The sequence below is a fragment of the Bos taurus genome, chromosome 7, assembly GCF_002263795.3.
Source record: "Bos taurus isolate L1 Dominette 01449 registration number 42190680 breed Hereford chromosome 7, ARS-UCD2.0, whole genome shotgun sequence".
NCBI lineage: Eukaryota > Metazoa > Chordata > Mammalia > Artiodactyla > Bovidae > Bos > Bos taurus.
The window spans coordinates 20,428,069-20,551,628 of record NC_037334.1 but is presented as its reverse complement, the minus strand read 5'-3'; the positions used below and the strand labels follow the sequence as shown (position 1 = coordinate 20,551,628).

Below are 123,560 nucleotides of genomic sequence, written 5' to 3'. Positions count from 1 at the left end.
GGCCCCCTGCATTGGGAGCTTGGAGTCTTAGCCACTGGACCACCAGGGAAGCCCCCTAAGCTCCTTCTTTTGCAACTAGGGAAACAGGCTCAGAGCGACCCTGGCCCTCTGCCCTCGGGATCAGGGCATGGGAAATTAGGGGAGGTGCTGGGAGGCCCTCACTGGGTTCTAGTCCAGCTCAGCTGGTGCCGAAGGCTTGGGCATCCCCTGACCCTCAGGGGTCTCAGTTTCCCTGGATGGAAGCGCAGCTGATAAACCAGACCCCTCAATTGGTGTGTAGGTGACCCAGCAGCCCAACCATCTACCCTGATGAACAGGGAGTGGATGAGTCTCTGAAAAGTGAAGCGAAGGAGTTAGTCACTCAGTCCTGCCGACTCTTCGTGACCCCATGGACTGCAGCCGACCAGGCTCCTCTGTCCACGGGATTCTCCAGGCAAGAATACTGGAGTGGGTTGCCATTCCCTTCTCCAGGGAATCTTCCTGACCCAGAGATAAAACTGGGCCTCTTGCATTGCAGGGGGTTTCTTTACCATCTGAGCCACCAGGGAAGCCTGGCTGGGTCTCTAGGTCTTCCTTGTTCTGTTTGTGTGTGTGTGTCTTTTGCTCAGTTTGTCTGTCTTTGTCTCACTCTCCCTGTCTCTCTCTCTCTCTGTGAAGTTGCCCTCTCTCCCTTCCCATTTGAAAGCCGCCTCCCACATCTGTCTTCCGCCAAGGCCCGGGCTCTGACCCGCCGTCTGAATGCCTCACTCCAACCACACATCTGTGGGGTAATTGTCTCCTACGACCACAAGGTACTGAGGCAAATTATAGTTACGGGGCGGGGGCCTCCATGTGGGCGAACCCGCGTCCGCTGGGCTGGGCCCTGCTGGCCTTAGCTGGGCTAGCTGGCCAAGGCGTGGCCCCGTTTGTTCCTTTGGTTTGTTCGGGCCCTGGCAGCAGCCAGGCCCAGCCCCTCGTCCCTCCCCACCCCCACCCCCTTGCCAGACCTGCAGCTTTTGCGCCAAGAGGAAAATGCCTTTGGGGAGAGTCAGCAGGAAATGCCAGTGTTTGCAAAACCCTGACCGGTTTTTCATTCATTCATTCATTCAACAAATAGATTACCGGGCGCCTACTCGGTGCCAGGCGATGTTCCAGGCACTGAGGCCAAAGCTGTGAAGAAGACAGACAAAAGCTGACTTCCCCACCTCCCCCCATGCCCAGGGGATGGCCACAGATGAGCAATAAGTAAAATGATAAAGGAAAACTAAAATTGGGAGGGGGGATGCTCATGAACAGTAGGGGCACTTTTTAAATAATTTTTAAAAATATTTGTCATTATTTATTTATTTGGCTACTCTGGGTGTTAGTGGCATCATGCAAACTCTTAGTTGTGGCATGTGGTATCTAGTTCCCTGGCTGGGGATTGAACCCAGGTTCCCTGCATTGGGACCTCAGAGTCTAGCCTCTGGACCACCAGAGATGTCCTGTGGGGAGTACTTTTAAATGGCGGGTGTGGGCGGGTGCTGGGTGGGCTCCTCAGAGGTGTCATCTAAGCTGAGACTTGAGGAGGCGAAGGTGGAAGCTGGGTAGGTGTCCAGCATCCCCCTGAAATCGCAGAAGTGAGCCCTACTTGCTGTGTGTCCCGAGGCTCCTGACTTAACTTTTCTGAGCCTCCATTTTCCTGTCTGTACTGACCTTGCATGGCTCCTGGCCTGCAGTTTGTGTCAATAGCGGTGATTGGAATCATCTGGTCTAATCTACACCCTTGCACTTGGTCAGCGATCTTTAGTTCCTGCTGCGTGCCTCACTGGAGTCCCAGTGAGGGCTTGGACCCAGGTGCTGTCTTCTGGGAGCCCCCAAGCCAGACCCAGAAACTCAGTCCTGTGTGCTTGGGGGTTGGAACCTGGGGCCAGCAGGTATGTGTCATACAGTGTCTTTCCATCAAGAAAAAAGTGGCTGATTGTCCAAGCCTCTTAGGGTGGGTGGTAAGAGTGTGTAGTCCAGACAGTGTACTGGGCATGGCTGGGTCTCTCTGTCTCTCTCACTCACTCTGTCTCTCCCTGAGAATCTCTGTTTCTTTTTTGTCTCTGTATAACTTTCACCCTCAGGATGAGGTGGGAAATATTGGGCTGGGTTTTGAAGGATGCATAGGAGTCCACAGGTAATGCAAAGAGGAAGAGTGTGTCAGGCAGAGAGGCCAGGGGGAAGTCAGTCCCATTCCCGGCGGGGGAGACTTAACCTGGGGACACTGGGGAGCATGGAGGGCGGCAGGCAGGAAAGAGAACCCATGAGAGCCATGTTTTAGTCAGAATCCTCCAGGCTGGTGGGAGACAGGGCAGAAGAGGCGGGCCTGGGACAGCCACACTCCCAGCGTGCCCCTCTGCTTGCTCACAGTGTCATGGGGGCCAGCTCCGGTGCCGGCTGCACCCAGTCCCACTGCCGCCTCCCCCTCCCTCATCCACTCCTAATTGGAAGCCCTAAGGGCCAGCAGAAACCTAGTGGCCCTGTGCTCTCCGGCTGGACCTCACCTCTGCCCCTTCAGAGCTCCTGGCAGCCCCTAGCCGGGTTGGGAAGTCTTGCCAGTCTCTCCTGCTGCCAGAGTGAGGCTAGGACATTGACTCACACAGAGAATCGACTGGCCGCTTCTCATGGAGTTTAGGCACACACTCGGTGCTCCATAAATGCACAGCGATGATTAGATGATGAGATCAAAGGGATCCCCGTGGCTAACTTCTGCTCAGAAGTTGGGAGAAGAAAGGGAAAAAGTCGACCAGTGGCGATCGCACCCCCTTCTAAGGGCTTCTGTGTTTTGTCCCATCACCCACTCCCACCCCACCATTGTCCTCAGTGACGTCATCTGACATCTTGAAGACAAGGAGAGTGAGGCCCAGAGAGGCCCAGGAACTGGTCTGGGATCACACAGCCAGCCTCGGATGTCACCTTGTTTGTGCACCGGGAGTGCCTCTCTCTCCCCAGCTCTCTAAAGGTACCATCTGCTGTCCCTGGCTTCAGGGCCCCACCTGGACTTAATGAGGCTTGGGGCCCCAGCACCACCCCAGCCAGCATCCAGCACAGGGTGGTGGGTGTGTGGGAGGGCAGGGGGGTTGACGCCCCCCACTGCACATACGCCAGCTCCCTCCCAGTCCAGCCTTTCTTCCCTGATAGAGCTGATGGGTGGCTGGTAGGCAGGGGAGGGGGGAGACAAGCCACGCTCCTTCCGGGGGTGGGAGGGGGATTCCCAATCAGAGGCTCATTCACAAATCCTTGGTTGGTATGACAGTGCTGACTGCTCACACACACACATGAACACACACACACACACTCACACACACACACTCACACACACACAGGGCCTGCGACGGCCTCCTCGGGGTGTGGGTGGCCACTTGCAAGAGACTGGCCTGGTGTGTTTCAGACCAGTGCATCCGCGCCCCTCCCTCTCCCCCTCAAGCCTGTGATCTCCAGCTCTGAGTGTCCCTCGGAGAAAGCCCCTCGCCCCGGGGGCTATGGAAGCCCGGACCCCGGACTTGCACCCCTGGCGGCCGGCCCAGCCTGCGCTTCTGACTGAGTGAGGCGGCTCGGGCCGCCCTCCCCTCCGTCCGAGCATGGAGGTGCCCGGGCCCCTCGTGTCCAGCAAGCCGGGCGAGACCTCGGTCAAATGGCAGCTCTGCTACGACATGACGGCCAAGATGTGGTGGATGGTGAGTGAGGAGGTGCCCGCCATTGCCGGGCAGGGGCTCGGGCAGGGGCTCGGGCAGGGGCTCAGACCGCCGTCTCGGGGGGCAAGAGGGGACGGCGGGCAGACAGGCGCTTCTCGCTTCATTTTCCAGCCTCTCGGATTTGGGGACACTTGGACGTTGGTGAAGGGAATTCAGGCATGGTTAATGGTTGGCGGTGACCCGTCCCTGAGTGTTTGGAAAATGGGGAAAAGTGATCAGAAGCGGGGAAACCAAGGCCAGACGATGGAGAGAAAGTCATTCCACTTGGAAGCATGGCCGGGTTGCCCAGAGGCAGCTGAGAGTCCAGATTCGACTGTGTCCAGAGTGGCCAAGGGCGCCGAGAGAGGCCATCCTCTGAGAAGGTTTTCAGCGAGTTGACTGGACCTGAAACCTTGCAGAGGCCGAGACTCAGTTGCCCTCAGGGCCTACGATGGGAAGTTCTGAGTGCAGGAAAGTATGGGGTCTGGGGGCTCTGGGGGCCAGATCAACAGACAGAAGGCGGGAGCCTTGTGATCTGAGCCACTGTGGGACCCCAGCCGCACCTCTGCCCGTTTCTGTCCTCCCAGACCTAAGAGAGGGTATGGGCACCCCATAGTATCTGCTCCTAGGACTGGGCACCCTTCTGGAAGCTTCGAGGTAGATGGCCACATTCAGGTTCCAGCCGATGGGAGAGGAGACATTCTAGGGTAGGCTGTGGCACCTGGGGGCTGGGGGCTGGACATTTGCTGCGGTTCTCTGACCAGCATGAGGCCATAAGCCAGTGCACCATTGTCTGCCCCACTGTCCATCTATCCATCTGTCCCTCCAGCAGCTGGCCCACCACCCGAAGTGGAATTGTGAAACCCTCTACCTACCTATACGGTTCTAGGTCTGAACCTGGGCGTGCTGTGTGACCTTGGGCCAGTGACTTGCCCTCTCTGGTCTTCAGGTTTCATCAGGTCCATCAGGGAAACGGTTTGGGGCCTGGACATCTCAGGCTTGGCAGCCAGTGTTCTCCAAGGAGAACTGAGCCTTAGATGGGAGATCTCCTTTGATCCCTCATTACAGGCCCCCTGGAGTTGAGATGACTCAAGTTGGTTGGGGGCAGGAGGAGCTGGTTGACCTTGGAGTATGAAGGTTTTGGGGTCCACCAGTTCAGAGGTGTCCCCACATTCCTGAGAAGTGTTGTGCACTACTTTCACTTTTCATTCCTCATCTAGCCAACACTGATTAAACACTTACTGTGCCTCTAGCCCTGTTCTGCTGCTGAGGACACACCAGTGACCCAGACAAAGACCCCTTTCCTCTTGGGGCTGATGTTGCAATAAAGGAAAAAAGCAAAATCAGTGTGCAAAATCAGACTTAGTTATGATTGTGGAAGGGGTTCTAAGGAGCTGGAGGCTTTGAGTTAGGCTGTCCAGTCTAGGAGGGCTTCACTGAGGAGATGACATATCATCTGAGACCAGGCAGATGACAGAATTCATTAGACGAGAAAAGGGGAAGAGTGGCCCTAGCTGCAGGCACAGCCCATGTAAAGACCCTGGGGCAGGACTGTGCCTGGTGTACTGGAGGAACAGTAAGGAGGCCGTGTGGAGCAGACTGAGCAAAGGGTAGAGAGGGAGGAAGGGAGGGCAGGGAGGGAATGGGGCCGGTCGTGCAGGGTCTTGGGAGCCATGGGGAGGACTCGGGCTTTTACCCCGAGGGAGGTCGGAGCCCTGAAGGGCTATGGACAAAGGAGGGATGGGGCCTGTTTTACATTCTTTAAAGTTCCCTTGGACTTCTGTGGGGAGAAGGGATTGTCTGAGACTGACGTGGCAGCTGGTACCAAGGGGAGGCCGGGAAGATATGATGGGCGCCTGGAGGGTGGAGGGAAGTGGGTGGGTTGCAGATGAAGAAAAGCGAGAACCTGGTGATTAGATTGGAAGCTCAGATAATGGCATAATTTGCTTAAAGTCACCCAGGAAGTGGCAGGCAGAGCTGGAAACTGGAGAGAGCTGGGGCTGAAAGTCAGAAGTGAGGGGGCAATTCCCCATCACCTACCGCCAGGAACTTGGGAAAGTCAAGCACAACTGGCAGTTTGTGACAAGAAAAATGGTTCTGTGCAAACTTGAGGTCTTATCAATAGAGGTAGAAGCCCCAATACAGGGGAGGTTATGGATCAGCTATTGGGCTTCCCTTGTGGCTCAGCTTGTAAAGAATCTGCCTGCAATTCGGGAGACCTGGGTTTGATCCCTGGATTGGGAAGATCCCCTGAAAAAGGGAAAGGCTATCCACTCATTCTGGCCTTTAGAATTCCATGGACTATATAGTCTATGGGACACAACTGAACAACTTTCACTTTCACGGATCAGCTAAGGACAGGTATCAAACCAGGATATATCCGGAAGAGGAAAGAGAATGGGGTTCAACAGCCTGCAGGCAAAGACTGAGACTTGGGACCTCAGCCCTAAAAAGCCTGGGCAAATTTGGTCAAATTCACCATCTTGTTCTGGACTCAAGTCTCAAGCTTGGTTACCTGGGCCCCACACAGAAGATCTGCCCCAGCCCCACCCACATGGAGCTCCCAACACAAGAGCTGAAACAGTGAGACCCAAGATAGGTCTTAAATCTCCCCAGGTGAGGCTGCCCTTGGGCACTGGGAGCCGAGGAGGTTGTGGGGGAGGGGGTTGAGGTCTGCCTAACGCCAGAGGGCAGGGTTCAGCCTCTGCAAGGGTCAGCTCATCCTTAGGAAGGAGGCTGAAAGGTAATAAGGCGTCCATCACAGGAGGCATCCAAGCCCCACCTGGTGGGAACTGCATCCTCTTAAGTGGAGAGGACCAAGCAAGTCTAAAAAGGTCCCTTTACTCTCAAAGCTTCAAAGATCGCAAGGTGGGTGAAGGAACCAGGCAGCATTCAAAATGTGGGTCTGGACAGGGGAGTGTGGGGAGGTGTCCAAGATTTCAGTCTCAGTCCCCAGGCCCAGGCAGACTCTACGTCTCCTACAGTGACCGGGGTCCGTGGGACTGCCAGTGTCCTCAGAAATATTTTAACTTTTTTTTTTCTTTTAATAATCAGAAGAACACTGAATATGATAATAATGAACATATAGCAATGAATCTAGCCCAGATAATGTTTATGTGTTTACCAACGCAGCCAGGAAGCATAATTGTTAATAATTTTATTTTTAGGGAGGAAGGCAAAATGCACTGGGCCCTCAAAAGTCATAATGCAGCTCTGTTTGTTCACTCTCTGTTCATTCATTCAGAGAGCAAATTAGCTAACATTTCTGAGCCTCAATTTCCTCACCTGTAAAATGGGGGAGGGGAGCATGAATGATAAGGCCTCTCTCCTACAGGGTCTTTGTGGGAAATCCAATGAGCTTATGACGGTGGAGGTGTCTGGCAAGCTGTTAAGGGCTGTGCCCAAGTCAGGAACTGTGTGATACTCACACAGCTAAAGCAGGAGAGATTGTGGTTAGAGTCGAGGAGGACTTCCATGGCTGCTCACTCCATCTATTCAGTGGGTGCCTACTACGTGTGAGCAGTGAACCAGGCTGACCCAGCCCTGCCCTTTCTAGGCTCATGGTCCAGCTTGGGGTGGGGGTGGGGAGTAAGAGAGAAAATGAATAAGCACAGGAGATAATTTCAAATTGACAGGGAAGCTGTAAAGACCTAAGCAAAGAGAGCATCGGACCTGACCAGGAAGCCGGGTGCGCAAGGAAGGTCTCTTTGAGTTGCAACCTGAGTGATCTCAGGGACTAAAGATCTGGAGGTTGTGAGCACAATGCATGCAAAAGCCCTGGGGCAGGACTCTGCCTGGTGTGTTGGAGGAACAGCGAGGAGGCCCCTTTGGCTGGAGCAGAGCGAGCAAGGGGGAGAGAGGGAGGAGGGGACGGGGCAGGTCGTGCAGGGCCTTGTGGGCTTGTGGGGAGGACTTGGGGTTTTATGCAAGGGACACTAGCGAGCCCTGGGAGGGCTGTGAGTAGCGGAGGGCCTCCCCATCTGCCGAGGAGGTCTCTCTGCCAGTCTGCGAGTGCCGCCCGCTGCCTCCCCCGCCGTGTGCCCGGCGCTGGGGTGGGATTCGGGGGGCACGCAGTCTCCCCAGCCCCCGGCCCGCGCCCGCCCGGCCGCCGCCCACTCTGCCCACATCTGAGGGACTGAGGAGCCGGACAGTCTGCTGCAAACCACGGAATGTTTCCCGGAGCGCCCGGGCCGGGAATGTCGGCGGTGAGGAGGGGAAGGGCGGGGAGCCCCGGAGAAGAGAGTTGGGGAGACACAGAGAGCAGGGCCGGGGCGGGGGGTTGGGCAGTGCAGACCCGGACAGCACAGAGGGCAGAAGGGGTCACAGTATGCCACCCTCCACTTTACAGAGGGGGAAACTGAGGCACGGGATGGTAAATGGATTTGTCCATAGAGCTAGGGTTGAAGCAGCATAAGGATTCGAACCCAGACCACCCGGCTGCAGAGCCTGGGGGCTTAACCGCTAAAGAAGTCAGTGTGATATTTTGTGAATGAATGAAAGAAAGAAAGAATGAATGAATGGTCTCATAAGTGAGTGAATGAAGGCAGCTGACACTGCCAGCCCCGCCTCTCACTTCAGCCCGAGACAACTAGTCCCTGACCACATGCATGAACCCCCCCACCTCCACCCTGGCTCCAAATTCCAGCACTTTCCTACCTTCTAGGACTCCTTCCTCTCTTCCATCCTTTCTTCTCCTGGGCTGGCAAATGTGGGGTGTGAAGACCGTCCCCTGGGGGCTCCTGAGGCTGCCCCTCCAGGAGCAGGGTAGAGCTGGCTGCTGCTCATTCTAGAAGTCAAGAGAAGGGACAGAGTGGCCCAGAAAGGGACAGCACTTTTCCCAAGGTCACACAGCAAATTGCCATAACTTCACAATGCTGAGCCGACAGCTCAAGATAATAACCAACTGGAGTCTTCCCAACAAGCCCACGAAGGAGGCTTGTTCCCCACATTGCAGATGGGGATACAGGCTCAGAGAGGGGCGGTAGCTGTATGAGGATGCAGAGATGTGCCAGGGCGACATAGTGGAGCAGGGCTTGGCTTCTGAAGCAGCCTCTGTCTCTGTCATCCATGAGTGGCTGCTATTACGGGAGGTTAAGTCACCCAGGTGGTAAGTGTCACACCCTGGCCCCACACCAGCTGCTGACACGGTGCTCTGGTCCACCTCTACACCTGGTGGCCTTGTGAGGCTCTGAAAACCTGAGGGGCAGAGCCGAAGGCAGGGTGGAAGAGGCTGGTCCTTAGATGGAAACCCAGGGAACAGGCTCTGTTCAGGAGGGCTCCCTGGAGAAAGTGGCATGTGAGCCAAGCCTGGGCGGGGGGATGCCAAGGCTTTCAGCTCAGAGAGATGATAAGGAGGGCATTCCTGGCAGAAGGAGCCATGCAGAAGCAGGTGTGGCAGTGGGGATGTGCTGGGTGTGACCGAGCTAAGGTGGGGAGGAAATGAGGTGGCAGAGGGAGGCGAGAGGGGAGTGTGAAGCCAGATCCTGGTGGGCCTAGCCTGCCGGGATGCAGAGCAAAGCCTTCCTTCTGGGGTAGCAGGGAGCCATAGAGGGTGTTTGAACATGGAGGGGTGTGACCAGATTTCAGGCAGGTGTGAGATTTGGAATGAGGCCAGGGGGAGATGGACGTGGTGATACACATGGCAGAAAATGAAAACTGGGCATGGGTGGGAGAGAGCCCCAAGGGGGTGAATGGGAAGAATGTGGGGGGGCCACAAGCTGTGGAGTGGGAGATGGGGGAGGATGTGAGGCTAATGCTGGGATCCCAGCTTCAGGGACGGAAAGCAAGGGTGGAATTGTTCCTGAGATGGGAGCATAGTGGGCAGGCAGGACCGTGGAGGAAGATGTTGAGTCTAGCGACCCTAAGGGATGGTCTGGGAGGGATCCTAGGTAAGGTGTGGAGAAAACCACTGGGGCCCAAAGTAGTGCCTGGTTCATGTTATGCGATCAGTAACTGCTTATCCATGGCAGGGAGGGACAAGGGGTCAGGGAGGGAGCGATAGAGGGATGGAGGGGTGGACAAGTGGGTGGATGGATGGATGAGTGAGTGGGTGGGTAGATGGATAGACAGTGGGTGGATGAATGATTGAGTGGGTGGGTGGATGGATGAATGAGTGGATGGATGGATAGACTGTGGGTGGATGGATGGATGATGGATGGAAATAAGTGGATGGATAGATTGTGGATGATAGATGGATGGATGGATGGACATATGGACAACTGGATGGCTGAATGGATGGATGGGTGGGTGGAGGTTGAAGACAGAAGTGGCTGTCAGAGTGTGAAGGACAGAGGACCCAGTACAACCCAGGAAATCCCCACTGCAGGGCCAGGCTGGTGAGGTTTGGGGGGGGGGCATAAATCATGTTAGTTGCCCCCTAACTGTCTCTCAGTGAGGCCCCCCAGGCCCTCTCCTCTGCCGTCCCTCCTTGTAGATGGCTGTGGGGCTGGATGCTCCTCTCCACACACACACATGGCTCAGCTCTGGGGGGCCCACCGCACACAAATCAGTGGAAAATTAAACTAGTGCCTGTGTGCTGGTTATCGGAGGCCTCAGCTGGGCCACTTAATGACCCCTTTCTGGGGATTGTTACCAGCTGGAGGTGGCTGGTGGTGGGGGTGGGGGGGCGTCAGCACCAAGCCACCCAATCTGAAAGGGAGAGGGAGAGGGTGGTCCCTGGAAGCAGCGCTGTCGGGGAGAGGGGAAGGGCCATATCATGGAAAAGATGGCGCTGGATGCTAGGTATGGACCCACCTGGGCTGCGCATCCTGGTGGGGCTTCCCTTGGGACCTCTGCCCTGCAGTGCCTCCTGCAAAGGTGCCTGGTAGTTTCAGCTCATCTTTTAAGTCTCAGGTCCACCACCTCCAGACAGTCCTCCCAGACCAGATCCACTACTCCCGTCATTCACTCTTAGAAACATCTGCCCTGCCCACCCGTGTGTATGATCCTAGCCTCCTGGTTCTTATGCAAGGGAGTTAAGAGCAAGCACTTCACTTTGCCACTCGTCAGCTGTGTGTCCTTGAGTAAGTCACTTTCCCTCTCGGCGCCTCCTTTTCCTCATCTGTAAAATAGGGATGAGAATAACTCCTTCCTCATAGAGCTATTGGGAGGATTCAGTGAGCTATTCAGGGCAAACTGGTAATTACTGAACACGTACTAAATGCTGGGCAGTGCCATTTGGGGCGGTGGGGGGGGGGTCACTGAGACCCACAGTTGGATAAACTGACCTGATACCATCATTGTATCATTCAGTCCTGATTCCCCAGCTCCCATCCTGGTCTCCACAGTCTGTTATCCCCATAGTGGCCACCAGAGGGAGGCAGTGAGCATCCGAGTCAGATTACACCTCCACCACGGCCCCTCCCTGTTCCCGACAGACTTCCAGGGCTTCTAACTCCCTGGGGGGAAAACCCAAGCCCTCCCTGTGGACCGCAAGGTCCTGCATAACCTGCCCCACCGCCTGCCTGCCCTTCCTTCCTCCCTCTCCCCCTCGCTCACTCTGCTCCAGCCACACAGTGCCCCTCTCTCTTCCACCAATGAACCTGTCACAGCCCTGCCCCAGGGCCTTTGCACGGACCGTGCCCTCCGCCCTAGATGCTGTTTCATATCCCCTTTGCCAAGCTGGCTTAGTTTCATTCCTCTGTTTTCAGCTCAAATGGCCCTCAGAAAGCCCCACTTCCCAACTTTTGTCCTGTCCTTACTCCTCCCCCATTCTCCTGAATGCAGCAAGCACACGTTGCAATTATATTCTGTGTAATTCTGTAATCCCTACTGTGCCACAAGTGGGAGCGGGGATTTCTGCCCTGGCCTTCTCTGGGTTCCCAGTGTTCTGAATAAGGCATGACACACAGGAGGCGCTGAAATTATGTATTGAAAAATGAATAAAGGAATATTAATAAATATCATGTAAATAATGTGGCTGACAAAGTGGTCACGCACTCCCGTCTCTCCAAGCTCAAGCATCTTTATTCCCCCTCTGCTGGCTGACATCACTTTGCTGATAAAGGCCCATATAGTCAAAGCTGTGGTTTTTCCAGTAGTCATGTACAGATGTGAAATTTGGACCATAAGGAACGCTGAGCACCGGAGAATTGAAGCTTTCAAACTGTCGTGCTGGAGAAGACTCTTGAGAATCCCTTGGACTGCAAAGAGATCAAACCAGTCAATCCTAAAGGAAATCAACCCTGAATATTCATTGGAAGGACTGATGCTGCAGCAGAAGCTTCAATCCTTTGGCCACCTGACGCAAAGAGCTGACTCTTTGGAAAAGACCCTGATGCTGGGAAAGATCGAAGGCAGGAGGAGAAGGGGACAACAGAGGATGAGATGGCTGGATGGCATCACCAACTCGATGGACATGAGTTTGAGCAAGCTATGGGAAATAACGAAGGACAGGGGAGCCTGGCGTGCAGCAGTCCATGGGGTTGCAAAGAGTCGGACACAACTGAGCGACTGAACAACGACAAAGGTCTTAATTGTGGCACGCAGATCTTCCTTGTGTCCTGAGGCATCTTTCAGTGTGGCACACAGTCTTTAGTTGTTGCGTGTGGACTCCAGAGCACGTGGGCTTCAGTAGTTACAGTAGGTACATGTACAGTAGGAACATGGGCTTAGTTGCTCTGAAACACTTAGTTGCATTAGTTCCCCGACCAGGAATCAAATGCTCATACTGAGCATTGCAAGGTGGATTCTTAATCACTGGACCCCCAGAGAAGTTTGTCATGTATCTTTTGAATTAGGGTTTTCTCTGGATATATATCCAGGAGTGGGATTGCTGGATCATATGGTAACTCTTATTTAGTTTTTTAAGGAACCTCCATGCTCCTCTTCATAGTGGTTGTATGAATTTACATTCCCACCAACAGTGTAGAAGAGTTTCTTTTTCTTCACACCCTCTCCAGGTGTGAAAGTAGGCGGTGGGGCCAGAGGCTGGGGGAGGAGACGGGGAGTCAGTTTTTAATGAGGATAGAGTTTCAGTTTGGGAAGATGAGAAAGTTCTGGAGATGATGGCAGGGATGGTTTGCATGACAATATGAATGTGCTTAATGCCACTGAGCTGTGTGCTTAAAAATTATTAATATGGTAAATTTTATGTTCTATGTATTTTACCACAATTTTTTAAGGTGCGTCCATGCAGTCGGAGAAGGCGATGGCACCCCACTCTAGTACTCTGGCCTGGAAAACCCCATGGACGGAGGAGCCTGGTGGGCTGCAGTCCATGGGGTCGCGAAGAGTCGGACACGACCGAGCGACTTCACTTTCACTTTTCACTTTCATGCATTGGAGAAGGAAATGGCAACCCACTCCAGTGTTCTTGCCTGGAGAATCCCATGGATGGGGGAACCTGGTGGGCTGCCGTCTATGCGGTCGCACAGAGTCGGACATGACTGAAGTGACTTAACAGCAGCAGCATGCAGTGGACTTCATGCTTAACAAGTTGCTTTGGTTATTGATCGGTAACCATCTCTTGCTTGCACGTCAGGTGTGTCCAACTCTCTGCGACCCCGTGGACTGTAACCCACCAGGCTCTTCTGCCCATGGGATTTTCCAGGCAAGAGTACTGGAGTGGGTTGCCATTTCCCCCTCCAGGGCGTCTTCCCGACCCAGAGATCGAACCTGCGTTTCTTGCATCTCCTGCATTGCAGACAGATTTTTACTGCTTGAGCCCTGGTAGAATCCGTCTGTTAGGACAAACCAAGTGATAGAGGCCGCAATGCTTATGGATCCCACAAGAGGGCAGCACGTGACCGGGAGACCTGCCCTAACCCTTTGATCCGTATTCCCACGTTATCGAAGGTTTCCTTTCTGTTTCCTATCTTTGTTTTATTTACCTCTGGATTTCTGTCCTTTTTTCCTAACCCCGTCCCTCCATAGGCAAATGTCTTAAGTGTCAATGTGTATCTTCTTTACGTCTGTGTGTCCTTGAAAATGTATTTTGTTAGGCTGCACATATAGGTAATAGGCCTGGAAGTGAAAGTGAATAGTGAAAGTGTTAGTGGCTCACTCATGTCTGACTTTGCAACCCCACGGACTGTAACCCCCCAGGCTCCTAGGTCGATGGGATTTTCCAGGAAAGAATACTGGAGTGGGTTGCCATTCCCTTCAGGGAATACTCCCAACGCAGGGATCGAACCTGGGTTTCCTGCATTACAGGTGGATTCTTTACTGTCTGAGCCACCAGGGAAGCTAACAAGCCTGGGAAAATCATGCAAAAGTGAATGGTGTGGCTGTGTGCCAATAAAACTTTATTTATAAAAGGCAGGGCTGGGCTACCTATTCGTCAAGGTTCTCCAGAAAAGCAGAACCAACAGGGGGTGTGTGGGTGTGTAGACATAAACAGACATAGGTATAAGTAGATAAATACATTTATTTTAAGAAATTGCCTCATGTACTGTGGGATCTGGCCAGTCTGGAATCTGTAGGGCAGGCCAGCATGCTGGAAATTCAGTTAAGAAGTGATGTTGCATCCTTGAGTCTGAAATCTGCAAGCTGGGCAGGCTGAAGACAGGCAGGACTTCTGTGTGACAGTTTTGTGGCAGAATTCCTCCTTTCACCAGGAAACCTCAGCATTTGCAATTGGATCCTTCGACTGATTAGACGTTTGGTTGTTTCCAGTTTGGGGTTTTTAATGAGCGAAGCTGCTATGGCTATTCCTATGCATGTCTTCTTGCGGGATGCTGCACTGCTGTATATATCTACCTATGTCAACTGGTAGTAAGTGGCTGCTTTCCAGAGGGGCTGCCATAGTCCACACACACACACACCCTCACACACACACAGGCTCTCAGCAACCCTCAGCATCCCCCCTCTTTCTCATTTTTGCCTCCCTGACAGGTGTAAAATGATACAACTGTGCTACTCTGCGCTGCTTATGGCAGACTATTTCTCCTCTCTTCTGAAAGCTGCTGGTTCATACACATTGTCCACTCTGCTCTAGGGGTACCATCTTTTTGAAATGGTTTTGAGGAGCAGGGCCACCATATTGTACACCTCCAGGGCAAACATTTTCTTGGAACTCAATTAGACTAGAGTGAGAATGACTCCACCTGCCACATGCGATACAGCAGCCCTGATTAGGAGTTCCTGTACACTCCAGCTGTTGGTCCTGCCATTTCTCCTCCTGTCCCATCATCTCTCTATTCTCTCTGTTCCTAGTGTCCTAGGAACAGAAATCTTTCATTTTAATGTCCTAGAACTTACACATCCTTTGCTGTCTCATGTAACTCAGTTGGTAAAGCATATGCCTGCAATGTGGGAGACCTGGGTTCAATTCCTAGGTCAGGAAGATCCCCTGGAGAAGGAAATGGCAACCCACTCCAATATTCTTGCCTGGAGCAAACCATGGACAGAGGAGCCTGGCAGGCTACAGTTCACAGGATCCCAAGAGTCATTTCCCACCCCCAGGTCCTAAAGTTCTTCTCCTACATCTTCTTCTGCCAATGGTCCCATTCTTTTTTTTCACATTTAGGTCTTTAATCCAGGGAGGCATCCATCTGTAGGTGACATCAGCCAGGGGGACAGTTTGAGTTTTCTCATGGAGCAAGTCAGTTTTCCCCAAGACCATTTGTCCAGCCGCCCTAGTCTTTTCCTTGTTGGCTTGTGATGTCACGTCTGCAGATGTCCGAGGACACACCTCTAGGCTCTCAAATGTCTCTGATGAGTCTGTTTGAGTATTTTAGTATAATTACTGTTAATTTTTTGGCTGTCCTGGGTTTTTGTTGCTGTGGCCGGGCTTTCTCCAGTTGTGATGAGTGGGGTCTACTCCCTAGTTGTGGGGCGCAGGCTTCTCGTTGCGATGGCCTTTCTCTTGTCGCAGAACAGGAGCTCTAGGGCACACGGGCTTCAGTAGTTGTGGCACATAGGCTTAGTTGCCCTGCAGGGCAGTGGAGTCTTCTCAGAACAGGGATCGATCCCACATCCCCTGCATCGGAAGGCAGATTCTGAAGCCCTGGACCACCGGGGAAGTCCCATCATTTGATTGTTTTAAACATCTTGACCCACTGGCTGCAATTGGTGAGATGTGAAAGCTTACTCTATTTGACAGTGGGGGAAACTGAGACTCAGGGGGAGGGAAGACAGTTCCTAAAGTCATACTGTCAGAGGCCAAGGGGAGAGTCAGGACCGGAAGCTGGGCAGGTTGTTTTCTTTGGTTCTGTTACATCTGTTAGTTGTAAAGCAGGGGGAGGGGGACGGGGTCACAAGTTTTTCTATTAAAAGGTAGATAGTCGATATTTTTAGCTTTGTGGACCATTCAGCCTCTGTCACGGTTACTCAATCCTGCAGTTGTACCATAAAAGCAGCATATATGACATGTACCTAAATGGGATTGGTCTGTGCCAATAAAACTTTATTTATAAAAACAAGCAGTGGGCTGGATGTGGTCCCTGGGCCATAGTCTGCTGATCACTGGCCTAAATGTTTATCAGACTCCTACTGGGTGTTGAGCCCTGTTCCAGGCACTGGAGATACAGCAGTGACCAAGACAGGTGTACACAGACACAGCATCTAACAATGCTGAGGCTATGAAACAAACAAACAAACAAAACTAGGACGATAGGTGGGTGGCAAGTGGAAGGGGTGAAGGGAGGGAAGGCCTTATAGAGAAAGTGTCCTGAAAGATGAGAAGCCAGCTTTAAGACATTGGGGGAATGTGTCCCTGGCAGAAAGCACAGTCTGTGCAAAGGTCTGGGCAAAGGACTGGTCCTGGTGTATTGGAGGAACAGGAAGGAAGCCCATGAGGCGCAAGCAGAGTGAGTGAAGGGGAGAGAGGGAGGAGGGGAGGGGAGGCAGGGGACGGGGCAGGTCATGCAGGGTCTTGGACCGTGAAGATGACCGTAGATTTTATTCTTAGGGCGATGAGGAGCCATGGAGAAATTGGGGGACATTTTTCAGATGGGATTGGGTGGAGGCAGGACTGAAATCCAGGAAACCAGAGAGGATCTGAATCAGCCCCCACTGGGCAAATTTCTTCACCTCTCAGATTCTCAGTTTCCCCACCTGTAAAATGGGACCCATGAAATCCAGTTAACCCCACAGCAAAGCAAGAGCGCGTGGAATGTTCATACCCACAGGTTGTAAAGTCAGAGGCAGATCGGGGGTCTATCCTGAGCAGTTAGAAACCATGTGTGCCCGGTCAGTGCCCCACGCACAGTGGACCCACAGGGGTGTCACAGGCTATGAGCAGTGGAGGAAATTAGGTAACTGCCCATCTGGAAGATGGAAGAGCAGGAGGAGGGAGAGAGCAGAGGATGAAGGACTGAAGCCTGGCCCTGCTTGCCAACTCCTGCTCTGCCCCTCCTGCCCCCTCCCATCTCACTCTCCCTGAGTCTGCGCCAGTCACAGGGTGGGGGGATCCACAGAGCTGCCTGGTAGATTCAGTTACAGTGGTGAGTGTGTGTCCCGAAGGCTGGCGACAGGTGGCCAGCATGGCAGGAAGCGGATCATGGGCTGGACCAGCATGGAGTCTGCCCTGTATGACTCTCTGGGCCATATAGAGATCGGGGAGTCTCTCCTGCCCCCTCCCTGACTCTGGGGACATCCAACACCTGCAAGGAGGCAGCAGGAAGCCAGCCCGGGAGTTGGGAGGAGTGGGAATTCCACCCTCTCCCTCATCCAGTCCAGTTACTGCTGCTGGCCACATCCCTGACCTTTCTCCCAGATGCCGGAGCTGAGTAATAGTTACCGGAAAAAGCTGAGTGGTTGCAGCGCATCCTCCTTGGGGGTGGGAGTCACTCTGGATCCCCAGCCTGGTTGTTGGAGGCCAGGGTACCATGGCTGTGATGTGTGATGGGAACAAGTTTCCTCTTCCCCTCCTCCTGCACTGTCTATCCCCTATTGCGCCCACAGTCCCCCAACACAGGCCCTCCAAAAAAGTGACACTGCTGACCCCCCTTGTAGCTCCCCACAAGGCCTGATGGGTGGACGCAAAGGTCCAGGCATCTCTGGTTGCCCCATGTTTCCTTGCGCTTTAGTCCTGCAAGCGTATGAGTCCAGGAGGAGCCAGGCAGCAACTTGGCCAGGAGCCTCGGACGGCAAAGGGAGCTGGATGAGAACCTCAGCTCCGTCACTTCTTTGCAGGATGACCTTGAGCAGGTGAGCCTCCCCTTCTGAGCATCAGTTTCTGCCTCTGGGAAATAGGAGCCATAAAACACCCCTTCCTGGTTTTGTGAGGTTGCCAAGGGGTTCCAATGTGAGCGTCCCAGCACAGAGCATGTTCCCGAGTGGCTGTGCAGTACACATGAACAGTGCCGCAGTTGTATGCAGGGTGCTTCCTGGGTGCCTGTGGAGCTGGCATTCCAGGGAGAGAGACAGACTACAGAGGAAAAACAACACATACTATCAAGGGACACTGAATGGCATAAGGAAAACTGAAATGATTGTTAGACTTTATTATTATTGCAGTCAGCATTCGTTTTTAAAATATTTTTTATTTTTGGCTGCACTGGGTCTTCACTGCTGTGTGCGGGCTTTCTCTAGCCGCCGTGGGTGTGGGGCTGCTCTCTAGTTGTGGTGTGAGGGCTTCTCACTGCAGTGGCTGGCAGGCTCTAGAGCACAGGCTCAGTAGTTGTGGCCCTCAGCCTTAGTTACCAAGCAGCATGTGGAATCCTCCTAGACCAGGGATCAAACCCATGTCCCCTGCATTGGCAGGTGAATTCTTAACCACTGGGCCACCAGGGAAGTCCGTCAGCAATGTTGATAGCCAATGGACAATGTGGCTAGCCCACGTTTCAGCTTCCAAGGCCTCCCAAGGTCTAGGATTATTCAGCACCAACTGTACACCATGCTCCAAATGTTTAAACCTGCAAAACCCATTCTCCAGAAGAGAACGTGAGGCCTCGGGTTTGTCCAGGGTCAGGAGCCGGTTGTGCAAGGCAGAACCTGGGAGTGGATCTGCCAGGTGGCACACTTCCTAGACCCGTCTCCCCCTCCTCGGGCAGAGCTGGCGCCCTCCCAGGGGAACCGGCCCCTGCAGCCCCCAAGCTTCCCCCAGCAGGTGTCCAGGCGGGCTGGGTTGGGGAGGGGGTAGCCCCAGTGGAGCAGGGCAGAGCAGGAGCGGAATGCTACCTCCCCCAAGGCTGCCTGGGAAACGGCAGCACCTAATCCTGGCTCCAGAGGACACGTCGTACCCGAGATTATATAAACCTACCTCTCCAAGCGCTGGCTTAATTCTTTCAGGCTTTCCCCCGCATCTGTCATTCTTTAATCGCCCTGTTAACGGAGCTCTTGGCCAGGCCCCTCCCAGAAGGGGGCGGGGTCTGTAGCCTGACCTTAGCCACCGCCCCACCCCCACTCCGTGAAGATTCAGTGGCCTCTGCGCACCCCCAAGTCCAGGTTTAGGTGGTGGAAGGGGCACAGGGGTGGTGGGCTGGGCGTGGTGGGTGCAGCGCGTGTCTGAGGGATGGGAGTAGTGATGGTGGTTGCTAAGTCGTGTCCGACTCTTTGTGATCCCATGGACTGTAAAGCCCGCCAGGCTCCTCTGTCCATGGGATTTTCCTGGCAAGAATATTGGAGTGGGTTGCCATTTCCTCCTCCAGGGAATCTTCCCAACCCAGGGATGGAACCCGGGTCTCCTGCACTGCAGGCAGATTCTTTACCAACTGAGCTACCAAGGATGGAATCATAGGGCCTAAAGTGAGGACACCCAAGTCAGGCTCTGGCCCCTCTCTGACCCCAGATTTGTCCCCTCAGTTTCCTCTTCCAGAAAGTGGGGGTCCTGGCCTCCAGGTTGTGAAGAAAGCCCCAGAAGGAGTGAATGCATAGCAGGTGCTCAGTTAATGCGGGCTGATGAACCAAGAGGTGGGATCCACACTGGGGCCAGGACAGCTTGGGACTGGACGTGAGGCCTCATGACTGTGGTGGTCCTCACCAAGACTCACTGTGTTCCTTTGTGAAGTGGAGAGGCCACCTCCCCTCAGCCCAGTCTGTTCAGAGAGTTCTCAACACAAGGAAAAAAATTTTTTTTCTATTTCTTTAACTTTGTATCTACATGATATGATGGATAAATGTACGGTGGTGGTGATGGTGGTTACGATGGTGGTGGTTTAGTCACTAAGTCTTGTCTGACTCTTTGCCACCCCATGGACTGTAGCCCGCCAGGCTCCTCTTTCCATGGGATTCTCCAGGCAAGAATACTGGAGTGGGTTGCCATTTCTTTCTCCAGGGCATCTTCCTAACCCAGGGATTGAACCCACATCTCCTGCATTGCTGGAGGATTCTTTACAACTGAGCTACCTGGGAAGCCCAAACATATAGTAGTCATCAAAAAAAAAAAAAATTAAAATAAATTAAAAAGTCTCTTATCCTTGAGAAAAAAAAAAAGAAGAAGAAAGAACAACAACAAAAGTAAATAAATATGCAAGCCAGGCCTATTGCACAGACCGGCAAACCAAGACTGGGGTCCCCTGCCTCTGGGGCAGGGCCGGGAGAGTTGAGAAACCCAGAGGGCTGCCTCCCACCCCTCCACCTGATGGTGCCCAGTGGATGGGAGGCTGAGGAGGTGGAGAAATGAGCTGAGGGCATCAGTCCCCATGGTCCGATTCAAATTAGTGCCAACCCCTACTCTGAAACTCTGTCCTTCCATTGTCAGCCAGGCCAGGTGGGCAACAATGTTGAGGTGCCCGCCCTCCCCACCCCGCGGCTCTGCCCTTTACATAACCCAGCAGCACAGCCGGAAATCACAGTGCCAACGACTCTCTCCCTCTGTAACCGACTTCCTGCCGTTATGACCCACCTTGGGTGCCAGCCACCCGCTCCCCGCCCCCCAGCCTAGGCTGCAGTGCTAGGACTTCAGTCCTCACCTGAGGCTCCCACTCCCAAGAAACGCCCCCCTAAGTGGCACATCTACCTGGGTGTGACCTGGGGCCCAATTACCAGGCTCCTACTACCTTTCTGACTTGCTCTCCCTACTTGTTGGGTTCCCCCTACCTGGCTGCTGGAGGTCGGAGGGCAAAGGGCGAAGGCCAAGGAGCTCCCTTTTAAGACTGAGAGGAGCAGGAGTTGCCCCCTAATTTTTAGAAGGCAAAGAAACCTCCCATTTGGCAGGACTTTTACGAGCAGCTGGCAGGAGGTGGGAGAGAGCCCCCATGGTGGGAAGAGGAGACCCCCAACCCTACTCAGGGGATGTGGGAGGTCTGTCTCTGGGGCCCTCCTCTAGCCAGCAAGGCAGCCTGCAAAGAGTGGCAACTGTGATCATCATGTGGATGTGCCCATTTTACAGATGGGGAAACTGAGACGAGGATGCCTCCTGCTCGAGGCCTCACCATCTTCGAGCAGCAGAGCTGGGGTCTGAGCCTTCAGTGGCCTGACTGCTGGGGCCTGGCAGGTGGGATTCAGGGGAAGAGGCCTCCTGGGCCCTGTGGGACCGGAAATCACAGTGTCACTCCTGCCCCTGTTGCTGCACGGAAGTGCATGATATCTGTTACTTGCAGCAGCGCCCCCAGGCACGTCAGTGAGTTCCTCTCAGACCAATGGGGAAACCGAGGACCAGAAAACAGCAACTTGTCTGAGTTCCCATGCAACAGCGGGAGACAAGCAGCCTGGGGAGCCCTGAGCTGGGCGGTCATGGGGGCCAGGTAGGCTGTGTCCCCACGGCCATCCTGAATTGGTCAGTAGCTCCCACCTCACGAGGTCCCAGCCTCAGTTTCTCCATTCGAAGGAGAGATGCCAGAGACACAAGAGTGGGACTCTGGAGGCTGTGCCCAGGTCGGCATGTGTGGGCAGGCTCCAGAGTGCCAGGCGGTGCCCGAGTCCACACCCAGGTGCCTGTGCCAGGCCCTCTGGCAAAGGTGCTGGGTGGAGGCCTTCTCCAATGGCCTCTGTGGAAGTCTGGGCTTGACTCCGGCTACCACCCTCCATGGCATTCTCAATGTCCCCAGCAATGGCAAGCTCCCCCACAAAGTCACCAGGCAAACTAATGACCAAACCAGGATTCCAACCCAGTTCAGCCTGACTCTAGAGCCAAGGCATCTGGACAATATCAAAGCCCTCAGGGATACAGTTTCCCAGCTGCTGGGCATCCCCTGCCCATGGGGAAATGGTCATGCCTCCTGGAACTGCAGTCTCCCTGTCTTGTCCAGAAGGGTCGTCACTCACTTGCTCTTTGCTCTGCTCCAAGGGTATGAAATGTTTCCAGTAGGGGGAATATTTCAGGTACATTTCCTGCTCTACCAGTCTCCAAAGCCAGGAAGTGCCACTAGGTGTCTAACCCCAGTCTCTCTTGCTGCTTTGCTTCCCTTGCCTCCTGTTTGGATGGCTGCAGGGATGAGCCCAGAGAAGCTGGGGGGCTGGAGGAACTGCACCCTGAGTGGGTCAACAGCAGTGCCTCCCACCTTCCGGGAAGATTAGGGTGAAAGGCCGGGGAGCAGACCTAGCTTAGCAGAAACAGGGGTATGAGTACAAATGACCTGGGAAGCTAGCTGTATGTTGCACAGAACCCTGGAACAGACCCTCTTGTCTCTGGGCCTGAATTTCCCCATCTATAAAATGGAGGCAACAGTCCTACACCCCTGAGAGGGCAGCTTTGAGAATTACTGCATTGAGTCTGTAAAAGAGTTAGCACAAAGTCGGGCCCCATTGGCTATTGATGTTCTTATTATGATACAAGTGAGTGAGTCTGTCTACATCACAGGCACCAGAGGCAAAGATGCTACCTGTGGTGACTGTGGGCAGGTGCCTCAATTTGTGCATCGGTGAAATGGGCTGAGTAATGGAAGCATCGGTGGCAGGGGTAGAATGTGAGATGGTCACGTGTAGAAGAGGCATGGGAGGTACCTGGCACACAGTAGGTGCACAACAAAACTGTCCTGCTTTCATTGTCCTCACATCCCTTAGCTGTCAGGAAGATAAGTGAAGCCCATTCTGTAAAGGTCTGGCCCGCGGCAGGAGGATATATGCTTGTTGAGTAAATCGTGACCATCAGGCAGACTTTCTTGCACACAATGTTTTCCAGTTTCCAAAACACCTAGCCCTCTTTTGCAGAGTTTCTCCCCCGTGGACACTGAGGATATTTGGGGAGGGGGGTCATTCTCTGTGGGGCTGTCTTGGGCACTGTGAGTAAGGAGCAGCATCCTTTCCACCCCCCACCCCCATCATGACAACCACAGATGTCCCCAGACACAGCCCAGTGTCCTCTGGAGGACAGAACCGCCCCGCTGAGAACCCTACAGCCTTGTTAGCACCCTCACGTTCAGAGAGGTCCTTTAGCAGAGGAGAGAATTCAGGCTCAGAGAGAGTGCACAGCACATCAGGGTGCAACCAGGCTCTACAGTCTCCCCGGGCAACCCATTGCTCAGGACACTAGTCCCACCTGGGGAGGGTTGGGCAGTCAATGCGATCGGCCATGCCAGGGTTCCAGGAACTGGTAGAAGGAGCCCAAGGCATGCTACAGTTGCAAAATCTGAGGGCGGCATGCCTGGGCAGTGCCACTGCCTTGGCCCTGAGGGCACCATCAGGATAGAAAATGCAACTCAGAACTGGGCACCAGCACAAACAGTGGAATCCCGGGCCTGGGTATGGTGGGTGGAGAGGAAGTAGCCAATCAGCCTGCGCCTGGCCGCGAGGCCTATCAGAACATGCCTGGGTATATGCTGGCCAATGACAATGCTCCAACAAGTCACGCCCCATCTCCAGGTGAAGCCCATTGGCCCAGCAAAGGGTTTCGGAGTGGGTTCCTTTAGGCCGCCAAATCTACCCCTCTTGGTCCCTTAGAGACATCCTTCTGCTGGTGCTTCCTAAGCTGTGGGCCTCAGAGTTGGTTTGAGGGAGATCTTTGCTCAGATGTGTGCTCTTGGGCTGTTATCGCCTTAACAAAGCCGGAATTATACTTAAACGTTCAGTAAGTCATTCACTAAATACTTGTTGAGCAATTGCCATGTGCCGGGCACTAAGGAAGTGAAGATGCAGAGGAAAAGCCACATTGGAAGGAGAGGAGTCAGGGCAGCAGTCATGGCACGTGCAAAGGCCCGGGAGCGGGACCTGACCGGGTGTGTTGGAGGAATAGCCCGGAGGCCTGTGTGTCTGAAACAGAGTGAGTGAAGGGGAGAGAGGGAGAAGGGGCAGGTCATGCAGGGCCTCATGGGCCGCGGGGAAGACTTATTCATCTTGAGGGCAACAGGGAGCCCTGGAGGGCTTTAGACACTGATAAGATATGCTGTGCCACTTAAACACTGGGATTTGGGGTGCAGTTCTGCCTTTCTCTGGGCCTCCCAGTGGCGCTAGTGGTAAAGAACCTGCCTGTAAATGCAGGAGACGTAAGAGACTTCGGAGTTCAATCCTTGAATTGGGGAAATCCCTTGGAGGAGAAAATGGCAACCCACCCCCAATATTCTTGCCTGGAGAATCCCATGGACAGAGGAGCCTGGCAAGCTACTGTCCATTGGGTCGCAGAGTCTGACACAACTGAAGCCACTTAGCACGCACACACACAATACGTACCTGTGGAGCTAATGAACATCCCAGCAAATAGCTAGTTTTACATAGTAGGTATACAACCTTCACCTGATCCAGCCCAGCCCCCATTACCACCCACCTGGACCCAGCTCATCGCTCATCCTAGGCCCCGACTGCCACCTGTGCCCTCGGTCTGTGCTCCCCGCAGCAGCTAGGGGGCGCCCGAGAGAACCTGAGTCAGGCCCCGCCCCCTCCTCTGCTCCGCGCGCTCCAGGGCTCCCATGTACCTGGAATAACAGTACAAGTCCTCTCTGAGGCCGGGAGGCCCAGCTCGACCTGCCGCACCCTCTTCCTGCCCTCCCTTCCTCCCTCGCTCACTCTGCTCCATCCACAGGGACCTCCTTTCTGTTCCTCCAATACACCAGTTGTGGACCTGCCCCAGGGCCTTTGCAGGTGCTATGCCTTCTGAACCCCTCTCCCTCTAGACACCCACATGGCTTCTTCTCCACCTCCTTTAGCTTATTAAATTGCACCCCCAAGCCTGACCTGCCCATTTCCCGTCCCCATCTCTCTCATTGTTTTTTCTCCAACTTACTCATCACCACCCAACACTGTACATTCCCCTTACACATCTTGCTCCCCACCTATCTCCCCTTTTGCACCATCAGTTCCATGAGGGCAAGAATTTTGCCCTTTTTTTGGTCCCCTACCGCATCCTCAGTGCCCAGAACAGTGCCTGGCACACAGAAGGTGCTGGATCAATGTTGATAGATGAATTAATGAAAGAAGACTATCTTTAACCCCTCTGCATATGTTCCAGTTCAGCCCCCAGCCCCTTCCAGTATCCCCTCTGCCCCACCCCTGCCCCACCCCACCCCCCAGCTCTGGGGGAGCCCCCAGGGTTCCCTGGGCTGAGAGAGGGAAAAGCAGATGTGGTAAGAAGAACCCAAGGCTCCAGAGTCTGGACAGAGCCCCCCCATACTTTGGCAATTGGGCAACAACCTCCAGCAGCCAGCAGCCACTTTGGCTCTCACCTGGGATTTGCTTTCTGAATTAGAGGAGGGGGAGTAATCGGGGTGGGTGTATTTGTGTTTGTGGGAAGGCTTCATGGCCTGGCAGCCTGGTGAGGTCTTGCTAGGTGACTGGCTGGGACTCAGTTCTGGCCCTATTCCCGGAATTGGGGGGACCGAGGAAACGGAACCGTGTGTGTGTGTGTGTGTGTGTGTGTGTGTGTGTGTGCAGATGTATGGAGGGGTCTCAAACCCCACCCAGCACAGAAGCCCAGCATGGCCCATCTTAGGGGGCCAAGACCTGGGCAAGCCCTCTGCTCCTTCAGGGCCCAGGGTCCCTGCCCTGGAACTCCAGAAATCTCTGCCAACCAAACCCAGTGCTGAGATTTCAATGATGAACAGATGGTCTCCAGCCTGGCAGGGAGCGAAGTGCCAGGCTGAGCCCTGGAGGGGCAGGGTGGGCCCCCTAGAGGGCTCACCAGAGTCAGGAGTTCCTCTGTGTCCAAGGTGGGGAGAGTGCCATCCTCATAGGGTCCTCCCCGGTGTGGCCACGTCGTGCTTGGCAGAGGACTGCCTGGGGGAGGGCGGAGGCCTGGGCCTGCTGCCATGTCAAATTCCTCCCGGCAGCGGTGGGGGGTGGGGTGGGGAGGGAGAGGTTTTTTGTTTTTTGTTTTTTTTCCAACAGAATCCAAAGGAGGAGAGGGAGCTGTTGGCAGGAGGAAGGGATTGGAGCTAAGCCTAGGCCGGGCCACTCTGAATCATACTCCTGGCCTTGCACTCTCGGCAGCTGGAAAGGGGGGGCAGGTAGTGGGGAGGATTGTGCTCTTCATCCTCTGCCTGCACCCCCTTTTCAGAATCGGGGGTAGCCGCCTCAAAGGACAGCAGACCTGGCCTTTAAGGTCCATGCCTGGCTGCTGCCCTGTCTCCCCCCATTTTTGCTTAGGCCGTTCCTTTGGCCTGGGGTGCCCTTTGCATCCATCTCAGGGTCTCCCCAAGCCGCCTCGAATCTGGTCTTCCTCGAATCTGGTCTTCCATCCCTGCCTACCTACAGGCCTGAGGTTGGAGCCTGAGGTCAAAAAAAAAAATTCAGTAATACCAATCCTGACTTTATTTAATTGCGACATTTTGTTGCTCCTAGATCTTCTGAAGATACTTTAAAAGATTATTTATCTTGATGACTGAGCTTTTGGTGCCATCTTAGATATCACACCCCTCGATAAGTGCCACATTGGCCTCACCCACATTGCAGCCCTGGGGATCTAGTTTGTGCCAGGCTGAAATCAAGGCCTGAGGATGGAGACAAGACAAAGAATACAAAGGTCATGGGGCTTCCCTGGTGGTTCAATGGCTCAGACGTCATGCTCCCAATGTAGGGTCCCCCCCATGTGATCCCTGATCAGGGAACTAAGATCCCACATGTTTCAAATAAGAGACCAAATGCCACAACTAAAGACCCCACACGTTTCAACTAAGACTTGGTGCAGCCAAATGAATGAATGAATGCAAAGGTCAGGCATCTAGTTCCTATCACTGGAGGCAGATGCTGAACCAGTGAGAGCCTCAGGCACCAGCAGTGATGGAGGAGCCCCAACATTGCACATATAGCTCAGCCGCTGTGTGACCCTGGGCAAATCATTTCCTTCCTTGGGCCTTAGTGATGTTTCTTCTTTCACACAAGCTAATAAGGGTTTCCCTCCCCCTCCTTGAGGGCTCTTTGTGGATGAAATGGCTTAATAGCCGGAAATGGCTGCTTACACAATGTAAAGCTGTTATTAGGGCTTCAAGGCCACCCGTGGGCCTCAATTTACTCATCTATAAAATGGGGGTAATGATACCTGCTACAGTTAACCTCCCAGGGACCCAGAGGATTCAAAGGGGAAGGATGGTGCTTTGTGGGGGAACTGTGTGAAGGCTGGGAAAGTAGGGATGGTGGTTTCTGTTTGGAAGACTGGACCCCCCGCCCCACCATCAAAGTAACACCTCCTGCAGAAACATTGAAAAGCTTACTGGCTGTGTGACCTTGGACAACTCCCTCAACTTCTCTGTGCTTCAGTTTCCTTATCTGTACTATGGGAATGATAACAGTACCTTCCACTCGGAGCCATGACAATGAGTTAAGGCAGAGATCAGCAAACTACGTCTCAAGGGCTAGATTTTTCTGTTCAGCCGTTGACCTAAAGCTTTTTTGTAATAATTATTTTTAAAATTAATTAATTATTTGGCTGCACTGGGTTTTATTTGTGGTATGCAGAATCTTCGTTGCAGTATGGGATTTAGTTCCCCAACTAAATCGAACCCGGGCCCCCTGCATTAGGAGGTTGAAGTCTTAGCCACTGGACTACCAGAGAAGTCCCTAAGCATGTTTAAATTGTTGAAGGAAATCATAAGAATACTATTTCATAGCACATGAAAATGATGTGAAATTCACGTTTTGGTGTTTGTCAATAAAGTTTTGTTGGCACCCAGCCACACCCATGGATTGACAGGTTGTCCACAGCAGCTTTTAAACTACAAGGACAGAGCGAGTGGGTGCAACAGAGATCCTCTGGCCTGAAAGGCTGAACATAGTCATTCTCTGGCTCTTGGCTGGAAAAGTTTGCAAGCCCTGGGTTCCTTTGAACTGTGGTAGGCACAAAATGAGCCTGACCCAGGAGTGTTTGCTACTGTTATTAAATCTGGCCCAACCCCACCTCTGTTAACTTCAAACAGCCAGCATTTCCCTCACACCACTGAGGATTCTTGAGAGCCTGCCTTACTGCCTCATCCTATGCCATCTCCTCCACAATTGCCAATGGCTTGACACTTAGTTTGTTCCCAGTTGCTAAGGCAAATCTGCAGAGGACAGACTTGTGTCTCAGCTGGTTTGTTGCTACAAACAAACACCTTCCATCATTCATTGGGTGTTAGGTCCCATTCTGCTGCTGCTAAGTCGCTTCAGTCGTGTCCGACTCTGTGCGACCCCATAGACGGCAGCCCACCAGGCTCCCCCGTCCCTGGGATTCTCCAGGCAAGAACACTGGAGTGGGTTGCCGTTTCCTTCTCCAATGCATGAAAGTGAAAAGTGAAAGTGAAGTCGCTCAGTCGTCTCTGACTCTTAGTGACCCCCTGGACTGCAGCCCACCAGGCTCCTCCGCCCATGGGATTTTCCAGGCAAGAGCACTGGAGTGGGTTGCCATTGCTTTCTCCCATTCTAAGCACTTGGCAAATATCAAATTATTTAATCCTCAGCATGACCCTGATGCTAGGAAAGATTGAAAGCAGGAGGAGAAGCAGATGACAGAGGATGAGATGGTTAAATGGCATCACTGACTCAATGGACGTGAGTTTGAGCAAACTCATGGAGATGGTGAAGGATAGAGAAGTCTGGCTTGCTGCAGTCCATGGAGTTGCAAAGAGTTGGACACGACTGAGCGACTGAACAACAATGACTACTGTGTTCCCCTCCCCCATTTTACAGATGGGCAAACTGAGGCTCAGCAAGTTGAGTTGACTTGCCCAGGGTCACGCTACAGTGATCTGAACCCAGGCTAGGCAGCTCCTGTCTGTGCCTTGAGGTAGAGATCCAGAAGCTGTAGTCCTTGTAGCAAAAGAAGCAAGGATTCAAAGCCTCTCTGGTTCACTGGCAAACTGTCCCCACCAGGTACATCTGAAGATCACTTAGGGCCAACTCTTTGATGTTTCACTCCCACCTATGGCCTCCCAAAGGCAGGCCCTGAACTCTGAGATTCTCCAGGAGAACTGGTCATCACTGCCAAGACAGGAAAGTGACAACCACTGGGTACAATCCTGTTATGGATTTAGGTTGTTGTTCAGTCATTCAGTCATATCCGACTCTTTGTGGCCCCGTGGGCTGCAGCACACCAGCTTCCCTGTCCTTCACTATCACCCAGAGCTTGCTCAAACTCAGGCGCATTGAGTCAGTGATGCCATCCAACCATCTGATCCCCTGTCACCCCCTTCTCCTCCCGCCCTCAATCTTTCCCAGCATCAGGGTCTTTTCCAATGAGCTCTTCATGTCAGGTGGCCAAAGTACTGGAGCTTCAGCTTCAGCATCAGTCCTTCCAATGGATTTAGGGTCCAAACCAGTAGCTGCTTTGCACCTGGACCTGATGGGGCTGGGGGCAGCAGGGCTCTGCAGAATCCAGCAAGCCTTGGATTTATGGCTCACCTTGCCTGCTCCCCCACCCCTGCTGCCATCTGACTGGCACTCTCCCCATCATTCACCAGGTCTGCAATGATGCATCTGCTCCTATGTTTGTTCAGTCTTGGCCACTGGATGTAGAGCAACTGAAATTCCCTCTGGAGGGCGTGTCCCATGGTGCAACCACTTTGGCAAATAGTTTGGCAGGTTCTTATAAAGTCAAAAACACACCTACCACCGTGGGATCCAATCTTTGGCTGTGAGATCTTTGCCCAAGAGGAATGAAAGCTTATGGCCATGGAAGACTTTGATATAAATGCACTTGGCTATGACCATTCTACTCCCAGACCTTTACCACCACAAGGAGTGAAAGCAAATGTTCATAGGAAGGCTTGTGCCCAGAGGTTCATAGCAGCTTCATTTGTAAGAGTCCAGAACTGGAAACAACTCAGATGTCCATCAGCAGGTGAACGGATAGACACTGTGTAACATATCCAGACAGCGGAACACTAGCCCAGGATAGAAAGGCATGAGCTGTTGGTACAAGGGACAATGAGGATAAGCCTCAAAATAATTATGCCCAGTGAAAGAAGCCAGACACAAAGAATGTTATTGACACTTGGCCACACCCATTCGTTTACTTACTGTCTGGGTCTGCTTTTGTGCCAGAGGCAGAGCTGAGTGATCAGTGATTTAGAGTAGTTAGGAAGTAACTCTCTGGGCTTCTGTTCCCCCATCTGTAAAATGGGGCTAAGTCTATCACCTGCACACAGGGATGGGTATCTGCAGCTTTGGGACTGTGTGGCTTTCTTCATGTTCTTATGTAAGTGTTGAACACATGTTTTTAACATTCAGCAATTTGGGTTTTCTTTTTATTCTCCCTCTGCCTAACAAAAAATCTTGGAGATAAGTTCATTATCAGTGCTGTGGTTGAGGAACCCTAGTGTGTGTGTGTATGAATCTTTTAAATATACATTTAATACATACACATATTCTATAATGTATAAATATAAATTATATAATTAATAATAATTATACATGTTGTTGTTGTTCAGTTTTTCAGTCATCTCCAGCTCTTTGAGACCCCATAGACTGCAGTACACCAGGCTTTCCTGTTCTTCACTATCTTCTGGAGCTTGCTCAAACTCATGTCCATTGAGTCAGTGATGCCATCCAACCATCTCATTCTCTGTCACCCCCTTCTCCTCCTGCCCTCAGTCTTTCCCAGCATCAGGGTCTTTTGGCTCCTATGCATGTGTTTATATGTTTAGTACATATACATTTTATATGATACATTTTTTTATATATAAGACTTAAGATACACACATGTGATTATTTTTAAAAATGGGATTTTAAACAGGCATTACCCCCTGAGACTTTCACTTATTCAGCAAATATGTACCGAGCCCCCACTGTGTGCCAGGCACTGTTCTCAGCATCAGGAACACAGCTGTGAACCAAGCAGACACCCTCTCCTCTCCCAACATGGAGCTGACAGTCTCTTCTCAGCACATCCTAATTTTGGGTTCGTGATTTTGCTGTTTATTTGGGCTTTAGATGCTGGCATGAGTTTAATCCCAGCCTGACTCACAACTTGCACTTATCATTGTTCCATTTATTAGTAAATTTAAATGTTTGTTAATAGAATAAATATCCTAAATCCTCAAAATAAATACCACTAGGATAAACAGAACTTTCACAACAACTCACACCTCAGAAATGTTTCTCCCCCATCCTACTTTTTGGGCTCCTCTCCCCAGAGTTAATTACGCTTCTTAATCTGGAATGTTTCCTTTCTTTGCTTGAAAATAACTGTACCTCAAATATGTATTCCCCAAAAATGTTGTCTCATTTTAGTTATCTTAAATTCATAAAGACCCTGAGGCTGGGAAAGATTGAAGGCAGGAGGAGAACCAGACAATAGAGGATGAGATGGTTGGATGGCATCACCAACTCAATGGACATGCTGCTGCTGCTGCTAAGTCGCTTCAGTCGTGTCCGACCCCAGAGACGGCAGCCCACCAGGCTCCCCCATCCCTGGGATTCTCCAGGCAAGAACACTGGAGTGGGTTGCCATTGCCTTCTCCAATGCATGAAAGTGGAAAGTGAAAGTGAAGTCGCTTAGTCGTGTCCAACTCCTAGTAACCCCATGGACTGCAGCCTACCAGGTTCCTCCGTCCATGGGATTTGCCAGGCAAGAGTACTGGAGTGGGTTGCTATTGCCTTCTCCGCAATGGATATGAGTTTGGGCAAACTCTGGGCGTTGGTGATAGACAGGGAAGCCTGGTGTGCTGCAGTCTATGGAGTTGCAGAGTCAGACATAACTGAACAACCGAACTGAAATTCATAGAGGGACTCATGCTGTGCCTAATATTGGGGAGTTTTTGTTACACTCCATGTAATATTGCTAAGTCCATCCCTACTGTTTGCCTGTGGCTGAGAACACCACTCTAGCTGATTACTATGCCATTGGGTGAATTTCCCAGGATGCATTTCTCTGTTTTTTTAGAGATGAGAATTTGGGTTGTTTCTGGGTGTCTGCCTTCTTCACAGTGCAGTACTGAACATTTGGGGGCATATTTCCTGGGGCAAAAAGTCAGGGTTTCTTGCGGTATTTATCTGGGTGAGGAATGGCTAGGTTATGTGGCACATGAATGTTCAGTGTTGTGATTAATATCAGTCTGCTTTCCAAAATGGTTGCAGTGTGGAGGAGTCCTGTGTACCCACAGCCTCTCCAACATTTGATATTGTTGGACATTTTAAATTTGGAACGATGATACAGGGATGAAATTGGACCTTGATGTGGCTTTGTCATGCATTTTCTTGATCCCTAAAGAGGTCAGACATCTCCTCAACCTTCATGCACTTTCTGGCCACCCATGTGTCATCATTTGCTTGCTTTCCTCATTTTCTTTTGGGGGTGGCTGCCTTTTTCATATTGAAACTTCTTTTTAAAGGACTGTACCACTCCATCAGAAGGCTATACCATTCTTTATAGCATGCATTCTCAGCACAGGCAAAAATCAGTTCTTGGGGAGTGAAAAAAATCTTACGCTTTTCAGGTAGAAAACATAGCTATACATATACTATATAAACAAATATTCGGTATATTTGTGGTATTAAAATTTCATAAGAGGTGATTAGGAAAAACTGTCTAAAACAACCAGGGAGGGATAATGAAAAAAAGGCTGAGAAACATTGATTTATAGCAATTTGCCCAAGTCTGTGCCAATAAACATCATTGGGCATACCTTTCCCCAAGTTCAGGATAGACTCCCAGAAATTGAACCATAAGGTCTGAACTTGTCTTAGGCCTCTACCATGTGTGCCAAACTGCTTTCCCAGTTCATATATACTTTTACCTCCAAGTAATTTATGAAAATGCCTGTTTTACCACATCCTCACCAGCACTGGGTTTTATCAATTCAGAAATCTTTACTGATCTTGATGAGTGCCAAAACATGGGAAGTTCTTATTGTTATACTTTCTTTGGTCTCTATAAGGCTGGACATTTTAAATATGTTTGCTAATCAGTCTGTCTTTTGGGAATGTTCTAGGGTGGAAGAAACATAAGTCAACACATCTGGGAGAAAGGAGATCTTTTATATACAGTGGTGGTAACTTAACAGAGTAGTGTCCTACAGTTATCCAGAAAGCAGAACTTGTAAGTGATGAACTTGGATATTTAGCAGAGGGGAATTTCCAATTGTCGAAGGTGCAGATCAGTTTCTCCTTGCTGCTTATAGCAAAATGTGAGAGGAAAGAGATAGATGGAGAGAAGCACTGTTAAGCAAAAAGGAACCAAGACTTGATGATTTGGGAGAATCTCAGCTTATGCAGATCGCCAAAGAAGCCAAAATTAGGAGATACATTGTCAGGAAAGCGTCCTCTGGACCATTATCACTTACAGGTTGGATGAAACTGGGCAAGAGTTTAAAACCTGGTCTGAGCCTCAGTTTCCTCATCTGTGAAATGGGGATATAGAGGTAATAGCACCCACCTCCTAGGGCTGCTGTAAGAGTAAATGAGTAGGTAGTCCTGTGTAAAGCATTTAACTCTATGCCCGCAGACCCAAGGATGGCCTTGTGGGCAAAATGACGGGTACGGGGGCAGCTTTCGGGCCTCCATGATAGCCCTCAAGACCCGAATCTCTGTCTGGCTGACATTAACCCACCCCTTCCCTCGTCTCCTTTCCCCTATTCTCCTCCCAGGTACCTAATTCCCTGAGGCAAGGAAGGAGTGGAGTGTTGAAGCCGGGGATTAACAGAGGCCGATTAGAGAGGAGCTGGGAGCAGTGGGTCTCTGTCCTCCTCACCCTTTCCTCTCCAGAGCCAGAGCTGGGGTATGCGCCCTACTTTCTTTGGCTCCACGTGTGTAAGACGGAAGGCCCCCTCCAGAACCTCCCCATTCCGACCTGCGAAGCACCCGGTTAGAAACGTCAGGATCAGGACCATTGGGTTTCTGATATGCTGGTTGTTGAGTTTCCCTCTCTTCTTAAAAATCCGGCAAGGGGGACTTCCCCAGCAATCCAGTGGTTAAGACTCTGCCTTCCAATGCTGGACGCAGGGGTTCGATCCCTGGTCTGGGAACAAGGATCCCACATGCCGCTGGGTGCGGCCAAACATTTTTTTTTCAAGTGGGGAGAGGAATGCGCAGAAGAGAGAAGAAAACTTCAGCATCCCAGAGCGAACGCTCCCTGGACGCCTGAGATATAGGCTACTTCCGTACCACTGAACATATACTATGTTGGCAGGGCTGTTGTTACCACCTCTTGCCTGAGATTTTTTGGCCGGCCCCCGGTTTGCCCAGCAAGACACAGAATGAACTTCCAGAAGCCCCCAGAGTCAGCTAGGGCTCTAGAAGGGCAGTCAGGGCCTGATTCTGCTCCCGGAGTGCTGCCTGCGCCGACTCGAAGCCCTGGCGCTCTCCCTGTGGGAGCTGGGAATCATTTCCCCAAAGGGATCCCTGAATCCCCGAGCCCCAGCTGGGGGAAGTGAGGTCGCAGGCGGGAGGGGGGAACCCAGACGGAAGGACGGCCACAGAATCGCCTCCACCCCACCAGGTCTCAGCAAGCCCCCCTCGCATCGTCCCGGGGTTGCGCCAGACGCAGAGCCAGGGAGGAGGCGGGGAGAAGGGGGCGGTGCCTATTCTGCGGCTGCCCGAGGAGGGGGACTGCGGGAGAGCGCTCAGTGGGGTGGGGGTGGGGGTGGGGGTGGGGGTGGGGGGGCGCTGCGGCACGGCTTCCCAGCCCGCAGCGGCCCGCGCGGCAGGGGCGGGGGCGCTGACCCTCCCCGGTCCGGCCCTTCCCCCGCTGCGGAGGCTTCGCCATTAATCCCGACCCAGGGAGGGGGCACCTGCTCCCCCCAACACCCACGGAGCCGCCGCGCGCGCTCCCCGCCCCCGCCCCGCCTGGAGCCCCTGCGGGATCCCCAGGGAACCCCTGCCCCCCAGGTCTGTCACCCTCGCTGTCCGAGTCTGTCTGTGTCCCCATCTGTCCCGTCTCCCCGCTGTGCGTGTTTGTGTCTGTGTATCCGGGACACCTGCACTTGGGGGCAAGGGTGGCTGCGGTGATGGCTGGGAGGGAGGGGTCGTGGGGTCGGCATGGGGCTCAGACCGAGGTCTGAAGTGTCTTCCTGCGATTGTCAGTCTGTGTGGCTGAGTGACACCCCGCAAGCTGTGAATTTGTGTATGTGACAGCATGGAGGCTGTGGGTGTCTAGGCGACACCCTGCAGACTGTGAGCATGTGGGTCCCCTTGTATCTGGGTGACACCCGCAGGTTGTGAGTGTGTCTGTGTTGGTGGCATCCTGCAGAAGGTGTGCGTCCGAGAACCGAACCGAGCGTGGGCCCCGGGGTATCTAGGTGACACCCGCAGGCTGTGTGTGTCTGTAACACGTCTCAGGCGCGTCGCTGTGCTTTCTGTGTCGGTGTCGGAGTCGAGGAGGCCCGGGCCGCGAGTGTCCCCAGTTGCCTGTGTGTGTGTGTGTGTGTGTGTGTGTGTGAGCGCGCGCGCGCCGTAAAGGTGGATCCGCTCCCGCCGCAGCGAGCCCGACCCGGGCCCAACGACCCGCTGCCGCGACCGTTCTCCCGGCCTCCCCTCGCGCGGGCCGGGCCGGGGATGGAGCCGCAGCCTGAGCCGCCGGAGCCGGGGCCGGGACGCGGAGCGGCCTGAGGCGCGGGCGGCGCGCGGGACCGGGGGGAGGGCGGGCCGAGGGGAGGGTCCTGAGCCGGGGGGGCGGGCACGGCGCGCCCCCTCCCTAGCGCGCTCGCTCCCTCCCCCGCGCGCCCTCCCTCGCCGCCTCCTCCCGCCGCCTCCGGCCCCCCCTCGCCGGGGACCGAGCGCGCTCGCTCCGGCGCCGGCCTCGCCTCCTCGCAGCAGCGCCATGGTACGTCGCCGCCCCCACTTTCGTTTTCGCCGGGGGAGTTTTTGGGGTGGTGCGTGGGCTCCCGGCGAAAGTTGCGAGGTCTAGGGGGGCAGGGGGCGGGGGCCGCCCGGGGGAGGGGCTCGATGCGGGGAACCCCCCTCCCGCCCGCCGCCCCGGGACCCCCGCCCGCCGATCCACCCCCCCGCGGCTGGGGGCGGAGCTGGCGCGCGGGGAGCAGCGGGGGACCCCAAGTGGGGGGCCCCTCACGGGCGCGGCGGAGTTAGAGGGGAGGGCGGGGCTCCCGAGAGAGGGTCCCCCCAGGCCAGGCCTCCGCCCCCTCCTTGGCCCAGCGGGAGGGCGCGGCTCCGGGCACGAGACCCCCGAGCGCGCAGCCCGCTGGGGATCCCGGGTCGGGGAGGGGGCGCCCGCCGGGGCCTTGCGGCCCGGGGGTCGCGGCGGCCCCAGCGGGCTGCCCCGGCCCGGGCGAGCGCGGCGCGCCAGCTAGCGGAAAATGGCCGCTGCGGAGAGGGGCGGAGAGCGCGCAGCGGCCGCCGCCGGGCGCCTTGAACTTGGAGCCGGGCGGGCGGCCGCGCTCGGCGCCGCGCAGGGGCAGCCACCCGGCTGGCCCTAGCGCTGCCTGAGCCCCGCCCCCGGGCCGACCCCGGCCCTGCCGCGTCGCGCGACGGGTCCCAGCCGAGAGGGGTCACAGGGTCTAGGCCGGGCGCGCCCCAGGCCCGCAAGCGCCGGTAGCTGCACTTGAAGGTTCCGGTGTCCGGTCCGCCGGTGTCTGTGGCATCCGCACTCGAGGGCTGCGTTTGGGGCCCCTGTGCTCTGCAACGGGTCAACACGGGTCCCTGGGGGTGCATTCGAGGGTCTGTGCGGCTAGGTGGTCCCATCCCTGTCCGTGGGTCCCCAGGCGTGAGGTCCTCTCCTTTACGAATCTGTGTATCTGCGCATCCACGTGGCTGTGTGTGTGTTGTGTTGCGTGTTGTTAGAGCATTGTGCAACTATGGGACAGTGTGTACGTGTTGGGGTAACTGGGCGACTGTGCCATGCGTCCCCGTGGGGCGGTGTTGTGAAGCAGCGTGTCTGGGTTGTGTGTCCCCGGGGAATGTGATGTCCCTGGATGACCGTGGGGGTGTCCCCGTGTGAGTGGGAGGGGGGGTTAGGGGGTTGCCACTGAGTGGGGAGCTGTGTCGTGTGACTGCGTCTCAGGGGACATTTCGGTGTCACTGTGTGCGTTTGACTGGCGCTGAGTGACTATTCTGAGGATGGGTCTACGCTTTCTCCCCCACTCCCCCCAGTCCCTTTTTCCCCCCTAACCCGAGCTACCAGGTGGGGGACGGTGGCTTCCTTCACTTTGCCAAAGCTCTGTCCCTTCCTCTCACTCCCCACCCAGTTCCTTCCAACTCCCCCTGCCTCGAGGTCCCCCATCCGCGCGTCCCCAGGTGGTCCCAGCTTGAGGTTTGGGCGCGAGGTGGCGCCGGGACGCGATCACTCGGCGGCGACGTCTCCCGCCAGGGGCTGCGCGTGCGCGGGGACCTGGCCCAGAGAGGGGCGGGGCAGCGGGGGTCCCCACTCCTCCTCTGAGGAGGTCCGGAGGGATGGGTGGTTACCCAAGCTCGCGTGGGTTAGGTCTGGACCAGGGAAGTGGCCAAGGAGACCCTCTGGGCTGGATGGACAGGGAGCCGCGCTGCGAGCCCTGCCTCCAGCACTTGTCTGGGACGGGCCAGACGCATGGGCACGCAGTGTTGTTTTCTCCCCTCCAGGGGAATCCCCACCGCGCCCCCACGCCCCACCCCAGGGCGCTTTATATAATTTTCTAAATATAAAAGCCCCAAGACTAGGCGCGAGTCTTTGGGTCTTACTTTGAACCTGCATCCCTTTTGGGGGTGTTGTTTGGGAAGGGGAAAAAAAGGGGTCCCACAGTGACACGGAATCATCCACACCCAGTACTCGGGTCCTCAGCTCATGTGAGCTCCCCCACCCTCAGGCCCCTCCACAGCCTGTGCTCCCCACCCCGTACACCCACGGCCAGCGCTGAAACGCTGCCCTCCCCCACCCCCCACCCCCAGGCACTGCCCTCCACCACACTGGCCTCCCTCCCCACCTGTCACCGGGTGTGCAGGGGAACACCTTCGTGTAATCGCAGTCAGTAGCACACACCCGTGACCCTCACAGCTATCTGTTCACAGCCACACATGTATAGAATTCTGCCCCTACACAGGTGCACACACAATCACACACAGGCAGGCAGCAGACACACAAACAGGCACCTGCATTTGTGGGAGGGGGAGGAGCCAAGCCCATCCCGCCCTCCCCCAGCTCCATGTACAAGCCAGGGTCCCTGAAGATCTGGAGAGCAAAGACTCCATCTGTGGGGGTAACTTTGGGGGGGGGGCAGCCATGAGGGAGGAGCAGGAATGCAGTGTGTTGTGTGTCACTGTGCATGTATTGTGTGCGTGTGTGATAGTCACTCAGTTGTGTCCAACTCTTGGCGACCCATGGACTATAGCTTCCCAGGCTCCCTCTGTCCGTGGGATTCTCCAGGCAAGAATACTGGAGCGGGTTGCCATTTACTTCTTCAGGAGATCTTCCCAACTCAGGGATCCCGAATTGCAGGTGGATTCTTTACCGTCTGAGCCACCAGGGAAGCCTCTGAGTGAATATGTGTGTGTGTGTGTGCGCGCTGGTGTATAATCCTGGGAGGCGTTCTGCCTATGGGTGCGTGTGCTCCTAAGCATGTATGGCTGTGTTGTGGTCTGAGTTTGTGATTCTGGCTGGTTGCACTTGTGTTGTATTTGGGGTTGTGCATGCCCTCGTATGGGTCTGTGTGTCTCTCTGTGAGTCTATGTGAGTCTGTGTGTGTGTCCCCTTGGGTCTGGGTATCTGTCAGAGTCTGTGTGACATGCGAGAATCTGTGTGTCTCCGTATGAGGTGTTTCTGTACATCTGTGTATCTCTCGTGACATGCTCGGTGTGTTTGTGTGCCTCTGTGTTGTATGTCTGTGTCAGCCTCAATGTCATCCCACCATCAATTCTCAAGGCTGAGGACCTTAACATGCCCCTCTGGAGGTTCAATTTCTCATCTGTAAAATGGGGACACAGGATGCCCTGCAAGGTAGGAGGAGGAATGGTCCTGCCCCCCTGGCTGGAGCTCAGTTTGCTGCGTATGGCAGCTGGGGGGTTCCCAGGCGGCTCCAGCTCTTATCTTTCCTCCCTGAGCTGCTCTTGCTTTTTAAAATTTTGCTGTGGATTCCACTCACATTTTAAAAGTTTGCCTTTTAATAACACAAGCCACTCATGAACATCTTAAGAGGATGGAGAAGTGCCCAGAGTAAAAATCAAACCTTCCTTGTCACCCCCACCCTGTGGGACTCCCTACTCCAGAAAAGCCCTATTTTCACCCAGCTTTGTCTGAGCAGCTACACATGTAACAGATACACATTCTCATAAAGGATATATGTATATTCTTTAAAAAAAAAATTCCCAAATGCAATCTTGAGTCTGTTTGCTGAGTCTACAGCAGAGGTTCTCCCCAGGGCACACTGAGTGAGGTCTGGGGACACCCGTGGTTGTCACACTGGGGGGCGGGGCTCCTGTTGTCCACCCCCACCCCCCCGCACAGTGCTCAGGACAGCCCAATCAGAGAGCATGGTCTGAAGTGCTGAGTGGGGAGGAGCCCTGGGCTGCAGGGTATTTCTTGGAGGCGTCTCCAGGTAGAAGTCCCTTGTTCTTTTGTGGAGCTGTGTAGTATTTCTGGGTGGCACTGCTGAACTGGTCCCCACGAGGACGGACATGGTAGCTGGTTCCAGATTGTTGGCATTAGTGTTATAGGGTGACAGTCAACACCCTCCTGCATCTATAGCTGGGACAGTTACAGAGGAGCCTAAGAGTGAGTGATGGGGAGAGCATTTTTAAACAGATGAGTTAACTTATGTTCCAAAGCGCCAGGAGCTAAAGTCATGCAGTGCCCCCCTCCCCAGATGTTTCACACATAGGTCCAATCCAGCAATTGTTTTGTTTCAAAAACACTATGTGCATTCCAAACATTGGCAGGTTTACCCACAACAGGCCAGAGGGGTAGAAACTTTTATCACCCCATTTCTCAGAACGGGAAGCTGAGGCACAGGCACTTTGGGCTCCTGGCTAAAGGAGACATACACCCAAGGCTGTAACCCTGCACTAAAACTGCCCTGCTGTGGACCTATTGTTTACACTGTAGGGACCCCTTCCTGCTGAACTCGATGATATAGATGGATAGATACAGACAAATGCATTGCTAAGTCGCTTCAGTCATGTCTGACTCTTTGCGACCCCATGGACTGTAGCCTGCCAGGCTCCTCTGTCCATGGGATTCTACAGGCAAGAATACTGGACTGGGTTGCCATTTCCTTCTCCAGGAGATCTTCCCAACCCAGGGATCAAACCTTAATCTCTTATGTCTCCTGCATTGGCAGGTGGGTTTTTTACAGCTAGCACCACCTGGGAAGCCTAGATAGATATAGATAGACAGACAGATAGAACTCTTCACTCTCAATTGTGAACTTGCACCCGCCACCACTAATGTATTAATACTGTCTTTCCACACCTTATCTCAAGGACTCCGATCTGCCCAACCTACCAAAATGTGCGAGTTGCATCTATTGTAACCATTTTACAGATGTGGAAACTGAGGTTTAGACAGAGACAGAGAGAGTCTGTGCTCTCCAAACTGCGTTCCAGAGTAACCCAAACTACCTGGTGAAGGCTGCATGCCGAGTGGGTGTTGGGAACAGTCTGGCAGTCGCAGCCACCTGGGAGAAAGCTCCTAAGGCAACTTGAACTTGAAAATGTCTGTGAATTGGGGATTCTGCCCTCCAGGTGTTCACAATGGTTTTCAAAATAATAAAATATTGCTTTCTGTTATGTTGGCATTTGGATTCCTAGACACCTGTCTCTCTCTTTCATCCTGAGGTTTAAATGCCCCCCATGGTTGCACAGTGGGAATTTAGAAAAACAAAACATTAGTGAAGTGCCATTTGAGTGACTGTCACTCACAGCAGGGGGAGCCGGCAGGACGGAGGGTGTACGTGTCTGTGTGAATCCTGCTTCCTTCTGGCCTAACCCCAGGGCCCCAGGTCAGTAGCATCCTTTCCTCGGGCCTCGGGTTCCTCCCCTATAACATGGGGGAAAAGCATTCTTTCTGGGCATGGGGCAGCTGCCCCAAGTTGGCAAGGGGTTATCATTTGTCCTTGGAGATGGGTCAGAATGGCCAAGCTTTCTAAGAGCATCTCAGTGCATATTTAACAGAAGGTCAAGGCACTTCTAAGTGCTGTTCTTCTGCTGACCAACACCAGGGGGTGGGCACTGTTCATGCACTTCACAGGGGAGGATGCCAAGGGGGGAGCATCCTGCTCTTTGAGGTGGCAGAAGTGCCTGAGAGAGGCTGGGAGGGTGTGCAGGATGAACACAGGGAGGGGTGAGGCCAGGTCCTCAGGCTCCCTGGGGGCTCAGACTGGAGGAGGGCAGGTCTGTTCTCCAGAGGGGGAACAACAGAGCCTGCCATGTGGGCTCAGGGGCCAGGTAACTGGGCTCCAAGCCACTCCAGTGCCTCAGTTTCTGGATTCAGTCAAATGGGTCCACTGTGGGTGGGGGTCAGTAAGAATCACTGGACACCCAGGAAGAGGCTGCAAGGGTTTATCTGGCCAGCCTGAGGTCTTCCTGGACACCTTCCTCCTGGGGTACTGGGGAAACATATAGGGGAGGCCCAAACCCCACCCACCCAGCTCCCAGTTCTCCTTTGGTGCTGGCTGAGGAAGCAAGAGCAGAGTTCTGGAGGCTCCCCTGTTGGTTGGGGCCCTTCTGGCTACGGAAGGGCAGTTGTAGCCAAGTCCCTCTGCCTGGGAACTGCAGTCCCCGTCTGGCTTCCCGGGGCTGTCAGGGGGAGAGGATACCATAAGACCCCCTTCTCCCGCCATGCACCCAGGGTTGTACATCTTTAAGGGGAAAAGCGCGCTCGCGCCGGGCCTCTGCACACGTCACTTCTTCATTCTTTCCCTCCCCCCACCTTGGCTCCTTTCTCCAACTTCCCGGCCAGCTTGGGGCGGGTTGTGGGGGGGGCCTTCAAAATCCACCTTCGGCCCCCAAATGTCCCGCAAGAGCCACCAACCCCTACCCACCCGACTCGGGCGGGCGATCCAGGGGGACCCGCTGCGGTTGGGGTGTGCGCAAGCCCGTTGGTTCCCGTCCGGTGCCCCGGCACAGGGCGGCTCGAAATTCGTAATCATAAGCAATGATGGGGGTTCAGGAGGCATGGGGAGCGCGGGGTGGGGGGCGGCTTTCCTTTCTCGCTCGCGCTCTTTTTTTACCCCCCTCGTTTCTTTGAAAGTTGGATATTGAGAAGTGGGAGGTTCGGGATGGGAGGGGAGAGAAATTGGGGGAGGGAGGGAGGTGGTTGTCGGAGGGAGGAGAGACAGAGACACAGAGAGAGACAGAGACGGGGGGGTGCTGGAAAGGAAGAGAGAGAGACAGACAGAGGGAGAGAGAGAGGGAGTCGGGCGCAGGAGAGAGGGAGAGCGCGGGAGGAGGGAGGGAGGCAGACCGAGGGAGGAGGCGGCGAGGAGCGCGCCGGCCGCGGCCGCGGGGGGGGGGGGGGGGGGTTTGGAAAAATGACTCAGTAAGTTCAGCGCGCCCGCTCCGGCCGGCCCTGCGCCTCCCGCCGCGCCCGGGATGTATTCGTCCCCGCTCTGCCTGACCCAGGTACGCCCCCCGCCCGGCCCCGGGTGCGTGCCCCCGGTGCCCCGGCCCCGCGCCCCCCGCCACCGGGCCCCAGAGTTTGGAAGCCCGAGGAGGCGGGACGGAAAAGGCGCGCGTCCCTCCCGCCCCCGCCTCAGGCCAGGGTCCGGTAGGCGGCGGGGGGATGGGCCGGGACCCTCACCCGGGACGCCTGCCCTGCGTGCCCCACGGGACCTCTCCCCCTGGCGGACGTGGGGGCTCACCCTGCAGTCTCGCCCTCCCCAGACGCAGGAGGCGCACCCCCACCCAACCCGGGAAGGTCGAGGGGTGCCCGGGAGAAGGCCAAAGGCGGGGTTCTGTGCGAACCCCCGGACTGGACCCAGGCCTGCTCATAGGAGGAATCGAGGGGGTCCCCGTTGGACCCTGGATGCCAGGAGACTCTGGAGGGGAGAACCCCTCTGATATGGGGACGAACGCCCCCCCACCCCATAAGGTGGTGCCCCGCCACCCCGGCCCTGGCCGCCTTTCCCCCCATTATTGGCCCACGTATGCGCGGAGGGGGAGGGGGCACGCGAAGTTGGAGGCACCAGCGGTGGGGGGAGGGGGTGCTCCAACTTCCCGTCGGGTCTCCCACTCCCCGCGCGCCCCCAACCCCGGCCCGATATTTTCGCTGCATCGATTGTGGGTTATTGAGCCGCCGCCGCCGGCGGGAGGAGCCGGGAGGCCGGGCGAGCCCGGGTCTGGCCCGGGCACTGCGGCGCTGCAGACGCCCTCGCCAGCCCGGCACCTGCCCCTGCCCCCTCGTGTAGCCTCTCACCCCTGGCCGCGCTCCCAGGCTACCCGGGCTCGGCCCTTGTGCAATGACCCAGGGGGTGTGTGGGGAGGGGGCGGCTGTGCCCGGGGTTGCCCCAGGGGACCCCTTCTCTCCCCCAGCTTCCTCCAGGGGGACCCTCCCAGGTCTGCTGGTTCCACTCTCCAGCTCCGCCCCCACCCGACGTCCTTGGATGTCTTTAACACATGGGGGTCCGGCCTCAGTTTCCCTCAAAGTGACAAGTGGCTGCGGAGGCAGTTTCTGGAGGCAAAGGCAGTGTCAAGTGCGGAGCCGCAGAAGCTGGGCATCCAGCGGGCCACCGACTACCCTGAGGACAAACTACTGTGTGGGGAGCACGTGGATGCTAGTCTCTGCTGGGCGTCCCCCGCCACCATTCACGATCCTGGGGTGCCCCTCCCGCATAGCAAGCTCTTTCTCACAGGCCCCCTCCAGCCCCCGCAGTTTCTGGCTCCCCACAGGGAATGTGAGGGCCCATGCCAAGGGGGTCTCAGGGCCTGTCTTACCCCTTATCCTCCGAGTGACCTTGGGGATGTCCCTGCCCCTCTCCAGACCTCCCTTCCCCTTCAGAGCAATTTTTGGTGTTCCCCAAAGCCGTCATCGCTGGCTCCCCTCTGCCGCTTGTTGCCCTAAAGCTCACCAAGTACCATAAGGGTCCTAGTCAGGGTTGCTGGGTGACCTTGGGCCTCAAGGGGTGGCCTGGGTGGCCCCGAGGTGCCCCCGCCCCCTCCGTCCTTCCCGCGCTTGCTGGCTCCCTCCCTCTGGGAACCGCCCAGGGGGGCTGAGCCCAGGGAGGCTATTCCAGGCGAGGAGATTGGACGGCAGCCTATTGTCACTGCGCCCTGGAATTCCCCCATCAGGACTCCTTGGGAGACAGGCCTTGGTCCACGTTGCCTGGGGGTGGGGGGTGGCAGTGAGAAGCAGAGCTGGCCTTCCTCTGCTCCCTGGGCCTGGCTTTCCCCGGGCACAGGGCAAGGATCAGCCAGGCAGGCTCTCGGTGGAAACATGGTAATGAAAAATACCTGAGGTTCTGTGTGCAAAGGACAGGGCGACCGGGAGACAGTCCGATGGAGAGAGGACCTGGGAGCTCCCAGGCCAGGGTGGGGATGGGGTGACCCAGAGGCAAGGGGATCCCTCTCCTCTGCTTATTCTCCCACGGGTGCCCCTCACTCTGGAGGGATGCCTGGGACCCCCTTCAGCACAGCCTCGGTGTAATCTCAAAAGCTGCATGCAGGCTCAGTCTGGTCTGGGCTTTCCATCTGGGGGATCTGGAAAGACTGTTCACGGAGGACCCCCACTCCTGGCTGCATCTTAATCTCGCCCTACCCACCTCTCTCTGACTACCTGCATCTCTCCCTGTCTCTCTCCCTCTCCATCTCTGGGCCTCTGTCTCCCCTCCTCTACTGACTAATTTTACGACCTGAGCCCATCCGAAAATAGCTCCCTTTTAGCTGATCCGACCCGGATCTTCTCAGAGCCGAGACTGGATGGGGGTGTGTGAAGGGAGGGAGCCGGGCTGCTCCGGTGCCAGCCCGCCCTGTGCCCCCAAGGTCCTGCCCACCTGGGGTGGGGGTAGTGCGGCCACGGCCCAGGCGGCCCTGGAGGATTCTGGGAGCGCCGTCCTTGTTTCAATGGTGACTCAAACGCTTTTCACTTTTACTCTTAAGAGGAACTGTGTGGAGCAGCCGTTACTTCCATAAATCCTGCCGGCGGGAAGGCCGGCCTCCCCACGCTTGCCCCTGCCCCGCTCTGGGCCTCCCTCCCTGCCTCCCTCCCGCCCGCCTCTACCGCCACGTTAGTTATTCCGGGTTTGGGGCCAAATCCCTCTTGGCTGCAGTGCCCAGGATTCCCCGGGGCTGAGGCTGGGCCTGGGCCGTGGCCACAGCAGTGCCGGCTGCCAGGGCCCCCCTCATTCATTCATTCTTCCCTTCATTGCTTCACCCCATTGCCTGGTGGGGCAACACTCTTTTTTAAAAAATCACTGTTTCTCCAGTGGGGAGACTGAGGCTAGGAGAGGGTCCCGGACTCTGTCTTGATTGAATATGATAGATCTTCATTAAGCGCCTCCTATGGGCCAGATGTATGTGGCGGCGGCTTGTGGCAGGGCACAGAAGGCATGAAGTGCCAGCCTAGTATGAGTTCATGGAGGCTCTGCTGGAATTTGGGGGCTGGGTCTCCCAGCATTTCAGGACTGGGAGAGGGGCCAAGACCAGAGAGGGCTAGGGCCTGCCCCCCGGGTGGCACAGCATGGCTGGTGAGTCTGGAACTGGAGCCACTGCCCACCTGACTGGTCAGGCCTGGGCAGGTGGGTGCTCCCTGAGGTTACCCCCCACGACCTGTGGTCTGGTGGTCTCCGATTGGCTCCTGTCCAAGACACGACCTCGCCCCATGTTTCTCTCCCTCTCTCTGTCTCTCTCTGAGTCTAGTCTGTGTCTCTTCCCCTCCCTCCTCTGCAGCGGAGGTGCTTCAACGCGTCAGGGTCGGGTGCCTTGTAAATCACGACACTGGGCTTCTGGCCGAGTCAGCGAGTCAGCGTTCTCTCCCTTCCTCCCCTCCTTGCTCGCTCTCTGCCTGAGCTGACCTACCTTCCTGTCTCCCACCTAACGGATGGGACCCACCAAATGTCCTGGGGCTTCCTGTCCCATGAGCAGGCGGGTTCGCAGTGACCGCACACACGTGTACTGGCTCGTGGCCTGGGTGCGAGTGAACCCTGGGTGTGCCGTCCCCAAAGCTCACACTCCCACACGTGTAGGCACACAGATGTGCACACGTATGTGCCCTGCCTGGGATCAAGAGGCAGGAACCCAGGTTGACCTTGGATCCTGCCTAAGTGGCTGTGTATCTCTAGGCAGGTGACCTAGTCCTTCCTTGCATGCTTCAACCTTAGCTTGGGGCCTGGTATACAGTCGGTGCCAAATAAGCTTGGCTGTGATGATGGTTGTCACTAAACTAAGAACTGCAGCTTCCCAGGTGGCACTAGTGGTAAAGAACCTGCTTGCCAAGGCAGGAGATGCAAGAGACACAGGTTCGATCTCTAGATCAGGAAGATCCTCTGGCAGAGGGCATAGCAACCCACTCCAGTATCCTTGCCTAGAGAATCCCATGAACAGAGGAGCCTGGTGGGCTATAGTCCATGGGGTGGCAAAGAGTCAGACACGACTGAAGTGACTTAGCACAGAAACTGATAACTGGATTAAACACCCCACAGGCATTTTCCGGCTCGTCCTCCTTGCCTTCTGTCACTATCTGCTCAGGGTGAGCTGGGAGCCAGGGGCAACAGTGACTCCCCAGAACCTTGAGCCCTAACCACCACCACCACCACCAGGGTTTTTCTCTTGGTCTTTCCTCCCCTACCTGCCTAGCCCTGTACAGGGTCTCCCTGAGTTTGACCAGACCCACATGGGAACCAGCTTCCTTCGTCGACTGGGGTGTGTGCCTTGGGAACAAGCAGAAGATGAAGTTGGTGCTTTCTAATCTGGATGCCATTGAAGCAGCAGTGAAGAAACAGATCAAAGCCACGCCCTCGAGGGGCTGCAGTGTAGTGAGGGGATGGCAGGACCTGGCTGCTGCTTTGGTGTCCCGAGGAGGAGGTGGCATGTGATCCAGGGCTGAGCAGCAGAAGGGGGCCACATGGGATTCAGAGAAAGCAGGTGGGGTACAGAACAGGAAGCCCTGAGGAATGACCAGACCCTGAGCTCGGGGGGTTGGGGGAGCTGGCAGTGGGGCCAAGGATCAGGAAGTTCAAGGTCATGGGACCCAGGTTCAAGTCCCAGCTCAGCTCCTTCCTGGCTCTGTGGCTGTGGGCCAGTGGCTTCAAGGCTCTGTGCCTCAGTCTTTCCCTCTGGACAGTGGGTACAACAATTTTTCCCATTTTGTAGAGTTGAGAGCTCAGTAAATGTTCAGCCTTGCTCCCTGTCTCTCTCCCTCACACCCGAACCTTCTGGCTCAGCATCCACCCAGGACCCCAGGGCACAGAGAGTAAAGTCAGGAGATTCAGGGCTCAGACTCACTGGTCACTTTGCCAGGTTTTCTACTCCCTGGACTTAGTTTACCCAAAGTCTTCCCAGGAGGTCCTCAAAGGCCCTGCCTGACCTGCCCATCCCCTCCCTGCCTGCCCTCTTTTCCTCTCCCTCTCACTCACTCTGCTCCAGCCTCACTGTCCTCCCCGCCTGTTCTCTCCAAACATAAGGCATGATCCTGCCTCAGGACCTTTGCATGTGCTGTGTTCTCCACTTGGAAAGCTCCTACCATGGATGCTCATCTTTTAGGTCTTTGTTCAAGTGTCCTCTCCTATGAGAGACCCTCCCTGACCACCTCCAACTAAAAAGAACCATCCCCAGGGGACTCCTTGGACCGCCCCCCACAAACTCCTTTAAATTTCTTTAGAGCACATTGTTCAACCTGACATTTTCTTTTTTGTTCCATCCTTCCTTTCTTTTGCTTTCTGTCTTTCATTTATTTATTTTTTTAGCCACACCTCCAAGCTTGTGGGATCTTAGTCCCCCAACCAGGGGTGAAACCCAGACCCTCAGCATTGAGAGTGTGGAGGTGGAGTCCTAACCCCTGGATCACCAGAGAATTCCCTGTTTTATTTATTTATTGGCTGCAGCTTGTGGGATCTTAGTCCCCCAACCAGGGATTGAACCCATGCCCCCTGCAGTTGAAGTGCAAAGTCTTAACCACTGGACAACCAGGGAAGTCCAACCTGACATTTTATTACATTTCCTAGCTTGTTTAATATCCATCCCTGTCCAAATCAGGATCCAGGTGAGGGCTGAGCCCAGGGCTCTGCTGGGCCCCAGCATCATGCATGGAGCTGGCACTCAAGAGATACTTGTTGGAACATCAAATGTATTTTTCCCTCATTGGATAAGAGCTGTTCATAAGCTATGATGCTCTGAACTTGGAAGGAGGAATCACTAGCAAGAACACTTAGTCTGGCACCAAATGGGCCTGCATTCAAATATGAGTTCTGCTGTTCGACACTTAACAGTGGGCTTACCTGGAGGAAGGGACATTGGAACCTGAGTTTTGAAGGATGCACAGGAGTTTGAGATGAGCACTCAGGAGGTGGACAAGAGATTCTCAGTAACATTCGTTGAGTCACTGAGGAGAGAAATGCTTTGTGGAAAACTTTTGGTTTGGAAATTGGAGCTTGACATCCTGGTTTGCTGTCCTGGACTCTCAGAGTGGGTGAGCCACGGGGAGGCCCAGTAAGGGACACAGCCCAGAGCACAGTTGGCCAGTCCATAGTGCCCAGCGAGGGCTTGGACCCAAGTGTCTGCCTGCCAGCTGCTGCTGTCTTCTTTGGCCAAGTAAGGTTTTTGGAATTCTTAGTCCCCCAACCAGGAATCAAACCCATGTCCCCTGCAGTCAAAGCACAGAGTCTTAACCACTGGACCACCAAGGAAGTCCAGCTTGACATTTTATTACACTTTTTAGCTTGTGAAGTCCCAGTGGGCCAAGTAAGGTTTCTGGGGTTTCTTGCTGTCTTCCTTAACCTTGCATCTGTGATTACCAGAGCAGTGAATAAGCTCCCCACTGATCCCCAGCAGGGTGCCAGGTCCCTTTTTGCCCATTGTACAGGATGAGAAACTGATGCCCAAGGTATGGCAGCGATCTGTTCCTGGATCATACAGAAGGTGAAAATGGAGGCCATTGTCACCCAAGCTTGTTCCCTCCAGTCTGCTGGCAGCAGGTGCCTCAACCCTGGGCCTCAGGGTTAGGGGAGACCGACTGAGCTGGACTTGAAAATGCCCAGCTGTGTGGTCCAGGCTAGGTCTGGGAGAACCCTGAGGAAAGCAGGAAAGGCTGCCTGAAGGAAGGAACATTGGAGATGGGGTTTGAGGGATGTGTAGGAGTTCAGGAGGATTCTTGGCTTCTAGCTTTCCTTGGCTGTCTCCCTTGCCCTGTCAACCAGTGGGGGCATTGGGAAGTGTCTGGGGAAGAGGCCTTGGTTGTCACAGGTCTTGTGGGACAAAGAGAGCGACAGGCCTGCCTCTCGCCTGGGTTGACCTCCCTGGGAGGACGTGGAGGCTCAGGCAGCAGGTCCATGACCCAGTTACAGGCTGTTTGTCTTCCTTCCTCCAGAACCAGCTGGGGTCACCAGTGACGTGGGCTCCCGCCCCTGCCCACCTCCCTGGCATCTTTCCCCAGAGAGGGCCCAGGGAGGAGGGGGTAGGCATCGGCAGGGGTGAGGGGGCTTGGAGAGGGGAGGAGAAGGAAAAGGAGAGAACTCATCAAACGGGAGGGGGCTCAGAGGCACAGGGGTTCAGGGAGAGGTAGGGTCTGGGCCCAAAATAATCCTAGCAACAACAACAATAATAATAGCATAATTCAGGCTTTTGAGAGCCGGGCAGATAAGGGGGTTCCTATGCTAGAAGGAGATAGCACCCCCATTCAGCTGGCTGACACCCCAACTGCCCCTTCCCAGCTCCCTCTGATCACTCCCCCAATAAGCTCCAGGCCTCGGATGACAGGCCTCCTTCTACCATGGTGTTCCCTCCATGGGGGACAGTGCCCCACGCCTCCATGTATTCTCTGCCCCGATTCTCTGGCCAGACTCCCAGGCTCTGGACCCAGGTCTGCAGATCAGCTGTGTGACCCTGGGCGAGCCGCTCCCCACCCCTGGGGCTGGCATGTTGGGTGACATGGTGACACAGGAAAAGCGCCTCTGAGGTTGGAGGGGACCTGGCAGGAGACAGCCCCTCAGCAGGTCAGCCAGGGCAGGGTAGGGTGGGGGAAAGGGGCTGTAAGGTCCAGTCCCTGCCACAGCTGTTACGGTGACTCACATGTCGGGGGACATTGGCATAGAGGGGGCTGGGCTGGCACAAACAGTACCCCATCCTGCCCCACCCCATGAGGACAGAAGGCTATTTTCAGACCCTCAGTAATAGAGGAGATCTGAGGTCGTCTCCCACCCCCAGCACCCATGGTACAGGTGGCCCAGGGGAGTTGGGGTACAGGACAGAGAGGGGGCACCTGGGGCGGGGAGTACCATGTGCATCCAGGCTTGGAGGTGGGACTGAGCCTGGCCACGTCCACCTGGAAACCAGCTGGTAGCCCAGAGCAACTGTGTCACCATCTTCCCGAGAGACCCCTGCCTCATGGAGAGCAGGCTGTTCCGAGAAAGGGACAGACAGGGTCTTGGTTCGTGTCCTCACACAGACCCTGAGAGCCTCCGGGACCTCAGTCAGGTCTCTGCCTGTCTCTGAGCTTAGCCTCCCCGTCATGCAAGGCATAGTGGAGCCTTGGGCCTTTTCCTGCCGCTAGAAGATTGTAAGCAACTAATCGTTACGGCGACAACAATAATAACAATAATAATAATAGCATAATGCAGGCTTTGGAGAGCTGGGCAGATAATGAGATTCACATGCCAGGGAGAGACGTAACCTCCATTCAAGAACCCAGTGCAGCCCCCAGGCAAGAGTAGGGATTGAAATTTCTCTTCTCTGTCTTCCTTTCTCCTTGAATTTCTCACCCCTTGAGAAATTCTCACCCCTTGAGAACATCCCAGGGATGTTCTGCAGACTCAGTTTCCCTTGTTGAAAATGGCAAGAATGAGACAGCCTCCTCCCACCCCCAGAGAAGAGGAAAGGGGCCTCCCATGGCCCCATTATTCTCCTAGGGGCCCAACAGTGGGGAGGGCTGCTGTTGTTTCCATGGAGAAGTTGGTTAGGTGTGGCTTCCTGTCCCAGCTCTGCTCCTTGTGACTGAGTCTCTTCTTGGGGTCTCAGTTTCTTCATCCGTAAAATGGGTGTTGTGACTGCTCAGTAGCCCCACTCAGGCAGTGGGGGCGGGGGTGTTGAAATCACAGCTCTGGGCAGGTTTCTGGCCCTCCTCGGGCCTCAGTTTTTCCATCTGTGGAATGGGTCTGTGGGGGGCAGGCTAGGGTGAACTGGCCCCCGGGAACCCCTCTCTCCAGCTCTGAATCTCCATGCCTGAGCTCCCCTTTCTCTGCTGCATTCTGATCTTGCCTCCTTGGGCCTCAGCTCTCCCTGCCCCTGCAATGGGTCTATATAGGAACCGCCCCACCCCACCCCACCCTTTCATTAGCCCCTGACATACAGTAGGCCCCAGTGGACCTGTGGACCTCTTGGCCTGTGGACCTCAGCTGGTTCTGTCTGTATCTCTGGGCTATAGAAAAGATATCTTGTCCTCATTTTTTCATCACTGCCAAGAGCCAGTAGAGGCAGCCATTGAACCTCCGTCTCATGTCAGCTTCCTCTGCCGAGCAGTGGGTCTGGCAGACAAGTGACGCTATGAGCCTGTCTGCTCCTGAATTGTCAGTGTCCGGTGTGTGCTCAGCCCTGCTTTGGACATTTGAGCTCACGCACTACTTCAGTGCTTTGCAAAGTACAGTCCCAGGGCCCAAGGCCCACTCTCTGTGTTCATAAATAAAGTTTTACAGAAACACTGCCATGTGGTCACATCTCTGTGGCGTCTTGCAACAGAGACTAAAATACTCATTACCAGTTCTTTATGGTACTTTTAAAGTTTGCTGACCCCAGTTCTAGAAGGCAGAGAATGGATCCATGCCACTACTATTCTATCAACCTCAGTTTTCCCCATCTGTTCAGTGGGTCCCCATCAGTTTCCACCTTGGACCCTCAGCTTGTCCTGCCTTGAACATTGGAGTTCAAGACAGCCCTCCATGACTGGCTTCCTTGGCCTGTGCCTTCCACCATGGTCAGAGCCTCAGTTTCCCCATCGGGGCAATGGGTTCTCAGATGATCCAGTGAACTTCTGCTGGACCCCTCTGGCCCTGTTTTTTCCCTGGGAGTTTGGAGGTATGTGCAGAGGACCTCTGCACACCTCTGCTCCACCATCCCTCCAATGTGTCTGCCTGGGGCCTCTGCAGCCTCAGTCTTCTGGGCCGGGCAGTGGGTCCACGGGCCCCAGCGCCTCCTGATCTCTGGCCTCTCCCGCCCTGCAGGATGAGTTCCACCCTTTCATCGAGGCGCTGCTGCCTCACGTCCGAGCCTTCGCCTACACCTGGTTCAACCTGCAGGCGCGGAAGCGCAAGTACTTCAAGAAGCATGAGAAGCGGATGTCGAAGGATGAGGAGCGGGCGGTGAAGGACGAGCTGCTGGGTGAGAAGGCCGAAGTCAAGCAGAAGTGGGCATCGCGGCTGCTGGCCAAGCTGCGCAAGGACATCCGGCCCGAGTGCCGCGAGGACTTCGTGCTGGCCATCACCGGCAAGAAGGCGCCGGGCTGTGTGCTCTCCAACCCTGACCAGAAGGGCAAGATGCGCCGCATCGACTGCCTGCGTCAGGCTGACAAGGTGTGGCGGCTGGACCTGGTCATGGTCATCCTCTTCAAGGGCATCCCCCTGGAGAGCACCGACGGCGAGCGCCTGGTCAAGGCGGCGCAGTGCGGCCACCCGGTGCTCTGCGTGCAGCCGCACCACATCGGCGTGGCGGTCAAGGAGCTCGACCTCTACCTGGCCTACTTCGTGCGGGAGCGAGGTGAGTAAGGGCGTTCGCATGCACGGGGCTGGAGGTGGAGAGAGCTGGGGATGCGCCTGTCTCAGGGGCATGAACCAGGCTCGCAGGTCTGAGCGAGGAGGCAGGTCCAGTGGCCTGCGCGGGGGTTGGTGGGGGTGGAGGAGGCTGACCTGTGAGATGTCCAAGGAGGGAGGTGTGTCTCGCAAGGTTTGAGCAAGGAGGCGGGCCTTCTTCAAGTCAAAGGGAGGAGGCAGGTGCTGGGAAAGTCAGATGGAGTAGGCACGTGCCATGTGAAGTGTAAGGGAAAGAGATCTGGTTCATGGGGAGAGTGAGGTAGGGGGCAGGTGTGTCCTGGGGGTCCAAGTGGGGTGGCAGGCCACAGGAAATGAGATGCTGTCCCAGAAGGTCTGTTGGCAACAGGGGTGAGGATGGGCCACTGACAGGTGGGAGAGGGGCAGCCTTATCCTTCCTGGGAAAGCTGGAAGGGTGCTGGGTGGCCCACTGAATGCTGGTTGATTGACTCAAACCTTCCCCAGAGTCCTGACAGGTGTCATGTTGATGCCAAGTGGAAAGCTGGGGCACTGTGTGACTTGAGCTGTGTCATCAATCTCTCTGGTTGTTGGGGTTCCCTACTCCTGCCCTTCTAGCTGGGTGTTTCTGGTGTTTGCTGGCTCTGTGGTCAAATGGTCCACATGGAGACCAGTGGGGTTTGTGAGGATGGAGAAATCCAAGACAGCTTCCTGGAGAAAGAGGCTCCCCTGAGCTGAGCTCTGCAGGATGACTGGGCAGTGATGAGCATGGGGCTCTCCCAGGGGGTCAGCAGCCTGCGCAGAGGTGCAGAGGCTGGACGGGTGGCCCAGTCCTGAACGTCAACAGGTCCTGGTGGTCGTGGGCAGGGCCTGGTTGTGCAGGCAGTGGGCTTCACTGACCCACTGCTTCCTGGTGGTGTGCCCAATGGAGCTGTCACATGGAAGTTATCCAAGTTCCTACCTGGATTGGGCCTGGGGAGATTCTTGGAGATGGTGTGTGTCACGTGTTGAACTCTGGTCTACTGTGTGGCGGGTGGCAGCTGTGACTGTCTTCATGCGGATGGAATCAGGTGTGCCCTGGAGAACCTAACTAGCTCAAGTCCCGTGCCCTGCTATTCCCACCCAAGCTGAGCCTGGTACCCTTGTGGGCGTGAACCTGCACACACCCGGGCTGCCTGAGCGTGTCAGGTGGGTGCATTCGGTTTGGAGACCCAGTCCCACCACCGGTAGCCCCACAGGCACCCACTTGATCAGACAACCAGAAATGATTGGGGAGGGCTTGGGAGGAGCGGGGGTGGGGCAAAGAGAAGAAGTGGGGACTCCAGGCAGGACCTCCGAGCTTCTGATCACGGCCCTGCCCTGTGTCCTGTGCCGGCTGTGTGACTCTGGACTGTAACTCAGTTTCCTCCTCTGTACAGTGGGAGGAACAACCAGGCCAACTCCCAGCGGTGCTGTGAGCCTTCCATGAGGTCTCCTGGTCACCATGGTGTGTAGGGGGTAAAGCCAGGCCAGAGTTCCCAGTCTTGACCTTGATTCCTTGACCTTGACCCCATCTGCCCCATCCCTCACCCCTCTCCAGAAGCAGAGGGGTAGACAAGGTGACTGTTGAGGTCGTTGTGATGGGGGGAGGGGAGGGCACGGGCAGCCTGGGGGCTGCAGCATTCATTACCATGCAGGTCCCGGTCTCTCCCACCACATCCATCCTCCGCGCCCAGCCCCACCCCCACCTCCTCCGCGCTGAGCTGATAAAATTTTGAAGCAAGTTTTCTGCCGGCGTCAGCACAATCTCCGGGCGCCTCCCCTCCCCCATCGACCCCCTCCCCCACTCAGCTCAGCAGGCAGGCGGGGCCTCCAGGCCTCCACAGACACCTTCATGTCCGTCGGCCATGCTTTTGCTAGCTGATCTGGTCAACCTCCTCGCATGAGGGCTGGGGAAGGTCAAGGCTGAACCCTCTCCTGCTTCCAGCCAGCTCCATCATCCCAGGGGACCGTCACTCAAACACGCCCCAGCTGACCCGGAGTGAGGGTCGGGTTCGAGGGCTGGGCAGGGAGCCCAACCCCAGCTCAGCCTCCTGCCTGACTGCCTGGAGGCTGGGTTACCCAAAACAAGTCACTGAATCTCTCTGTGCCTGCTTTCCTTGTCTTTAAAATGAGACAATCAAAAATAGCTGTAGGAATGTTTGCTTCTTATGATAAAAGTGTTCGACAAATAACCCCTGTGGGGTCATGGAGAGAAGTACCCAACACAGGAATAAGACTTTGTGGACAGTTATTTATTTTTTTTCTTGGACCATTATTATTATCATCCTTACTAGGGTTATAATTTCCCACCTCCATGCCTTTGCCCATATGGTTCCCTCTGCTGTGGATGTCATTCCCATCTGGAAGACTCCTACTTATGCTTCTAAACCCCAACTCCCAGTGCCACTTTCTTTCTGTCAAGCAGTTTTTCTGAGGACTTAGCAATTATTTTCCATTCTTATGGCAAGCCTGTGAGGCAGGAATCGTATCCATTGTACAGATGAGGAAACGGAAGCCTCAAAAGAAGGAAACTAAAAAGTACCCTGACAGATGTTACCTGCGCTGCCCAAGGTCACAGTTAGAAAAGGGCAGAATTAGGGTTTGGACATGGGCAACTTCTGTTGCCGGAGCTTCCCTGGTAGTTCAGCTGGTAAAGAATTCGCAAGCAATGCAAGGGACCCAGGTTCGATTCCTGGGTTGGGAAGATCCCCTGGAGAAGGATTAGGCTACCCACTCCAGTAATCTTGGGCTTCCCTGGTGGCTCAGACGGTAAAAATCCACCTGAAATGCGGGAGACCTGAATTCGATCCCTGGGCTAGGAAGATCCCCTGGAGGAGGGCATGGCAATCCACTCCAGTATTCTTGCCTGGAGAATTCCCATGGACAGAGGAGCCTGGTGGGGTACAGTTCATGGGGTCACAAAGAGTCGGACACGACTGAGCGACTAAGCACAGCACAGCTTCTGTTGCTGGTACCCCTGCTAGCCCTCCATGCTCAGTGGCAGAAGGGGATAGAAGCAAGCTGCAGTGTAGGATGTGGGTGTCCAGTCTATGTGGCTTGGCCACCTCTGGGCTGGGTCTGTGTTCTAGGCTTCTACTAACCAGAGCTTCCTCCAGGATTCCCAAGCTGAGGCTGCCACCCAGAACCCCCTGCTGAGCCCCAGCTCCCCGACTTCCATCGCAGGACCCCCATCCCCATCTGGACCAGAGTTACGTCTCTGTTCTTAGCCAAGCAGTCATCTGATGGCAGAGAGAACTGGCCATCTCTTCTCTCCTCTCCCCTTGTGGGTCTCAGGGCTGCAGGGCGTTTGGGCCAAGGTCAGAGTGCAGTGGCCACTCAAACCAGCCCTGCAGGGAGGCCATGGGGTTGATGGGGAGTGGGGAAAGCAGGCCTTCCTTGACTTCTGGGACAGGTCACAGGCAGGATGTTGAGATGGGTACCTGCCATTCGTCTGGAAGGAGGTACCACCTCGGGTGTCAGATGTGGGGCCTCGGGGCCAACAGAATGACAGTGAGAGAGACCCAGAGACACAGGGGGACCCAGAGACAGGAAGAGACACACGGAGACCCACACACTCGGCCATCCCCTATCCCCAGACCCGGGGATGAGGCTCGGCTTCCCCCACCCCCACAGCCTCTGTTTCTCCCTGGGGCTGTCAGATGGATTGCTGGGGCCCCACCCCAAGGAGGAATCCCAGGCCTCCCTCCCCAGGTTTATTTTGGAGGATCGAAGAGTGGGGATGAGCTGGGAGAAGATCCCTTTGGCGCTGGGGCTGCCAGGCTCCTCAGAGCCCAGGGCACCACCTTGGGCTAAACTTGGCTGCCTTGGGCATCCATCTGGCATCGTTGCAGACACGGGGCCCTGATTCCAGGAGTGGACTACGTGTGTGCCCTGAGGGTGGCCTAGGGGACAGCTGGGGGACCCTGATGAGGGGAGTGACATGAGCTCTGCCTTGGGACAGTGGGGCTGCTTGTTGCTTGCTTGCCCTTTGTGGGTAGATGTGCCATTGAGCAGGAGATGGGGAAGCTGACAATTCTCAGTTAAATTAATAAAAAGCTAAGGACAGGGAGGGGCGTGGAGAGGCATGGCAGGTACTCTGGCTGGGCCACAGGGAGATTTGAGTGAGAGTGTGTCAGGCCATTGGGGGAGCAGAGCCAGTGCAAAGGCCCTGGGGCTGGAATGGTCCCAAGCACAAGGGCTGGAGGGTGGGGCTGAGGACCGCTGCCTGGCAGTGGGAAGGCCGGGCCTCCTCCCCAGCCTCTCGTTTGGGAAGGAGCCCGGAGGAAGCAGGGCCCAGAGAGAGAAGCTGTCTGCCCAGCCCCAGAGCCCAGCCAGGCCTCCCCGCCCCCTCTGGCGGCCTAAGAAACCTGAGGCGGGCGGGCACCGTGCCAGGGCGGGCGGGGGAGGGGCTGCCAGGCCCGCCCGCTCCAGCAGCTGCCAGCCCGCCCTGAGCCGCCAGCCCAGATGGTGCCCATCTGCTGACGCCGCTGTGGGCTGGCCTCCCGTTCCCGCCTCCTGTTCCCGCCTTGTTCGGTGCCAACCTCCTGGAACGGCACTGTGGGCAGGGGCCTGCTTGGGAAGATCACAGCTGCTCAAGGGGCTGCCCAGGGTGCCCAGGAAGGAGGCAGAAGGATCGAGGCGGGAGGGGTCCCCACCCCTCTTGGATAAACCTGGGAGGCAATCATAGCAACAGATGATAGTAACAGCGGACATGTATTGCATACCCGATGCTGAGCCTGCCCCACATCTGGTTTAATTCTCTCCACCACCCAGGGAGACCATCCTGGTGGCTCAGATGGTAAAGAATCTGCCTGCAATGCAGGAGACCCAGGTTCGATCCGTGGGTCGGGAAGATCCCCTGGAGGAGAGCATGTCCACCCATTCCAATATTCTTGCCTGGAGAATTCCACGGACAGAGGAGCCTGGTGGGCTACATTCCATGGAGTTGCAAAGAGTTAACACGACTGAGCGACTAACACTTTCACTTTCACCACCCAGGGAGGCAGCAACTATTACCTACTCCCGTGTTTCAGTAAGAAAACAGGCCCAGAGATGGTCAATCACTTGTTTAGGGTCACACGGCTCCTAAGAGGTAGAGCAGAATTAGAACCCACAGATCCTGAGTCCTCAAAACCACTAAAGGAAAAAACAGAAAACTGCTTTTGGGGTTACTGAATGGAACCACACCCTCCCAGTTGTACAGATGATGAAGAGAGCTGGCCCAGAATACATAGTGAACAAATGAATGAATATTGGTGAACCTCCCTGAAGTGCCTACCGTGCCCCAGCCTGGGGGCCAGGATCCTCAAAAAGTGCAGCCTGGGCTCAGATGGCAGGAGAAAGGGTCTGGATCGAAGGAGCCTGGGTCGGCTTCAGCCCTGCCTGGGTTTGCTATGTGACTTAGGGCAGAGCCCTGCCCTCTCTGTTCTGAGGTTGGAGGAGAGCTGAGCCAGGAAGGTAGGGCCTTGTGGGGCCACAGAGAGAAGCAAGCTGGACCTTGACAGAGGGAGGGTCCCTCATCTCTTCGAACCCCTGTTAATCTCCATTCCAGCCCAGGACACTGTGCCGGGGGAGACAGGATGGATGTGGACAGGAGAGCATGTGAGGGTGGGCATTTGCTTGTATGATGGACACAATTTGTGTCCACACTTGTTCCAGGCTATGTGAGATGTACTCCTCTCTCTGACCCTTCATTTTCCCACCTGGAGAGTGGAAAAAGTAACTGTGCTGTGTCCACTGCATTGACAGTTGGAGTCAGTGACCCCTAGATAGCATAAAACAGGTGCTCAATAAATGCTCAATTCCTTCCAGATCCTCTCCCCAGCCCCAGGAGGCAAAGTGGGGAAGAACCTCAGAGCATCTAGAGAACCAGCCGGGGTACCTGTAACCGAGGATGGGCCCCCACTGGAAGCCAGGTGTCTGGGTGGTGGAGGAGTGAGGGGCTCCTCGCAGCCTGGACTCCCCCAGGGCAGGGAAGCCAGGTGGACCAGCTGTCTGTCCATGCAGGGGAGGTGACTGCCCAAGGATGAGGTCCAGACACCAGCTGATGATGTATTTATAGTGGTGGTGGGAGGCCTCTGGGCTCCTGGTTAGTGGTGCCAAGGATGCTGCTAATGCAGCAGGTGGGAGCCCCGTGTCAGGAAGAGGTAGGGATGACATCTGTAGCCAGACAGCCCAGGTTGAGATCCCACTGCTCATTTGCCGTGTGGCCTTGGGCAGGTGACATCACTGCTCTGGGCCTCAGTTGCCTTCCCTCTGAAAAGGGCATGAAACAGATGGTGCCTGCTTCGCTGGGCTCTATGGGGTTAAGTAAGATAATGCATGAAGAGTGCTAGGAGAGGGCCTGGCATACAGTAGGTGCTCAAACATACATGCTAAGTCACTTCACTTGTGTCCGACTCTTTGCAACCCCGTGGACTGTAGCCCACCAGGCTCCTCTGTCCATGGGATTCCCCACGCAAGAATACTGGAGTGGATTGCCATGCCCTCCTCCAGGCTCAAACATAATTTGGTGCCTTAAAAAGGAAAGAGATCCTGACCCACGTTACACCGTGGATGGACCCTGAGAACATGATGCTCAATGAGAGAAGCAGACACAAAAGGACACACTGTCTGGTTCCACTCACAGGAGGTCTTAGAGGAGCCAGATCTAGAGAGACAGGAAGTAGATGGTGGGGCCAGGGGCTCTGGGTGGGGCGGGGTCAGTTAATGGGGACAGTTTTCCTTTGGGAAAATGAGGCAGTTTTGGAGATGATGGTGGGGGTGGTTGCAAGGCAATGTGAAGGTATCCAGTGCCACTGAACTGTGCACTTAGAAATGGCCAAGGTGGTGAATTTGGGGGACTCCCCTGGTGGTTCCAATGGTTAGGACCCTGTGCTTCCAATGCTAGAGGCATGAGTTCAATCCCTGGTTGGGAAACTAAGATCCCACATGCCAAAAAATAAATAAAATAACAATGGAAGTGGTGGTGTTAGTTGCTCAGTCATGTCCGACTCTTTGCAACCCTATGGACTATAGCCCGCCAGGCTCCTCTGTCCGTGGGATTCTCCAGGTTAGAATACTGGAGTGGGTAGCCATTCCCTTCTCCAGGAGATCTTCTCAACTTGGGATCAAACCTGGGTCTCTCGAATTGCAGGCAGATTCTTTACTGCTGAGCCACCAGGGGAATTTTATGCTATTGATAGTCTGCTAAGTCACTTCAGTCGTGTCCAACTCTGTGCGAACCCAGAGATGGCAGCCCACCAGGCTCCCCCGTCCCTGGGATTCTCCAGGCAAGAACACTGGAGTGAGTTGCCATTTCCTTCTCCAATGCATGAAAGTGAAAAGTGAAAGTGAAGTCGCTCAGTTGTGTCTGACTCTTAGCAACCCCATGGACTGCAGCCCACCAGGTTCCTCCACCCATGGGATTTTCCAGGCAAGAGTACTGGAATGGGGTGCCATCACCTTCTCCAATTGATATTCTACCACAATTTAAAAAAATTCTTTGTTGTTAGTGATAATTTGTAACTCAACTAGGCTTCATTTTCAAAATTTTTAAAAAATGATAGTAATAATGAATAATGCTGCTGCTGCGTCACTTTAGTCGTGTCCGACTCTGTGTGACCCCAGAGACAGCAGCCCACCAGGCTCCCCCGTCCCTGGGATTCTCCAGGCAAGAACACTGGAGTGGGTTGCCATTTCCTTCTCCAATGCATGAAAGTGAAAAGTGAAAGTGAAGTCACTCAGTCGTGTCCAACTCTTAGCGACCCCATGAACTGCAGCCTACCAGGCTCCTCCACCCATGGGATTTTCCAGGCAAGATATACATCCTCTATTATTATGCAATGATAAGTAATAAAAACAAAACCAGTGATGGTAATATAATCATAGTTACTATTAGGGCTTCCCTCGTGGCTCAGTTGGTAAAAAATCTGCCTGCAATGCAAGAGACCCAGGTTCAATCCCTGGGTGGGGAAAATACCCTGGAGAAGGAAATGGCAACCCACTCCTGTATTCTTGCCTGAAAAATCTCACGGACAGAGGAGCCCGACAGGCTACAGTCCACGGGGTCACAAAAGTGTTGGACACAACTGAGCATCACCACCTTTATCATCATCATCACCATTACTGTGTTTCCAGCTCCAGTTCTGCCCTCTGGCCAGCTGAGCAACCTTGGGCAAGTTAATGCCCATCTCTGGGCTTCTGCTTTCTTCATCTGCAGGCTGAGTGGAGGCAGTGTTCAGAGACTGAAGTTAAGTTATAGTCTCTGAGAAAGGAACCTCTCAGCATAAGTACTCAGAAATTTTAAGTTCTTTCCTGGAGAAGGGAATGGCTACCCACTCCAGTGTTCTTGCCTGGAGAAACCCATGAACAAAGGAGCCTGGCGGGCAGCAGTCCATGGGGTTGCAAAGAGTCGGACAGGACTGAGCAAGTAACACTTTCCTGAGTAGATCGCCCCTCTGCCATGGACCGAGCACCTCTGCTGGGGTGCCCAGCTTGCGCGCCCACACCTGCTGAGGCTCCCGAGGACCCGAGAGGTGTGGAGCCCGCAGAAAGCGGGAAGCATCTCGATGCACCTGTGGCGGCCACCCCAGTGTGGCAGGGCTGCAGTTGCCACTCTGGCCCTGTGCCCAGCCAGCCAGGGGGAGCTGAGGGCAGCTAGGGACATCTCCGGGCACCCCCCACCTCCGCAGACAGCTGCCAGTCCAGCCCCTCTCTCTCCAGCTGGGTGTGGGCAGGAAGTCACAGATGGTCAGAGTCAGTGAGGGACAAGGGAGGGGGCATGTGGGAACACTGCGTTTCTTGTCCACATCAGGAAACTGAGGCCCAGAGAGGGTCCTTCCTCAGGTCCATTCTATCCCGCCTTCTGTCCCAGGCTGTCTTGTGTGGGCGTCAGGATAGGGGGACAAGGGGGGCTCTGCAGGAGATCTGTGCTCGATCCCTGGGTTAGGAAGATTCCCTGGAGAAGGGAATGGCTACCCACTCCAGTATTCTTGCCTGGAGAATCCCCATGGACAGAGGAGCCTGGTGGGCTAGAGTCCTTGGGATTGCAAAGAGTTGGTCATGACTAAGCAAATATCACTGGTACCTCAGGGTAAATGGCTTGCAAGTGGGAAAGAGGTTTCAAGAGAGGCAGGGGGTCTGTTCTAGATCCTCCACAGGACAAGTTTTGGAGTTCCCAAGGCCTGTTTTAGACCCTTCACAGCTAGGATCTTAGGACTTCCCTGGTGGTCCAGTGGCTAAGACGCCATGCTCCCAACATAGGGGACTCAGGTTTGATCCCGGGTCAGGGAACTAGATCTCACATGCTGCAAACTAAGACTCGATGCAGCCAAATAAATATTAAAACAAACAAACAAACAACGCTGGGATCTTCATTTGACAATTCTAGAATTCTCCCAGAGCCACATGGTCAGAATTCCAGAATTTCCAGAATTCCACCTGTGGGATTTTCTCATGTCCAAGGACGGGCTCTGAAATTTCTCAACTTGGGTTCTAGAACATCCAGGGCAAGTTCTAGAATTCTCTTTCTGGCAGGGATACAGAACGTTCAGGTCAGAGTTGAATAAGCCTGTCCTCAGACGTCTAGTGACTGAGCAGAGTATTCTAGAAAAAACCCTTACAGAGGGAGACAGAGGTAGATTTGGGAGATTTTTTAAGGCTTTTTCCAGACTTGCTGAGGCAGGGGCTGCCTGCTTGAATGGGGGCCCCTTGGTGGGGAAAGGTTTGGTAGCAGGACTGTGAGAAGCTGGGACTAAGGGGCCCAGGAATAAGTCAGGATTTTGTTTAATCCGCAATAAAAGTCTGTTGTTTATCACATGTAGGGACACGGAACCCGGGGTGTTTCCAGAGGCTGTAGGGGAACAGAGCACATAGTAGGTCCTCGCTGGAAGGCAGCAGCTCTAATTGACCCCGGTGACCTCTGGCAGGAGGAAGGGGTTATCTGTATGTGTCTGGGATGTCGGGGTGCATTATGGGGGGGAACTGCAGGCATACTGAGGGCTTACTAAGAAGTAAATCCTCAGTACATATCAGGGATTATTCACACCATTTTGTTTCACCTTAATCCCACAAAGGTAGGGATTATCATGAACCACATTTCGCACATGGGAAAATTGAGGCCCAGGGAGGTTAAGACAACAACCTGAGGCCACACAGCTAAATGGTAGAGTCAGGATTCGAACGCAGGTGGTAAAGAATCTGCCTGCAGTGCAGGAGACCTGGGTTCACTCTCTGGATCGGGAAGATCCCCTGGAAAAGGGCATGGCAACCCAGTATTCTTGCCTGGAGAATCCCATGGACAGAGGAGCCTGGCAGGCTACAGTCCACAAGTGGTCGAAAAGAGTTGGTTATGACTAAGTGACTAACACATTCACTTTTCACTTTCACTGGCAGATCTGAGGGAATACAGGAGTCCCCTAAGAAGGGGCTGTTTGGGGTATGTCAGGGACCTCTCTTAGAATGTCCTAGGATCCCTCCTTTGGGCCTAGAGAGTTTGGGTGCTGGTGAGCAGGTGCCAGGCTCAGCTAGATCAAGTTGGGGCTGCAGCCTGGCTGGGAGTAGGCCGGCCTCAAACCCTTGATGTGGTGGAACCAGGGAGGCAAGAGATGCAGCCGAGGCCCAAAGTCTCCCTGTCTGGGTCTCTGTCTCTTTGTCTGTCTCAACCCCCGGTCTCTCTCCCCCGGTCTTGGCCAGTCTCCTCCCCTCACCACCCCAGGCCAGCCTGTGGGCTGCCCGGAGGCGGCAACAGCAATTGAATGGGCCCCTTGTTCCTGACCACACCCGCCCCTTGGGGTCACTCCAGGACAAGCCCTGGCAGCCTGCTGGCTTAAAGGGCCAGTGCCCAGAGAAAGGGGAAAGGAGGGGGCCACCGCTTTGCTCCCAAGCCCTACCCCCCAGCCTCCCAAAGATGGAGGAACTGAAGTGCCTGCGTGGGGGTGGGGGTGGGCAGCATCGCATCCAGACATCCCAGCCCCACATGGTCAGATGGTGGCTGCATGTGCCTGGTGGCGTGTGGGTTTCATCTGGGAAAAATGCCTTCTCTTCTCTCGGCCACTGGGCAGATGGAATGGTATCTGGGTCAGGGTTTGGTACACAGTTGGTGCTCCTCTGTGCTCATGGCATTGCTTGAGCCTCGTGGTGTTCCCCCACCTTTGGGATTGGGCAGTTACCTCTTCACCTTTCTTCGTTACCTCTGCTTCTCAAATGTCAAATGAGGCAAGGGTTAGGCTGGTTAACAGTGTTAAAAGGGTTTTAATTGCAGCTGAGTTTCAGGCTGCATTTATTGAGTGCCAGCTGCACACCAGGCCCTGTTGAGAAAGGTCCTGTCTGCAGCCGCATTTTACAAAGGCGCTGAGACGTTATGTGGCCCAGGTGTCAGTCAGCCCTGCCACCTCCACCCTCTCTACCGGGGCTGTGAAGCTGCAGGCTGCTCGCTTGCCTTCTCTGGGCCTCAGTTCCCCTTCAGAGCAATGGGAATATCCCCTGTCCACTTTCAGGCTGGAAATCGTTCACTTCTCCTGCCCAGGGGATGCTGTGGCTGGGGGAGTCTGGGACATCCTCCACACAGGGGCCGACCTAGAAGGCCTTGAATTGGGCTGTACCCGCTGGCTGCTCTGGGCGGCCTCGGCGCTCCTATGCCCCAGGCCGGCCCCTCAGACAGCCTGGGACAGGTTGCTGCCGGATGGACAAGCCTGTTCCCTGCTTCCTTATGTAACCGGGTTATGCAAGGGCAGCTGGCCTGCTTACATAAGGGGAGGCCGGGCCAGCCCCATCTGGGGAGGGGGAGGCTCTTAAAGGGGCTGGCGTCCCCCAAGTCTCCCCTCCAGGACTCTGCACCAACCCATGGAGGGAACCCTTTATCAACTCTCATCGACTCAATCATTAGAATGCACCATCATTATTATTGTTGTTGATGTTGCTCATCATCGCTCTGTTCTTTCCCAGGTAGCACAGAGCCCACTCTGCTTCTGACCCTCAGCTAGTCCCTTCTGTCCCTGAGCCTCAGTTTCCCTATCTGGGCAAGGGGGTATCAGCAAAGTAAGGCAGTGGGTCTTAACCGGGGTGCTGGCCCTGCCACCTGCTTGCTGTATGACCTCAGGAAAATGGCAACCCTCTCTGGGCCTCCATATCACCATCTGTAAAACACGCTGCCTTTCAGGGTTGCCCAGGGGAAATGAGTTCAGACGTGTGAAGGGTTAAGATAGCATGGGGCCTGCATGCACTCAGTCAGTACAACTTCTTGGTAGCTGATAAATATTTATTAAGTACTTACTGTGTGCCAAGCCCTTTCCCAGGTCCTGGGGACACCACCATGAACAAGACAGACAGAAATCCAGCCCTGGTGAGGTTCCCAGTCATGTGGGGGAGATGGACAAAGAACAAGTTCATGATGAGGGCTGTCGAGAAAAATAAAGTTAAGGAATACAGAGTGATGGACTATTTGGGGAGGGACTGTCTGAGGACCTGATATTTGAGCTGAGACCTGAGCGGTGAGGAGGAACCAGTTGTGCAAAGAACTGGGGGAAGGGCACCCGAAGCAGAGGGCACAGCCAGTGCAAAGGCCCTGGGGCAAGACTGGACCTGGCAGGTTGGAGGAACAGCCGGGAGGCCCGGGTGGACAGAGCAGACTGAGCGAGGGGGAGACAGGGAGGAAGGGAGGACAGGGAGGGGAACTGGTCTTTTACCACCAGGGAGGTGGGAGCCCTGGAGGGCTGTGGGCAGAGGAGGCGGAGGGCCTGACTCAGTGCTCACTGGCGCCCTCTGGCCACTGTGGGGAGAACAGGCTTTGGGGGGCAAGGGTGGGAGTTGAGAAGACAGGGCTGGTTCCGGCCCAGGCCAGGGATGGCCAGGGGCCAGCCAGGCAGAGGCGGACTCCAGAAGCATGAGAATTCAGTGGCATTGGTCAGTCTGGGCAGAGCAAGACCGTGCACTTCACTTGGACGGTCACTTGGATCATGAGGCCCCTTCCAAGGCTGGTGCTGGCCCTCCTGTCCCCTTGCCTCCTGCCTGGACTCAGGCAGGGAAAAGGGGGAGCAGGTCGGCCCCCAGACATACCCAGGGCCCTCTCCTGGAGTCAGGATATTGTTTGTGGGCAAGCGGGGATAGGTCAGTGGTTCCCCAGGTGGCCCGCAGGGCTCTGGGTGGGTTGGGCAGGCAACTGTGGGGCCCCCAGCCTCAAGCTGGGTGTTCTGTTTGCATGGCTGCATTGTTCCCATTTTTTTATTCCTGATCTCACCTGGTAGGCTTGGGCTGGCACCTCAGTTTCCTTGGCTGTGAAATGGGAATGATCGTCTGTAACTGCTCCGTGGGTTCCAGGAGCACTGGCACACAGTGGGCACCAATTCAGGAATCAGTAGCAATAATGTAGGAGGCTTGGGAGGCAGAAAGTGCCACTCCCCCATGCCTGACATGGGAGACAGGTATGAGGAAACCCATGATGCTCATTGAGATGGGCCACTGGGCAACTAAGTGACTCCCCCATCTGAGCCCATTTTGTCCCTGTAAAATGAGACCACAGCTATGGAACCCCTGTGGCATGTTGCATGTTCAGTCGCTCAGTCATATTCAACTCTGTGACCCCACAGACTGTAGCCCTTCAGGTTCTTCTGTCCATGGGATTTCCCAGGCAAGAATACTAGAGTGGGTTGCCATTTCCTTCTCCAGGGGATCTTCCAGACCCAGGAATTGAACCTGCATCTCCTGCATTGGCAGGTGGATTCTTTACCTCTACACTATCTGGAAAGTACAGAAGCCCTGTGACACCTGGTCAAAGGCCAGCACAGAAAGCTGTTTAGACTGTTACTATGCTGTCCCAGCCCCATGTGCCACGTGGGAAAACAGACCCAGAGAGAACCAGGGGCTTAACCTGGAGTCACACAGTCAGTTGGGCAAGGAGTTGTCCCTGAAACAAATAGCCTGGCTCCAAGCCACTCCAGTGCCTCAGTTTCTGGATCCATGAAATGGGTACACTGTGAGGGTCAGTGGGAATAACTGGACACCCAAGTAGAGGCTGCAGGGTTTATGTGGCCAGCCTGAGATTCTGCCTGGACACCTTCCTCCTGGGGTACTGAGGTGACATATGGAGGGTCTTTGGCCTCCACCCCCCTAGTTTCCCTTAGGTGCTGACTGAGGAGATTCTTGGAGGCTCCTGGGTTCACTGGGGCCATTCTGGCCAAGGAGAGGCAGTAGGAGCCATGCCCCTCTTCCCAGAAACTGCAGCCCTCTCTCTCTGGGGAAAGCAGGCCTCTAGGGTCCTCCTCTGCCCTGCAGAATGTCTAAAGCTGGACAGTCTGGCCCACCCCATACAGACAGGGCTGTCTGTCTTTGCTACACACCCACCATGTGCTGCCTGCCCAGTCTCTGCCAGACCCAGACACATTCAGTGAGGCAGCAGGTAGTGAGGCCAAATCTCTGCGTGGGTTCAAGTCCTGGCTGCATGCACTGGACCCAATTGCTTGACCTCCCTGAGACCTCTTTTGCCCCTCTGTAAATCTGTACATAGCTCTTGTGATTGTATGCTGCTGCTGCTGCTGCTAAATCGCTTCAGTTGTGTCCGACTCTGTTCGACCCCATAGATGGCAGCCCATCAGTTTCCCCCGTCCCTGGGATTCTCCAGGCAAGAACACTGGAGCGGGTTGCCATTTCCTTCTCCAACGCTTGAAAGTGAAAAGTGAAAGTGAAGTCGCTCTGTTGTGTCTGACTCTTAGCAACCCCATGGACTGCAGCCTACCAGGCTCCTCTGTCCATGGGATTTTCCAAGCAAGAGTACTGGAGTGGGGTGCCATTGCCTTCTCCGGTGATTGCATGCAGCTCCTGGCATATAAGGACTCAATAAATGGCAGTTATGATTATCATTATTTTCATACACTGTCTCTACAATGTATGACAATGTATTTCATACTCTGTCATTACAAGCCCCTTCTGTACCTGGCAAACTCCTACTCAGACATCAAGGCCCCAGCTCCAATGTGCCCTCTAACAGAAAGCCTTCCTGGGTCCCCAAGCCAAGTTTCTATTATTTTGGGGGGTTCCTCCTGCCCTGAGGTCCTGCCTTTGATAGCTAGGCCTGGAGCAGTTGGGTGGGCTTTGCAAAAGAGGATTTCTGCTGATCCTCAAAAGACCAGGGGGGCCTGAGATGGGCAATGCTTGGATGACATTTCATACCCTTCCCTGGCCTGTTGTGGAAATCCACTGTATCACCACTGGTTGGAATCTACACTCCTAAACCTGGTCTTTCCCTGTGAATATCCCCGTTTTCCCAACAGGGGATTCCCATGTCCTACAAGCATTTATTTTGTGCCTGTTGTATACCATGCCCTAGCAGGATCATCCCAATTATTCATGCTATAGGCACATATTGAGTGCCTACCATGTGCCAGGCTCTGCAGGAATATTCACACTCACTTGTCTACAAACATCTGTTGACTGCCAGCTATGTGTAAGCACTGTTTGAGCACCAATTGCATGCCAGGCTTCATGAAGAGAGGCCACAGAAGAGGCAGGGAAGAAAAGTCTCCCCACCAACTATGACGCCAACTATGACCTCCTCCTGCATTTCAGGCAGCAGGTTACAAATGTGGACACCAGAACCAGAGTAACTGAGTTCCCATCCGATTGTCCACTTACCGACATGAGACCTGGGACAAGTCCCTTCCCATCTCTGACCCCTCTGGAAGATGGGGCTCCCAGCAGTCTGAAAGGTTTGCATCTCAAAATCTACTTTCTGCATAGAAGGAAACTGAGGTAGTCAGCAGGCTCCCCATTTGCTGCGGGTGTGATTCCCCCCAGACAACACTGGGGAGAGCACCTAGTCTTAGTTCAGAGAGGGGGAGTGCTGGCCCAAGGGCACACAGCTCAGGGCGGGCCTCTGCCCTGTTCTGGAGGCCTCCCCTTGGTGCCTGCCTCCCTGGCCCAGGCTGCCAGCCTCCGGCCTCCCCCGAACACCTCCTCCACCCCTCCCTGGGGCTGCTGAGTTGGTGACGCGAAGCCCGAGAAACTTCAGAAAGAAGGGAAACTGGGAGGGGCCGGGCGCCCCCACCCCGTCCTTGGCATGGGGGATGCTCTGGGCTTCCGCCGCCTCCATCCACCGCGTGGCCTCAGACGGCTTCCGGGGCCGCGTCCCCTCCCGCGGCCACACGTGCGCGCTCAGCCCTTGGGCACATGCGGCTCCACAGCTCCCAACCCCTGGCGGGGCTGCCAGGGAGGCAGGCCGAGGCCTTGGCTTGGCTGCGGGCGAAGCCAGGAATTCACTCCAAATGTAAACAGCGAGTTATTTTAAGTCTGCCCCCCTCCCCGGGTGGCACTGACACATTTGACATTGGAGGGGACGGGGCGGGGGGGGGGGGGGGGGGGGCGGGTGTTGCGCGTGTGGGTATTTTTAACCTTGTTTTTCACATCCTTGGTGCCACCCGGAGTCTGGTTTGTGCCGAGCGAGTGGCGGGGGGCACCGGGCCCCGGGTGGCAGCAGGCGGGTTCCTACCCCTGCCTGGCACAGACGCCGCCCTCCTGGCATAAGAGCCTTTTAACCCCGCGGAGGCCGCAGAGGAGGCTCAGCACCCCCCACCAATGCCGCCGCCGACCCCTACCCCAGGGGATCCCGGACTCCAGGCCCAGCCAGCCAGCTCCTCCCGCGCCCACAAAATGGCCGCCTAGGTCGGAGAAGCATCTGGAAGCTGGGAGGAAGCGTTGACAAAATGGCCGCCAGAGCGCTGATGTCATAGGTGGCGTGGCCGCCAAGAGCGGCCGGGGTGGGACGAGCCCTGGCCTGCAGGCCTCAGAGTGGGCCCCGCGGCCTACGGGGGCCTCCCTGCCAGCTTCTCGGGCCAGACACCCCCAAACCGCTTGTGCCAAAGCCCCCCAGAGCCCACCGGATGCCCCAAGTTCAGCCCAAAGCCACGCGTTAGCACCTCCCAGGCCTGGCGCTGTGGCCGGCCGGGGGGGTGGTGGACGGCCGCTGTCCTGACCCGCTGGCAAGGTGTCCACGAGTGCCCGGCGGGGCCCACAGCCAGGCCGCGGAGCAGGCGGGGGTGAGAGCCGGGCTGGGTGGGAAGAAAAAAGAAACTTTTCTTTGAAAGTGATTCCGAAGCAGGTTGGCTGGGGCCCAGGCGGCCGGCAGCAGGGCAGAGGGAGATGGAAAGTGTGGTCCAGACTCGAGGAACGTGGCGGGTCAGGAAGGACAAGGCGGGGGGGAGGCCTTGGAGGGGGGGTGCGGAGCGGGGTGCGGCGCCCAGGAGGTCACCCCGGCCGTGGCCTTCTGCTTCTCCGCCTGGACGCTTTGTCCAGATTTCCCCCTGAGGGCCGAGGATGTCTAGCATCTTGCCTTTTTCCCCTTTGATTTATCCAAATATCCCTGTAGGAGGGCCACCAGGGGGTGGTTTAGAACCTCTGTATCAGGATGTGGAGGCTCAGAGAGGGAAAGTACTTTTGCTGAGATCACACAGCATTGGTGAGACTGACATCCAGTTCTCCTGATTGTTGGCCTTGGGAGTTCTGCAGTCCTGAGCCTGCAGGTGCAAGACAGGGTGTCCCCAGGGAGACTCAGGATTTGTACTAGAATTCCTTGAAGCCCAGAGTAATTTCGGTTCTGGGCCTTCCTCCTGCTATTCTGCCAGGGAAGTCCAAGTTCAGTCTGTTAGTCGCTCAGTGGGTCCAACTGTTTGCAACCCCATGGACTGTAGCCCACCAGTCTTCTCTGTCCAGGGGATTTCCTAGACAAGGATACTGAAGTGGGTTGCCATTTCCTTCTCCAGGGGATCTTCTCCACCTAGGGGTCAATGCAGGTCCCCTGCATTGCAGATGGATTCTTAACCGTGGGAGCCACCAGGGACGTCCAGGTTCAGTTTAGCTTGAAGCCTTCCTGCTGTGACTGATCTGGCCTTCCTCGAGATGGCCTAGAAGAAACCTTGACCTCAAACTTCATGGGGCAGAACTTTGTGTCTCTTTGGTACATTGCTGTGTCTCTGGACTCTAGGACACAGCCTGGTATACTGTAGGTGGTCAATACTTGAGTGAAAGAATCAACCTTTCCCCTTATGCTTGGGTTTGCACAGAGACTCATGCGGGAGGCAGGTGGAGGCTTGGGACACAAAGCAGGTTGTAAGATTATGGGACATATCCGGGAATCCATGGTCACATTTCTTAGGAGGGACACGAGGGTGTGAACCCCCAAACTTACAGAGCATCAAGGCCAGGTCCTGTGGACATGAAACCCCACTTGAACAGAAACCTGAATAAAGAGCTCTTGAGCCAAGCAGACATTTGCAAGAAAGGCATTCCAGGCAGTGCAAAGGCCCTGAGGCAGGACCAATGCCTGGGATGTTGGAGAACTAGGAAGGACCCCATTTGGCTAGAGCAGAGTGAACAAGGGGGAGAGAGAGGAGAGGAGAGCAGGGAGGGGATGGGGCAGGTCATGCAGAACCTTGTGGGCCACAAGAAGGACTTGGGACTTTCATACGTTTAAAGACCCACACTTGGGAATTCCCTGGTGGTCCAGTGTCTAAGACGCCACATTCCCAACGCTAGGGGCCTGGGTTTGAGCCCTGATCGGGGAACTAGGTCCTGCATGCTGCAACTAAGAGTTTGAATGCCACAGCTAAGACCCAGTGCAGCCAAATAAATATATTTTTTTATTTTTTTAATTAAAAAAAGACCCAGGCTCAGTCCAGTGTGATGAGAACTCAGACAAAAGTGGGACAAAGTACGAAAGGAGGGTGTTCCAAAAGAGATTTTAGATCCGGGCTTGGAAAGATGGTTGGAGTTGGCATGAGAGCAAGAGGGGCAGGGAAGGTTCCATGGCAAGAACGAGGAGGATGAAGACCAGGGTCGCCTGACCAGTGTGGCCTTCCAGGACAAAGTTGAACCTTGGCCGGCGATGTTTAAAAATGACCGGTGACACCCAGGAGCTGGGAATTCCAGGACCTGGCTTTGGTTCTCTCTCTAGCTGGCCGGTGCTGGGAGGCGGACGTGGCAGCCCAGCAGAGCCAGCTCCATTTGGAAGCCCGCTGAGGTTGGACAAGAAATCCCGTGTGCGAGCTCACTGTGGCAGCCGAGGCTAGCCCAGCGGATGCACTGTGGGGCCTGAACGGGAACCGTAGGCTCTTCCGTATCCTGCCAGGTTTAAGTGGGTGTAATCATAGTTTCAGCAAGTCCTGTCCTTTCTACATCCAAAAGATGAATTAAGTGTGACCCACTCTGTCCACCCCTGGCTGTTACCCTAGGCCAAGCTGTTATGCCCACTGGGATCCTTGTCCACCCCTCCTCCCTGGACTTCTAGCCTCTGAGAGTGCAGAAATCACTGAGCAGCCAGATTTAATGCGTGTTTGCTTTATTATGGTAAATATATATATAATATAAAGTTCACTGTCTTAACCATTTATGAGTGCGTAGCTCAGCGGTATTAAGCCTGTTCACACTGTCCTGCAACCATCCCCACCATCATCTCCGGAACTTTCTCATCTTCTGAAACTGAAACTCTGTCCCCATTGAACATTCACTCCTTTCCCCTCCCCCAGCCCCTGGCCCCACCATCTACTTCCTCTCTATGTGAATCTGACTCCTCTAGGACCTCGTATGAGTGGAACCAGACAGTATTTGTCCTTTTGTGTCTGGCTTCTCTTATAAGCATCACGTCTTCAAGGTCCTTCCACATTGTAGCAGGTGCCAGAACCTCCTTCCTTTTTTAAGGCTGAGTAATATTCCATTTCGTGGCTGGACCACAATTTGTTTATCCTTTGTGCTTTGATGGACTCTTGGTGTGTTTCTGTCTTTTGACTTCTCTGAGTCTAGCTGCTGTGAACATGGGTGGGCAAGTATCTGCTTGAGCCCTGTTTTCAGTTCTTTGGGGTATAGACATAGGCGTGGGTCACATGGTGATTCTATGTTTAACTTTTGGAGGGACCTGTGCCAAGCTGTTTTCCACCACGGCCGCGCCATCTTATGTTCCCACCAGCAATGCACGAGGGTTCCAATTTCTCCACATCCTCATAGCCAGAGACGTTTTAAAATGTAACGTAGATCCAGTCATCACCCTTGCAACCAAAATCAAAGCTTCCCACAGGGCCCAGGATGGGGGGTGGTGCCCTGAGTGGCCTGAGGTCTCCTGGCTTTGTGTACTGCGTTTGGGCCAGATGCTGTGTTCCTCAAACATCCTGTATTTGTTCCTGCCCCAGGGCCTTTGCACTTGCCGTGCCATCTGCCCTCAGCTCTCCACACAGCTGGCTCCTTCCCTTCCCTATGTCTTTATAAAGAGTTTTTGCCTGACTTTTTGGTTAAAAGTCACCTCCGCCCCCACCAGCCATTCTCTGTCCCCTGACCCAGCTTTATTGCCTCGGTGGAACTTAGAACCAGCGAAATTATCTCGGTCTCCTTCTGTTGGGTCACTTCCTGTCTGTCTCCCCTCCCTTGGCTCCCTGCCACTTCCCCAGTGCCCGGCAAGCATAGGTGGTCAGTAAACATCTGGGAGATGAATGCCGGGGCGGTGTCTGGACCTCCCATTTAGGAACTGCTGGAGTCTCAGCCACCAGGATAGTAGCAAGAGTTGTTTGGTGCAGAGGGGGGTGGGTGCTCCAGGGCGGGAAGGGCTGGACCGGAGGCCATGGCGGCGCCTTTGTCACGGGCTAGGACAGACCAAATTTGGGCTCGTGGCCACGGACAGGAAAGAACAGTTTGTACACGCTGTCAATGGGATCCAGTTTACATTTCTGTTGCCGCTGTGATCATGTGTTTGTTTGAAGGAAAGGCCACGGGAGGTGATGACGTTCCGGCTGCCGACAAACACCCCGCGAACCTGGGAAGTCAAGAGAACTGGTGCCAGGCCAAGCCAGGGTGTCGCTTGAGACACATCCGCTGTCTGTCCAGGGCCAGTCTCACTTATACTAGCATGAGCATGGTTAGCTGCGCTTTGGGAATGGTGCTGGAGAGCTTTGAGTGTCTCTCAGAGAAGAAACCTTTCAGGAAGGTCCCAGAGAGAGGAGAGAATGTGAGCCACGTAGATACAGAGGGAACAATGTTCTAGGCAGTGGACACAGCCGGTGCAAAGGCCCTGGGGCAGGACAATGTTGGAGGAACAGCCAGGAGGCCTGTGTGGCCGGAACAGAGTGAGCGATGGGGAGAACAGTAGAAGGGGAGGGGAGAGAGGGGATGGGGCAGGTCGTGCAGGGCCTATGAGCCACAAGGAGGACTCGGGCTTTTACCCCGAGGGAGGTGAGAGCCCTGGAGGGCTGTGGGCAGAGGAGGGACAAAGTTCATGTAACTTCTGAGCTTGGAAATATGCTGTCACACAAACAGTATTTATCCTTTAGACTGTGATGGACCCCTCCCCTCCTGAGTCTCCTCTGATTTGAGCCTCACACCCATATAAAGTAAGGCAGCAACAGAGAAAGCCCACTTTATAGATGGGGAAAACTGAGGCTCAGAGGGAGAGAGGCCTGATTCATCCGAGGTCACAGGCCAACTTGTATCAGGGCTGAGTCTCCAACACAGGAGGGCTCCAGGACTCCAGCTTCTAAAACACGCTCCAGGATCATACAAGTTTGGGCCCCACAGCCTGTTCTTCATGACCCCAGGGTGCCTGAAAGACTCTGAGGAGTCCCACAGCTGCCCAAGAGGCCCACAGCAAGGCTCAGGCTTTTTGACTACAAACCCCAGGGTCAGGTGGAGTCTGTGGACACCCAAGGGACCCCTGTAGGTGCCCCACTCCCCAGGTCAAGAATGTGCATTTTGGTTCTGTGGTACTTCTCTGGAGTGTCCACGTTTTTCTCACACAGTCTGGAATGTAATCTGAGCAGCACCAAGTGCCAGATCGAACGTCTGATCTGAGTGGGGCTGCAGAAAATCACGTCTTCGGGGATGGGCAGTGGGGGACTCCGGGGACAGCAGCAGGTCAGGAGAAAGCTTGTCAACAGGCAAATGTCTTAAAGCCAGCAATCGACATGATATAAAATTCAATGAGACATTCAAGGATGTTTCCCCTGGCCCCCTCTTTCTAAAAATAAATGTTACTGGAGAATAGTTCATTTACAGTGTTGTGTTAGTTTCAAAGGTACGGCAAAGCAATTCAGGTATACATTTGCATGTATCTGTTATTTTCAGATTTGTTGCCCATATAGGTTATTATAGAATATTGAGTACAGTTTCCTGTGTTATTCAGTAGGTCCTTGTTGTGTATCTATTTTATATATACTCGTGCATAAGTTAAGGCTTTTCAGGTGGTGCTAGTGGTAAAGAACCCACCTGCCAATTCAGGAGACCTAAGAGATGCTGGTTTGATCCCTGGGTCAGGAAGATCCCCTGGAGGAGGGCATGGCAACCCACTCCAGAATCCTTGCCTGGAGAATCACATAGACAGAGGAGCCTGGCGGGCTACGGTCCACAGGGTCGCCAAGAGTCAGACACGGCTGAAGTGACTTAGCACTCTTGCACTCACGGTGTATGTTAATCCCAGACTCCTAATTTATTCCTCCCCATCACGTTTCTCCTTTGGTAACCATAATTTTATTTTTGAAATCTGTTTCTGTTTTGTAAATTAAGTTCATTTATATCATCTTTTATATTAGATTCTGCATGTGAGTGACATCATTCGATATTTGTCTTTCTGTGTCTGACTTCACTTGGTGTGATGATCTCTAGGTCCATCCAGGCTGCTGCACGTGGCATTTGCTTCATTCTTTTCATGGCCAGATGGTATTGCCTTGTGTATATACCCGACATGGTCTTTACCCACTCATCTGTCTGTGGACACTTCGGCGGTTTCCCTGTACTGGCTGTTGTAAATAGTGCTGCTGTGAACACTGAGGTGCATGTATCTCTTTAAATGATGGCTTTCTACGGATAGGTTCTTTAAGAGAGGAGCACATAAATCCGGGTTGGCCCATCGGCTTTCCTTGCTATGTGACCTTGGGTAACTTACTTACCCTCTCTGGGTCACGTGTGGTTGTCAGCCTCAGTCAAGGATTGCTGCAGGGTGTTAGACAGGACTGTCAAATGCACAGCCTGCCACCTGGCCTTTGGTAGGCTGTCTGTGCTTGGTTGTTGCCAATATTTTATTATTATTATTATTATTTAGCATCATCATCTCCTATCTTCTCACTCTACACCTTAGCTCTCTGCTCAGTGAGGTGAGGGTGCTCTGAAATTTCCTTGACCCATGCAGCAGGGTCTGGGGCATCTGCTCCCATGGACATTAGGGTCTGGGGGCTCTTCTCCCATGAGGGGCTTGTTGGCATAAGTGAAATGGCTGTTCCTCACTGCCCCCAGCTGTCCCAACACCACATTTAGTAACAGAAAGAACTTTGGAAAAAGCTGAGCATCAAGGGACCCCCAGCTAGGGGCTTTATCTGGTCAGACAACAGGGTTCAAACACGGGGGAATCGCCCCAAACTACTAACAAAGAAGGGGTTCTGTCTGTTCTGAGCCCCCCTCCAAGGGCCCCCACTGGATCCCTCCTAGTCCCTCCACGGACCCAAACGTGAGGCCTCAGGGTGTCTGGGCATTGACCCCAGGTTCCATTGCTGCCACCTGGTGTTGTGTGAGTTTGCGTATGTCGCCACCTCGCTTTGTGCCTCAGTTTCCCCATCTGGAAAATGGGGGTGATTACCACACATCCCTCCTGGGAGAGTTTCAAAGATTAGACGAGTCAGTGGAGGTGAAACATGCATTCCCAACACAGCTAAAGGGGTGACTCACTAAGTATTAATTACTGGAATGTACCGTTTCACATGATGTGGGCTTGATGACCCTCCCAGGAGCTCCAGTCACAGCCCTTCACCCACCAGGGGCTGCCACTCTCATCTCTGGGTTGAATGACCTCCCTTGTACCTGACCCAGCTGAAATTATATACTCCTGGTTAATCTGCTTCCTTGTTGATTGCCTGGCACTCCACCATTAGGACATCAGTACCATGAGGGCAGAGAATTTTGCTCCTCTTGTTTGTTGCTGTGTTCCCCCAGGCAGGCGGCACCCAAAGGTGCTTGGCAGTCAATTTGCCAAGTGCTCAAAGGAGAGAGGTTAATAGTAGTGCAGTTCAGCCCTGATTCACAGATGAGGAGATGGAGGCTCAGAGATGTCAGGCACTTGTGCGAGGACTCACAGCAGAAGTTGGCAGACTTTGAATAAAGTAAATGCTTCAGACCACGTAGGTCACTTCCGGTTTCTGCTGCATATTCTTTCTCTTTTGACAGCCCTTTAAAATTGTACGGGACACTTTTCTTTCATTACTACCTCCCCCTAAAGAGTCTTTTTGGGCTTCCCAGGTGGCACTAGTGGTAAAGAACCTGTAGGTTTGATCCCTGAGTCGGGAAGATCCCCTGGAGGAGGGCATGGCAGCCCACTCCAGTATTCTTGCCAGGAGAATCCCATAGACAGGGGAGCCTGGTGGGCAACAGTCCACGGGGTCACAAAGAGTTGGAAAAGACTGAAGCGATTTAGCACACACACAAAAAGCCTTTTTAGACAGATTTTTCCCTAATCAGTGAACCTCATGAAATTTTAATAGCACAGGTATATTATATATTTATTTATATATTGTATCTATGTCTATATATCTGTGTTTTATTTAAAAAAAGATAAATTTTTAGCCCCCTCCCTGCCCCAAGAGCCAGTTTTTGCTTCTACTGAGAATGGTTGGATCTGGACTGGACTCCCTCCCCAGTCCAGACATCAGAGACTGGGCAACTCTCGGTGGGATTCTCCCAGGCCAGCATCCCTGGCCCAACCCCTCAATACCAGGAGCTCCTTCCCCTGTCATGACAACTACAGATGTCCCCAGACATCGTCTTGGGGAGCAGGAATGTCCTAGTCAAGTCCCTCTGTGCTAGGCAATTTCTTTCCATAGACATCAACTTCGAAATATAGACTCTCTGAGCTGGGACTCAGTTTACAAACCTCATCAACTGGGTAGATTTAGTCAGATAGTGCCATGAAGCTCATAACACAGTAAAAGCTCAACAAATGAAAGCTGCCTACTTGGGGACTGGGATGTCAGACATTAGCCAGCCTTTAGGCATTATCCACTCTGGGTCTCTAAGTAGAAAGGAAGTGGAAGAATTATCTGTGCTCTTTTTCTGATTTTTCATGGAAATATCCAGAGCAGCTCAGCCTGATAGAACTTTCTGTGATGATGGCATGTTCAGTGCTGGCCAGTTCAGTCACCACTGACCAAGTGTGTTTGTCCAGTATTGAAAGGTAACTGGCATGGCTGAAGTCCTGAAAATTGCATTTAATTTCAGTTTAGCCGATTTAAATTTCAAGTCACACGTTGCTCAGGGCTCCCACACTGGACAGCTCCAGAAGATTTGGAGTTTCCAGAAGCCAAATGACTGGCAAGTGGTCAGCAGGTGGGTGAGAAATAGTTTGAGGTTTTTAGGGATGGTTAAAAATAAGATGGCATAATAGAAAGGAAGGAGGTTCTGACACCTGCTACAATGTAGATGAACCTCAGAGGACGTGATGCTCAGTGAGAGAAGCCAGACACAGAAGGAGTCAAATCTATAGAGATAACAAGTAGATGGTGGGGGCCAGGGGTTGGGGTAGGGGACAGAGAGTCAGTGTTTCATGGGAACAGAGTTTCAGTTTGAGAAGATAAGGAAGTTCTGGAGATAGATGGTGGGATGGTCACAAGACAGTCTGAATTTACTTAGTGCCACTAAGCTGTACACTGAGAAACAGTTAAATGGAAGAGTACATGTAGTGTATATTTCAAAACAATCTAAAAGTCAATTAAAATTTTTTTAATGAGATGTCATATAAGTATAGCATCATATAATTTAGAAACTATACTTATTTAAATTAAAAAAAACTCCCAGGAGTATAGGAAACAGAGAGAAAGAGAGGCAGGGGAGGGGGTGGCAGGGGGGGCGGGTGGCGGGGGAATGAGCTTTTTCAACCCAGTAAAGGAATTTGCAGAAACCCACAGCTAACATAGTTCTTAGCGGTGAGAGACTGAATGGGTTTCCTCTAAGGTTAAAAGCAAGACGAGGACACCTGCTCCCACTACTTGTAGTCGACAGGGTTTTGGAAGGCCTGTTGCTGCTACTGCTGCCAAGTCACTTCAGTCGTGTCCTATTCTGTGCGAGCCCATCGACCTCAGTCCACCAGGATCCCCCATCCCTGGGATTCTCCAGGCAAGAACACTGGAGTGAGTTGCCATTTCCTTCTCCAATGCATGAAAGTGAAAAGTGAAAGTGAAGTCACTCAGTCGTGTCTGACCCTTAGTGACCCCATGGACTGCAGCCTACCAGGCTCCTCCGTCCATGGGAGTTTCCAGGCAAGAGTACTGGAGTGGGGTGCCATTTCCTTCTCCATTTGGAAGGCCTAGCCAGCGCAATAAGGCAAGAAAAAAAATCAAGGCATACTGATTGGGAAGGAAAAAATAAAATTAGCTCTGCTTGCAAGTGATACAATTGTCTACACAGATAATCCCTAGCAATCTATTAAAAAAAAAAAGGGGGTGGAGTCTTAGGACTAATACGTGAATTCAGCAAGGTTGCAGGATACAAAATGTTGTTGTTGTTGTTTAGTCACTAAATCATGTTGGATTCTTTTGCAACCCCGTGGCCTATAGCCCGCCAGGCTCCTCTGTCCATGGGATTTCTCAGGCAAGACTACTGGAATGAGTTATCATTTCCTTCTCCAACAAGCTTAACACCCCCAAACCAATTCCATTTCTAAATTTTAGCAATGATCAATTAGAAACCTAAATTAAAAGGACTTCCCTGGTGGTCCCGTGGTTAAGACTCCATGCTTCCCCTACAGGAAGTGTGGTTTTGGTCCATGGTCAGGGAACTAAGATTCTGATGCTGTGCAGTCAAAAGAAAGAAAGGCCTTAACCAATTTTTCTTCCATAAGAAAAAAAAAGGAAAGAAACTTAAAAACACACTCTCATTTAGGTCCCCCAAACCATGTATTGAATGTCGGTTTGGCACCAACATTTTACAATTGTTATTAGCTGACACGGAGACCTGACAAACACTGGGAAGTGGGTTGTGTTAAATCCTCATTTTACAGATGAGGAAGGTGAGGCTCAGACACATGATATGGCCGGCCTGAGGTCAAGAGCAAAGGATAAGGGCGCCAGACTAGAGCCAGCCATAGCCTAGCGCCATGGCTTTCAATCCATAGGAAGTAAAGGCACCCAAGGCAGAAACAACCAGAGAGTAACAACAGTAATGAAACTCTCCTCTGGTGGGTGAAGGGCTCACAGCTCTGAGGGAGACGCTGTAATGGTGCCCATTTCACAGATGTGGGGAGTGAGGCACAGGGAGAGGCCCGCAGTGCCCGGCTGCCTGGTTCCAAAGCAGGAACACACAGACAGCACTTGGGAAATACCCCCACCTCCTTCGGTAGGCGCCTGAGTGCCAGTCGGGCACCGCTGCCCGCTGAGTCCGTATGGGCACCGGTTCTCGAAGAGGGTCTGTGCCCGAGGCCTGGAGCCCGACGGCTGGCTGCCCAGGCTGGGCCCTTCCCAACAGTGGCCACCCATGCCCAGCCACGCGGCCATTCAAGCAGGATAGGCTGGCTCCAAGGGGCCGCTGGCTGCCCAGCCCGGGAGCTGCCATGGGGCGTGGGGCCCAGCCGGGCACAATCCCCTTGCTGCTGCCCAGCTTTGCCCAGCCGAGCTGGCCACACAGGGGGCTGCTCAGCCAAGCCAAGGAGGGCTGCCTGCACGCGCTTCTGTCGTGGATGGGACGTGGAGGCGGGGTGGTGGTGGGGCACTCCTGGGCTTTTTACAGCATCCACGGTCTTGGCTGCCAGCAGGTGCTCAGCACACAGTGTGTACAAAGCTGCAGGTTCCACGCCAGGCAGATGGCGCGGGCTCAGTAACTCTTGTGAGCAGTGTCATCATTACTATTATCCCCAGCAACCCTGGGTGAACTGAGGCCCCAGGAGGGGAAGTGACCTCCCCAGGACCATGTGGCCTCGGATGCTCCCAGAGCTGGGATGGGAACTCAGGCACCGAACTGCAGATGCCAAGCAGTTTATGTTGGTCGCGCTGCATGTCTGGATACATGTGCAGAGTATGAATTAAATTAACAAGGGGAGGCTTCCCTGGTGGGCTAGTAGTTAGGATTCTGTGCTTCCATTGCCAGGACCATGTGTTTGATCCCTGACCAGGGAACTAAGATCCCCACAAGTTGCTCCCCTGGTTGGCGGGGGGGGGGGGGATTAAAAAGTAAGTAAAATAAAATGATACACTACCGTAAAAAAAAACAACAAGGGGCATAGTGCAGGCACTTTTTCGTCATTCTAACCATCTATTTCCTTGTCTATAAAATGGGTACATTAATAATGCCAGAGAAGTAGCTCTTAATGGTTTAAGGGAAGGTATGAAATGAGAACAACGAAGCACCATATCTACAGTCATCTTAGGGACTTAAAAATAACAATAATAATAATGGGACAGATGTTACCGTGTATATAGAGCTCAATATGCCCTAAGTGCTTAATATATACTGTTAATATCCCCTTGCCACCTCCTGCCAACCCAGTCGGGCCTGTGAAATGCTTTCACACATTTGAAAGAGAAAACTCTGAGGCTCAGGGCAGGTAAGCAACTTGCCTGAGGTCACACAGAGAACAGCCCTGGGCTTGGAGTATGGCAGGTGGCAGGGGCCTGATTCTTTCTCCGTCATTTGATGGTGCTTCCGGCCACCTTTGTCCTTGACCTGAGACATAAATGAATAGGGCTCTAGGGGTTCTGTCCATCTGGGCTTGGTCAAGTGCTCCCCTGCCCCCAACCCAGGGTGGAGGGTGGGGCTGGGGACTGCAGAGGGGGCTGGCGTGACTCGCCCTCCATCTAGTTCTCCGGAGCCAATAACGCTGAGCTCAGCGTCTGTCTGCTTCACCCGGCTGCCAAGGAGCCTGATTATTTTTAGATAAGATGGGGGGGCAGGCGCCGGAGTGGGAGGGAGCCCCCAAGTTGGGCAGGGGAGGGGGACATCACAGCTGCGGAAATGTGCCCCTCAGCCCCCTCTCTGGGGACCCTGAATAGCAACCTAAGACCATGGGCTGGGCTCCTGGGACTCTGAAGGCAGAGGAAGATGGGAGTGGGCCTGAGGGGTCAAGGACTCACCTGTCTGGCCCTCAGTTTTCCCATCTGTAAAATGGGCATGAGGGTTCCCACCTCATACAGTGGAGGCAGGATTAAATGAGTTATCCTTACTTGACAGAAGAGGAAACTGAGGCTCAGAGAGCACTTCCTATGACTGAGCCAGCTCCTGCACTTGGGTTCTCACCTGTGACCCCAGTGACGAAAGACATCCATGACCCTCTGTGGCAGCAGCCAGGGAACGCCATGCTCCAGACCATTGTCTCCATGGTGCTGGTCCCAGCTAGTGCTGGGCTGACGCCTCCTCCCTTCGGGATGGGGACCCCTGTGGCAACGTCACCAATTCCCCCTCCCTCTCTTTGCAGATGCAGAGCAGAGTGGCAGTCCCCGGGCAGGGATGGGCTCCGACCAGGAGGACAGCAAGCCCATCACACTGGGTGAGTCTGGAGGTGGCGGGGTGGAGGGCATGGTTGCATTCCCATCTTTTATTTAGGAGTAATTTTGGGAACACCCTTTGTGGGTTCTGTGTGGTCCTGTGTGAGTACCTGAGTCATTCCTGGAATAGGTGCTGCTGTTGTTCTATTTTGCAGAGGAGGAGACTGAGGCCCAAAGAGGCATATGAACCTTCCAGGGGCATCCAGGGAGCTGGGGTTGGAACTCATGACCCTGAACTCCAGCATCTGCACTCAGAGGTGCTCCCCCAACAGTCTCACAGGATGTTTAATGAATAAGTAGGACAAGTCAGTTCCATGTTGGGGTGGGGGGATAGGAAGCAGGAGAATTTGCCTGCTTCAGGGCTGGGAGCAGACACCTGAAGGACAGAAAGGTTTTGGAAGCTGCAGAGGCCCTGCTTCTACTCTATCCCCTGGCTCCTGTCTGTCACAGTGTTGTCTTCCCTGAAGTGGTCAGAGGGCTCCTGTGAGCACTTGAGTCATGTGTTGCCCCTCCCCCACCCACAGCCCTCAGGGTAAAAGCTCAAGTCCTTCCTGCAGACTAGGAGGCCCTGTACAACCTGCCCCATGCCCTCCGTCTCCCACCTCCTCCTTCTCTGCCCCTTGTCACTCTGGTCCAGCCACAGGGGGCCTCCTCACTTCTCCTCCAATATGCCAGGCACCAGCCTGTCCCAGGCCCTTTGCACAGGCTGTACCCTCTGTCTGGACAGGTAACTGCTCTGTCTCTCTCAGATCACCCAAGTCTTAGCTCAAATGCCTCCCTCTCAGAGAGATCTTCTCTGAGCTCCTTAGCTCAAGCCGCCTGGCCACTCTCAATCCCAGCCCTCTGTTTTAGTTCCTTTAGAGGAAGTTAGTGATTGCGTATGTATTTGCTTAGCTGCTTAGTGATTGCATATGTGTTTGCTTATCTCACCTGGTGGAACATCCCCTCCTAAAGGGCAGAGGTGTTTGTCTTGATCACTGCCCTGTCCTCAGTACCTAGAATAGGACACAGTACACAGCACATGCTCAAAAAACATTGATAGGAAGAAAAAAAAAAAAAAAGGAGAGGAGGGATAAAGCAGAGAGGAAAAGGGAAGCTAGAGAGATAGTACACCAGGAGACAGGACAGAGGGGAGATGAAAAGGGAGAGGGGAAGAAACACCCGGTGGATGAGGGCATCCCCCATGGAACATCCGTCACAGGCATGCACAGGGAGGCTGGATGGTTCCAGGAGGTTCACAGGCCCCGGGGCCACATCTCACTGGCCATCTGTGACCTGAGTCCTCCTTGGCCTCCTGTGATCCCCACGTGCCTCCTTCCAAGCCAGATGTTCGAGGCAGGCGGCGGGGGCTGCGGCGTTTGGCCGGGTCCCACGGGGAGCTCCAGCGTCTGGTGGAGGAAGTCACTTCCTCCCCGCCCGCCAGGGAGTCCCCTGGAGATGGAGCTGGGCGAGCGCTGCACAAACAGGAAACCCCTGTGGGGGGAGGGGGGAGGGGTGTGCTGACAGCAGCTGGCCAGCTGGGTCAGCAGGAAATGGCCATGGCCACTTCCCCTGGACGCTGGGAGCCACCGCCCTGTCCTCCTCGGGAATGTTGTGGTCCTAGCCTTCCATCATGGGCCTGGGCAGGCAGTAATTGCTCAATAAATGGTGGACACAAAGCTCGCAAGCAAGGAGGGGGCTTAAGTGATGGACAGCGGGGGAGCCCGCCACGGCTCTGCGCTCCCTGCGGCTAGTGCTGCCCCCTAGAGGCCTGGACAAGAACTGCTCCCACCACCGCCTCGAAACCGAGAGCTGCCACCTCTACTCTGACCGCTCTCCCGGCTCCTTCAACTCCAGCCCTGTCAGCCTCCAATTCACCAAGTGTATCCCCACCCCAAGGACTTGGACTTCCCTGATGGTCCAGTGTTCCACGCTCCCACTGCAGGGCACGCGGGTTCGATTCCTGGTCAGATATTTTCCGTATGCTGTGTGAAAGTGAAAGTCACTCAGTCATGTCCAACTGTTTACGACCTCATGAACTATACAGGCCAGAATACTGGAATGGGTATCCAGTCTCTCCTCCAGGGCATCTTTCCAACCCAGGGATAAAACCTAGGTCTCCCGCATTGCAGGACGATTCTTTACCAGCTGAGCCACTAGGGAAGCCCAAGAATACTGGAGTGGGTAGCCTATCACTTCTCCAGCAGATCTTCCCAACCCAGGAATTGAACCAGATCTCCTGCATTGCAGGTGGATTATTTACCAGCTGAGCTACCAGGGAATCCCCACACGCTGTGTGGTGCATCCAAAAAAAAAAAAAAGCCGTATGTTCCAACCCTAGGGCCTTTACATAAGCCATCTCCACTGCCGGGAACATTGTAGCCCACAGGCAGGTGGCAAAACATTGAGTTTAAGATCATCCTAATCAAGGCAGCCAACTTCTCACAAGGCAGTTTCACTGTGCCAGGGGCTGTCTGGGCACTTCTCAAATTTAAACTCACATTTCTCTTTTCCACCCCTACCCTGATGTCTTGGTTGAATGTTACCCTCCCAGGGAAGCCTTCTCTGAGCCCTTTGTGCAAAATAGGTCTCTTCCCCATCAGGCTCCCCCACCTTGCCTGCCTCGCTACCCCCTGACGCAGCTCATGTTTGACGTAATGGTCTTTAAAAGTTTTTTTTAATTGTGGTACAACACACATAAAATGTATCATTTTAACCATATTAAAATGCACTGTTTGGTGGTATTAAGTACATTCACCAAACTGTGCACACATTACCTGTCTAGTTCCAGAACATTTTCATTACTCCCAAAGCAACCCCACCTCCATTAGCTACTCCCCTTCCTTAGGTGACCACTCATCCACTCTCAGTGTCTGTGGATCGGCCTGTTCTGGATCTTCTCCCATCAGTGGAATCACACCTTGTGTGTCCTTCTGTGTCTGCTTCTCTTACTGAGCATCGTGTTCTCAGGGTCCTCTCAGGGTCCGTCCATGTGGTGGCAAGTGTCAGGGCTTGTCTCCTTTTCATGGCTGAGTGATGCTCCCATGTGTGGAGGGACCACATTCTGTCTATCCATTATCACTGATGGACATTTGGGTGTTCTCTGATTTCAGCTACTGTAAATCATGCTGCTGTGAACATTCATGTAGAAGGGTTTTTGACTTCCTGCTCTTATGTGACTTCCTTTGCCCACTCCAGACTGTGAGTCCTGGAGAGCAGTGGCCCGTTAGTCTTGTTCCCCATGGTTTCCCCAGTGTCCAGCTCGGAGGCAGACACAGGAAGTGCCTGGGAAACACTTGCTGAGAGAGTGGGTCCTGCCTGTGAGGGCCTCTGGGCAGGATAGGCCTGTTCCCTCCCAGCTCTCCATGTGGGTCAGGGCTCCTGCCCTCTTGGGGCCAGCCTCAGTTTCCAAATCCATGAAATGGGTCTAAACCACCCCATCCTGGAGAGGAGGCTGTCCAAGTGTCCAGACAGCCCCTGCAACAGTGAAACTGCCTTTAAATTAGGCAGGAGTGGGTCTAGGCACACTGGAGATTTTAACAGCTGCCTGTGGACCCTCCATTCAGCCCATGGTTCTGAGCCCCTGCTGTCTTCTAGGTTCTGGTCCAGGAACTGGGAATGCCACAGAGCTCTCAGCCTGGCAGCAGAAAGCTAAAAGACTGCAGTGTTGCATGGGGCGATAAGTGAGGCAAAAGGACCGAGCTGGTCCCTCTTGGGTTGTAGCATTCATATCTCACAATCACCCAAGCTGATGGGGTGTATGGTCCCCACTTTTGAGACCAAAGAGGTAAAGTGACTTGTCCAGAATCACACACCAAAGTGGGAACCCTAGCTGGGATGTGAACCCAGGTCTGGCCTCCACTCATGTGTGCAGCCTACCATGCCACAAAGACCCTGGAGGAAGGCTGGGAGGCTGGAGGACAGGAGGCTGGCTGCAGCTGCGCTGAGAAGGATGGAGCAGAGACTCAGGAAAGAAGATCTGCTCCAGCTGCGTTAGGGCAGAGGACTCCTCCTCAGCCTGGAGGGGTTGAAACAGCCATCCTCTCCCTGCGGTCAAGGAGAATGGGGGAGACGGGGGTGCCTGGTCAGGCACCCCAGAGTCTGGGCAGCCCAGAGGTGTCAAGGTCAGGTAACAGACACGGTTCAACCAGATGCCTGCTGAGCCCCGTCCTCTGTCTCTTTTCCAGACACCACCGACTTCCAGGAGAGCTTCGTCACCTCCGGTGTGTTCAGTGTCACTGAGCTCATCCAAGTGTCCCGGAGTAAGTGTCCCCGCCCACCCTCTTCTGGGACTTGCCAGGGAAGGGGAGCAGCTGTCAGGAAGAAGACGTAGCTTTGGGATGGGGGCTCCCAGGGGGAAAGGGACTCAGGGAGGGAGGAAGAAGGAACCCATATCCCTGCCCCACTCCCCCTCGTCCTCTCCAGCCACCCCTATCACTAAACTAAGGTTCCTAGGAAGGGCAGTATCCAGGCCCTTTCCAGAGTCCAAGGTCAGGCTGACATGCGCTTCCCCAGGAAGGACTCTAGATGCTGGGTGGAGGGGCCAAACGAACTTCCGCCCCAACATCCCCCCTCCGGGGGCCTCCCTCACTCCATAAGGAGGAGACCCCAGAGGATTTCCCAATCCGCTTTGCCTCTTGTCCTTTTGCCTTACCTATGGACCTGCTTCGGGACCCACCCCCCAGATACCTCCATTTCAAATCCACACCTCAGGGAGCCCTGGTGGCTCAGGTGGTAAAGAATCCACCTGCAATGTGGGAGACCTGGGTTCAATCCCTGGGTTGGGAACATCCCCTGGAAAAGGAAACAGCAACTCACTCCAGTATTCTGGCCTGGAGAATCCCACGGACAGAGGAGCCTCATGGGCTATAGTCCATGGGGTTGCAAAGAGTCAGACACAACTGAGTGACTAAGCACAGCACAGCACCCTACCTTAACCCTAACCATCTCCCTCCCCATCCAGATCAGCAGAGCCTGGCCTCAGAATGCTGGGAAGCTTGGCCTCTGGCTCAGGCTATGTCTCTGCCTCACAGTGTGACCTTGGCCTCTCTCAATGGCCTTGTTCTTCTGATACATAGAATTTAGGGCAGTTTCAGCCAAACTAGTGCCAGCCCCCAAAGGGCTCTCCCCACCCCTCCAGGGCAAATCACAGCCCTGGACCTTGTTCCCTCCCTCACCCTCCTCTCTGTCGCCTTCTGCAGCACCTGTGGTGACTGGAACAGGACCCAACTTCTCCCTGGGGGAGCTGCAGGGACACCTGGCATATGACCTAAATCCAGCCAGCACCGGCATGAGAAGAACGCTACCCAGCACATCCTCCAGCGGGTATGTCCCCCGGGCCCCACCTCTGGGCATTCCATAACCCCACCCACCCACCTCCATCCAGCCCCAGCTGGTTCATTCGTTTCCCTGTTTCCACATTCCACCTGGAAAACTCTTATTTATCCTTAAAAATCCAGGACCCAAGTGACTCTTTTCCCCAGTCCTGACACCCCACACTAGACTCCTGCAGCCTAGAGCCCTACAGGCCCAGCCCTTGAGATGAGAACACAGCCAGTGATTCTTCCTGAGATGTGCTATGTGATTGTGAGCCAGTCACACATTATGTTTGCCTCGGTTTCCTCATGTGTAAAACGGGATCATGATCCTACCAGGTTGTTCTGGGGATTACAGCAGCTCAAGAGATGAGCCAGGTCTTCTGGGCTTTAGTCTCCACTCTGCTAATTTTCTAGCTTGGACCTCAGCCGAGTCCCTCCCTGTCTCTGGTCCCAGGTGTCCCATCCAAGTAACGGGCAGATTGTAACAGGTGTTGTCTGAGGGCCAGGGGCAAGTCCGCGGCTCGCATGCAGTCTCGCGATAGCACCCTCTTCGCCCCGCCCCACCCCAAGGGCCGGAAGTAACGACGTCTGCTGGGCCCCCTGCGTCTCCGTGGTAACCGCCCTGCTGGCTTCCTCCTTCGCCCTTTAGGAGCAAGCGGCACAAATCCGGCTCGATGGAGGAAGACGTGGACACGAGCCCCGGCGGCGATTACTACACCTCGCCCAGTTCTCCCACGAGTAGCAGCCGCAACTGGACGGAGGACATGGAAGGAGGTGGGCCTGGTGGCGGGAGCTGGCCGGCTTTCCGGTCGGGGTTACCGCGGCTGGGACTACGTATTCCGACAGGCACTGCGCGGACGCCAGAGAGTCGGGAGTCGGCCTGGAGCCATGGGGCCTCCTGGGGATTGTAGTCGCGCGGGTTGCGTTCGGCTGGACGTAAACTCCGGGTTTGCATTCCCGGAGCTCTTTGGTTCCACTCTGGCCGGCTTTCTTGCCTTCTGCCTGTAAACAGGCTATCTCTGTGAGTTTCTTGCTTTACAGAATTGACTCAGTATAGATTCGATCAGCAGGGTGCTTCTTCTTGGGGTTCCCCATAGACCCTCCAATATAGGGTCGCCGCTAGAGGGTCCTGATATATAGGTTGCCTACTCACGGGGGTCCTTTCTGGAGTTCCTTCCCCTCAACCAAGATTCGCATCTCCACGGGAGCTTGGTATGGGGGATTCCAGTTCCATAGGAGCCCCTCTTCTCTTATAGCATCCTTTTCCTGGCAGGTTTTCTTGTTGCTCCTTTGTCTTCCTAGGGTCCTCTCTAGAATGTGTCTCTCATGAGGCCCCTGTTTTGTAGGGTCAGCTGTTTCATAGAGGCTCTTTTCTGTCGAGCGCTGGCTCCTCCGGATTCTTTGTTTACTAACCGTCTCCCCAAGGGCATTCTCCAAAGGCTTCCCTTCTTTGGCGTTTCCATCTCCACCGTCGTTGTCGTCTAAAGAATCCCTTTATGGGAATTCCCTAGCGATTCAGTGGTTAGAACTTGGCGCTTTCACTGCAGAGGGCCCTGGTTGGATCCCACAAACCGCGGGGCGCAGCCAGGGGGAAAAAAAGAGAGGCAGTTTCTTTCACCTTAAGATTCCGCTCTCTAGTGAGCTAGCGCTAGCCATAAAGGAAGTGGTTTGCAGAGTGGCCTGTGGAGAGGACGTCCCTGGCATTCCTCAGATTCTCTTGTCCCCCAGTTTTAGAAGCTTGGCTTTACTCGATGTCTTTTCCCTTATCAAGGGTTCACCCCATCATATAGCCTAGTGGTTATGAATGGTGGACTCGAGTCCCCCAACCCTTAGCAGCTTCCTGGTGCCCCCACCTGTCTGTGCCTCAGTTTCTTCATCTGTAAAATGGGGGTGTTAATGCCTACATTACCCACTCCATAGGGTTGTTGTGGGGATTAAGTAAATTTATGACATCTAATGTTCCTAAAACATGCCTGACACATAATAAGTACCCAGTATACCTTTACAATTTATTTTCTTCCCTCCTCCTCTTCCTGTTTCCCTCTTCCCTACTTGCATAGAGCCTGATGTCTTATAGAGATCTGTCTATACAAAGTGCCATACCTATAGGATCCTTGATAAGTAACCTAAGATTACAATTAAAAGGGCAGATTCACTAAAATGGAAAAGAATCTGATATATATGAAATTGAATCATTTTATTGTATACCTGAATCATCATAAATAAACTATTCTTCAGTAAAAAGAAAAGAAGGAAGGAAGGAAGAAAAAAGGCAGGTTCAGGCATCAGAGAAACAAGGGTACAAATCCCAGCCCTGCCTTTTGCTCACTGTGTAGGCTGTGTACCCTTGGACAGGTGACTTAACTTCTCTGAGCCTCAGTTGCCTCATCTCCAAAGTGGGAAGATGAGAACGATCATTCTTTTGGAGAGTTGAAAAGAGGACATGGTGGAATGTGAATAAAGCAATCATCTGGCATGTGATAAGTGACCAGGAAACAGGAGGGTTTCTCGGTGTTCACGTCCTTATAAAATTCCATCTCTTTGAATCAGTCTGTAACACAGCTGGTTGTGACATCTGAGGTCCCAGGGGTCCTCCCTCTTCCTCACTGTGTGCTCCCAGAGCAGTACCAAATACTGGGGGGACCTCTCTCTATTAGGCTCTAATTTATGAATCAGAGTGTCTCTATGGTTCTGTCGCTTTGAGTTCCCTCTCTCTCTCAAGTTTGTCTCTATAAAGACCTGCATTCAATAAGCTTTAGGTCTGATTGCAGATAATAGAAAACTCAAAAGGAAGTACATTTCTCTCAAATAGATGTCCAGCCATCAGCAGCCCTGGGCAAGTGTGATGTGAGGCTTTTAGTCTCCTGCATTATGCAGCACTGAATATGGTTTTTATTCCTACATTGTGGTCCAGAGTAACTGCTGGAGCTCCAACCATCATGTATCATATCCAGCCATCAGGAAAGAAAGGTCAAGTATGGGCATGTCCTCCCCCTTTAAACATAATTCTCAGAAGACTCACTTAGCTCTTCTGCTTGTCTTTGAGCCCCTGAGTTAGTCCTAAGGCCATAGTTGGCTGTGTGATGGATGCCGGGAAATGTAGTTTTACTTGGGGCAGTCGTGTGCCATCTCAAATTAATGGTTCTGTTACTAAGAAAGAAGGATAAAGTAGATATTGGGAGACAGTGAACTTCTGCCCTGTCATTTCCTGATTGGAAACTCAAAAGCACTTCTCATTAACTCTGTAATTGAAGAGATTGTCTACATATAAAGTGTATACTATTTATAGAGCTGAAAGACAGCCTGTGCTGGGGTAGCCATAGCAGTCCTGAGAGGAAAAATTATAGCCTTCAGTCTATTGATTAAAAAAAGAGAAAGGCTGGAAATAAAGAGCCCAGCTTTCAATACAGGATGCTCAAAAAAGAAAAACAGCATTTTAAAAGGAAGGGAGTACTGGAGAGAGTCCCTAGGGCTGGATCTGACCTTCCTGCCCTGAGAATGACATGGCCGTGACAGGGGAGGACAAGAAGGAAGCCTGTAGCAGCTTCTGGTGTGTGATAGGGAATCACAGAGCCAGAAGGGGATGCCAGAGGGGGTCAGTCCCCCTGGAGCTCCCATTGGTTGCCTCAGATAATGACAAACTTGCTTCCTTCTGTGGGCATCTCAGTGGGCATCACACACAAACACAAACACACAAATCTCTAGTGTGTGCCTGTCCCTGCTTTCCTGGTGCTCACAGTCTATTGGCGAGATGGATTCTGTCTTTTCCTCCCTCCTCCTCCTCCCCCTTCCTCTCCTTCCCTTCTTACAATGCCTCCTCCTCTTTCTCCTCCTCCTGACTTCCTCCAGCTTCCTGTCTAGACAGCCCCCAATTAGCTGTTCATTAAGGGGGTTAAGCTGATTAGAGCAGTCTCTCCCTTCCTCCGCTGTGGCCTCCATGGGCAGCAGGCAGCGCTCATCTAACTCCCCAACCCCAGCCTCCACACTCCAGGGCCTTAAAAGAGCAAAGGCCTATTGCAGCGGGTGGCAGGGGGATCCAGCCCCTCCAGGACAAGACCACCCTGCCCAGTCCAGGCAAGACCCCCTGCCTAGGCAAGACCCCCCTCTCCACCCAGGCAAGACCCCTGCAGCCACATCTCTCAGGCCCTCTATACCAGCTTCCAGGCCTTTGCACACTCCATGCCCAGGCCAGGAATGCCAAGAGTGCCTATTCACGTGGCCACCTCCTCCCCAAGGCCTTCCCTGCTTACTCAGCCAAGCCTGGCAAAGAGGGGATCCCAGAGTGCTCTGCTCTCGCTGCTTCTGTGGCCCTTCGCCAGGGGATATAGGCCCTTCACAGGCAGTTATTCCATTGTGGGAATGGGGGGTTGGCTTACCTCATCCCTTTTTTAACTTTGCAGCGGAGGGGGGCAGTGGGGGGTGGCAGAGCATTGCCTGTGGTTATGGATTGGGTTTGAGTCCCAGCTCCACCACTTTGTGGCTCCCCAGGGTCTCACAGAGGGTCCTCACCCAGGTCATCTGTGCCCCCAAGGGACACTGGGTGATCTCTGGGACATGTCTGGTCATCATGACTGGAAGTGCTCCTGGCTTTGAGTGGGTGGGACCGAGGAGGCTGCTCCACACCCCACAGAGCCCAGGATGGTTCTACAGAGGGTGACTGGCTGAGATCAGCAGTGCTGGGGAGAGCATCCCACATAGTAAGTGCCCACTGAGTGGTGGTGGTTCCTACCAGAACTGTGCTCCACCTGCCCACCTATCCACTCTGCACACCCTCTGCCCATGCTGTGTTGTGGGCCCTGGAGACTAGAAGGCTCCACCACGGTGGGCTGCAGAGGTATGGGCTAGTTTGTGGGTCTCAGATGGGGGAGGTACAGGCCTACCTGTTAGATGAAGAGTGTGTGCTTAAATGGGGGACAGACAGGCATGTGTGACAAGCATGTGGAAAGATGCTGAGGGGAGCGGGGCACCTACTGGCACCTGTCTCCAGTTAGGTGTGTATCTTCCACTGGCGGCATAGGGATGCTCAAAGAGGACATATACATATGTGTATTGAACAGAAAGCTGGCTGGTTGCATCAGGATGGAGGGGTCAAGGGCACACCTGCTAAGTGGAGAGATGCTTACTTTGATGGGGCGCCTAGGGTCCTCACCCAGGCCAGGCACCGTGTTGACTGCCACGGTTGCACATGTGGGGCTGTTCCCGGTGTGTTTTTGGACGAGCTAGAGATGTTCAGATGCAGGAGCATCAGATGGGGTGTGCGGAACATGAGGGTGACTCTTTCTTGCAATGCGGGTGCCTCCTTGCCCCCACCCCACGCCCTGGCTCCCTCAAGCCCTGGAAGCTCTAGAAAGGCCTTGCAGAGGTGCGGCTGGGGGTGGGTCTGGGCTGGGCTATTTCCATGCAGGGACAGGCTGTTCTAGGAGATCCTAAGTGAGCGTCTCACAGCCCTAACCTCATTCTTGCCACAGCCATGCCCCAGCCAGGTGCCCACTGTGCATGCAAACATGCGTGTGTGCACACACACCCCCTCCATGGCTGCAGGGACACACACACACCCTGCCCTGGGTCCTGCCAACTCTTCCTATCCCTGGGAAAGCCCAGACCTGCTCCCAAGCCCCTGCTTGGCTGCCTGGTCCCTCTGGACCGCCAGCCCCATCCCAGGACATGCCACCAACCCCCCCCCCACCCCGACACACACACAACAGCAGGTGCACACCCAGAGCCATCAAGAGCAGTGGTCTTTGTAATGGCAAAAGCAGTTGGTGGCCTGAATGCCCTTAATGGGCCTGACACTTGGATCGGGCTCACACCCCTACCCCCACCCCCACCCCCAGCGGTGCTAGTGCAGCAACCAGAAGCGCCCTATGATGAAATGCCTCAGGGAAGAGGGTGCCCCAGGTGTCCCAGATGGGACAGCGCTAGGGACACATGCAGGTGTCAGCTCACAGAACGATGGGCAGGAGACCGCAGAAACAGGGCCCACTTACTTTATACCATTGTTTCATTCACTGAGGCTGAGCTGGAGACCTTCTGGGTTCCCCCAGGGCATTCAGGGTAGGTAGTGAGACCACTCTCTGCAGAGGAATGGAAGCAGGTGATTCCAGCGCATGGGTTTGTGCTGGATCCTGGTCTGACGACTTTACCTGTCATATCTCATTTAATAGTCACGATGACCCCACAGGGAAGGTTCTGCACCCCCAGGAAGGATGCCAGGGGCACAAGCACAGAGCCACTCGGATTTTGGACCAGACCTTCCCCTCTGCCCACCCTGCTGCCTTCTCCAGGGCTCTGGCGTCCCCCAGGGGGTGAGGGCAGCCCTGAGCTCACCCGCGTCTAGAAGAAGAGAAGATGTGAGCCAGGCTCTGTCACCCAGGGGCCCATGGGGCATTAGGCCCCTCATCCCCGTGGGCCACATGACCCTGGGTGGCCCCCTGCCCCGCTCTGAACCTCAGTTTGCCCTCTCTGCAATGGGTTCCCAGCCTCTCGCCCACAAGTGGCTGGTGGAATGATGGGCAGAGGCTCCACGGGGAGGCCCAAGGGTCCTAGGAGTGGAGAGACCCTGCCTGCAGGCCCTTGACTGTCTGGCTCTCCTCGCAGGCATCTCATCCCCAGTGAAGAAAACAGAGATGGACAAGTCTCCTTTCAACAGCCCATCTCCCCAGGACTCACCTCGCCTCTCCAGCTTCACCCAGCACCACCGGCCTGTCATCGCCGTGCACAGTGGTGAGCACTGCGGGCCCCGGGAGTGGAGGGGTGGCTGGGCCATCTCAACAGGGCCCTCGAAGCCAGGGAAGTCCCACCAGTTGTCTGACCACAAGTCCTATTGCTGTAGCCTCCCATCCAGGCAAGAAAGCCTGCAGGTGCTGTGGCAGAGAGCACCCAGGCCTGACTCTTTGGAGGCCTCAGTTTCCCCTTTTGTACCAAGAGGTGCAGCCAGGGGCTCACCTCCCAATCTGCTCCCCATACAGTATGACATATGACCTGTCATGGGTCACATCTGTCCAAATGACCCATGGACAGATCCCGGGGTTGGACTGCCACAAAAAGAGGCAGACACACAGCACACATGGTGTGTCACACACAGGACACACAATGTGTCACACACAGACTTCCCTGGCGGTCCAGCGGTTACGACTCTGTGCTTCCACTGCAGGGGGCATGTGTTGATCCCTGGTTGGGGAACTAAAATCCCACATGCTTGGTGTGGCAAAAAGATTTAAAAAAAATTTTTTTAAGTTTAAAAAAAAGAAGGCCGCACACAGGCCACACAGGAATATGGGCACTCCTGGCCACCCACATGGGCAGCATCACACTCACAGCAGCAGAGACAGGACTCTAGCCACCACGGGGCTTGAGCTAAGCCAGTCACCTGTCCATCAGGGCTCCTAAATGTCCCCCACCCAAGGCTGTCCGTAGAACCAAATGAGTTAAATCAGAATGAGTTAAACAGGAACCTGAATGTCATCTGTTGTCCCTTGGTTGTGATAATAATGATTTAGTGCCATACAAAGGCAGGTATGTATACAGGACAGAGGCAAAAGTCAAGATAGTACAGCAATTTAGACTGGGACCCAGCAAAGCAGGGCCCCCAACTGCCACCTGTTCTTGTAAATAAAGTTTTATTGGCACAGGGCCACACCCATCCATGTACACATCATCTGTGGCAGCTTTCAGGTGACAAGGGCAGAGTTGAGTAGCCCTATCAGAAGCCCTATGGCCTGGAAAGCCAAAAATATTTACTGTCTGGCCAGAGAGAGAGAATAAAGGGGAGTGACCACTAATAGATACAGGGCTTCTTTTGTGGGGAAAGATGATGTTCTGGAATTAAAAGTGTCACTGAATTATTTAGAACAAGAAAAAAAAAAAAAGCAAATGCCACACTGGACTGTTACTGAGCAATAAAAAGGGGTGAAGCCCTGACACTTGCTACCACGTGGATGGCCCCTGAGGACACGATGCTCAGTGAGAGAGGCAGGCACAGAGGGACATACAGGGTGTGACTCCACTGACGGGAAATGTGCAGAGCAGGCAGATCCACAGACACAGAGAGTGGGTTCCTGGTGGTCAGGGGCTGGGGAGGGAATAGGAGTGTTGCTAATGGGAACAGGGCTTCTTTTGGTGGATATGAGAATATTCTAAGAGAGATTATAGTGATGGTTGCACAGCTCCGTGAATGCGCTAAAAAAGAAAGTGAATGTACACTTTAAGAGGGTGTATTTTATAGTGTGCAAATGATATCTCAATTTTTTAAAAAAATGGGCCCACCTTCCATTTATGGAAAGAGCTAGCTGAGCCCTGGGTCAAGGTGCGGGCTGTGGGGCCAGTCAGTGTGGGCTCAGACCCCCAGGTCTGCCACCTGCCTGCTGTGTGGCTAGAACAGGGGACGGTCCCTCTGAGAGTCACAGTCGTCCTCTGTTTAACAAAAGGGCCGGTGGAATTTCCTGGTGGTCCAGTGGTTCGGACTCCACATTTTCACTGCCGAGGCCTGGGCTCAATCCCTGGTCAGGGAACTAAGATCCCATTAGCTACGCAGCATGGCAAAATAACAATAGTAAATTTTAAAAAATGAATAAAAATTGTAAAAGGGGTGGTTCCAGGCCCCCATGGGCTCATGGTGGAGATGTAGGCGTAACCCACTTGCATAAACACGGTGACTCTGAGACAGGGCAGCCCAGTGGGAGCCCCTGATGACCCCTGCCCACCCCCAATCTCTGCAGGGATCGCCCGAAGCCCTCACCCGTCCTCAGCCCTGCACTTCCCCACCACCTCCATCCTGCCCCAGACGGCCTCTACCTACTTCCCGCACACGGCCATCCGCTACCCGCCTCACCTCAACCCCCAGGACCCGCTCAAAGATCTCGTCTCGCTGGCCTGTGACCCGGCCAGTCAGCAGCCTGGACCGGTGAGTGTGGGGCGGTGCGACCACCCCAGGGACCCCTGGGCATCGTTTATGAGTGTCAGGCGGCCCTTCCTCCAACTGGGCAGCTTCTGTTTGCAAACACCTGGGTCCGCAGCTCCTGGAGTCAGACCAGTGGGAACTTAAGTCTGTTTCAAATGTCTGAGTGGACGACCCCGAAATCAGACATGATTACTGCTGAGCTCAGGCCGGCTTTGGCCAAACGTCCACCAAAGCTTTGATGTTCGGAGGCTTTTGGACCTGGGGACTGTGGGAGAGGTGATGGATGAAGGGGTACTCGTGGCAAACGCGGGGAGATGTGTCCAGGCCGCCCATGCAGTCTGGTGGTGCTGATCTTGTTTAGGAGAAAGTGGGCATGAAGTGGCTTGAGGAGGCGGCGATGATACAGCCATCCCAGGATGCTGGAGGCCTGCGGGGCCAGGCGAGCCCCGGGCACCCACCAAACTCGTCCCGGCCAGGCCCATCCACAGCCCCAGGGTGGATAGCAGCCCGAGGCGGAGGGGGCACCCGCCGCCTTAACCACCTGTCTCTCTGTTCCCCCCAGTTAAATGGAAGTGGCCAGCTCAAAATGTCCAGTCACTGCCTTTCTGCTCAGATGCTGGCACCCCCGCCCCCCGGGCTGCCGCGGCTGGCGCTCCCCCCTGCCACCAAACCCACCTCCGAGGGAGGAAGCTCGTCGCCGACCTCGCCCTGTAAGCACCCAGGAAGGCGTCCCCCAGGGGCCCCTCCCCTCCCCGGCCCTGCTGCTGGGGTTGGGGGCTTAGGCCCACCCGGTGTGTGCCGGCGAGTTTGGTGGGTCCCCAGACGGAGGCCTGGTCCATGCAGGGCCAAGGCAGCCTGAGGAGATGGCTGGGGGCGAGTCTGGGGTCTGCCTCCGCTGGCTGAGTGGCCTGGGGCCCCCTATGTGCCACCCCACCCCCACTCCCATACCCAGGCTCCAAACCCTCCTCTGTACAACAAGCAGTAAGGGAAGATCTCAAACTGGAGGCGGGAGGGCCAGACCCGGCCCCCAGGTGCCTTCTGTCTGTGAAAAAGGGGACTCTGTTATGATGGTTGCTGTTTTAAAGTCAGGACGTTTCACGTAAAATTTCCAGATTTCCCCTGGATTCTCAGGGAAAACTGGCCACAGCGGGCTCTGTTCCTAGCTGCCAGACTGGGCCACACCTTCAGGCTGGACAGTCCCCGCTTGCCCATCTGTCCCCAGGAGGCCTGGGGTGGCTGCCCTGCCTTCTAGAACTTTCTGCCCTGTAGATGTAGGTCTGGGTGGTAGCCTAGTGGGAGGCCCTGGCCGGGTCTCCTAACCTTCCCGAGCTTTCCACTTTCGGGATGTGGCTGGAGAGATTACAGCTCACCAGCCCCCAGTGGACGCCCCTACCCTGGTCCAGGTATCCCCATCAGCCATGGCTCTGCCCCCAGTCTCTCCCTGAACCCCATCTTTTTTAATGTCTCTCTCCCTCACTCCCCAAAGGAGCTTCCTCAGCCCCAGCAGGAGGGGCCAGCCCTCCCTCTGGGCCCTGTCGGCCCCGCTCCCCACACACAGCACCCCCACCCCTAGTGTTTCTTCCCCAGTATCCACTGCCTGCCAAGACCCAGGGCACCTCACATGTAGACATCTTTCTCCAAACACCAGTACGCAGCCCTGGAATGCTGGGCTCCAATCCCACCCCTGAAGCTCCTTCCCTGTGTGACCTTGGGCAACTGTCCTCCCCTCTCTGAGCCTCAGTTTTCTCAGCCGCAAAATGGGACAGTCACCAGGGGCGGTGCGGAGCGAATCAGTGAAACAGATCAGGGAGAACACTTAGCAGGAGGCAGGTGCAGGGCACAGAGTTGGCATGGGGGGCTGGTCATCACCTTCTCGCCCTACTTCCTCATCTGTGAAATGGGCAGAAGAGTCTTGTCTGCTGTGTTGAGGCCACTGAGTTAACCCTGGAATGCTGCCCACTGCGTGGTATACAGTAGACACTTAATAGACGGGGAGTGAACGTGGATTTCTTCTCTTTTGCCTTGTACCAACTTCTCTACTGCAGGTCCAGCCTGCTTTCCCCCCGCAAGCTCCCCAAGCCTCACTGCCTTCCACTTACCCTTGCTTGAGTGGAGACCACATGGGGACACTCCCGCCACCCCCTTCCCCACACCCCAGCCTGGATTTCGAATCATTGCCTCACCCACAAAGCGTGATCAGTGAGATTAAAATATAAAGATGCTGCGTGTGTGCACCCAGCCTTCCCCGAGCCCTCTCCAGGAGGGAAATTAATAAATAAAACGCCCTCAATAATTCATGGCACCCCGCACGGCGGGAGGCAGGCCACGGGAGCAGGATGGACCAGGCACTGGAACTCTCTGAATAATTCACAGGCGGTTTCTGGATTATGAATCTTTCATCCCGCGCCTTCCCTCCCGGCAGACATCTGCCTGCGCGACCCCTGGGGCCTGAGCCTGTGGGCTTTTCGGGGTGCCCGGACCGTCCGGGGGAGGGCGGCCAGCTCAGAGGTGCCAGGTGCTGGGCGCGCAGGCCTGGCTGTCTGACCCTGAGCAGCGGCCACCCTCTCTGGTGCTCCCGCGCCACCCCCGCGCTAACGGGCTCTCGGTCTCTCTCCTCCTCGCAGCCTACTCTACGCCCGGCACGTCCCCTGCAAACCGTTCCTTTGTGGGATTAGGACCAAGGGATCCAGCGGGCATTTATCAGGCACAGGTAGGGGCCAAGAGGCCGGCTGGCGGGGGGGTGGGAGGGGCAGGGCAGAGGGGCCGGCCGGGCGTGCAGGGGGCCTTCCCCCAGCTGTACCCCTGGCATGGCAGCTGTTGAACGTGGCTGGAGGACCCACCTGCCAGGTCCTTTCAGGGCCTTGAGCCCATACCGGGGGATGTGGTAAAGCCCCAAATCCCGCCAGGGGATGTGGGGCTGGGCTTGTCACTGCCCCAGTCCTATTTGTACAGATGGGAAGACTGAGGCTCACAGAGGAGAGGGGCTTTGCCCAGGATCACATACTGCATCAGCCCAAGCTTTCAGACCCCCAACCTTCATCCTCTCCCACGCCGGCCAGAGGGAGGCAAGGGGTGGCAAGGGATCCCAGGATGCCAGAGGAAGCTGGGGAAACCAAGGCAGCCCATGGCAGGGGGGTGGGGCCTCCTGGTAGAGCACGCAGGCCCCCACCCCAGGCTCCAGCCCGCGAGGTGGGAGGGAGACAGCAGAGGTGGGGTTGGCATCACTGCCACTGAGTGTGCACCAGGTTGGGGGGACCAAGGCTGGCTGAGGACAAGACAAGGAAGCTCAGAGAGGAGGAGTGAGTTGCCTGAGGCTGCACAGCACTGCGGGGCCAAGCCTCAATGTGTCTGGAACTGAGACCCGTGGCTCCCAGCATCTCTCGAAGCAGGAGGTGGCCTCAGCCCCTCCCTGTGTGTCCCCAACTCCCACCTTTGATCTGGCATCTGTATCAGTGTCGTGTGCAGGCCAGGAAGGTGCTGGCAGGTGGTGTTCGATGGTGGTGGCTGTACCCCCAAGCCCTGCTCCCTGGTTGGTGTGTGTTGAGGAGGGGATCACGGGATGTAAAACGGCTGCTGCAGCCCCTCTGAGTCCCAGATGCACAGAGAAACATCCTGGGGCTCCCCAGTAACCATAGAGCATGGGGATTTGCAAGGTCCCCAGGGGTCACATTCGGATCCTCAAGCCACCGTGAGAGAGTGATCTCTTGCAACAGAGTCCATGGGCAGGGGGCAGGGGTGAGGGCGAGGTGGACGGGTAGCCACGTCCCCCTTCTCCGCTGAGATCAGAATCGGCCACTCTGGGGAGGCCCAAGGAACCTCCCGCCACAGCCTGGCCCCCGGCTGCTGCTGGCAGCTCAGGGGGTCCAGAGTTGGGGGGAACCTGGCAGTCCCCCTCCCTCCCTTCACAGACTTTAGCTGGGGGTCCTGGGGTCAGGAGATGAGGGCTTGTGCCCAGCTCTCCTTCACCCACTCTGAACCTCAGTCTCTTCTTCCAGCCTTGGGTACTTCCTGGGGAGTCCTTGAAGTGTCTGGAGCATCAGGGGACCAGTTTGATCCAAAAAGGGCATGGAAAGGCCAGGGCCGCCCCTCGCATACCCAAAACATTAAGTGTCCCGCCTCACTGAGCCCTGGCCAGGATCCAGACAGAGGGATTGCTTGGTCAGGGTCACCCACTGGGCTGGCGCAGCCCCAGGCCACCCCCCTTTCAATTGGGTTTTGAGTTCTATCCCAGTGTGGACACCCCTGCCCCCAGAGTGCTCAGGGAGCCAGGATCTTCCTCTTCTGCTCTCACCTGACAGCCCTCCCCACTGGAGGCTGGGCATGTCCTAATTGCTTCCGAAACCAAAGCTAATAAAAGCAACGGACGGGTGCGGGCTGCCCTCTTCACCCTGCCCCGGTCTCCCCCATCCATGGTGTCACCTCCCCTATCATCAGCCTCTGCATGGGGGGAGAGGGGACCACCCCAAGTGGACGGCCTGGAAGGGGAGGGAAATCAAGGCAGGCAGGTAGGGGGAACCTTTGTTTCTCTGTGCCTATGGTCACCCCCTGCTTGGTGAACAGGCCCTGCCAGGGGACCAGAGAGGGTGGGACCGGGACTGTGGAGGACCCTCGGGGAGGGGGCATCTGGGCCCCTGCCTGGGAGGGGAGAGGTTGGAGCCTGGCGTCTGACAGAGGATAAGTATGTCCAGGCAGGGGGCTCAGCGCTGCCAAGGGCTGGAAATAATGGGGAAGCAGCCTGAGCATAGCTGGCAGACCTGGAACGTGGGCTTGGCCTGGGGGCCCAGGGGAGCAATGGAAAAGGTTAGAGGGAGGGCGGGGTCTGCACAGCCAGGGCTGGCAGCCAGAAAGAACTTTGTGGGGCTGGTGTCAGGGGGCAGCAAAGGTGTTGGATGGAGGACCCTGCCAGAATTGTGTAGGCAGGACCTTGGGTCCCTGGACTAAGGGGTCCCCCGACCCCGGCAGACCCCAAAGGGAGGGAAGGGGAGGAAGGAACCGCGAGACCCATTCCCCCCTCTCGGAGCCCCTGTGCTAAGGGCTCAGAGCGTAGAGGCCTCCTCTTTGGCGCAGTCAGCACTTCCTCCACCTTCCTTGTTCCTGGCGGGTTGGCTCTCCTCTGCACGCGGCCCCCCACCTCCGCCCCACCTCCCAGCCTGCATTGGCTTCTCCCCTCCCCACTTCCATCTCCTGCCCTCACCCTCATCAGCGCCTGGCCCCCTGATCAATATTCTCTGACCCCAATCAGCGCCCCTCCTCTAATCAATGGCAATTGATCTCTCCCTGATCAATTGCCTGCCTCTTCATCTCCCCACCCCCATCTCTCACCATCCCACCCCTCCCCCGCAGCCCTGAGCCAGCCATCACTTTGGCCTCCAGAGTAGGGTTCTGTGGGGTCTGACGCCTCCCCCGCTTCCCTGTGTGAAGGGGTGGGTCCGCCTGGCCTAGCATTTTTCCCCAATCCTTCTCTGCCCATCACACCTGGTCAGCAGATGAGCAGAGGGCCTGAGTGGTTCAGCCGTGTGCCCAGAGCCACACTGGGGGCTCCAGCCAGGCCAGGGGGTGACAGAGCCCAGACCTCACTGTTGGCACCATGCGGCCTCAGTCTCCCCCTCAGCTGATGGGAGAGGATGTTGAGTTGAGGGTGCCTTCCCTGCTCCCACCATTATGGGGGCCAGAGTCGGGCGGGCAGAGAGCTTAGGAAGGGAGGAGGCAGGGAGGAAGGGCCTGGGGAGGCCGGCCACCACAGGGGAGGGTCACGCCCAGAATCTGTCTGGTTGCCAACGGAAACCAGACATGAGGTAATGGCCAAGATGAACTTGAACTTGGCTGGAGGTGGGGGGCTGGGAGCCACGGCGCCAGTTCGATGGGATGGCCCAGCGGCTACAGGCGGCCTGGTGGGATTGATCGCCCGGTTGGAGGGAGTGTGACTGGTTTACAGCAGGGGTGGGGGCACAGCGCTGCTGTGACCTCAGTGGGATGGGGCAGGGGGGTCCCTACCCCAGTCCCACTCCCCAGGTGGATTGAATGTATTTCCAGGGGAAGGGTCTGTACAGCAGCTTCCCTGTGGGGACCCAGGCCAGAGCTGTCCCTATAGACCTGGCTGCCTGACCCCAAGCCTCGGTCTCCTCCTCTGTAAAGTGGAAGTCATGACCCCCTCAGTGGCCAGGCTAAGGGGTCAGCCCCAGGCAGGGGGACAAGCAAGTAGCTTCTCAGGCCCTAGTGCAAATTCTGTCTTCTTCCCTCAAACGCTGGTGGACTTAGGCAAGTTACTTTACCTCTCTGAGCCCCTGTCTTCTTCACTGTAAAACGGGGTCGGGGGGCAGTAGTCCCTCTTTCATGAGGGTTCTAGGGGAACCATTAAATGCGAAAATGTTAAAAGTAAAAAAGAAACAAACAACCCAGGTCACAGGGCCTGAACATGGTGCCTGTCTGTAGAGATTCACCAGTGGCCCTCCTCCCACGAGGGGGAGTATCCCCTCCCGTGTTTTATACTCAGGGTTGGAGGTGGGGTTGCCAGATTTAGCAAACAAAACTACAGAGTTCAGGTAGATTGCAGTTCCAGATAAAGAATTAAAAAAAAAAAAAAGAAAATTTTTTTTTAAGCACAAGTATATCCCAAAAGTTGCATGGGATATACTTACACTAAAAGGCTTATCTAGGATTCAGGTGTAACTGAACTTCCTGAGTTTTATCCAGCAGCTCTGCTTAGGGGCCCAATCACTCGCCCAGGGTCACCTAGCAGGTTACACAAGTCTGGGACAGAGGTCATAGGTTCCAGGGGTCGAGGGGGCCGCAGTGGGTATAGGCTGTGGCCCACAGAGCCTGACCCCCATCTCTCTTTCTCTTTCTCTCTCTCTCTCTCTCTCTGTGTGTCCCCCTCCGGCCACCCAGTCCTGGTATCTGGGATAAGAAAGATTTCTTCCCACGCCCTGCTCCTTTGTCCCAGGAATCCCAGGGGGCCGCATGGACGGCCCCCGGCCCACATTTTCGGTGGAAAGCTACAGCAAGCAAGAACGCCCCGCCGCCGACTCTCAGCCCGGCCGAAAGACAAAATCACACAGACACATAAACACAGGAGGAAAAAAAAAGAAAAAAAAAAAAAAAACGGAAAAAAAAAAAGACAAACGGGGGAAAAAATTACAATACATAAAGATAAACCCACCCAACCAAGAAGATAGACGGTAAAGAGGACAACGCTTCGGACTCTCGGGACACCACGGCCGGACGGACCGGACGCTCGGGATCGTCCTAAGTTATTCATCTCCTCTCGCTGCTGCTGCTGCCGGTCAGGGAGGCCCAGCCACGCCCGCCTCCTCCCAGGACCAGGTGAGCGCAGCCTGGAGCCCGCGCCAGGCCCACGGGGCAGGGCACCCAGTGAGGCCTCCGCTCCACCCGCGCGCCCACCGCCACCTCCAGGACAGTGTTTGCCAGGCTGGGGAGGCTGGCCCTGGGGGGCCGGCAGGGACCCCAGCAGCAGGCAGCGGAGGCGGCTGGGTGGGCAGGGGGCGACGGGGCCAGAAGAGGGTGGCAGGGAGACCCCGGCAAGGCCAGGGCACAGCACGTGGCGGATGCTCGGCGAAGGCGCGCCCGGCAGGCGTGGACCTCTACCTGCTCTTTCACGTGAAGCCCCTCCGCACCTGCCGGGTTTGGGAGCCGTCTCTATGCAAATGACCCCCAGCCCCACCCCAGGCATAGGAGGCCACCCCAGCGCACCCCAGCCCCCCTCCCACCGGCTCCACACCCCCCCACCCACCCTGGGAGGGCCCCACGTTGCACACACTGTAAGAAATGCACTTTTCCAAGGAAGGGGCTGGGGGCGGTGGAGCAGAGAGGCCTGGGGGCTGCTCTGGTCTCTCTATCCACCCAACCCTTGAACTGGGGAGGACCCCCCCACTTAGCCCGTGGAGGTGGGAGGTGAGAGCGAGTGGTTTAAGTGCCTGATTTCCACCGCCCGCCCCCCTCCCCTGTGTCCAGCTGGGACGAGAGTGGCCGTGGGCCTCCCCCCTCCCTCCTCTCCCGCAACCTGGCCCCTTCCAGTCGCTGACCCCTCATTGCTATGCCCCCATCAGAGCTAGAGAGATGGAACCCCGCCCCCAGCAGGCCCAAGGGGCAGAGCTGGGCCTCCTCCCAGTGTCCTGCCCCGCTGGGGTATGGGGCCTGGGGTCTCGAGAAGCTGGTGTGCCCTCTCTGCCCCCACGCCTCCTCTGCCAGTGCCTTACATCCTGGAGCGACAGCCCCTCCCTGGTGCCTCCCGGCCCAAAGGGGGACCACGGTTTGCACTTTCATCCCCCACCCCCTGCCGAAGTGGGGCACAGCCAGGAGGCGTCGCCCGCTGGGTGGCCAGAAGGAGAGGGGCCAGGCCACCTGTGGTCCAGAACAGGGCCGGGGGCTCCAGCTGGGGGCGGGCAGGTCGGCGCCTTGGGGCTCCCTGCTGCCATGTAGGGGGGCCTCCCATCTGCTAAACATTTTCCGTTGAGCCGCTCCAAAAACACTAAACCTGGGGACATGGGGTGCCCCTTTACCCCAGCTCCCCGGCCCCATCCATGCCTCCTCCCCGGGATGGCCATCTTGGGAAGGGGGGCCTGGGAAAGGGTGTTAGGTGTTCTGGGGTCACCAGGCCCAAACACAAAGACCCCTTCCAGCCATCTGTCTGAATCCCAACTGGTCTCCATGCCTGGCGCTGGGGAATGCTGACCCCCATCCCCGGCCTAGGCCAAAGCCATGGCCCTGGGAGGGCCTCTGCCCACTGCTCCTAGCCTGACCCACCCCTCCCTCTCCTGGTAAACCCCTGGTGCCCCGGGCCTGGCCAGCCTCCTCCCACCTCCCCAGACACCGGACTTTCCCCCCCAAACCAGCCCAAGGGGCTTGGCGAACCCACTCGATTATAAAGAGAAAGACACCCCCACACACAAGACCCTTCCCCACCAGCCGCACTCCCACTGTCCGGAGGGGTTCGAGAACCCTTGGTCCGTCCGTCTGTCCCCAGGGCCCCTCCAGCAGGTGGCCGTTGGGGACCAAAGCATGGGCCGCTCTGGGGGAGGGCAGGAGGGGTGGGTCGTGCAGTTGGGGTATCCGGAAGCTTGTCAGCCGGGAACCTGAGGGTGCGGGTAGGCAGGGAAGGGGAAGGGGCACCCGGCAGCCCCCAGCTTCCTAACTTTGCATGGTGCTTAGTCGAGGATTTCTGTGACCTGGCTCCTGACTTCAGCTCACGGCGGCTGAAACTGCATGGCAATTGATACTGGCTCTATCTCCCTCCCTACGCCACCCCCCACTCCAGCCCTCCACCACCACCCTCCTTCTCTTTAAAAGAAAACAAAAAAAAAGATACAGAAAAAAAAAAAAAACCCTTAAAAAAGTTCCATGTTTCCTAATTTGCACGAAATTTTCTATCACATGATGTGCCTTGCCTTCCAAGAATAAGTATTACCTTTAAACAATATCAGCGCACACAGATAGCTGCATGCACTGCTCGTGTAGTTTAAAAGAAAAAATGACAAAACAATGACATGAAATAAAAAGTAAAAATTGAAAAGGGATGTATTTCTATTTGTAAAAAAAAAATTAAGAATTAAAAAAAAATCACACGCTTAAAAATCACATTGCTTAAAAAAAACAAAGCAATGCACGCAACAATCACCCCACAGTTTGCCCTGCCCCCAGCCTGCCCTGGGCTCTTGTCTCCCCATCTCCTGCTGCATTGGGGGTGCCCCCTGGTGCTCTGCAACCCCCCCGGCCCCATCCTCGGGCTCCAGAGGGGTCATTTCGCATCCCCTGCCCACAGCAGCGGACAGACCTCAGGGGTGTGCCCTGGCCCCAGGCAAGGGTTTCTCCCCTCACTGGGCCACAGGCCAGCCCCCCGCAGACGCCACGCATGCACCTGCGCATTCTCACCCCCCCCATCCTGGGGTGGCCACCCTGCCGACAGCCAGACTCCCCCCGCCACCTCTCCCACAGGCTGGCATCCCCCTGGCTCAGGGTCGCATCGCTGTGTCACTACCCCTCTGCAGCCCCCTCCTTCTTGCCAAAGGACCTATCCCCATAGACTGGCCTTGGGGTGGCAGGAAGGACCCTCCTGCCACCCCCACCCCCCCAGTTCTACTATGTCTTCCAGCTATGACTGCAGAGGGGGTCTGGTGTGAAACAAACAAAAAGACAAAACCAAACCCGATATATGCAATATTTGTCTGTCTGTACCTGTAAGGTCTAGCTCAGCCACGGAGGCCCGGCCGGGGGGTTGACGCCAGGGGGCAGGGATGGCCGGGGGGCACCGCGTCACAGGCCCCGTCCAAGGAGCCAGCCATTGCTGTTGTCTTTTCTTCGGTTTTATTTTCTCTTGTTTTCCTTTCTGCCTTCTTTTTCTTTCTCTCTTCCTTTTTTTTCCTCCAATTTTCTCTGCCTTTAACTCTACCAAAGCCGAGACAGTAGCAGTCAGTGAAGTGTCCAGGCAAGAGACCCCGAGGCTGGGTCCACCAACCTTGGGCCCATCCCTCCTCGCCATCTCCGGCCCTCCCGGTCCCTGGGCCCCTTGAACATCTCCTGTTGGCGTACGCTTGGCGGGCAGTCCCCATTCGCTCCCTGGCCACCACGTTGGATGTTAGAATTGTCTCCAGAGCTGGGTGGGGCCTTGCAGCCAGACCCTGGCTTTCGTCTGCCACTCTTTGCTCACGCCATGTTTTCTTCCAAAAAGACACCTCAGCCAGCCCCAGGGCCAGGGTGGGAGAGACCAGGCCCCGGCCTTGACCCTGCCCTTGAGAACGGCCCTTTGGCCCAAGAGCCCAAGGCCCTGCTTGTCAGTTTCCACAGGGCCCATTTCCGGCTTTCATACCCCCCCACCCCCGCCACCAGGGAAGTGGGGACAGCCAGTGGCACAGGGGAGTGGGTGGCACGTCCCTGTGGGACCCCTCCTCCATAGGCTTGCCTTGGACCATGGTGTCCCTCATGACTGCACCCTACAGCACCCTGGGCCTCAGAGCCCCTCCCTTCCTTGCCTGCTGTGCATCAGAATAGGCAGAAACACTAGGAATCAGGCTCCCACCTGCCAATGCAGTTGGGGCTCATGCCCTGGGAGGGAGGTGGGCAGGGTGTTGGGTGTTTTTGGTTTTTTTTTGACACTTAATGAAACTGACATCTCAAACCCCATCCCCTCCCAAGCCCACCGTCACCCCCTCACTCATAGCCCATCCCATGCAGAGTCCCCTAGCCTGACTTTGGGGTCCAGTCCTTGCTGTGGGAAAGACTAAGGGAGACCTCCCCAATATATGCAGATCACCTCCATCGCTCTCTTTGGATGGAGGTAGCAGACCCTGACCAGTGTGGAGAGGGAGGTGTGGAGTGGCAAGCCAGCCCCACCCTATCTGACCTGGGGAGGGAGGATGGGTCCAGGGTCCCCAGTGCCCAGGTCTGGAACCCACACTCTGGCTGGATTATGAGCCCCGATTCTCACCCTGAGCTAGACAATCAGACTGGAAGGGAACCCCAAGGGAGGCTGCAGGGAGGGGGCCCTGCTGCCGCTCCCCAAGCAGCAGTTTCAGCCTCAGCACCCCCCAACACCCCCAGCTCCGGAACTTTCCCTCTGTCCCCGGAGACAGCAGCATTCCAGGAGCAGACACATTTGGCTGGACAGCTACCAGTGAGGCAGGATCCCGGGGCCAGGAGCAGCCATCCAGCCCTCTGGGAGAGACGGGACCCCAGCCACCCACTCCCTCTGGCTTCTCTGATGGTACTTTGACCTCCAGTGTAGGGCTATACTATACATTATATATATATGTATAATTTTGGAATTTTTTTCTCATAATACAGATTATACAGTGGCTACTTTTTATTTTGGCCTGGAGTCTCTCTCTCTTTGAGACCCCTGATTTTTACTTTTTGTGTGTAGGGGGGTGGGTTAGGGAGGGTGATGGGAGAGAGGTTCCAGAGACACGCCCTCAGGTCCTACATCTCCTGCATCCTTCCGTCTTTCTGCCCCTTCGGACACTCCCTGAGAGCCGCATCTCCAAACTGACACCACCTCTCCCCCTGCCACCCATCGATCTATCCCTAAGCATTTCAGAGTGTGTGGGGTCCGAGCTGGCCCCGGAGGCCCACCCCCACCCCACCCCGCTCCCCAGGTGAAGCAAGGAGACCCAAAGCAATCCCAGCAGGACTTGTTGCCAGCGATACCAAAACAGACTTCCCAAGCAGTGCCTCACACGTCTGCTGGTGTAGCTTTGAGGTCCTCCTTCCCGACTCCCAGGGGGTCTTCAGGCCTCAGGAAAGAGGAGGCGGGATCCAACAGGAACATGGGCTCCAGGAGAGGAAGACCCACTCCCCCCGCAAATTCCCGCCCTTCACACCACCTGGCTAGAAGAAGACCCGCTGGAAAGGGGCCAGGAGCTACCCAGCCCCCCTCCGGTTGTGAGCCCCCAAAGCTCACTCCCTAAGTGCATCAGCACCCCAGCCTCCCATCTTGGATCCCAGCCAGGCCCCCTGAAACCAAAGCCCCTTCCAGTCCAGGGGTCCTGGCCCCTACCCCCATTCTCACCCTCTCCCCCTTGCCAGGGCCACACATGGCGGGGGGCGGTGGTGGGAGGGCGAGACAGCAGGGTGTCTGAGGGACAGAACCACGTGGTCGGGGGGAGGCAACAGGGAGAAAGGAGGGAAACTCGTTTTCTCTCTGAAGTTTCTTTCTTTCTGTCTTTTTTTCTCTCACATTTTTTGGTGGTGTTGCTGTTTCATTTCCTGTCGCCTCGGAGATATATTTTTTGAGTTTTTCCCCCCATTTTGTATTTTACCAATATTACCAGGATAGTTTACTCTGTCTCTCGCTTTCTGCTTGCCACACATACCGGATCTCTCTCTCTCTCTCTCTCTCTCTCTCTCTCACACACACACACACACACACACACCATGCTCATGAACCTATGTCAGGAGAAGGTTGGTGCCAGGCCAGCCCACTGCCCATCTCCTTTCCCCTCTCCTCCTCCCCAAGGCAGGGATGGGGGACAAGGAGCCGGACATCCGGGCTGACCCAGGCCCAGCCTTCTCCTTGCCTGCTCCTCTGCCCCGTGCCCCCACATCATACTCCGTTCATAACCTTGTATATTACGCAGTCGTTTCAGTTTGCGCGGACGCGCCTACCTAAGTACCATTTACAGAAAGTGACTCTGGCTGTTATTATTTTGTTTGTTTGTTTCCCTATGCAAAAAAAAAAAATGAAAAAAAATGAAAAAGGGGGGGTTCCATAAAAGATTCAATAAAATGCAAAAAAAAAAAAGAAAAAAGAAAAAATGTATAAAAATTAAACAAGCTATGCTTCGACTCTTTCTAGCTGTCTTGGGTCCTACTTTCTGTGTTGCGTTCAGGCTGTTCCAGGTTCTTGTCAAAGTGCAGGGAAGAGGCTGGAAGGGGAGGTAGCCTCAGAAAACCAGTCTTGGAATTCGTCAGCACCTTTGATCAACAAGTTCCATGGGCATCTATGGAGCACCTGCTCTGTGCCAGCTCAGGTAATTCCACCTCCTGCCTGGCTCCAGGGACAAAGCCTGGCACATAGTCAGTGTTCCATAAATGTACAGACTGCCTTCCTTCCTTGTTTTTCCCCCACCTAGCAAAACCCCATTTATTCAGCAAAGATTCCCTGAGTATCTTCTGGGTACCTAGCCCTTGGGACACAATGGAGAACAAAATGCCCTAAATGATCTGCCTTCGTGGCACAGTTCAAAGTTGGGAAAACAGAAAATAAACAATAAAAATAAATGTATGTCAGAGGAGATAAATGCCAGGGAGACAAATAGAGCAGAGTACGGGATAGGAGAGTTGGCCACATGTGAGGAAGTAACCTTTCAACAGAAGTTTGAATGGAGAGAAGAAACAGCCCCCTGAAAATCTGACAGAAGAGTTTTCCAGGCAGAGGGCACACACCATGCAAAGGCCCTGGGGCAGGACTGTGCTTGGTGTGTTGGGGGAACAGTGAGGCGGCCTGTGTGGCTTGAGCGGAGAGAGGGAGGGGGCGAAAGGGAGGGGAGGGCAAGGAGGAGACAAGGCAGATCATTCAGGGGTTTGTGGGTCACAGGAGGACTTGGGACTTGTAACCCCAAGGAGGTGGGAGCCCTGGAGGGCTGTGGGCAAAGAAGGGGACGGGGCTTGGCATGGTTCCTCTACCCTCACCTCCAGGAGGCCCTACCCACCTGCCTAGGCCTGCCAGGCTTGCCCTCCCAGCACCCCAGCATCCCTGTCTCTCCAACCCCACCGCTGACCACTCAGAACCGTTCGTGTTCAGCTCTCCCCAGAGCCACAGGGGCGTGGCGGTAAGGAAGTACCATGCCTATCAAAGTCGCTCAGTTGTGTCGGACTCTGCGACCCCATGGACTGTAGCATACCAGGTTCCCCTGTCCGTGGGGTTCTCCAGGCAAGAATAATGGAGTGGGTAAGCCATTCCCTTCTCCAGGGGATCTTCCCGACCAGGGACTGAACCTGGTCTCCCGCATTGCGGGTGGCTTCTTTACCATCTGAGCCATCAGGGAACCTCGCTATGCCTGTGAGGGGCAGTCACTACCCCTTCTTGGGGGGGAGGTCTTCCATCCTACCCCCTAGCAGTCCCCCAGAGACCCCAAGACATGTAATCAAAGCTCCCCAGCTGCCCAGGCTCCTTGCATCTTACCACACGCCACCCCGCACACCGGGGAGGGACGTTTCTGTCTCTGTTCACTGATGGGGAAACTGAGGCACAAAAAGACGGCAAGGTGAGCCGAGACGGTAGGGTGCGCCGAGACGGTAGGGTGAGCCGAGACGGTAGGGTGCGCCGACGCGGACACCCAGGAACGCAACCCACCCCGCCGCCCGGTAACAGGGGCAGAAGAAACATTCGGGAGGCAGGGATGAGGGATCCCAGGACCCCCGGGTGGACGCGCACCCTTCCCATGCCCCTGCTGCATTCCCAGAAGGGATGGTCGCTTCTGCTCTCAGCGAAGAGGTTCTGGCGCCCCCTTGTGGTCAGACCTAGGACCTGGCTCCAGAAACCAGGTCCCGCGTGGAGGAGTCAGCTGACCCCCAACCCCACAGTCCCGCTTGGGAGGAAGGGGCGGGAAGAAGGGAAGAGGGGATCTAGAAGGAGCTTCTTTTGCGGGATGGGGCTCTTATCTCGGGTGAGGCTCAACTTGGTGGGGGTTCAGCTGGAATGGAGGGTTCAGCCGGAGGCTGGAGGTTCATCCCAGGGTCGAGGCTCAGCCTTGGTGGGGGAACTCAATCTAGCCTTTAATTTCAAGGAAAGCCGAGTCTTTTTCATCCATTGGCCCCTGGGGTAAAACAATTTGGGGGCCTTGAAAGGGCTGTCCCAGCACTGACTCCCCACTGAATGCCATAAAAGGGGAAGGCTTGCGACAACCTAAAAACGCCCCCGAAATGCCCCCAGAAGCCTCCTAGTAGGGAAGTCCCGCCCCTGCGGAAAGGGAGGAGCCCAGACAGCACCTCCCTTCTCCTTTCCCGCCCCACCCTCCGCACGGCCACCCACGCGGAAGCCCCGGGCCTCGCCTGGAGGAAACCGGAGGACTGAGAACTACGCTCCCAGAACTGTCGTCTGAAAACACACCCTCTGACCTTCCGGATCCCCCAAGTCTGAGGCGGCAGGCTCCTTTGCCCCTACCCCCATCCTCACCATTTCAGCATACAGAAAGCTGATGCTTGTTAGATGCCTTTAGGGTGCTGGGTCCTGCGCTCCGGAGTTTTGTAGGCAGTATTTCATTCAGTTCCTCGTGACAACTTAAGAAGGATTTATTCTTTCCTTTTACAGAACTAGACTCTTGGGCACACAGCGGTTAAGTTACTTGCTCCGGGATACACAGCAAAGAAGTGAGGACTCCAGCTCCTTCTCTATGGGGCCTCCCCACCAGGAGTGCAGGACAGGAAGAGGGGATAATGATCCTGTGTCGCCCCCCTACTCCCACCCCTGCACCCCCAACCCACCCCCTGGGAGTGCTAGCGTGCAGGACAGAATGCTGAGACTCAGCACAGGGTAGGAGAAGCCTTCATCTCCCAGGAAACGGCCCTGCACGCTGAGCCAGCTCAAAGTTCATGTTCAGGGACAGCGAACAGCAGCAAGGAGAGGGACTGGGACTCAAAGAAAGCTCTTGGAAGAGCTTACACCTGGGCAACAGGAGGACCTGCCTTCTCTGATGAAATCCAAACCTGACAGAAATTGGAGGTGGGAAAAGAAATCAGGCGCTGCGTAAAAAGATGCCTGCGGTGGACTGGGTAAAGAGACAGGAGACAGTGGGGCGGGGGGGTTCTTGGAGGGATGTGGGCGGCTCCTTCTCCAAGGGCGCCCTCCAAGCTCAAGAAGAATCATCAGGTGGAGACCAAGCTTGAGAAGGGGTACGGGACTACCAGGTAACACACAGAGAGCCCTCTGAGAGGGATTTGGGGCGGGTTCTGAGACCTCTGAGTCCCAGAGAGTCATCTTACTGGCCCCAGGACCAGGTCCTTTGCTGATAGGGTGTGGAGAAGGCATTGGGGCATCCCTGGAGGACTGCCTGGAGGAGATGAGTGGGAAGACTTCATGTGGAGGAACTTGCCATTGCTTCATGGTTCAGAGGCCCCTCTGTCTCCTCCAGTTCCAGCCCCCAGTCGTCCTCTCCCTTCTCCTTTCTCACAGTCTCCTCTTCCTTCTCTTCACTGCTGTGGAGACCAGAAGAGCCCAGATAATCCGAGTTAATAAGGACAGACAGTGCTCCAGGCCTCTGACAATTCTCCCAGAAGCTCTGAGTCCTGCAGGCACCCTCACTGTTCCCATGACACAGAAGGGGACGAGACTCAGGCAGCTTAGGACACTGACCCCCTTAGAACACGAAGGAAGTTCAGGAGCTCGAACTGTATGAGCCAAAACTGAGCTCTTAATTTCTGGCCTCTTTGGCTTCCTGGGTTTCAGAACTGTGGGTGAGTGGACGGGCAGAGAGATGAAGGGCTTGACCGACGGATGGGTGGATGGATTAATGAGTGTGTGGATAGATGAACGAATAGACGCATGCATGAATGGTGGGAAGGTGGGTGGATGGATGGATGAACAGATAAGAGGGATGGATGATGGAAGGAGGGAAGGAGAGAGAGAAGGTGGGAGACAGGTCGGGGGGATGATGGATGGATGATGGACAGGTGGATGGAGAAATGGGTGGTGTTGGCATTGGGGTGATACTTTATAGACCCCCCTATTGAAACACATCCTAGGGATGGGGGATCTCTGTGAGGAAGCCACCCTTGTTTTGCGGGTAGGTAGTCAGGAGCAAAGCCAGTGAGGTCCTGTGAGGCCCCCCTGGGGACCTCTCAGAATCAGAGTATTACCCCGCTGGTCCTGCCCAGTCTTGGAGGATGCTCGGAAAGGGAAGGGGCTCCTAGAGGGGAGGGGCTTAGAGGGGAGGGGCTTGGCGCGAGGAGGGGCTTAGAGGGGCAGGACTCAGAGAGGGGAGGGGCTCGGTAGGGGAGGAGCTTATAGGGGAGGGACCGGCGAGGGGCGGGGCTCAGAAGGGCGGGACTCATAGAGAAGAGGGGCTAGTAAGGGAGAGGCTTGGCACGAGGAGGAGCTTAGAGGGGTGGGACTCAGAGAGGGGCGGAGCTGAGATGCTAAAGAGTAAGCGAAGGGGAGGGGCTCAGAAGGATGAGAACCCACCTGTCCTGGGACTCCCGGCACCAGACGGCATAGACCAAGGTGAGGACAAAGATGAGGAAGAGGAAGGCCAGCGCAGCCCCCAGCCCCACCAGCCACGACTTCCGCTGGGCCACTGCGGGCGGGAGCAGGGTTGGGTCAGCGTCGGGGCCGCCAGGTTAGGACTGTTTTCCCTACTCCACCCCCACTCCCTCCCAAGGCCTTACGGGGTTGGGCCTGCACCAGCCTTGGGACCAGAGCTGCGAGAAGAGAGAGTTGACCGGGGGTCGTACAGAATTTACCCATCCTGCGCCCTCTTGTCCTCGCCCCTATCCAGCAGATTCTGGGGTTGCAGCCCCGGCGGGAGAAGGAAGTGGCCTGCCCAGCGCACCCCAGGGCAGGGTGTGGCCGGTGCCCCAGGAAGTAGGAGGTGGGGTCCCCTCCCTGAGTTCCGGGCACCATGGGGAGGGGCTCAGGGTCCTGAGCTTCCTTGTCCCTGTCTCCCTGAGGCCCATCCTGACTCTCACTCTCCACGGTCAGAGCCACAGCAGGGGCGGCTCGAGAAGGGTGGGGAACTCATTTCCTGACCACCAGGCATTGCACTGGCTCTGAAGTCCCAGCACCTCCATCAAGTCTCACACTCTGGTGGTCAGAACTCTGGTCCTCACATTGCAAAAGAGGAGCCAACTCGAGGCTCAGAGAAGTTAGGCCACTTCCCTGGGACCACATAGCATCCCAGAGGAACACAGTTCTCCCAGCTAGGAACACCCCCTACCCCAACCCTCTCCCGTCCTAGGACATGAACCTCCAAATCTGACCTGAGCCAGCCCCTGCATGTGCCCGTCCCTTGGGCAGCCTAGGCTTCCATCCCAGCGCTGCCAACAACAGCCAGGGAGACCTGGGCTGGTGGCGTCCTTCTTTCTAAGTCTCAGTATTTTCAGCTGGAAAATGGGACGAATTGCAAACCGACAGAGACTGAGACCATAAGGATGCTAGGCGTTCAGTGGAAGCATCTTTTAGGGAGATTATATATTTTTATTTACGGCTTTTCTGCCCCCTGGTGGCCGATCCTGGGATAGTCTCAGAAGCTCCCCGCCTTCTGGGCTACCACCCCAGCTACAGGCTTCACAAGAGAGCCCTAATGCAACTACTGAAGCCTGCTCCGCAACAAGAGAAGCCAACACAACGAGAAGCCTGCACAACAAGACAGTAGCCCCCGCTGGCCACAACTAGAGAAAAACCTGCGCAGCAACGGAGACCCAGCACAGCCAATAAATAAATAAAATGATAAACACCAGCCTTTATCAAAGTTCTCATTAGGAAATGGTTAACATCCAGGGCAAGGTCCAGGGCCTGAAGAAAGTGAAGAGAGCAGGGGAGGCTTGTCCCCTCCCAAGATGGTGCACCCAGGGGCACCCCACCCATCAAGACCCAGTTTCTGGAAATGGAGTCACGTGAGCCAAAAACCTGGGGGTGGAGGGAGCAAGGCTTTCCCAGGAGACAGCCCTCGGGGCTCAAAGTTCAGGGTTCAGGACGGCAGGATCAAGATTGCAAGGGGAGCGTCTGATCTGCCCAGCACCTGGGCACAGTGGAGTTTGGTCTTCCACAGCTGCCCAGGCCTTGCTCCCAGCCCCCAAAGCTGTCTCCTCCTGGGGAAACTGAGTCCCAGGGGACAACGGAAGCCCTTCTGAAAGGCTCTCCCCCAGTCCCTGGCCTATACTGGTCCTGAAGCTGAACGGGAGGAAGGAGGTTTTGGCCCATAGATGTCAGGCAGTGGGGAAAAGCAGGTAGAGCGGTGAGATTGTAGGGGTTGGGGGTTTCTCGCGAACCAGGAATGGTCTCCGAGTGCAAGAAGAATCACCAGATAGAACAAATCATAACAATATAGACTGTATAACACACGAAGAGCCCTCCTTGGTGGGGGGTGGGTAGGGTCCCAAGCCTCTTCATTCAGGGCCCCGTACTCTCAACCACAGATGGAGTCACCACAGTGGCTTCAGGTTCAGTTCATTGCTTCTAGGGTGTGGAAGGGGCATCTCTGGCGGGTTTCTTGGAGGAGGTGACTGAATCTTTACATGGCCGTGTTCCTGACTTTCTTGTAGTCCCTGCGCTCCTCATTTTCCTCTAGCTCCAGCCCGAAGTTTCTCTTTCCTTTCTTCTTGGCCTTTTCCCCCTTCCCAGCTTTTTTCTCCTCAGCCTTTTCCTCCTTCTCTTCCTTCCCTTTCTTGTCTTCTTTTCTGTAGGGACACAAAAACCCCAAACCATGGTAACAAAACAGAGTCATTCCCATTTAACAGACCCTCACCTGTGCCAGGCCTTTACCTGTGCCAATGCTTCACAAAAAGTCTTTGCTGAATCTTCAAAACAGCCCTTACAAGGCACCCTTGTGATTTCCATTTCACAAAGGCAGAAACTAAGGTTCAGTTGTTCATTGGAAGAATGGATGGATGGATAGGAGAATGGATGGATGGATGGGAGAATGGATGAATGGATAGATGGATGGGTGGATGGATAGATGGATAGGTGGATGGATGGGAGAATGGATGGGTGGATGGATGGATGGATAGATGGGAGAATGGATGGGAGGATTTGTGGGTGGGAGTGTAAATGGATGGATGGGGAAGGAATGAACCTGGCAGGGAGCAAACTATGAATTAGGAGCACTTATTGGACCTGGAGCCTCCAGCACATCCTGAGAGCAGGAACCACACTTTACTGGGGCTGAGCTGGGTCTAAACAAAGCATAGTCCATCCCAGACCCCTCCCTCAGGCATTTTAGGCTCAGCTGAGAATCTTCCAGCCAGGATATTCTCCTCCCAGCTCCCAGCTCCAACTCCTGTCCCCAAACCTTTGCCCAAGTTGGGGTGCTTGCTCCATAAGAGCCTCCAGCCCTGCCCGCATCCCTGAGCTCTCATCAGAGTCACATCTGGAAACAGGATCATGGGAGACGCTGAATCCAGGAGAGTCACCCACACCAAATCACACGCACACAGTCCCTGCACTATCCCACACCACCATCTTGTTCAACAGGTATTTAGTAAGTGCCTACTGCATGCCAGGCCCTGGGCAGGGCCCTGAGGACACAGCCTGGACCAAAGCTAAGTTCTGTTCAGAAACCAGTAAATGACTTAGATAATTTCATTTGGCAATACGTGCAAAGAAAGATGCAGGGCTGTGTCAGAGAGAGCATCAGGAAGGCTGTTGGTCAGGTTGGGCATCTGTGGGGAGGAACCAACTGAGCAGGGACTGGAGGAGAGACAGAGCCAGCCAGAAGATATGGGCAAAGGTGTACAAATCAGAACAGTAGGTGCTAAGGCCCTGGGGCCAGAGTGTGGCTGAGGTGTTCAAGGACGGAAAGAGGTCATCAGTGCACACCCATGCACACACACATGCTCACACAGCAGTACCTCAGATCCACTTCCTCATACGGGTTGGGATTCATCCTCAATGTGGGCCTCTCTTCATCCTCAGCTCTGCAGAAGAGATGGGAATCGGAGGGGTGGGGATGGATAAAGGGCAGGAAGTGGAGGCAGCCTCAGTCTCCCCCAGATTGAAGGAACTCCAGGAAGCAAGAGCCAGCGGGGGGAACTGCATGATTGTACTGGGCTGTGGGTGCAAGGGGAGCAGGGAAATGGGGAGACAAGGAAAGGGACTAGAGAGGGTCATGAAGTGGAAGAGGTGCCCAGCACTTTGGGAGTAGGGAGGGGAAGGGGTGAGGAATGGGGCTCCCACCTTGCTTTGGAGCACCAGAGGCGGCTGGCCAACATGAGGATGAAGACAATGAACAGGAACCCCACGACCGCAGCCAGGCCCACCAGCCAGGGCTTCAGTTGGCGCTCTGTGGGGAGGTGGGGGGAGTGGGGACTCAGAAATGGGAAGGGTGGAAAGTGGAGTGTTAGTCCCTCGGTTTTGTCCGACTCATTGACTGTAGCCCGCCAGGCTCCTCTCTGTCTGTGGGATTCTCCAGGCAGGAATACTGGAGTGGGTTGCCATGCCCTCCTCCAGGGGGTCTTCCCGACCCAGGGGTCAATCCCAGGTCTCCCTGCATTGCAGGTGGATTCTTTACCGTCTGAGCCACCAGGGAAGCACCAGGGAAAGGTGGGGGCGCCCCGAAAGGACAGGGAAAGAAGAGTGCAGGAGATGCTCAGACATTAGCATGTGCGATCTAGTTCCCCAACCAGGATGGAACCCGTGCCCAGGGCGGTGGAGGTGTGGAGTCCTAACCACTGGACTGCCAGGGAAGTCCTTTTAATTTGTTTGCTTGTTTTTGCAACACCGCAGCTTGTGGGCTCTTAGTCCCCCGACCAGGGGTTGAACCCAGGCCTCGGGCAGTGAGAGAGCAGAGTCCTCAACACTGGACAGCAGGGAAGTGCCTCAGAGATGGGGGTGCTCAGAGATGGGGTGGGAGAGTTGGGAGTGGGGGAGTTGGGGAGCGGGCCTCCCTTCTCTTCTGCCTGTCCCCTCTCTTCTCAGGGTCCTTGGTTTCTCATCAAGTGGGGAGGGGGCAAGCCCATGTCCAAGCCCATCCCCCAACCCCTCCTCCCATCCGCCAAACCAGAGGTCAGAGCCTTACCCTTCTGGGCCTCAACTGACGACAGGAGCAGACCCATGAGCAGAAGCAGGATCCCTAAGGTCCCCATCGTGCAGAGGAGCCAGCAGCCGGGGCGCTGGAGTGTGCCGTTCCCCCGTCAGGGTCAGGGGAGGCCCTGCCCAGCTCCTGATAAGGGGGCAGGCAGGTCTGGGGGCGGGGCAGGCCCCGAGTGAGGGCCCCTCCCTTTGCCCCACCTGGTTGGCATCCCACACCCTCTCCCCCGCCTTCCAGGAGGACAGACTCTGGACCTGATTGTAACGATTAACTCGGGAGTCCAGCCCCTCTGCTCTGTGTCCCACCCCTGGACAGCCAGCCTGCGGGGCCCCAGGCTCGCCCCACAGGGGCCGAGCTGAGATGGCCCTGATCTTGCTTCCTGACTCAGTGCTTTTACACCTCATTACACTTCTTTCTCTGCACACACCACAGATTTTGCCACCTGCATTTTACAGGGAGGCCGGGAGTGCCAGGCTGGGCAGAAACAGCCAGCACTGGGATGTGAACAGGGTCTCTCTCATCACCAGCTTATGCTGCTTCATTGTGGACAGCCAACTCCAGGGAGAGGACAAGGAGCAAGAAGGGAGGGGCCACCGTCCACCTTCAAGCCCTGGAGAACGGGGCCCGGAGCAGCCGATGACTCAGTCCCCAAGCTCTCCTGTGTGTCTACCCTGATCACTAAGTTGATTAGATAGACGGCCCTGTCTGGGAGAAGGGGGACCCTACCCCCTAGCCGCCATGGGACAGCCACGGCCCAGGCACGTGGCAGGAAGACTGGGGTGGGGAGGCCTGGCCCTTCTCCAGGCCTCCAGCATCACTGCCTCCTCCCTTCCTGAGGTCTGAGCATGGCCGCAGTGCAAGAGGGCCACTTAGTGGAGCCCAAGGCAAGCCAGTCAGCCCAGCCCATCAGGCACACTTGAAGTCCGTACTGTGTACCCTGCCCCATGCAGAGCTCAGGAGGAAAGGAGGCCCCTGTCCTCGGGGTGCCCTCAGGCTAGTTAGGAAGTCAGGACCCCCAGAGACAGACCACCCCATAATCTAGCTGAGAGGACCTGGAGATGCAGGAGCCCAGGGGACACGCCTCTGCTTCCCCAGGCAGGTTGCTGGCTGGGCTGGCCTCATCCCACAAAAAATTCTCCCTGCTCCAACCAAGTCACGTCTGGGCTGCATGCTTCCATTTTCCCATCTGATAAATGGGTGGATAAGTCTCGCACAGAGTCAGACACAACTGAAGCGACTTAGCAGCAGCAGCAGCAGCAGCAAGTCCCACCTCAGAGGATTGAATGAAATAAAATACAGAAAGGGCTTGCTTAGCATCCCACAACTCTAGCTAAGGGTTGGCCGCTATTGTTGTGAGATTTTATTTTTTTTTATCTCCTTAGTGTTTTTGGTTTACAGGTTGCCCAGGGCTTGGTGGAAACTGGGCTGGGTTAGGCTCTGGCAGAATGGGGGAAGCCAGAGCATGCAAATAACAGTGTCCAACCACTGGAGCCTGCGAGCCAAGAAAGACCATATTTTCTGTCAAGACAGTGCGGATCAGTGGAGAAAAGGCTCTGATGGACATGAGTCCACTTTATATTAATACAACCGTCAATGGGGTTGGAGCTGGCCTCCTGGGCCCCAGGGCAGGGCCCAGCTCAGCCCAGCTTCCAAAAGGAGCTCCGGACTGGTGGATCTTTGAAGGCAATGGAGGGGCGGCGGGGGGCCCGGTTGGGGGCTTCTGCGGGGGCCCCCTCGCCACCCCCACCCGCGTCCTCCTCGCCTCGCCAGGCCAGAGCCAGCTGCAGGTCCAATTCTTCCAGGTCTTCACCCTCGGGGCTCTCGGGCAGCTCCCGGGGGGCGTCCTCCTGGTCCGGCTTCGGGCCAAAAGCCCAGTCTGCGACAGGAAGGTGATGAGGAGCGTCCCCAGACATGGCCACCTTCCGCCCTCTTCCCTGGCTACGGGAGACCCTTGGGACCTCCCTCCCCCCACGATCCTGCACTAGCCCACGCCAGGTGTGGTAGATAGTGGCTCACCAGCCAGATCGTGGGCAAGGTCCTTGATGAGATGGCCCACAATGGCGTAGGCCACGGCCACCACCAGGAACGCAGCCAGCAGCAGGTACAGCACGTACCTGGGCAGGCGGATGGTGTCCAGTGGTGGCGGGCGGTACTCCTCATAGAGTGGCGGGGCTGGGCTCCAGTCGTCCATTCCCTCCTCAGCTGCCAGCCCCGGCATGACAGCCACCCGGAGCAGGAGAGGCCCGGAGGTGACCTGCCTGGCGGAAGTATTAAGGAGCTTTGGGTAAGAGGATTGGGGCTCCCCTGTGGCCACCATCTGCCTGGGTGATCACATTGCAAATCACTTCCGCCCACTGCCCCCCTCCCTCGCTCAGCAACAGCCACTGCCAGGTGCTACCCTGCACATCCATCACCCCCCACAGGGCCTTAGCACAGGTTGCTCCCTCTTCTGGGAAAATCCCTGCCCTCCTGGAGCTGATGGTCAAGATGGGGAGATAGGGGGTTTCCCAAGTGACTCAGTGGTAAAGAATCCACCTGCACTGCAGGAGATCCAGGAGATGTGGGTTCAATCCTGGGTCGGGAAGATCCCCCGGGAGGAGGGCATGGCAACCCACTCTAGTATTCTTGCCTGGAGAACCCCATGGACAGAGGAGCCTGGCAGGCTATAGTCCACAGGGTTGCAGAGAGTCAGACGTGACTGAAGTGACTTAGCATGCATGCATGCGCGCACATGGTGAGACAGACTCTGAGAAAAGCATAACCGTAGAGTAATGATTGTGTTGTGTTAGAAAGTGAAGAGTGGGGCGGCCCTGGTGGTCCAGTGGTTCCGAATCCTCCAGCAAATGCAGGGGACACAGGTTCAGTCCCTGGTCTAGGAAGATTCTACATGCCACAGGGCAAGTAAGCCCATGCTAGTGCCTGCAAGCTGCAACTAATGAACCCATGTGCCACAGCTACCAAAGCCCATACGCCCTAAAGCCCGTGCTCTGCGGCTGGAAGCCACTGTTCCCCACAACTAGAGAAAGCTCCTGTGTGTAGCAACAAAGACCCAGTGCAGCCAAAATAAATGTTATTAAATTAAAAAAAAAGAGAAAGTGAACAGTGGTTTGAGGGTGGGGTGGGCGGGAAGACCACCCTGCCCTCAGTGGTTTGAGGGCAGCATAGGGCTGCTAGGAGGGAAGTTAAAGTTTGCAATAGGGCAGCCAAGGTCATGTTCAGCTGATATTTGACCAGAGACCCAGAGGAGGAAAGGACCAGCCATGGCAGTACCAGAGGGAAGAAGTTTCAGTTCAGTTCAGTTCATTTCGGTCGCTCAGTCGTGTCCGACTTTTTGTGACCCCATGAATCGCAGCACGCCAGGCCTCCCTGTCCATCACCAACTCCCGGAGTTCACTCAGACTCACGTCCATCGAGTCAGTGATGCCATCCAGCCATCTCATCCTCTGTCGTCCCCTTCTCCTCCTGGCCCAAATCCCTCCCAGCAACAGAGTCTTTTCCAATGAATCAACTCTTCGCATGAGGTGGCCAAAGTATTGGAGTTTCAGCTTTAGCATCATTGCTTCCAAAGAAATCCCAGGGCTGATCTCCTTCCCAGATGGAAGAAGTTTATTGGATGCAAAAGCCCTGGAGCAGGACCGACTTGGACTTGCTGGACATGACCGGACTCGGGTGCTTACAGGCGCCCTCCGGTGGCTGCTGTGGGAAAGACAGACTGGAGGTGAGGGTGGGCTCTCACTCAGGTGCTCACAGGCGCCCTCCGGTGGTTGTTGTGGGGAGGACAGATCCTGGAGGTGAGATTGGGAGCCAGGGGATGGATGGGCCAGAGGGATTGCGCTGGTTCAGATGGCCAATAATGAGGCTGGACCAGGTGCAGGCAGAAAAGTGAGGCGGAGTAGGCAGAGCTGGGGCAGATTTTAAACTGATCAAGCCCTGGTGTTGGCAGGCTGAACACCTGGAATGACAGGAGTTTCCATTTCCTCTAGGAGGAGCCACTATAGGAGGTAGTAAGTCTAAGGACTGCTAAATTTGGGAAGCCTCATCAGCTAATTGGAGATATCCAGACTGGACCCTGCGGAGAAGGCAATGGCAACCCATTCCAGTACTCTTTCCTGGCAAATCCCATGGACGGAGGAGCCTGGTGGGCTGCAGTCCATGGGGTCGCTAGGAGTCCGACACGACTGAAGCGACTTAGCAGCAGCAGCAGACTGGACCCTGAGTCAAGAGCTCCGAGGACGTTCCCCCACCCCCACCCAACGGCTGGAGTCAGAACGGTGGGTATCATTGAAGCATAGATGGGATTTAAGCCCCAGTAGTGGATGAAGCTGCCAGGCTGGGATGTGAGTGGTGCTTGAGGACCCAGCCCTGGGCCAATGAAGGATAGGAACGGCAGATGAAGGCGGGCAGGAGGCGGGATCCCTGAGAAATTCCCAGGAGCAGAGGGGAGAGTGTAGACTGTGATGTGACAACCAGATTTGGACACTGGGAGGCCACCTGTGGGCTTCCCCAGTGGCTCAGCAGTAAAGAATCCCCCTGCAGAGCAGGAGCTGCAGGAAACCTGGGTTCAATCCCTGGGTCAGGAAGATCTCCTGGAGGAGGGCATGGCAACCCATTCTTGCCTGGAGAATCCTCATGGACAAAGCCTGGAAGGCTACAGTCCATAGGGTCGCACATACTCGGACACGATGAAGGGACTTAGCACACACAGGTCATCTGTGGGCAAGGACAGTTCTGGGGACTTGAGGGGCAGTCCTAGTTGGTGCCGGTTTGGGAGAGAACGGGCTGGCGAGGGTCTGACAACTTCCTAGGGCTTATGGGGGCCAGAGCTGGAAGGCATGGGGTCAGGACTGTGTGTGATGGTGGCTGTTTTTCTGCTCTTAAATTACAGGGACTTCCCTGGTGGTCCAGAGGTTGGGAATTTGCCTTGCAGTGTGGGGGCCATGGGTTTGATCCTTGGTCAAGGTACTAAGATCCCACATGCCACAGGGCCAAGTTGACGAGACGGGCTGGGGTCCTGGGGAAAAATGGGGGAGAGGGCTCGCAGCTAGCACCCGAGGGTGACGCTGTAGGATAACAGGAAATCTGTTTGTTCTTCGTCCT

At 55.2% G+C, this 123,560-nt stretch overlaps 4 protein-coding genes across 8 annotated transcripts; 1 reads left to right on the top strand and 3 right to left on the bottom strand.

The window, feature by feature from the left end:
* The first annotated feature begins 35,542 nt into the window (after positions 1–35,542).
* Positions 35,543–109,571, top strand: NFIC (nuclear factor I C). 5 transcript variants are annotated; one of them, XM_024994570.2, is made up of 11 exons: positions 35,543–35,598; positions 52,058–52,589; positions 82,005–82,076; positions 86,241–86,315; positions 87,255–87,378; positions 88,021–88,145; positions 93,969–94,094; positions 96,089–96,273; positions 96,833–96,980; positions 98,895–98,980; positions 103,159–109,571. In XM_024994570.2, exons 1-11 carry the CDS (start codon positions 35,596–35,598, stop codon positions 103,174–103,176), a joined length of 1,494 nt encoding a protein of 497 aa, XP_024850338.1. In that variant the 5' UTR covers positions 35,543–35,595; the 3' UTR covers positions 103,177–109,571.
* A 2,421-nt stretch (positions 109,572–111,992) lies between these two features.
* LOC618071 (uncharacterized) lies at positions 111,993–114,237 on the bottom strand. Its single transcript, NM_001206718.1, has 3 exons — positions 114,106–114,237; positions 113,903–114,014; positions 111,993–112,917 (listed from the first exon to the last, which is right to left on the bottom strand). The coding sequence occupies exons 1-3, from the start codon at positions 114,182–114,184 to the stop codon at positions 112,797–112,799; spliced, it is 312 nt and encodes a 103-aa protein (NP_001193647.1). The 5' UTR covers positions 114,185–114,237; the 3' UTR covers positions 111,993–112,796.
* Positions 114,238–115,152: 915 nt separating this feature from the next.
* SMIM24 (small integral membrane protein 24) lies at positions 115,153–118,579 on the bottom strand. Its single transcript, NM_001206717.1, is given in 4 exon segments — positions 115,153–116,115; positions 117,286–117,351; positions 117,611–117,716; positions 118,452–118,579. Coding segments are annotated over 4 exon segments (405 nt in total). The 5' UTR covers positions 118,519–118,579; the 3' UTR covers positions 115,153–115,949.
* SMIM44 (small integral membrane protein 44) lies at positions 117,286–121,138 on the bottom strand. Its single transcript, XM_059888666.1, has 3 exons — positions 120,480–121,138; positions 118,452–120,339; positions 117,286–117,351 (listed from the first exon to the last, which is right to left on the bottom strand). The coding sequence occupies exons 1-2, from the start codon at positions 120,778–120,780 to the stop codon at positions 120,101–120,103; spliced, it is 540 nt and encodes a 179-aa protein (XP_059744649.1). The 5' UTR covers positions 120,781–121,138; the 3' UTR covers positions 117,286–117,351; positions 118,452–120,100.
* Positions 121,139–123,560: the final 2,422 nt, after the last annotated feature.

Bases quoted from the DNA above. Each gene is read 5' to 3' on its own strand.
- NFIC (XM_024994568.2), top strand. From the start codon at position 42,288: ATGTATTCGTCCCCGCTCTGCCTGACCCAG. The intron at 88,146-93,968 runs GTGGGCCTGGTG...CTCTCCTCGCAG, and splicing joins GACGGAGGACATGGAAGGAG to GCATCTCATCCCCAGTGAAG. The intron at 96,274-96,832 runs GTGAGTGTGGGG...TGTTCCCCCCAG, and splicing joins CCAGTCAGCAGCCTGGACCG to TTAAATGGAAGTGGCCAGCT.
- SMIM44 (XM_059888666.1), bottom strand. From the start codon at position 120,780: ATGGTGGCCACAGGGGAGCCCCAATCCTCTTACCCAAAGCTCCTTAAT. The intron at 120,340-120,479 runs GTGAGCCACTAT...TTCCTGTCGCAG, and splicing joins CCTTGCCCACGATCTGGCTG to ACTGGGCTTTTGGCCCGAAG.
- LOC618071 (NM_001206718.1), bottom strand. From the start codon at position 114,184: ATGGGTAAATTCTGTACGACCCCCGGTCAACTCTCTCTTCTCGCAGCT. The intron at 114,015-114,105 runs GTAAGGCCTTGG...TCCCGCCCGCAG, and splicing joins GCTGGTGCAGGCCCAACCCC to TGGCCCAGCGGAAGTCGTGG. The intron at 112,918-113,902 runs GTGGGTTCTCAT...TGGTCTCCACAG, and splicing joins TGCCGGGAGTCCCAGGACAG to CAGTGAAGAGAAGGAAGAGG.